The sequence below is a fragment of the Haematobia irritans genome, chromosome 1 (assembly GCF_050003625.1).
Source record: "Haematobia irritans isolate KBUSLIRL chromosome 1, ASM5000362v1, whole genome shotgun sequence".
Taxonomy (NCBI): Eukaryota; Metazoa; Arthropoda; class Insecta; order Diptera; family Muscidae; genus Haematobia; species Haematobia irritans.
Window position 1 is genome coordinate 225393625 of NC_134397.1, and position 144179 is coordinate 225537803.

Consider the following 144179-nt stretch of genomic DNA (forward strand, 5'->3'; position numbering starts at 1 on the left):
CTATAGAAAATTTTGTCCAAATTTTATTTCTATAGAAAATTTCGTCCAAATTTTATTTCTATAGAAAATTTTGTCCAAATTTTATTTCTATAGAAAATTTTGTCCAAATTTTATTTCTATAGAAAATGTTGTCCAAATTTTATTTCTATAGAAAATTTTGTCCAAATTTTATTTCTATAGAAAATTTTGTCCAAATTTTATTTCTATTGAAAATTTTGTCAATATTTGATTTCCGTAGAAAATTTTGTCAAAATTTTATTTCTATAGAAAATTTTGTCAAAATTTTATTTCTATAGAAAATTTTGTCAAATTTTTATTTCTATAGAAAATTTTGTCAAATTTTTATTTGTATAGAAAATGTTGTAAAAATTTTATTTCTATAGAATATTTTGTCAATATTTTATTTCTATAGAAAATGTTGTCCAAATTTTATTTCTATAGAATATTTTGTAAAAATTTTATTTCTATGGAAAATTTTGTCAAAATTTTATATCTACAGAAAAATTTGTCCAAATTTGATTTCCATAGATTATTTTGTCAAAATTTTATTTCTATAGAAAATTTTGTCAAAATTATATTTCTATAGAAAATTTTGTCAAAAATTGTTTTTTATTTATCTACATAAAATTTATGAAGTACCATGAATTCTACCAACTGTAGCAACCGTGATTACAATAGTACGGTAGTCTTTGTTAGCGGATATACAACTAAAAAAATTAAAATTGAGGCGTTGACAAACAAAATTTTATTTTCTTTACAATTCATTCGAAAGGAGATCTTGATGATAATCTTCCAATGGGATTTTTGTTGAAATTTTTCGCTCAAAAAATAAGTTTTTTATACTTTCTTAAAAATAGTATTTTCCATCCCTGGTGTGTATTATATTACGCTCGATGCCAATCGGCTCGAAACCTTGCACGAGTATAGCTTCCTGCTGTACACTCAAAAACAAAAGTTTACTTGGATCCAAATATTTTGACCTTCCTTTAAGGATTTTGGTATTGATTCCGAGCCAAGGATGCGGCTTCTTTAAAATAAAGACATTTTTTAGGGACCTCCCTGGCTTTAAATCTAGGATCAATAAAATTATAATTGGATACAGATCTCATTCATCGAATTTTTATTTTCTGTTTACGACATATTAATAAAGGTATTCATGTACAAACAAATTCCAGTTTCAAAATCCAATTTATGCCAAGTACTTCAAAGTAAAACCTGTTTTCTTTATGCTAAAAAAAACTTTAAACCAAAGATGCAAATCCTTAAAATAAGTCTTAGTCTATATTTGAAGCATTTTTATCTTAAACTTAAAAATTCACTATGTCAGTTGAGTTAAAGACGATTTCTTTAAATTAAAAATGTTTTTCTTTATTTTAAGGAACATTTGCCTTACTTCAAAGATCCACATCTTCAACAGAGGGACGCAAAATTTCAAGATTTGTGTCCTAAATTAAATGAAAAAACTTTTTGAAGCAAGGATTATAAACTTTCTTTTAAATAAAATTTCATTATTTTAAAGAATTTTGTCCTTAGCATTGCGTAAATTTCGAGTCCTAAAATTTAAGTTGCATAATCTTCCATATTAGGTCAATATTTTTGTCATTGTATGTCAGCGGGTATTGCGCTGGAGGCTATTAGAATATACAGGGTGGCTAATATGTAAAAAAATAACAGTGTTTGATATAAACGAAATTGACTGTCTCTTTGGTCCAAATATTTTTTTTTATTGCAAAAATAAAATTTTTGTAACATTTTTTTTTGGAGATAAAAGTTTGAAATTTTCGAATATATTTAGAAAAACTCTAACATGGCGGTGATGATGTTTTCATTCGGCTAATATTTGTGCCAAGCGGGTAAGTTTTTAAATTTGGGAACAAATCACAGTGCCATATCAGTAGTACACGACGATAGAACGAATATTTATTCCCTTTATTACTTAATCGTGGCTCATCAAATACCCGCTTGCAACAAAGGTACAACTTGTTAATACTAGAATCTTCCTACAGAGTAAAAGTAGAATTAAAACTGGTTCAAAGTATTCCAAATGCATACAAGGCAAGCATCATAACCAATAGACCATTGTGAAAAATCATAATGGAAAATTCTCCCTAATGTAAATTCGTCTTTACATTCGCCCACCCCCAAAACAAACAAGGAACATAAAAATGGCGTTTAATTTATGTGAGTTTTGGGGCCTATTTTTGGCAACCATTCCTCCTCATTCATGTGTTGCCCAAAGTCCCAAAAATATACAGCAAACATAACTTTTGGCATTATTAAGTGCGTTCATAAGCGAATGTTAATTTCCAACGAGTGTTCATTGGAAGAAATACAAAGGACTAGGCAGAAATGTTTTTAACCGACCAACCACCCCACAGCCCAACAGATCTAACCAAAAACGCAGGTCTTTATGAAAAATGACTCATAATCGCAAACAAGGGAATTGTCTAATTGCCTTAAGTAAAGTGCTTTCGCAGCTTCACGGCTAGAAAAAAGTGCGCATAATTAGTGAATGGAAGGAGAATGAATTTATGAGGAAAATCGATATACAAAACGCCTAAAATGTACAGCTAATGAATGTACTTTTACTTCGCTTGGATTTCTTTTAAAAAAAGCACACTTGTTTAAAAGGCCGGTTGCCACTCTTGGTAGAATTCTACCAAAAATTGTAGATCTTTTACTGTTTGGTAGATTGATATAATTCTTAATATTTTGGTAGATTTTGCAAAATATTCTTCTCCAACTAAGGGGCATTTAACAAATTTTACATAGAAATAAAATTTTGACAAAATTTTCTGTAGAAATAAAATTTTGACAAAATTTTCTATAGAAACAAACTTTTGACAAAATTTTCTGTAGAAATAAAATTTTGACAAAATTTTCTGTAGAAATAAAATTTTGACAAAATTTTCTGTACAAATACAATTTTGACAAAATTTTCTGTAGAGATAAAATTTGGATAAAACTTTCTATAGAAATAAAATTTTGACAAAATTTCCCATAAAAACAAAATTTTGACAAAATTTTCTGTAGAAGTAAAATTTTGCTAAAATTGTCTATAGAAGTAAAATTTTGACAAAATTTTCTATAGAAATAAAATTTTGACAAAGTTTTCTATAGAAATAAAATTTTGACCAAATGTTCTATATAAGTAAAAGACTGTAAAAAATTTCTATAGATATAAATTTTGCCAAAATATTCTATAGAAATAAAATGTTGACAAAATTTTCTATAGAAATACAATTTTGGCAAAATTTTCTATAGAAATAAAATTTTGACAACATTTTCTATAGAAATAAAAATTTCTATAGAAATAAAATTTTCTATAGAAATAAAATTTTGACAAAATTTTCTATATAAGAAAAAGATTGTAAACAATTTCTATAGAAATAAAATATTGACAAAATTTTCTATAGAAATAAAATTTTGACAAATTTTTTTTAGAAATAAAATTTTGACAAAATTTTCTATAGAAATAAAATTTTGACAAAATTTTATATAGAAATAAAATGTTGACAAAATTTTCTATAGAAATACAATTTTGGCAAAATTTTCTATAGAAATAAAATTTTGACAAAATTTTCTATAGAAACAAACTTTTGACAAAATTTTCAATAGAAATAAAATTTTGACAACATTTTCTATAGAAATAAAATTTTGACAACATTTTCTATAGAAATAAAATTTTGACAACATTTTCTGTACAAATAAAATTTTGACAACATTTTCTGTACAAATAAAATTTTGCAAAATTTTCTGTAGAGATAAAATTTGGATAAAACTTTCTATAAAAATAAAATTTTGACAAAATTTTTTATAGAAATAAAATGTTGACAACATTTTCGATAAAAACAAAGTTTTGATAAAATTTTCTGTAGAAATAAAATTTTGCAAAAATTTTCTTAGAAGTAAAATTTTGCAAAAATTTTCTTAGAAGTAAAATTTTGACAAAATTTTCTATAGAAACAAGCTTTTGACAAAATTTTCAATAGAAATAAAATTTTGACAACATTTTCTATATAAAAAAAATTTTGACAACATTTTCTATAGAAATAAAATTTTGACAACATTTTCTGTACTAATAAAATTTTGACAACATTTTCTGTACAAATAAAATTTTGACAAAATTTTCTGTACAAATAAAATTTGGATAAAACTTTCTATAAAAATAATATTTTGACAAAATTTTCTATAGAAATAAAATTTGGACAACATTTTCTATAGAAATAAAATGTTGACAACATTTTCCATAAAAACAAAGTTTTGATAAAATTTTCTGTAGAAATGAAATTTTGCAAAAATTTTCTTAGAAGTAAAATTTTACAAAAATTTTCTGTAGAGATAAAATTTTGACAAAATTTTCGATAAAAACAAAATTTAAACAAAATTTAAAAACAAAATTTTCTATAGAAATAAAATTTGACAACATTTTCTATAGAAATAAAATGTTGACAACATTTTCGATAAAAACAAAGTTTTGATAAAATTTTCTGTAGAAATAAAATTTTGCAATAATTTTCTATAGAAGTAAAATTTTGACAAAATTTTCTATAGAAATAAAATTTTGACAACATTTTCTATAGAAATAATATTTTGACAAAATTTTCTGTAGAAATAATTTTTATACCCACCACCATAGAATGGTGACGGGGGTATAATAAGTTTGTCATTCCGTTTGTAACACATCGAAATATCGATTTCCGACTATATAAAGTATATATATTCTTGATCAGGGAGAAATTCTAAGACGATATAACGATGTCCGTCTGTCTGTCTGTCTGTTGTAATCACGCTACAGTCTTCAATAATAAGGCAATCGTGCTGAAATTTTGCACCAACTCTTTTGTCTGCAGGCAGGTCAAGTTCGAAGATGGGCTATATCGGTCCAGGTTTTGATATAGTCCCCATATAAACCGACCTCCCGATTTGGGGTCTTGGGTTATAGAAATCGAAGTTTTTATCCAATTTGCCTGAAATTTGAAATCTAGAGGTATTTTATGACCATAAAAAGGTGTTCCAAAAATGGTGAGTATCGGTCCATGTTTTGGTATAGCCCCCATATAGACCGATCTCCCGATTTTACTTCTTGGGCTTATAGAAACCACAGTTTTTATTCAATTTACCTGAAATTGGAAATCTAGAGGTATTGTAGGACCACAAATACGTGTGCCGAAAATTGTGAGTATCGGTCCATAGTTTGGTATAGCCCCCATATAAACCGACCTCCCGATTTGCGGTCTTGGGCTTATAGAAACCGCAATTTTTATTCAATTTACCTGAAATTGGAAATCTAGAGGTATTGTAGGACCACAAATACGTGTGCCAAAAATTGTGAGTATCGGTTCATATTTTGGTATAGCCCCCACATAGACCGATCTCCCGATTTTACTTCTTGGGCTTATAGAAACCGCAGTTTTTATTCAATTTACCTGAAATTGGAAATCTAGAGGTATTGTAGGACCACAAATACGTGTGCCAAAAATTGTGAGTATCGGTTCATATTTTGGTATAGCCCCCACATAGACCGATCTCCTGATTTTACTTCTTGGGCTTATAGAAACCGCAGTTTTTATTCAATTTACCTGAAATTGGAAATCTAGAGGTATTGTAGGACCACAAATACGTGTGTCAAAAATTGTGAGTAACAGTCCATGTTTTGTTATGGTCCCCATATAAAACGACCTCCCGATTTGGGGTCTTGGGTTTATAGAAACCGTAGTTTTTATCCAATTTGTCTGAAATTGGAAATCTAGAGGTATTTTAGGACCATAAAGAGGTGTGCCACAAATAGTGAGTATCGGTCCATGTTTTGACCGATATCGCGATTTTACTTCTTGGGCTTCTAGAATCCGAAGTTTTTGAAATTGGAAATCTAGAGGTATTTTCGGGTCATAAAGAGGAGTGTCGAAAACTCACCGTTTTCGGTCCATATTTTAGTATAGCCCCATAAGAACGATCTCCCGATTTAACTCCTTGGGTTTTTAGAAACCATAGTTTTTATCTGATTTGCCTGAAATTGTAAATATTCTGGTATTTTAGGCTCACAAAAACGTGTATCGGATTAAGTTTTTATCGGTCCATTTGGTAGTGCCGCCATATAGACCGACTTCACCTCTTGGGGTAAAATTTCCAGATTTTACTTCTACAGATTTAAGAGTTCAAATCAAGACGTTATTTTATAATTTTCTTGCACACTTAAAAGAGATGTTAATGATTCCTCTAAAACTCAAACAAAAATTGTTCTTATAAATCCAGAATCTGATATAATCCTCATAGGTGAAATCTTTAAATGTATCTTCGGGAAGTGTCCTCAAGCCCTCCTGAAATTTCAAAGGAAACCCTAATATTTGGTTCATGGTGGTGGGTATTTAAGATTCGGCCCGGTCGAACTTAGTGCTGTATATACTTGTTTTATTTTATTTGGATTATTAATGAAAAAACTCCACATGTTTTTTATTTGAGTTTTACTTTATTGAAGCCAATATTTTTTTTTTGTTCCAAAGGATACAGGGATATCGTAATAAAAAGCAGAGATCGACAACGAAAGTTAGTCAATAAGGTGTCATAAAACAGTAAAGTGCTATTCATTCTTGTTTTATTTAATTACCTGGCCCTGATGAAGATTGACTGGAGTTTTTTCATTAATGACCTTGAGCTTGACTAAAACCAAAAATATAAATAAAGTTTTGCAAAAATTTTCTATAGAAATAAAATTTTGACAAAATTTTCGATACAAATAAAATTTTGACAAAATTTTCTGTAGAAATAAAATTTTGACAAAATTTTCAATAATAATAAAATTTTAACAAAATTCTCTGTAGAAATAAAATTTTGACAAAATTTTCTATAGAATAAAACGTTGACAACATTTTCTATAGAAATAAAATTTTGACAAAATCTTCTATAGAAATAAAATTTTGACAAAATTTTCTATAGAAATAAAATTTTGACAAAATTTTCTATATAAGTAAAAGTTTGTAAAAACTTTCTATTTAAGTAAAAGTTTGTAAAAAATTTCTATATAAGTAAAATTTTGCAAAAAAATTTCTATAGAAATGAAATTTTGCAAAAATTTTCTATAGAAATAAAATTTGGATAAAACTTTCTATAGAAATAAAATTTTGACAAAATATTCGATAAAAATAAAATTTTGACAAAATTTTCTGTAGAAATAAAATGTTCACAAAACTTTCCATAGAAAATAATTTTGACAAGAAAAATAAAATTTTGACAAAATTCTCTATAGAAATAAAATCTTGCAAAAAAAAGATTTTTTGTTTAGTAGTTTCTTGGTAAAATGTTCTTTTAATTTTGGAAGATTATTGTAGTTTCCCAAGTTTTTCATAAAGTATGGTAAGCGACAAAAATCCACCAATTCTTATCAAAAATCCCCAAAGTGGGGACATATATGAAAACAGCGTCATTTATGTAATTGGAATATTTTTCCGCTGTTTGCCGTAAACTTTTAAAAATTTTCCAATTTGGTATCATATCGATGTCCTCATTCTAGAGTACGCTAAGTGAACTTAGCATTTGTTGATGGAGTTCGCTATTTTTTATTCGGATTGATGTGAATTGCATCCTGTCAAAAGTTCGAATTTATTGGACACTTCTATCAAAAGAACGTAGCCTGTGACTAAAGTTTTAAAAATTTCCAATCCAAAAAGATCAAAAATCTGTGTTCGATCATGTTCTATTATCACTATTTTGCATTCGTACATACTAAAAAAATCTACAATAAACATGATTTAAGACCGAAAAAAGTGAATTGATATCTTATACGGTTTTTGAGAAATTCCAAAACAAAAAAAAACTTTGAACTTTTTCCTGTAAAATTCACTTTTTAGACTTAGCGTACTTTGAAATGGAGACATCAATATATTACTTGACCAAAATATAGGGAGAGGGCTAGAAAAAATGTTACGAGAGAAAGAATGCATGTACCTTTTTCGAAAAAAATGGTAAAAATGTGTTTTGTATACTTCTTTGGATGATGTTCCTTTAGCTAATAGGGCCTGGCGCATTGTACATCAATAAAACAATTTTTAATTACATGTTTCCCAACGTTTTGTCGATGTATGTCGACATTATCAAGAAAGTTTTTTATTGTCTATAAATTGAAAAACAAATTATTACTATTGTGTTTTCTTTGAAATTCCAAATTGTGGATTTTAATCTAAAGCATATAGGCACAAAGAGAAAATTATGTTAGTATTTTGCGTCGGTGATAAGAGATCAGAACTGTGTGTTATTACAATGGACTGAATAGTCTAAGTGAGCCTGAAATGTCGTGCTGCCACTATAATTAACCTAACCTAACTTAACCTTGTGATTGTTCACGTATCCTTCCATAAAAATTAGGAATTTCTGCTAAAGCTGCATAACGGGTTTTAACGGAAATTGCGTTTGAAAACAAAAATAATAAATTCACAAAGATGCTCGCGGAGTTTACTAGAGATGGCATTTGGTATTTTTTCGCTATTTTTATTTAGTATTTTGTTTAATAACTATCACAAAAAAAAACAACAAAAGAACATATGTCAAGACAGCAACAAATAACAGGTTGGCTGATAAGTCCCCGGTCTAACAAAGAAAAACACATTTTTTGTCAAAATTAGTTTTTATTATTCAACATAGTTCCCTTCAAGAGCGATACAACGATTATAACGACCTTCCAATTTTTGGATACCATTTTGGTAGTACTCCTTCTGTTTTGCCTCAAAATAGGCCTCAGTTTCGGCGATCATCTCTTCATTGCAGCCAAATATTTTCCCTGCGAGCATCCTTTTGAGGTCTGAGAACAAGAAAAAGTCGCCAGATCTGGAGAATACGGTGGGTGGGGAAGCAATTCGAAGCCTAATTCATGAATTTTTGCCATCGTTCTCAATGACTTGTGGCACGGTGCGTTGTCTTGTTGGAACAACACTTTTTTCTTCTTCCTTCAAACGCTCCAATAACGCCATATAATAGTCACTGTTGATGGTTTTCCCCTTCTCAAGATAATCGATAAAAATTATTCCATGCGCATCCCAAAAAACAGAGGCCATTACTTTGCCAGCGGACTTTTGAGTCTTTTCACGCTTCGGATACGCTTCACCGGTCTGCATATCCAAATATTGATGAATGATATGACCAACACGTTCCTTTGATATCTTTAAGGCCTCTGCTATCTCGATCAACTTCATTTTATGGTCATTCAAAATCATTTTGTGGATTTTTTTTTATGTTTTCGTCGGTAACCACCTCTTTCGGGCGTCCACTGCGTTCACCGTCCTCCGTGCTCATTTCACCACGCTTGAATTTTGCATACCAATCAATTATTGTTGATTTCCCTGGGGCAGAGTCCGGAAACTCATTATCAAGCCAAGTTTTTGCTTCCACCGTATTTTTCCCTTCAGAAAACAGTATTTTATCAAAACACGAAATTCCTTTTTTCCATTTTTTTCACAATAAAGGTGAGTACTATGTTCGAGTTTTTCACCAAAACACTAAATTAAAAGTGCAAAAATATATATGAAGACGATAACATTTTTATCAAGTCTCTTCAAATTATGGATGGAAAAGGTCCAATGTATTGATTGCGAAAAATTTATTATTTCGAAATTAATTGATTAAAAAAAGTAACCGTGAAAATAAGCTGGTTGAAAACTGAATATAGTACTCAGCTTAACAAAAGTTGATCCACAAAAGACGCTCTATCTCACAAACTAATTGACTTACAAACGTCAAATTTTGACACGAATCATTTGAAGGTTGGTACTATATAAAAATAATATGCATTTGATACTAGCGACGCCATCTATGTGTCAGACCGGTGACTTATCAGCATAAGCGTAGGAAGGCCTCTGGGGAGGTGGCTTAGACCCCCCAGAAAAATTTTAGACCCCCCCCCAGAATTTGAAACTCTATTTATGATTTTCCATTTTTCAATAAATGTCAATAGTTTTTTTTTTAATTTTTATAAAAATTAAACAAGTATATACAATCGCACAAAGTTCCGCTAAAGACTTTCATGAACAATCGAATTACTTGGGTTGTGGTAGCAGTTGCCGATGGCAATGTTTCAAGTCAGATATTTATGAAATAAAGCTGTGGTTGAACTTATGATTGATTTAGTTTAGTCAATCTAATTAAACAAATAGTAATTGATATTAAAACTATTTTTTCATAAATTAATATCTTAATAATGCTGCGAAAAAGCGTCGCCAAAAAAGTAGTGAAAATGTTCTTTTTGGTCTAGAAGTGGTGGCGGAGAAGCAATGAATGTAATATGAGCTTGTCATGGGACAAATGTCCACCGTTTCAACAGCCGTTGCAATGATTTTGCATCACTTCTTAATGTGAGATCCGAATTCAGTGTTTTGAATGTGAATTAAAAAATTTTGTTATATTTTCCTAAATAAATAATTTTTATATTGTTTTTATGATTTTAATGCATTCTGACGCTTGTTTGAAACGTTTTTCCTCGAACAATTTCCAAAATTATCGATTTTTCTATAATGGATTTAGCAGTTTTGTGGCAAAATTTGAATAATTTGTACCAATTTATTTATTCTTACTCTTTTTTTAAACTATTTGAAAAAAAAAGAAAACAAAAAAGTTCACATTAAAAAATATGAAAAAAATCAAGTAAAAAAACTTCCTGTGTAGTTAAAATAATTGAGGACATTTTTGGAAGTACTTTAGAACAACTCACAATTTTTTTGCTGGGAAAAGTGTGGAACTACTTTTAGTTGCTTTATTATAAATTAATTGACGAGTTATTTTGATGTCTAATTTTTTATTAAATTTATGAAATAAAACATTAATTGAACCTATAAGTTCAGTCCATAAGTTTTTAGCTAGGGGGGCTATAGCCCCCCCCTAGGAAAATTGTCTAGCTACGCTAATGCTTATCAGCCAACCTGTTATATCAAGACATTAAAAGTTTATCAGATAAACGCGATCTTATCTTATTGCCGATATGGGAAGCACATAAATGAATGAAGGCTCCAATTTATTAATAAAAACTTCTAAAAAGCTACAAATTTAACAAAGCAGGATTTTTTCGGTATCCAGAAAAATTTCGGGATTCAAAATAAACAAGTAAGGAAAGTCTAAAGTCGGGCGGGGCCGAATATATTATACCCTGCACCACTTTGTAGATCTAAATTTTCGATACCATATCACATCCGTCAAATGTGTTGGGTGCTATATTTGTCCCAAATACATACATTTAAATATCACTCGATTTGGACAGAATTTGATAGACGTTTACAAAATCTATAGACTCAAAATTTAAGTTGGCTAATGCACTAGGGTGGAACACAATTTTAGTAACAAAATGTGGGAAACATTTAAATCTGATGCAATTTTAAGGACACTTCGCAAAAGTTTATTTATGGTTTATCGTTCGATATATATGCATTAGAAGTTTAGGAAAATTAGAGTCATTTTTCCAACTTTTCGACTAAGCAGTGGTGATTTAACAAAGAAAATGTTGGTTTTTTGACCATTTTTGCCGAAATCAGAAAAACATATATATGAGAGCTATATCTAAATCTGAACCGAGTTCAATCAAATTTGGCACACATGACTATATTACTAATTGTACTCCTAGTGCAAAATTTCAACCAAATTGGGCCAAAACTCTGGCTTCTGGGGCCATATAAGTCCATATCGGGCGAAAAATATATATGGAAGCTATATCTAAATCTGAACCGATTTCAATCCAATTTGGCACACATGACTATATTACCAATTGTAGTCTTTGTGCAAAATTTCAAACTAATCGGGATAAAACCCTGGCTTCTGGGTCCATATAAGTGCATATCGGGCGAAAGATATATATGGGAGCTATATCTAAATCTGAATCGATTTCAACCAAATTTGGCACGCATAGCTACAATGCTAAATCTACTCCCTGTGCAAAATTTCAACCACATTGGACAAAAACTCAGGCTTTTAGGACCATATTAGTCCATATCGGGCGAAAGATATATATGGGAGCTATATCTAAATCTGAACCGATTTCAATCAAATTTTGCACACTAACTGTACTCCTAGTGCAAAATTTCAACCAAATTCGGCCAAAAATCTGGCTTGTGGGGCCATATAAGTCCATATCGGGCGAAAGATATATATGGGGCTATATCTAAATCTGAACCGATTTCAATCAAATTTTTCACACTTGACTATACGACTAAGTATTATGTTTGTTTCAAGCAAATCGGTATAAAACTCTGGCTGCTGGGTCCATATTAGTGCATATCGGGCGAAAGATATATATGGGAGCTATATCTAAATCTGAACCGATTTCTTCCAAAATCAATAGGGTTCTATTCTGACCCAAATTAGGAACATGTGCCAAATTTGAAGGCGATTGGACTTAAATTGCGACCTAGACTTTGATCAGAAAAATGTGTTCACAGACAGACGGACGGACAGACGGACATGGTTATATAGACTCAGGGACCCACCCTGAGCATTATTGGCAAAGACACCATGTGTCTATCTCGTCTCCTTCTGGGTGTTACAAACATATGCACTAACTAATAATACCCCGTTCCACAGTGTGGCGCAGGGTATAAAAATCAACAAATTGTTGTGCACTGAAGTGTCCTTGCTCGGGCACTTGCCAATTTCCTATTTTCCTAAAGTTTATTGTCTTTGGTTGATACAATCAAAGATTATCTGAAATAACAAGATGTCTATATGCTTCCTCTTTTTTTCCAATAGACTCATGATTTTAGGTCCATATATGTATGAGAGAGTTGGAAAAAATGGGTATGATGTTACGAATCTAAAAAAGAAAAGAAAATGAAGAATTTTCAATTTGGTTAATAGGCCTGTTTCTGTACTCTTTTCATTCAACATTTATGCCAAAATAAATTACTTCTGGCAATTTCAACGGCTAAACTGGAATTTAATACCCACCTTAAGATGTAAATCATTAAGAGATGTCTATTACGTTCCCTGATGTTCTTTCTGCATTAAGTTTTCTACAGTTTTTCTAAGAAAATAGGAATTTTTACTTTACAGTTTTAATTTTGGAAACACGCCCGTAGTAGCGGCCAATTCAAAATGTTTTCCTTTTTTAACTTCTTTATTTGTCAATTGTTGTTTTTTTTATCTCTTTTTGTTCGTGTTTTTGTCTAAACGAAAAATTTTACAGTCACAAATTATTATACATTATTGGTCGTCCGAACACAGCTATTTAGATACAGGATTGTTACGAATACAATTTTAAAGACGAATTGGAGAAAATGTTGCAAAGAAACCTTCCAACAAGCAAAATAGATAACGAACGTGTGTGAACCTAAAGTCGTGCACTTTTATCTATTCAAGAACAAGAGGCAATCTGGACATCTTGTTATTATTACAAAGTCTTTGGATACAATCTTCAATCATTTTCGTACATTTTTAAATGTTATCACCATGTACCACCCTGTTGTGTGTTATGTGCTTAATAATAAAGTAGATTAACGTTTAACCGACTTATTTGTTTCTACTGTCATATTATACAATAAAGTTGATATTATAGAATATCAACCAAAACAACCGATATAATGATTAAAACTACAATAACTCTTATAATGAATTTTCAAACTTCAAAATAATTTGATTATAACGGAAATTTGGGCCACACATTCACGGCGTTGATGCCGAAAACATATGCCGTCGACAAATAAGTCACTTAATCGGCGTACACCAAATTATGTCGGCTTCAATCTCTATTTCATTTGTTATAGACGCCGGTAACTTCATATCCCTTTTCTGCTCCTCAAACAGCTGTAGACCGAAGGAAACCATTGAGTAAACCATGTCGTTTTTGGCAAGAAATCTTTTGAAATCCGTAAGTATCTGCAAAATTTGCATTGGATAGGGGCATGTGTTATGATTTTCATTGCATGCAAAAGACCCTTCAATTAAGCCTTTATTGTACATAGCATAAAATTACGTAATTGATATTTTTCGATTCTAGCTTCCCCAAGTGGGTAAACAATTGTCACAGAAGAACAATGTGAATGCTGCTTTCAAGCGTCTCCTTCATCAAAGTAAGCTTATCTTCATATAATAGATAAGAAAATATATATCAGCAATTCAATTTGTTTTTGTTGTAGGCTCACCCTTGTTGGCAGTCAAAGTTCAACAACCGGCACCTGATTTCAAAGGTATCGCTGTCTTAGGCAATGACTTTAAAGATGTTCAATTGTCAGACTATGCTGGTAAATATTTGGTATTATTCTTCTACCCATTGGATTTGTAAGTTATTTTCGTAGCATTTTAATCAAACCATGTTAATGACAATTTTTTATTCCAGCACTTTCGTCTGTCCTACTGAAATCATTGCATTTAGTGATCGCATCCAGGAATTCAAGAAGTTAAATGCCGAAGTTTTGGGTGTATCAGTAGATTCACACTTCTCGCACTTGGTTTGGTCCAATATGGAGCGTAAAAATGGCGGTTTGGGTGGTTTGAAATATCCCCTATTGGCCGATATTACCAAACAAATCAGTTCAGATTATGGTGTTCTTTTGGAAAATGAAGGCATTTCCCTGCGTGGAACTTTCATCATCGATCCAAGTGGTGTTGTACGTCAATACTCTATTAATGATTTGCCAGTTGGTCGTTCTGTAGATGAGGTTTTGAGATTAATCAAAGCATTCCAATTTGTTGAAAAGCATGGTGAAGTCTGTCCTGCCAATTGGAATCCTGAGTCCAATCCAGATACCATTAAGCCTGATGTGGAACAATCTAAAGAATATTTCAATAAACATGGTTAAATTGAACTTCAAAGTAATTTAGCCTTCATCCAATCCTAGAGATATTTTTTCTCTTTTTTTATATTTTTGTTTTTTTCCTTCGAATATAATTCAATTTTATGTTTTCTACCTTGTTGATATTTATGATGTATCGCCCCGTAATAAACAAAAAATGAAAAACATTACCTCTGTGGTTTTTATTTTTTATCTAATACTGCAATACGTTCAGCGTGACAGATGGCATTTGGACTCCAAATAAATGAAGCATACTCCAGTTTTGAGCGGACAAAGGCACAATATATTTTTTTTATATAAGGATCAGAGAATTCAGTAGTATTTCTACGAATAAAGTACATAACTGAATAAGCTTTTGGAAGAATATAATTTAAGTGACAAATAAAACTTAACTTATAATCAAACAAAACACCAAGATCAAGTTTCTCATAAACATTACACAACCTCTGATTAGGAAAGCAATATCGTGAATTAATAACATCCCTACATCTGTGAAATGTAAGAAGCGAACACTTTGAAAAATTGAGGGGTAAATATAACCAACTCTAACCCTTTGTGCTCTTATTGCAATAAAATTAATGTATCTGGTTTTTTATTATCATCACTATGTTGAATAATTTTATTGAAGGATTATATGACATAATTAGGTTACATACAACATTTCAAATATAATGATAAAATGTATGGACAATTGTTCATAACTTAATAGATATATTTTACGTCTTCCATTTGTTGGACCTTGGAATATAATTAGCGAGAATATTTTTGTCTGGGTTGTGTTTACGTATGATATAGATTTAAAAAATACGATTACTTGCCGAATATGAAATTAAATCTTTTTGTTTTTGTAGAAAACTTCACTTTCTAGATATATAGAACTGCAATCATCATATACAATTTTGACATGTATATTAAATATATAAGGAAATTATTCATCTATCGAATTACTACAATGGGGTGGTTATTTAAATATAGCTGGGTAATTCAATTGTCATTATTTTTGCCTGGAGCACTTTTAAAGTTTCCACCCATGAATTGACAAAATGATTGAGATTTTATGGTTGTCGTCTTTCATCCCATTTACGATGGAGGTGGGGGAGGTGGTTGAGCTAAACTTCCAATGCCTGGTGGTGGTGCACAAGGTGGCGGTGGAGGTGGTGCATATGCACCAGATCCTGGACCACCCCAACCCGGAAAACCTGGAGGAAGTAATCCGGGTGGAGCTTGCCAATGCGGTAATCCTGTAGGCGGTGGCAGCAAAGGCGGCATAGGCCCAGTTCCTGGTGGTGGAGGATCACCGCCTGGTGGAGGTGGTTGTGGTGCACCCACACTCATCCAAGGCATGAGTGGCGGCGGAGCTGCCGGTGTCGGCGGCTGTGTAGTGGGAGGAGGTGGAATCAATGGTGGCATTGATACCGGAGTGGGGGGCTGTGTTGTCGGAGGAGGTGGAATTAATGGCGGCATTCCTACCGGAGGTGCATTTGACGAGCCCCAAGGTGGAGGCATTGGGGGTGGAGGTGCCACAGCATTCATAGGGCTATGTGTGGGCTGTGTATTCTGTATTGCTGGCATTGATACAGGTTTCTTATCAAATATACTATAGCCACGATTAATGTGAACCTGTGCCAAGGGATCCGGTTGTGGCTTGGCTGCTGATGGTGGAGGTCCTTCACCCAATTCGGCCATAAGACTCATGTACTCTTCATCAATTTTAGCTTGAGAATTCTCACCTTCCTCACCAGGCATTCCGGCTCCGGGACGTTTGCTGCGACAATCTTTAGATATGTGACCTGCTCCACCACAAGCAGTACATACGATGCTGTTAGTGACATTGGGTTTATCGGGGCAAAGCCATGACTTGTGTTCCGTTGAGCCGCAATTGGTACATCTAGGACAATCTGTTTCTCTCAATGTTCCATTGAGCTGAGCCAGTTCTCTCAATTGCATACGCCGCAAATCATTATGACCCTCTGGTACCTCTATGCCCTGACGAATGATATCTTTAATTTTATCCACAGCTTTTTTGACCGCCTCTGGATTGGAAGCAGTAATGAAAGCATGTAATGGCTCATCTTCTCCGGCCAATGGTTGACCATCTTTACGTCCAACTTTTCCCTCCTTTACAGAACCTTTACCACGAATGATAATCTTGGCTCCAGTCTCTTTTTCCATTGCCTTCAGTGTGTTACCACGTGGACCAATCAATAGACCCACAAAATTTATATCAGGATGCTGTTCCTGCGGTATCAATACCTTATCAATGACACGAGTCACTGGAGGTCTGAAGGAGAACGATAAAACATAATATTTTAGAAGTTATATAGAAAGTTTAATTGAGATGAACATTTATCTTTAGTTTTGTTAATTATTTATAAACTTACTTGTAATCAGCTGGCGGCTTAAAATCGGGATTAACCGTTTGCATTTTCTGAATCAATTGATGCCTTTGATCTTCCAATTTCTTGCGATAACGAAATTCTCTTGTATTCAACCGTTTGCCATCAGAGCTATAAATGGGTTCCGGCGAAGGAGATCTATTAAAGAGACACAAAACGTTAAAGAAAAATTAGCATCCATTATAGAAAACCAACATAAATCTATCTTAAAATATATAATGCTGAAAATCATTTAAAATAATTCCTAGTATTAATAATCTCCTGGAAATTTTGTAAATCATCATTAGTTAATTAAGCATTAATTATTAGATTAATTAAAAAAATCATTAATGATTCGTGAAACTTTCATAACTGCTGTTTGCCATTCATTCAATCAAATCAGGTCGTTTTTTTGATGGTGGGGAAAAAAGAAAAATTTTGATTAATAATCTCTTTAGTAATGTAAAGTGAATTATTGGCTTTGTTTGTTTTTTTTTTTTTTTTGGTATTACTGTGATTGTGACCATCCACTTGGAATATTCTCTCTATACAACATCTATTGTGTGATCTATCTTTGTTTTATATGTCTTATATCCTTCGGGGGGAAAAAGAAGATTGTTTGATTAATAATTGAGAATATAAATGAGTTTATAACACAACTATTTTTTTTTTTTGGTAAGTTCTTTGCTTACATGTACCCAAGGGTGTATGTGTTTAATGAGCAAAAAACGCCCTTATAGAACTCTGAAACAATGTCATAACCTAGAGTTTGATTTTAAGGGGAAAATAATTGATTAGTATTCAATATTTCAAATATATATTTGAAAATTGACTATTATATTTACCAAACCACGACAACAATAACGGTATTTCGTCTGTGAAATTAAAATAATTTAATGAATTATTAAATATGTTGTATAGGTCTTATGAAACCAATCACCCAGCATTACAACAGCCTCATAAAGGTAACATTGATTTCTTTTTATAGATAATTCATACTTTCTATAATTCATATATCGGGGGAACATATTTTCGTATCAAAAAGATTTACATACTATGTATATCCTACAAAAGTCAAGGTGGTACATCTCACACAACAATGTATGCAATCCGATTTCGATCTCTTTAATGAGAAGACTTCTTGCTAACAGCTTCTGGAACTGTGTCAGAACAGTGTCGGAGCTCGATCAAAGCGGACTTTTCTTTGGTCGAAACCATTATTGGACAAAATGACAAAATTCGGTGCCAAATTTGAATCTTTGAAATATTATAATTAGCTTTCGAGTAAAACACGAATTCTTTCGACTTCGGTCATGCTATTTTAAACACATCAACATCTTCTGAAAACATCTTCTTCAAATTTAATAACGAAGTTAGGTTAGGTTGGGTTAGGTGGCAGCCCGATGTATCAGGCTCATTTAAGACTATTCAGCCCATTGTGATACCACAGTGATGAACTTCTCTCTTATCACTGCCCGATTCCATGTTAAGCTCAATGACAAGGGACCTTCTTTTTATAGCCGACTGCGAACGGCGTTCCACATTGCATTGAAACCACTTAGAGACGCTTTGAAACCCTCAGAGATGTCACCAGCATTACTGAGGTGGGATAATCCACCGCTGAAAAACTTTTTGGGTGTTCGGTCGAAGCAGGAATCAAACTCACGACCTTGTGTATGCAAGGCGGGCATGCTAACCATTGCATCACGGTGGCTCCCTAATAACGAAGTTACAAACAAAATATAAAAAGTTTGCATCGAAATAATTAAGTCGAAGCCCATCACTCGGGCGACCTCCAATAACAGGTTGGCTGATAAGTCCCCGGTCTGACACATAGATGGCGTCGCTAGTATTAAATGCATATTATTTTTTTATAGTACCAACCTTCAAATGATTCGTTTCAAAATTTGACGTCCGTAAGTCAATTAGTTTGTGAGATAGAGCGTCTTTTGTGAAGCAACTTTTGTTATTGTGAAGAAAATGGAAAAAAAAGAATTTCGTGTTTTGATAAAATACTATTTTCTGAAGGGAAAAAATACGGTGGAAGCAAAAACTTGGCTTGATAATGAGTTTCCGGACTCTGCCCCAGGGAAATCAACAATAATTGATTGGTATGCAAAATTCAAGCGTGGTGAAATGAGCACGGATGACGGTGAACGCAGTGGACGGCCGAAAGAGGTGGTTACCGACGAAAACATCAAAAAATCCACAAAATGATTTTGAATGACCGTAAAATGAAGTTGATCGAGATAGTAGAGGCCTTAACGATATCAAAGGAACGTGTTGGTCATACCATTCATCAATATTTGGATATGCGGAAGCTCTGTGCAAAATGGGTGGCGCGCGAGCTCACATTTGACCAAAAACAACAACGTGTTGATTCTGAGCGGTGTTTGCAGCTGTTAACTCGTAATACACCCGAGTTTTTCGTCGATATGTGACAATGGATGAAACATGGCTCCATCACTACACTCCTGAGTCCAGTCGACAGTCGGCTGAGTGGACAGCGACCGGTGAACCGTCTCCGAAGCGTGGAAAGACTCAAAAGTCCGCTGGCAAAGTAATGGCCCTGTTTTTTGGGATGCGCAAGGAATAATTTTTATACATTATCTTGAGAAGGGAAAAACCATCAACAGTGACTATTATATGGCGTTATTGGAGCGTTTGAAGGTCGAAATCGCGACAAAACGGCCCCATATGATGAAGAAAAAAGTGTTGTTCCACCAAGACAACGCACCGTGCCACAAGTCATTGAGAACGATGGCAAAAATTCATGAATTGGGCTTCGAATTGCTTCCCCACCCACCGTATTCTCCAGATCTGGATGCTCGCAGGGAAAAAATTTGGCTGCAATGAAGAGGTGATCGCCGAAACTGAGGCCTATTTTGAGGCAAAACCGAAGGAGTACTACCAAAATGGTATCAAAAAATTGGAAGGTCGTTATAATCATTGTATCGCTCTTGAAGGGAACTATGTTGAATAATAAAAACGAATTTTGACAAAAAAAAATGTGTTTTTCTTTGTTAGAAGGGAACTCTTGAAGGGAACTATGTTGAATAATAAAAACGAATTTTGACAAAAAAAAAAGTGTTTTTCTTTGTTAGACCGGGGACTTATCCGCCAACCTGTTATTTACAGCACAGCAAAGCACAGAATCTTTGAGGAATTCAGACAAGTTAAAAAAGGTTTTGATTTTTTTTGTCTCGGCCTAATCACGTGGAAGGCCGGTGCGTGTTTTATTATCAATGTTTGACCGAATGTAGAAGCTGATCATTCGATCACCACAATCGTGGGGGGGGGGGGGGTTCAGACAAGTTAAAACAGGGGTTTGAAATTTTCGAGAGCCATTTTCTTTGCAAGGCGGTCATTTGATCTTTGACTTACTTAGCCGACACAGACAAATAGGCATGTATAAAATATTCAAAACATTTTTGAAAATGAATTCGAAATTACTTATCAATATCAGGAAATTAATAATTTTCGGTTTTCGTCAAATTGCCAGAAAAAAAAACTGGATATAGACTGGATAACGTGCTTCGGAAAAAAAAACCCGCTTCGGTCGAGCTCTAATACACACTCTAAAAACATACTAATTCTCTAATATTAGTAAATACAGCCAAATTCTATTATCAACTCAATTATAAGGAACTCCATTTTAGTAGACGGATCTATTTGTCTGTTATTTTTTTTTTTTTTTTGTAAATTATAAATATGAATTAAACAAAGAATAAATGAAGTATATAAGTGTACCATAAAATGTATTTCCCACAAAGTCCCACCTAAAGGCTCTTTTAAAACCAAACATTAATACTTTGATATTAAACGGGAATACTATCCTGGCGTCTAGACAAAATCTTGGTTTTGGCTGCAATCAAGATTTTTTTTATTTCTATTAAAATTACTTTAATCACAGAAATCAGGCATTAATTTATAAAAAAAAATCATTAAATTATGTACGAGCTAATTGAATCAATCATTATTTTATAAAATATGATTCATTCATTTATAAAAAAAAAATCATTAAATGATGTGCGCGTTAATTGAATCAATTGTAAATTAAATAGAAGAGGTCGAAATTCCACTTTCATTATTTTTTCAATTATTCTTTAATGCTAGAAAAAGCATTAAAGAAATGAACCGGAAATTGAGTATTTTTGGTGTTGTTCATTGAAGCAACAAAAAGTTGTGGTATCTTAAAAACATCAATTTGGAAACAAAATGCATTTTGTTCCTTTGCTTCAATAATTCCAGTTTTTTCCCCAATATCTATATTCAGTTCGTTGTTTGTGTTCAGAAGTGGAAGTTCCAAATATTATGAATAAATTTAGAAAGCAATGCCATTGAAAAACACATTGCTATTACGGGCTCTAAATAAAACATTTGCAAATAAAGTGGAAGCATCTTGCAGCTGCGGACAATGGGGAACAAGAAAGGAGTCCTTTTAAAAAATCTATGTAACATTTATTGCTATTAATGTTATATTAAAAGCATCAAAGAAATGAACCGGAAATTGAGAATTTTTTGGTGCTATTCATTGAAGAAACAAAAGGTTGTGATATCTTAAAAACATCAATTTGGAAACAAAATGCATCTTGTTTCTTTGCTTCAATAATTCCAGTTTTTTTTCACAATATCTATATTCATTTCGTTGTTTATGTTCAGAGGTGAACGTTCCAAATACTTTGAATAAATTTAGAAAAAAAATTGTCATATCCTTTATATATGGTATTATGGGCTCAAAATAGATTGAGTCATAAAAATTTTAAATCAAGTGGAAGCATCTTTATTGTTATTTTTGGGATTGTGAGTCTACCTAGTAAATTGTTTGTACCATGGCTGTAACCATAAAAATGAAGTCAAGGTGAGTTTTCAAAAAAGTCGACTCTGTAAAAAATTAATTTAAGAATTGAATTTATTTACAAGCCCTTGCTATATTTTTTATATCTGGAGTCATTCATGATTTGCTTGAAAAAGCTATGAGCGAACTCTTCTATTGTTGGACTATTTTATATTTCTAAATGAGCCTATACAAAAATATTGTCAAGACATATTACCGCAAAATAATCTCATATATTCGGGGAGAGTGTCCATTGTGGACCCTCGTTTAGGAATTTTAAATATACCCATTATGTAACTAATCAAATCATCATCCACATGCATTCTCCTTTAACTGATGGTAGGCAAATAAAAATTATTATAAATAATAAATCATCTTTGTACAAATAACTTAAGTAAGAATGCAAACCTTTCTTCCGGATTTTGTGGTATTCCCAAATCACCAGTACGCAGCTTGCGGCTGATTTCCTCGATCTGAAGTTGAACTGTAATTAAAAGTGGTGAGTTAAGAAAAAAAAAGAAGAAAAAAGAGGCAATAAGCCCCATTATTAGTATGGTACTTATTACACAAGCAATTGTCAATTAAAAATCTATTGAAGAAAAAAATCTAATTGAACGATGGTTTTGTTTGGGGATCTAGACGACAATGTAGAAGGACGCACGCTTAAGTATCGTACGTGTAGTATCATAGTATCAAACTGGAGAAAACAAATTAAAATATTAAAATAAAATAAAAATGGGTCTAATTAATAATTTGTGTAAAATAATATTCTAGTGTATAACTCTAAAAAGAAGACTTGAGAAATATTAGTATTAGTGATTGCAAAATATAGTTGATAATGTGGGCTCTTTTAAAGTATCTTCGCCCGATCCGAGGGAAGCTGGTTATTCCTTTGCACGTCCATGTAGGTAGGAATGTCTTTACTTTTATTTAATAGAGATAGATAGAAAGCGTGCCTTCAAAAAGAAAACGAAGAAGTTTTGATTAGTTTTCATTTGATAAAGCAAAACAAAGTATTGACAATTCCCGCAAGTGTTCCGCTCCGTCCTCTGCATTTTCCTTTGTGATATCGCGGCTACTGTCTGCTGTGTACATCCGTAGATTGCTGACAATGTTTCACGTATTTTTGTTTCTAGTCCTAAGCTGAAGTCATTTTATTTTATTGTGTACACTTACTTGACGATCAATGTCTTTTCTTTTTCTTAATAATAGTCTTAAAGCTAAATTGGAATATATCTATAAAAAACTTAAAAAGTTTTATTAAATTACCTAGATATGCTTCCTGCTGCTTAGGATCCAGAGTAGGTGGTAATATTGTGGGCATACCGGGTATAAAAGTCTTATCATTTTCAGTTCCACCCCAACGAGATTTCTTGCGTCGTTTACGTTCTGTCTCCTCCTCTGTAAGGGATTTTATTAACTATGTTTTCTTTTGCCTATTTCTCAGTTCAGAAACTTACGTGAGTGCTCTGTTGCTCCATTAGACAATGAATCATTGCTGTTATTTGAATTGAATAAAGCAGCAAAATTCTTTGCGTTTGCAGTACTGCTCATTAACTCCTGTATTGTTTGCGTCAAATCAAATCGATTATCTCTAGTAACTTCTTCTTTAATCGATTCCAAATGCATACGTTCTGATCGTTCTCTGGACATACTCCTGTCACGAGTACGGCTATTTCTTTTGCGATCGTAGCTGCGACTTCGGGAACGACGACGGTCGCGACTACGGTCACGTCTACGACGTGATTCGTAGTCTTCATAGTTGCGCGAGTTGCTTCTGCGGGCTCGGGAATCTCTGTCCCTATCTCTTCGACTAGAGCGTTCACGGCTTGACCGTTCTCTATCGCGGCTTGAACGATCTCTATCACGGCTGGACCGATGGCTTGAGCGCCTGTAATCTCGGTCACGTTCTCGGTCGCGATCACGATCACGTTCGCGATCACGATCCCGGTCACGGTCACGATCTCTGCGATCTCTTTCTTTATCCTTATCTTTTTCCCTATCTCGGTCCCTGGATCGATCTCTGGAAGTGAATAAAACAAATTTGTCAAATACATATCAAACACAACATGCAATTTAAAAATCTAAGAAATCAGCATTGTACGCAATTTTTACAATTGTTTTTTACATAATTTGAAAAGGGGCATGCATCAGCCTTCTTCTTTTACATTGGCAAATACTCCCCAAGAAAATATAGAAAATGCCATCCATGGATGATATACCTTTACTTGCTACATATTTATCCTCTTAATTAGTTGCAATTTTTTTTTGCTTACTCACCTTTTCCTTCTACTACTGCTGCGATCCTTATCTTTATCCCTAGATTTCGAACGCTTTTCTCTGTCAGGTTTGTCGTAATCATTATGGCCACCAAAACGTTCATTTCCAGTTTTACTGCTACCCATATTTGCACCAGTATCCGTGTAAGAATCCACTGGTAGATTTTCCATGGTGCCCATTGACGGCATTTGGAATTCACTCATTATATTTTCCTCTTTTTATAATTATTTTCTTTCCACTAACGCGAACAGAAATACAACGCGAACAGAAAATTCTACCACGTTAAAAATAAAATGGCGAGACAGTAATTAGTAACCTAGGGATCTATTAATCGAAAATCGATTAATCGATTATTCGAATTTTGGCATGAAAATCTAAAAAAGTCGAAATCGATTATTAACCTTAAAATAATCGCAAAATCGATTTTAGATTTTTAACTAATTTTTAATTTTAACTATCATAAAAATGACTATCATAAAATTTTAATTTTGACTAGAATAAAAATGTTGACTTGATTAAATAAAATATGAAATTGGTGGAAATGAATCCTTTGTTTTTTCAATTTCCTTGAATTTATACGGGTAATTATTTGGGGAGATAATGATAAGTTATTTCATATTGAGTATTTTCACAATATATATTAAACAAATATTTAAGGAAATAATAATAAATGACACGTACATGTTAAAAATTTTATATTGAACATTTTAAAAATATATTAAACAACTTAAAAAAATTAACATGTTTGACTGGAACACTAATTTTTGGCATTTCTTACCCAACTATTGATAACACTAACAAAAAACAAATAGATACCATAAAATCGAATATTTTGTATAATCATTATTTCTATGAAATTCGGTTATGAAAAATCGAATATTCGAATTTTGATTGGTGAAAATAATCGAAAATCGATTTTTGATTAATAGTCAATAATCGAATAGTCGAAAAATCGATTATTGGTTTATACTATAGATCCCTATAGCAACCGGTATTCACAGCTTCTATCTTCAGCATAGTGTTGCCAAGTTCATCTTTATTTATTATTCTACTATTCCAAAAATATCACTTCCCGAAAAGCAGTTTGACTTTCTTAATACTCACCGAACTTAATACTCTCCTTTAAGGTGGGTATTAAGTTCGAGTTTTTTCACTAAAGGTGGGTACTATGTTCGGTTTTCGAGTTGAAAACCACTTTATTTTCGCGATTACTTTTCCTTAAATAATCAAAATTATAAATGGAAACAAACTTATTCCTGTAAAGTCTTGTCGAAATCTAGAGAAACAGAAAACAGCGCATCAATTGAGTTAATTTATCTGCTTTATATTAAACTGTTTTAATAAGGTAACCACGAAAATTTCAACGCGAAAAGCGAACATAGTACTTACCTTAAAGTGAAAACTAAATCAATAAAAAAAGGAATAAAATTATAAATATTTGTTGCAGATTTTACTATAACTTGATGGGGAATAGCCCAAAGCAAGTTTTCACAAAGTTTGTATTCCTTAAAAAGTATTGTTAAAGAAAAGTAATCGTGAAAAAATGGAGATTTTAGCGGCTAAACTCGAACTTAATACCCACCTTTAGCCGCTAAAAACGTCATTTTTTCACGATTACTTTTTTTTAATCATCCATTTTAAGGAATACAAACTTTGTGAACATTTGCTTTGGGCTTTTCCCCATCAAGTTATAATAAAATTTGCAACAAATACGTATAATTTCATGCATTTTTCTTACTGATTTAGATTTCACTTTAGCGATTTTAGCGGCTAAAGGTGAGTATTAAGTTAGAGTATGATTATTTCAGGAAAAGTAATCGCGAAAATAAAGTGATTTTCAACTCGAAAACCGAACATAGTACACACCTTTAAGGTGGGTATTAAGTTCGAGTTTAAGGTGAGTATTAAGTTCGAGTTTCGCCGCTAAAATCGCTAAAGTGAAAACTAAATCAGTAAGAAAACTGCATGCAATTATACATATTTGTTGCAAATTTTATTATAACTTGATGGGGAAAAGCCCAAAACAAATTTTCACAAAGTTTGTATTCCTTAAAATGGATTATTAAAGAAAAGTAATCGTGAAAAAATGACGTTTTTAGCGGCTAAACTCGAACTTAATACCCACCCTTAGCCGCTAAAAACGTTATTTTTTCACGATTACTTTTCTTTAATAATCCATTTTAAGGAATACAAACTTTGTGAAAACTTGCTTTGGGCTTTTCCTCATCAAGTTAGAATAAAATTTGCAACAAATACATATAATTTCATGCATTTTTCTTACTGATTTAGTTTTCACTTTAGCGATTTTAGCGGCTAAAGGTGAGTACTATGTTCGGTTTTTTTTCACCAAAACACTAAATTAAAAGTACAAATATATTTATGAAGATGATTATATTTTGATCAAGTCTTGCCAAATAGTGGATGGAAAAGATCCAAGAAATTGATTGCAAATAATTTTAGATTTCTAAATTAATTAATTAAAAAAAGTAACCGTGAAAACAAGCTGGTTTTCAGCTTGAAAAGTGAACATACCCTGCCAACATTTTTTGAATTTGGGGACTCTTTTGAGAATCCCCACTACGTCGAAAACAATCATATACGACTTCAAAAACTCGTCGGAAAAGCGCCGTCACTATTGAGAAGTTGTACCACGCCAAGTTACTTCAAAAATGTTTCGCATGAGTGCAATTATTAGGTGCCTTTATAGATCAATTTAGAACGACGCCAATAAGGGACCCTCCAAACAATCAGAAAAAGTGCATTTTAAGATAGTTGTAAAAGAATCATTGTGGTCGAGTAAAACACGTTTGTTTAGATATTTATTAATTTGATTAAACATTTACAAATTCTTAAAAATATAACATTTATACCACTATCACATTACATTTAACATAATTTTTGGCATTAATGATGATGTTGAGTTACAAGTAGTTGCTGCGTTACATGTTGTTGAGTTACATGTTGCTGCGTCTATCAACCAGTGTTTTTATTCCATGGAGGCAGCGTGTCTGCAAAATATCTGAAAAACAATCACTTTATTCCATTTGGAAAATCACCAAATTGTTCACCAATATACCTTTCACAATTTTAAGCGTATAATCTATGTTTTCAGAACTTTATTTTCGTTTTTATTTAATTAAAATATAACAAGCTGGTTGCGCTTGGCGTTTCACAAAAAAATGGCTTTTTTAACAGTAGGGATGGCAAATTACTTGCATGTACTTTTTGATGTACCTTTTCATGATGGTTGAAGTGACATTTACGAGTCTGTGGTAACGATGAGGTTGAAATGGAACTTTGAAATGCTGGCAGGGTAGTACCCAGCTTAACTGTTAGAAGAGCCATTTTATTTTTTGTGAAACGCCAAGCGCAACCAGCTTGTTATATTTTATTTAAATAAAAACGAAAATAAAGTTCCGAAAACATAGATATTACGCTTAAAATTGTGAAAGGTATATGGAGAACAATTTTCGACTTTCCAAATAGAATAAAGTGATCGTTTTTCAAATATTTTTCCAGGCGCGCTGTCTCCATCGAAAATAAACAAACTGGCTGATAGACTCTGCAATATGTAACTTGCTACTTAAAACTCAACATCATTCTTTTATTAATGCAAAAAATTATGTTAAATGTGATGAGATAAACCAAAAAATGTTATATTTATAAGAAATTATAAATGTTTAATCAAATCAATAAACATCTACACAATCGTGTTTTACTTGACCACAATGATTCTTCTACAATTACCTTAAAATGCACTTTTTCTGATAGTTTGCAGGGGTTCTTATTGGCGTCCTTCGAAATTGATCTAAATGGGCACCTAATAATTGCACTGATGAGAACCTTTTTCGTAGTAACTTGGCGTGGTACAACTTCTCAATAGTGACGGCGCTTTTCCGACGAGTTTTTGATGTCGTATATGATTGTTTTCGACGTAGTGGGGATTCTCAGAAGCGCCCCCAAATTCAAAAAATGTCGGCAGGGAATAATCAATTTTAAGTGAAATAAAAATTTCACTTAAAATTGTTGCTCTGAATCGTTCCCCCATCTAGTTAGAATAAATAAGTTATAATTTTCCAAAAAAGTTACAGTTATTTCTGTTTTTGCAGAATAAAATTATAACTTTTTTTAAATTAATTATTAACGAAAAGTAACCGTGAATAAAGGGATATTTTATCGAGATAATGCGAACTTGATACCGGCTTTTATGCTCGAAATCTCATTTTACAAGATTTGCAAATCGACTTTCCATACAAAGTGTGTTTTCAAATAATCAAAAAGGAAAGCATTGTGTAAACGTAGTACAAAATATCTTGGAAGAGTTCCGAAATACGAACCGGACAAAGTCGGAGTACACAATAAGAAGTGTACCCTGGGCCAAAGCACTAATGTTAGAATAATAGTTACTCATACAAATTTGCCATCTCTAATTCGACCATTTTTATTTTTGATTTGTTATTGTGCCCGGTAGCCCGGCGTTATCAATTAACAACACAACACACATACACTCAAATAATTTGTATTTGAGGGCGAGAGAGAGAGAGAGATTTTGTGTGAGAGAGTGTGAATGGTACAAAACAATAAACAAAGTCAATTAAAATTTGATTTAGCGTCAGTTTTTGATTGGATGGAATAGCCTTGAACACTCTGTGTGTGTTTTTACCACGCATATTCAAAACTGCATTAATTATGCTAACATCTCTTAAGAATTTGTTGTTTCAATTTCATTTGATTGAACTGAGCTTAAACGAATAGATGTCAAATGTCAGATCATTTTGTTTGAGTATACGACCAGAGGGATACCATTCTTGATTGAATGACGAGAATAAAGAGCAGTCCTAACCTAGTGTTGTTTTGTTGTATACCAATCACTCATTCATTATTCGGTTCCTAGCATTCGATTAGATATGTCAAGCGGTATCTAAAAAAAGAAGATAGTAATCGAAATCCTATAAATCCATCACTACTTCAGATACATTGTTTTTGTTGCATTATAACCTAACACACGTTGTCGCGCGGTATATTTGGTCGCCTGTGCTGCTGCTGCTAGTGGCTTTTGGTGGTGCTGCTGCTGCTGATTATAATAATACGGGGCTAGCGAAATAATCTCTCTTAAATTCGATTGTAAATAGCGATCTTGTGGTTTTTTGCCATTTCAATTTGAGTTTGTTTGGCGAGAGCATGGCGAAATAACGATAAGGTTATTAATTTTTGTTTGATTTACACTTTGCCATAAATAATAGGGGAAAATATTCCTTTTTCTATTCTTCAGTTGCGGTGTTGGTAGTGTCGTGAGACTGTGTTTTTTTCTTCATTTGTTACTTTGTATTCGTCGCTATCGGTTAAGTCGATTTGTTCTACATTCACACTACTTTGGCTTTTGAGTGCATTCACCGTCGAGAAATTCAAGTGGCACACATACTCTCTCACACGTGAATACGTGAGAGGCCAACGGAAACTGGAAACTGAAAACTAGCTGCTGCCTCATTGGGTTGCTTCAATTTTGCCAGAAAAGGAAAAATAACCACAGCAGTGTATAATCATGGACAGGAATAATGAAAAAACACATTTCCTTAACTCTTCCAAACCAGTAACGCTCTCTCCCTCTTGGGAGGCCCAGAAACTTCCGGAAGATGATTTAAATTTCAAAGGTATGGGCAAAGGAAAGCCGCTGCCATCGAAGCCACCATTGGACAAGTGGAAAATTGTCCTATTGATATTCATGCTACATGGCCTGGGTACATTAATGCCTTGGAATATGTTCATCACAGCCAAAAGCTATTTTGAAGAATTTAAATTGGCTCCCACCGAGGGCAATGAGACAACCACTGTTTATGCCAGAAATTTTATGCAGTACTTAGGATTTGCATCACAGATTCCCAATTTGATTTTCAATTGGTTGAATATTTTCGTTCATCTTGGTGGTGACCTAACCAAACGTATTGTGTATAGCATACTGTTCGAGCTTTTGATTTTTATTGTCACCGTATTGATGGCCATTATGGATTCTACAAACTGGCAGGGAGCATTCTTCTGGATTACCATGGTCAGTGTGGTTTTGCTGAATATGGCAAATGGAATTTATCAAAACACCATTTATGGAATGGCTGCTACTCTCCCTATTAAATATACTGGTGCTGTTGTATTGGGATCTAATATTAGTGGCCTTTTCTCCACCATTATGTCCATATGTAGTACATATATATTTTCATCGCCCAGGACATCGGCCATCTATTATTTCATAACAGCCATGTTGATATTGCTGATCTGTTTCGATACCTACTTTGCATTGCCTCTGAATAAATTCTACAGATATCACACCATGTTGAGACGGAAAGAGGAGAAACCATTAACAAATAGCCAAGAAGTAACTAGAGTGCCTTACTGGACCGTTTTCAAACAAGCCGCTCCCCAAATGTTTAATATATTCTTTACGTTTTTCATAACTCTATCCGTATTCCCCGCCATACACTCGGATATCAAGGCCAACTCTCCTGATTTCTTTATATCATCAAATCTATTTGCTCCAATAACATGCTTCCTAACCTTTAACCTCTTTGCCATGTTGGGCAGTTTGACAACATCATGGATTCAATGGCCGAAACCTAGATTTTTATGTGTTCCCGTCATCTTACGTGTGGTCTTTATACCCCTGTTCTTGCTATGTAATTATATACCCAAAGGCATTGATAGAACCATTCCTGTGCTGATCTCAAATGAATGGGTTTACTGGATAATTGCCGTTGTTATGTCATACAGTTCGGGTTATTTGAGTTCATTGGGTATGATGTACGCACCTCAAACGGTCCAACCCAAATATCAGATAACTGCTGGTATGTTTGCCGCAGCCATGTTAATCACTGGCATTTTTTCAGGCATTCTCTTTTCATTTGTAATGCCTTCTTTGGTAGCACTTTAAATGCAATCCCAATCAATTAGTATGTACATATATACATGCAAAAACATTGTTTCGTTTCGTTTTTTTGGATGTATGTACAAACATTCTATATGTATGGCAACCAATCTAAAGAACAACCATCATAATCATTTACCCGCAGACAATAAGTTCTCCCCTCCTCTCTCTCTCTCTATCGTTTTTATATGGAAATCATTGAAAATGGAAAAGAATCATAAATTTGTAGTAATAGCTTGCCACACACAACCTTTTGTATACGGTCACAAATATAATTCGTTTATAATTTCATTATTATTTTTGTATATTGTTACTTTTCTATTGAAAAAAAAGTTTTTAGAATTTAAATAAGAAAACAAATCAAAAAAAAAAAGAAACTGTTGAAATGTGAACAGATACTGATAATAAAATCAAATTTCTGATAACATTTTTTTTACTATGAAATATGAGTTTTTGTTTAAGTTGCATTATTGTCATTTATTAATAATTAGGTATAGAATGCATATAAGGCTAAATGCCTTAATGTATTATATTTTGCTCATTATGCTTGTTTTCCAAGTTATATAAAATGCGTTTAAGATTCGCTTTATATTTTCATTGTAGAAGATATTAGTAAACTCGTTAATATTTACATATATATATTTTTTTAATTTTTATTTTGCTAAGCTTCCCACACTTATTAACTGCCAGTTCAATTTTGAAGATCATTTGCATTAATACCATTTTTAGAGAATCCTATATGTCTGATTCAGGACAGTGAAGTAATGACAATTCATAATTTATAAGTTATTTTTTATTACATTTGTCAAATGTTTAATTGTTACGTAATTTTTTATAAAATTGTAATAAAAAACAATAATAAAAAAACATTTTTAATACTGTAAAATGGTTTGGGATTTATATTATTTCTATTTTTATTAATAAGAACCAAAATATTTTTTCCCCAAAATTCATACAACTTAAAAATATATAATTTATTAAAAAACAAAAACCAACATACTTTTCCTTTGTTGTTTAAGCTATTCTTGTAGTTTAGTCAACGCATGGTTTTAAGATAAAATCGAAACAGTAACAATGAATGAAGAAGAAACCAACAATAACAAAAAAAAATGGGATATTTAAAAAGAAGACAGACACACTACGTTCGGCCAACCAAAACTGAATGGTTTTGAATTAGTAAAAAGTTAAGCTTAGAACTGCATTTTCATTGTAGCCTTACAGAAAAATCCTCTATAAATTACATTTAGACAATAGAATTTACAGTAGAATCCAATTTGATTTAATATATATACCAATTTAGTTTTCCTTAATTCATTTTAATTTGATTGAAATCTACACATATTTTTCAATGTACCCATACATTCATTTTTTATCATTTTTGTACGGAATATTGCTAAAATATATCTCCATGCCGATTCAATTGATTTCTTTTTTGTGTATACAAAGAAATTTTGTTGGGTTTGGTTTTTAGTTACTTGCCAAATAAAAACAAGTATATACGGCCGTAAGTTCGGCCAGGCCGAGTCTTATGTACCCTCCACCATGGATTGCGTAGAAATTTCTTGTGATCGGTTTATATGGGGGCTATATATGATTATGGACTGATATGGACCACTTTTGGCATGATTGTTAAATATCATATACTACCACCACGTACCAAATTTCAACCAGATCGGATGAATTTTGCTTCTCCAAAAGGCACCGGAGGTCAAATCTGGGGATCGGTTTATATGGGGGCTATATATAATTATGGACTGATATGAACCAAAGACCATATACTAACACCATGTACCAAATTTCAGCCGGATCGGATGAAATTGACTTCTCTTAGAGGCTCCGCAAGCCAAATCGGGGGATCGGTTTTTATGGGGGCTATATATAATTATGGACCGATGTGGACCAATTTTTGCATGGTTGTTAGAGACGGTATACTAACACTATGTACCAAATTTTAGCCGGATCGGATGAAATTTGCTTCTCTTAGAGGACCCGCAACCCAAATTTGGGGGTCCGTTTATATGGGGGCTATACGTAAAAGTGGACCGATATGGCCTATTTGCAATACCATCTGACCTACATCAATAACAGCTACTTGTGCCAAGTTTCAAGTCGATAGCTTGTTTCGTTCGGAAGTTAGCGTGATTTCAACAGACGGACGGACGGACATGCTCAGATCGACTATGAATTTCACCACGACCCAGAATATATATACTTTATGGGGTCTTAGAGCAATATTTCGATGTGTTACAAACGGAATGGTGGAGGGTATAAAAAAGCCATTGGAAATTGCGGCTCTTTGACACTCTAATTTTATTCTAGAAATCGTATGGGCTATATCGAATTACACATGTATATGGAAAATTTTGTTTGATTAGGTCGTTGTAGAAAATATCATAAACTTCACGTGCAAAATGTTTGTATTTCCTTTCCTCTCTCATATACTTGAAGTATATATCTTCTCTTATTCCGAAGCTAGAGTAATTTAAACAGATAGACGAACATTTGAATTGTGTACATTAGTATCTTTTATCTTTCTTATACCGTCGATCAAAGGGTAGAAATATATTTGTAATTGCATTTTTAATACATAGACATATTAGCTTTCAAACGAAACTTAACGATAGACTTCCTATTGGACATATAAGCACCATATATAAACCGAACCCCATATTAGATTTTTTGAAATCTAATATTTCACCCGATCCATCTGAAATTCGTCGGTGTTCACTCTTACACAACCACACAAATTGGTCATATCGATCCACATAATTAGATGTAACCCCCATATAGACAGATATCTCAATTTTATTTCTTGAAGAACTAGAAGCCCCAAATTTTTATTTAATTTGTATCGAAATCTAGACTTCTGTTTAAGCTACAAACACATACTCTGACGATGTTTAATTCTGTCCAGAATGCATATGGGGTTAACTAAACCGCGGTATAGACCCAAATGGATCGCAATATCAATAATGCTACTAGTTGAGAAATCGGCACAAGAAACTTATAGTGGGGAACAAAACTGAGTGCATGTTTACCAGTTTTTCATTTTTTTTTAAGTTATGTTTTTTTTTAAGTTTTAAACTCCAATTGCTGCAAAGATAAATCATATACTACTCGATTTATTAAAATACAATACAAGTAAGCCTCATTGCACTCATTTTTGCACTTTATGCATAATACATTAAAATCAAATGGTTTAGTATTTAGTCCGGTAGGCTTTTCACTCGCCTTGGCATCACGGTTGCGACTTGAACCAAAAATAATCTATCAAAAAAATGTTGTCAAAATTTTATTTCTATAGAAAATCTTGTAAAAATTTTATTTCTATAGAAAATTTTGTCAAAATTTTATTTCCATAGAACATTTTGTGAAAATTTTATTTCTATTGAAAATTTTGTCAGAAGTTTATTTCTATAGAAAATTTTGTCAAAATTTTATTATTTCTATAGACAATTTTGTCAAAATTTTATTTCTATAGAACATTTTGTCAAAATTTTATTCCTATAGAAAATTTTGTCAAAATTTTATTTCCATAGATTTTTTTTTCAAAATTTTATTTCTATGGAAAATTTTGTCAAAATTTTATTTCTATAGAAAATTTTGTCAAAATTTTATTTCTATAGAAAATTTTGTCAAAATTTTATTTCTATAGAAAATTTTGTCAAAATTTTATTATTTCTATAGAACATTTTGTAAAACTTTTATTTCTATATAAAATTTTGTAAAAATTTTATTTCTATACAAAATTTTTGTAAAAATTTTACTTCTGTACAAAATTTTGTAAAAATTTTATTTATACAGAAAATTTTGTCAACATTTTATTACTATAGAAAAATTTGTCAAAAATTTATTTCTATAAAAAATTTATTTATATAGAAAATTTTGTCAAAATTTTATTTATATAGAAAATTTTGTCAAAATTTTATTTCTATAGAAAATTTTGTAAAAATTTTATTTCTATAGAAAATTTTGTAAAAATTTTATTTCTATAGAAAAATTTGTAAAAATGTTATTTCTATAGAAAATTTTGTCAAAATTTATATCCATAGGTTAGGTTAGGTTAGGTGGCAGCCCGATGTATCAGGCTCACTTAGACTATTCAGTCCCTTGTGAAATAGAAATTTTTTGACAATTTTATTTCCATAGAAAATTTTTTTTCAAAATTTTATATCTATAGAAAATTTTGTCAAAATTTTATTTCTATAGAAAATTTTGTCAAAATTTTATTTCTATAGAAAATTTTGTCAAAATTTTATTTCTATAGAAAATTTTGTCAAAATTTTATTTCTATAGAATTTTTTTTTTCAAAATTTTATTTCTAAGGAAAATTTTGTCAAAATTTTGTTTCTATAGAAAATTTTGTCAAAATATTATTTCTATAGAAAATTTTGTCAAAATTTTATTTCTATACAAAATATTCTCAAAAATTTTATTTCTATAGAAAATTTTGTCAAAATTTCTATAGCAAAATTTTCTATAGAAATAAAATTTTGACAAAATTTTGTATAGAAATAAAATTTAATTCTATAGAAAATTTTGTAAAAATGTTATTTCTGTACAACTCCGAGAATGGTTTTTTGCTGGAATGGACTGTATAGTTTAATAATCTACCAGAATCTTAAATCAGTATGAAAAACAAAGAGTAAAGAAAAAGAGGCAGTTTCAGTATAAACGTTATAAAATTCAGATTTATTGTGGATGGCGGCTGACTGACAAAACACAAGTGAAATATTGAAAATTCATTAATCAGACATAATTAATTAGTACAAGGAAATTCATTTTAGAAAAGGACAAATATTTGAAAAGAATTTGAGTGAGAGCTTTCCCTGTGTGAAAGGGAAAACTGCTAGGGTTACCACTATAAGGTGAGTACTATGTTCGGTTTTTTCACCAAAACACTAATTTAAAAGTTCAAATATATTTATGAAAACGATTATATTTTGATCGAGTCTTGCCAAATAATGGATGGAAAAGATCCAAGGAATTGATTGCAAATAATTTTATATTTCTAAATGGTGGTGGTGGTTTTCAGCTTGAAAACTGAACATAGTACTCAGCTATATCAGTAAATAAGCATATATGAACTTAACTATGTGTAATTCATTTTAGCAATTCATTAATTCAATAATTGTTACACGATAAACAAGACAAAATCATTGTTGAACGGAGTTCAACAATTTCTATAGAAAATTTTGTCAAAATTTTATTTCTATAGAAAATTTTGTCAAAATTTTATATCTATAGAAAATTTTGTCAACATTTTATTTCTATAGAAAATTTTGTCAAAATTTTATTTCTCTGTTTTGTTTTCGAGCTTGAGATCTATATGTATTTTTATTTTCCTTCAATATTTCGCAATTTCCTTGAATTGCTTCTACAGGAAGTATTGATCTATAATAAATATATTATAAAAAATTAATCTAATAGCATAAACTATATCGATGTCTACATTCCAAAGTGCGCTAAGTCTAAAAAGTGAATTTTACAGGAAACAAGTTCAAAGTTTTGTTTTTTGAAATTTCTAAAAACCCGTATAATATAGAAATTCCCTTATTTTCGGTCTTAAGATAATATTTTTTATAAATTTTCTTTTTAGCATATATGAACTTAAAATAGTGATAATAGAACATGGCTAAAAATGACATAGACCACTTTAAGCTGAGTACTATGTTCAGTTTTCAAGCTGAAAACCCGCTTATTTTCACGGTTACTTTTTTAATTTAATTAAATTATAAATACAAAATGGTTCACAATCAATTCCTTAGATCTTTTCCATTCATTATTTCGCAAGACTTTTTATAAATATAATCGTCTTCATATAGATTTTTGTACTTTTAATTTAGTGTTTTGGTGAAAAATACGAACATAGTACTCACCATTAGACCGAACAAAGCTTTTTGCCCTTTTTGGATTGGACATTTTCTAAAACTTTAATCACAGGCTAAGTACAATATTAACCATAACTTTTGATAGAAGGGTCCAATAAATTCCAAATTTTGACAGAATTCAATTCACATCAATCCGAATAAAAAACAGCGAACTCCACAAAACATGCTAAGACGACTTAGCGTACTCTGGAATGAGGCCATCGATATGATAACAATACTTTTATAATAACATTAAATACATTTACAACATAAATAATAAACATCTCTATATAATAGGTTTTATTAAGTTTATCTTTGTGGGAAAAACAAGACATTTTCAATTTAATAAATTAATTGCGAAAAGTGAAAACATGCACTCGGTTTTACTCCCCACTGTACGTCATGTTATAGGGGCTATATTTATTTATAGCCCCTATAAATTAATTTCTAGATTTTGCCGTGATGCGATTTGATTTAGTTTCAGTTAAATTTTGTTTCAATTGTATGCTTGGCCGTTTTTCTTTTTCTTTATTTTGAAATTGGTTTTATTTTACTTTTATATTAATTCTTATTAATGAGAAAATACCATGGAAGAAATGTTCTAATAATTTTATTTTATATGAAAAGGTCATTGCTCCAGGCGTATTCGATATTATGGACGATGGTCTCCGTATTGATTACAAAATTGCATGTAGTAAAAAGTATGACCCAGTATCGGCATTTGTTTTTAATCTAGTATAATAAACATGAAAACAATAACGTTTGATTGTTTCAATGCGAAATACTACACGATTAAAAAAAAAATCAGAACATCAGTATGCTGGATAAAGGAAAGCCTTTCATCTAAAACTGAAAATAATGTGAAATACTTTGTAATTATAACAAATATATATGGCCGTAAGTTCAGCCAGGCTGAATTGTATGTACTCTCCACCATGGATTGTGTAGAAAGTTCTACTAAAGACTGTCATCCATAATCGAATTACTTGGGTTTGGTAACAAATGGCAATAGCAAAGAATACACTCATAGAAATAAGTCTGCTAAAAGCAGCAGTCTGCTGGTATATTTTTGTACATCAGGATCTAACGAACAACAAATTATAAAATTGTTATACCCTCCACCATAGGAAGGGTGGAAGGGTCGTTCCGTTTGTAACACATCAAAACATTGCTCTAAGGCCCCATAAAGTGTATATATTGTGGGTCGTAGTGACATTCTTAGTCGATCTAGCCACGTCCGTCCGTCCGTCTGTTGAAATCACGCTAACTTCCAAATGAAATAAGCTGTCGACTTGAAACTTGGCACAAGTAGTTGTTATTGATGTAGGTCGGATGTTATTGCAAATGGGCCATATCGGGCCACTTTTACGTATAGCCCCCATAAAACCCATCCCAGATTTGGCTTGCGGAGCCTCTTAGAGAGGCAAATTTTATCCGATCCGGTTGAAATTTTGTACTTGGTGTTAGTATATGGTCTCTAACAACCATGCAAAAATTGCTCCATATCGGTCCATAAATATATATAGCCCCCATATAAACCGATCCTCAGATTTCGTATTGGAACCTCTTGGGGGAGCAAATTTCATTGGATTCACTGGAAATTTTGTATTTTGTGTAAGTATATGGACACTACTAACCAATCAAAAATTAGTTTATATCGGTCCATAATTACATATAGCACCCATATAAACCGATCCCCAGATTTGACCTCCGGAGCCTCTTGGAGGAGCAAAATTCATACAATTCGTTGGAAATTTGGTACAAACTTGGTCCATATCGTAATTGCATATAGCCTCCATATAAAGCGACTCCCATATTTCAATTCCTCCACTCCAATTACCGCACAAAAGTTCATATGGGTTCGTAATTATTTGTAGACTTACCTATATATACCACGTATGGACTACTTAACTTGACATCGGTAAGTATTATCACAACCTTAGTAATTCGATTGTGGATGACAGTCTTCAGTAGAATTTTCTACGCAATCCATGGTGGAGGGTACATAAGATTCGGCCTGACCGAACTTTCGGCCGTACTACTTGTTAGGTTATAAATTTTTTCCCCCCAAAGCGTATCTAAGAACCAAAAGTAGTTTTTGGAATATTTTTCCACTGTAATATCTTTCAAAGCTCCTAAACGCGATCAGCAAACATTTTGTTTGCTGTTATGTCTCATTTTGGGCAAATACTACAGATATTCATAAAATATTGTTTTACGATAGACCCTAAGTTGACATTTTTATTCGTTTTAGCCTAACTGAAACAGTGTAGTCGAGCTTAAGAAATAGCAGACAATGTTTGCTATTTCAGCAAACATTGTCTGCTATTTCTTAAGCTTTTTTTAGCAGACATTTTGTTGTTTTAGCAGACTTTGATGCTGTTTCTACTAACAAATTTATTTGGGTGTATACATGTAAGCTCTTTGGTAGAATTTGAAATTACAATGCCAAAACCAAATTCTTCAATGTTTGATCTTCATGCAATAAACTAATTGGCAAGTTTAGTCAAAATTCCATTTACCATAGACAGTTTATATGCATATCTCTTGCCAATATTGGGGGTCGTTAATGTCATATATTGTCTACTGATATCATTTGTTTTGCAACACGCAATAGGCTTCAATTATATATCAAAATGGATGTTATTGGCAATTATGTATAAAAAGAACTTTAATGGATTCCCATTGGCAATAAATTATTTTATGTATACATTATTATATATATTTATTGATATATTATTTGTTTAGAAGTAAAAATGTTGTATGATTTTAAATATCATAATTTTTGAATACAAGAGCGCTATCACAGTCCTAGTACAAGCAATTTGTCTGTATTGTATTACTTATCAATAGCCCGTTTTTTTTTTTGATAACAGCAAGCACGGAATCATATCATAAAAAAACTTGTTGGAAACTAAATTTATTTTAAATGCATTTGTTGCTAAATGTTTTTTTTTTTTTGTTTAAATAAATACACAAATTATATTAGGTTAGGTTAGGTGGCAGCCCGATATATTAGGCTCACTTAGACTATTCAGTCGATTGTGATACCACATTGTTTTTTTTTGTTTAAATAAATACACAAATTATATTGGTTAGATTCAAATGAAAGCAATATTTTCATATCTAAATTTAGCGTTGTAATATATTTTTTGAGACATATCGCTAAAATAACCACACGCAAAAAAATAATTCTTTCCTCCCAAACGAAATTTTAGACAAACAAAGTTCGTTTCTCATTTGCTTTTCGCTGTAAGGAAGTGTATTTGGAAGAAAAGTATATACTTTTTGTGATAAACGTTTATTCTTTTCCAGGATGTAAAAACAATTTCATAAAGTCAAACTCAAAAAAAAGAAAAACATTGTTTTCTTGCTAATTGCATTTTCCCTCACATCTTTCTCACATCCACGAGGTTTTTTAGTTCTTAACACCTTTTCCTGTAATACCAACAATGTAGAAGAAATTATACGATTTTATAAATTTTTAAAATTTTTTTACCTTTAGCCTGGACGGAGAATCGAACCACGGACCATGCACTTTGTAAGCCAACACACTAACCACTGAGCTATGTACCTGTTATGGTCATCAATAGATAAATATCCATATAAGTTATATTTATATAGCATAGCTTACGGCGCCCACGAACCGAATAAACAAAGTTTATTTAACAGAAACAAACATTTAGTTTGGCACCGTGGAGCAGTGGTTGCTACGTCCGACTCTCATGCCAAGGGTCGTGGGTTCGATCCCTGCTTCGGCCAAAGTTTTTTTTTTTTGCTTTTGTTTTTTTTTACATATATTCCAGATATATTCGGAAGATTCCGAAAAAATGTTCAACATTACATTGTACTATATTAAATTTTGACTGTAAAATGTGTCTTATTAAAGACCTAAAGTCAGAAAAGAACAGTGTTTGATATAAACGACATGGACTGAGTTGTTGTTTCAAAAATAACTTTTTTTTTATTGAAAAAATAAAAATTTTGTAACAAAGGAATTTTTTTAGTGATAAAAGTTTAAAATTTTCGAAGCAATTCAAAAAACTCTAACAAAAGAAAAACGTTTTCGGTACACGTTTTCCAAACGTTTTTTTTCTTTGCGTGCAGATGTCTCAAAATTGTGGGGAATTTCCATAAATTTGGGGATTTTCTTGAAATCGGTTTGACATAATAAATTAACATCAAATTTCTACATTTTTCAAAAGCCCATTGGTTCGTCAACATTAAAAAAAAAATAAAACTATGCTGCTCTTTATTCCACGGTATTCGAAAGGGTGCAAATGGAGCATTTGAACTAGAAACGGACACAGGGTTTTATTTTGGGGGGCCCAAGCTCTTTTTGTTTTTAATTTTACTCAGTTTGGCTAAGATATTTTTCTACAAATGCAAAATCATTTCAGACTCGTTGCCTCCGTAATCAGTGTTCAGCATTGATTTGGACAATATATCCGATAAATTCAGAAATTATGAAGATAATTCTCTTTAATATTGATCTACTACCACGGTTTTCACTCGAGCCAAATATAATCTACCAAAATTGGGAGAAAATTTTACCCAAAAACAAACAAATCTTTTTTCCAAAATTTTATTTCTATAGAAAATTTTGTCAAAATTTTATTTATAAAGAAAATTTTGTCAAAATTTTATCTATAAAGAAAATTTTGTCAAAATTTTATTTCTATAGAAAATTTTGCAACAATTTTATTTCTATATGAAATTTTGCAACAACTTTATTTCTCTATAGAAATTTTGTTAAAATTTTATTTCTATAGAAATTTTGTCAAAATTTTATTTCTGTTGAAAATTTTGTCAAAATTTCGTTTCTATAGAAAATTTTGTCAACATTTCATTTCTATAGAAAATTTTGTCAAAATTTTATTTCTCTAGGAAAGTTTGTCAAAATTTTACATTTCTAACAAATTTTGTCTAAATTTTATTTCTATAGTAAATTTTGTCAAAATTGTATATCTGTAGAAACTTGTGTCAAAATTTTATTTTTATAGAAAACTATAGAAACTTGTGTCAACATTTTATTTGTATAGAAAATTTTGTCAAAATTTTATTTTTATAGAAAATTTTGTCAAAAAAAAATTTTTTATAGAAAATTTTGTCAAATTTTTATTTTTATAGAAAATTTTGCCAAAGTTGTATTTTTATAAGAAATTTTGTCAAAATTTTAAATGAACAAGTGAGTAAAGTAGAAAGTCGGGAGGGCCGACTATATCATACCCTAAACCACCCCTAGTGAATTAGTAAACATAAGCATTTGTGGGGTATCATTGGTATAGGTTTTGGAGAACATAAAGGGGGGTACATGTTTATGGGTGACTTGTCACAATCTGAGCAGAAATGTCTAACATTAGGAGCTATAGTTTATTTTGCACCAAAAGAGTTAGTATGCCACTAATATTGAGTTCATTATTAAAAAAGAGGAAATCGGTCAAATAGTTGTGGGTAATAAATCCAAATTTCTGCAAATAGGGCAATAGATTTATGTAAGAGCTACATGTTAGTCTAAATACGATCAGCTAGTATATCAAAATTTGAAATTTGAATAACATAGGTTAATTAATAAGAGTATTATGACCAAATATGACAAAACATATATATGGGAGCTAAAGGGTGATTTGTTAAGAGCTTGATAACTTTTTTTAAAAAAAAACGCCTAAAATTTGCAAAATCTCATCGGTTCTTTATTTGAAACGTTAGATTGGTCCATGACATTTACTTTTTGAAGATAATTTCATTTAAATGTTGACCGCGGCTGCGTCTTAGGTGGTCCATTCGGAAAGTCCAATTTTGGGCAACTTTTTCGAGCATTTCGGCCGGAATAGCCCGAATTTCTTCGGAAATGTTGTCTTCCAAAGCTGGAATAGTTGCTGGCTTATTTCTGTAGACTTTAGACTTGACGTAGCCCCACAAAAAATAGTCTAAAGGCGTCAAATCGCATGATCTTGGTGGCCAACTTACCGGTCCATTTCTTGAGATGAATTGTTCTCCGAAGTTTTCCCTCAAAATGGCCATAGAATCGCGAGCTGTGTGGCATGTAGCGCCATCTTGTTGAAACCACATGTCAACCAAGTTCAGTTCTTCCATTTTTGGCAACAAAAAGTTTATTAGCATCGAACGATAGCGATCGCCATTCACCGTAACGTTGCGTCCAACAGCATCTTTGAAAAAATACGGTCCAATGATTCCACCAGCGTACAAACCACACCAAACAGTGCATTTTTCGGGATGCATGGGCAGTTCTTGAACGGCTTCTGGTTGCTCTTCACTCCAAATGCGGCAATTTTGCTTATTTACGTAGCCATTCAACCAGAAATGAGCCTCATCGCTGAACAAAATTTGTCGATAAAAAAGCGGATTTTCTGCCAACTTTTCTAGGGCCCATTCACTGATTTGCAAGCGTTGCTCGTTAGTAAGTCTATTCATGATGAAATGTCAAAGCATACTGAGCATCTTTCTCTTTGACACCATGTCTGAAATCCCACGTGATCTGTCAAATACTAATGCATGAAAATCCTAACCTCAAAAGAATCACCCTTTATATCTAAATTTGAAACGATTTCGATGAAATTTTGCACACACAGTTGGTGCTATAGAAGATTACATTTAGCCAACCTTGGTTACGATCGGATGATACATATATATGGGAGCTATATCTAAATCTGAACCGGTTTCGATGAAATTTCGCACATACAGTTAGAGCTATAGAAAATTACATTTAGCCAACTTTGAGTACGATCGGTTGATAAATAAGGGTTTTACGGCCAAATTTGACGAAATCGGGCGACACATATATATGGGAGCTATATCTAAATCTGAACCGATTTCGATGAAATTGCGCACATAAATTTAGAGGTATAGAAGATTAAATTTAGCCAACTTTGAGAACTATCGGATGATAAATAAGGGTTTTACGATCTCCTGGTGTTTTGGTTCGAAATCTTGAATTTTTTAATTTTTTTAATTTAATTTTTTAATTATTACTGATTTTCCACAGCAGAGCCTTTTTCTTCATTTATTTATTTTTTTTTTCTTCATAAAAAATGTATTGCGGATTTTTGTGAGGAATTTAAATTGGTGACTTTGGGGAAGAAAGCATCATAATTTGGGGACAAGAGCCAGAAAAATACTGACAAAACTGGTAGCATGTTTGATGTTTTAGCAAACGAGATTTTATTCCCCTTCAGCTAACAAAAACTATGGAAAAAATATTTTTCTTGTTGTTGTTTAACTCTTTTTCTGAGTGTATTCTTTCCCATTTTAACAAAGTTTTTCATATTTTTGCACATTTTAAGTTTTTTTTTTTAATAAAATAATATTATCCCCTGAATCCCCAAAAATTTCACTGCAACAAGCGAAAATAAGCAATATTGATTGCTTCCCTCTTCAGCGGTGGAAAAAATCTGCTCTAAGGGTAATGTGTTAAATTATTGAACACACTAATTTGAATAATACTTAAATAAACGTAATAGTTTTGTTTTGCGAATTTGTTACGTTATGACAGCCATACAAAATGTTTGCATGCACATTTACCCAATTTTTGTTTAGACAAAGTAGAATCTTTTGTGAAATTGAAAAGTAATGCTAAAAATACTAGAAAAAGAAAAACAGTTTGTGGTTTAAATATTCCTGGACGTCACATACATAGGTCATAAAACATTCAATGTAGAACATTTTGCATACACGCAAAGAAAAAAAACGTTTGGAAAACGTGTACCGAAAACGTTTTTCTTTTGTTAGAGTTTTTTGAATTGCTTCGAAAATTTTAAACTTTTATCACTAAAAAAATTCCTTTGTTACAAAATTTTTATTTTTTCAATAAAAAAAAGTTATTTTTGAAACAACAACTCAGTCCATGTCGTTTATATCAAACACTGTTCTTTTCTGACTTTAGGTCTTTAATAAGACACATTTTACAGTCAAAATTTAATATAGTACAATGTAATGTTGAACATTTTTTCGGAATCTTCCGAATATATCTGGAATATATGTAAAAAAAAAACAAAAGCAAAAAAAAAAAATCTTTGGCCGAAGCAGGGATCGAACCCACGACCCTTGGCATGAGAGTCGGACGTAGCAACCACTGCTCCACGGTGCCAAACTAAATGTTTGTTTCTGTTAAATAAACTTTGTTTATTCGGTTCGTGGGCGCCGTAAGCTATGCTATATAAATATAACTTATATGGATATTTATCTATTGATGACCATAACAGGTACATAGCTCAGTGGTTAGTGTGTTGGCTTACAAAGTGCATGGTCCGTGGTTCGATTCTCCGTCCAGGCTAAAGGTAAAAAAATTTTAAAAATTTATAAAATCGTATAATTTCTTCTACATTGTTGGTATTACAGGAAAAGGTGTTAAGAACTAAAAAACCTCGTGGATGTGAGGGAAAATGCAATTAGCAAGAAAACAATGTTTTTTCTTTTTTTTGAGTTTGACTTTATGAAATTGTTTTTACATCCTGGAAAAGAATAAACGTTTATCACAAAAAGTATATACTTTTCTTCCAAATACACTTCCTTACAGCGAAAAGCAAATGAGAAACGAACTTTGTTTGTCTAAAATTTCGTTTGGGAGGAAAGAATTATTTTTTTGCGTGTACACAAAGGTTAATACATACATTTTAATAATAGCTCGCACAATTTTTTTTTCGAAAATGTCTGTTATGGTTTTTTGTATTTGCTTGTATCAACTATAGAACAGTTTGCTTCTTTGCTTAGACATTCCATTATAGAAAAAAACTTTATGTGTGGGCCGTAATTTAATGCTGAACCAAAAAGAGCCAAAATAGTTTAATGTTCGAACGTTAGTCATAAACAAATCACGCAAGAAAGTCTTTTAATTATCATAAACAAGTTTTTAATAATATTCTGCAAATTAGAAAACTCGAAGAAAAATTTTAGTATACATACACCCAAAGAATATTGTTATTCATAACAGCAAACAGTTGTTGGCTATAACCAAAGATTATAGATTAAGGAAGATAGGAAATTAGCTGCTGAGGAGGATCGAACCATTTACCGGGTTAGTTTAATACTCGAACCAAACACGTATAATACAAGTATTGACATAGCATTAAAATGCAAATAAAAAGCAATTATGTGCACGAAATTTCCATAAAGGGGAAAATGTAATTTTTTTGTTGTTGCCTGATATTTAACATTGTTTCATTAAGAAAATTAAGTTTTTCATTTAAAAAATAAAAACGAAAAACAAATAAAAAAATTACAAACATGTATGGAACTAAAATGGTAAATGCAACATTTGGTATGACGCAAGCCAATTTCCAATTTCCTCAAGTTTATAATCTTTGGCTATAACAGCAGTTTTTGTCTGCTGAAAAAGGGAAAGCAGTCAATGTAGTTGTGTTTTAACAAACATCCGTTAGTTGAAACAGCAAAGATTCTCTCTGCTGAAGTAGCAAAATAATACTGCTGTTTGCAAACATTTTTTGAAAAACATCTCTGCTGAAATATGTTATCATACTTCAGTATGATAAAAGATAATGGAATTTTTTATTTTAAATTTATTTTAAGGTAGAATTACATACACTCATAGAAAAAAGTCTGCTAAAAACAGCAGTCGATGTCTGCTGTTATATTTTTGTACTTCAGGGCCTAATGAACAACAATTTGTAAAATTTGGAGGTTATAAAATTTTCCCCAAAGCATATTTAAGAACCAAAAGTAGTTTTTGGTATATTTTTGCTCTGTAATATACTAACAAGCTCCTAAATACGATCAGCAAACATTTTGTTTGCTGTTATGCCTCAATTCGATAAATATTCAGATTTTTGGTCAAATACTATAGATATTCATGAAATATTGTGTTAATTCTGTTAGGATAGCTCCTATGTTGACATTTTGCCAAAATAAAACATGTTTTAGTGTAATCGAGCTTAAAAAATAGCAGGAAATGTTTGCTATTTCAGCAAACAGTGACTGCTGTCCCTTTTTCAGCAGACTTTCTGCTGTTTTAGCAGACTTTTCTGTTGTCCCTACTAACAAATTTCATTGGGTGTACCATGCGTTCAATGCGTCCGATGATTGAAGAGTTGAAATTTCTCTTTGAAATCAAAAGCTCGAATAGTCAGAAAAAAATCAACCCTTCCATCAACGCATTGGCGCATGGTGTGTAATTTAACCTTTAGTTCATGAACATTTTTTGATTTTAGTTCAATTTTGCCAAATGTTCTTATTTTAATGTTTTTTTGCTTACTTTAATTACGTGAAGTAAAAATGAGAAAAAGAGTTTTATTCAAATTAAGCACACAATAGTACTAAACAGGGCTGTGGAGCCGGAGTCGGAGTCTTGGAGTCGGAGTCTGAAGATTTTGCTGGAGTCGGAGTCGGAGTCGTAAAAATTTTGCTCTACTCCGACTCCGGCTAAACCAAATTTATCACTTCACATTTTTTGTAACTAAGCTAGTTTTTACGCAAATTAGTTTCCATTGCGTTATTCATTAGATCAATGTACAGCATGATTGTAAATGAAAATAAACTTCCAATTACGACTATCTTTTTATGTTTCCTAGAATATTTGACTAGCAGATGGGCTGGATCGATCCATTTTAATGCCCATATCAAGTTATTTGAAATATTTCGAACAATCGAAATTATTTTTTTTTAATTTTATTTTAAGGCCATATACATATGTATATATTTTTTTATAGAAAATTTTGTCAAAATAATATTTCTATAAAAAGTTTTGTCAAAATTGTATTTCTATTGAAAATTTTGTGAAAATTTTATTTCTATAAAAAATTTATTCGAAATTTTATTACTATAGAAATATTTTTTTCTATAGAAAATTTAGTCAAAATTTTATTTCTATATAAAATTGAGTCAAAATTTTGTTTCTATGGAATAGAAACAAAAATTTTCTATAGAAAATTTTGCAAAATTTGGTTTATTAAACAAAAAGTTTTTCAAAATTTTATTTCTATTCATAACTTTATTTCTATAAATTTAAGTTAACATTTTATTTCTATAGAAAATTTTGCCAAAATTTTATAGTAATAGACTTTTTTATTAGAAAATTTGGTCAAAATTTTGTTTCTATAGAATATTTTGCCAAATTTTATTTCTATAGAAAATTTTGCAAAATTTTGTTTGTTACACAAAAATTTTTTCAAAATTTTATTTCTATTCATAATTTTATTTCTATTTTTTTCTAAAATTGTATTTTTATTGATAATTTTTTCAAAATTTTATTTCTGTAAGAAAAAATTGTCAAATTTTATTTCTATAACAAATTTTCTCAAACATTTTTTTTTTCTTACTGATGCTCACTGATACTCACTGCTATATAAAATGTATTCAAAATTTTATTAATATACAAATATTTTTTTCTATATAAAATTTAGTCAACATTTTATTTCTATAGAAAATTTAGTCAAAATTTTGTTTCTGTAGAATATTTTGCAGAATTTTATTTACTACATAAAAATTTTTCTAAAATTGTATTTTTTTGATAATTTTTCAAAATTTTATTTCTATAAGAAAAAATTGTCAAATTTTATTTCTATAGCAAATTTTCTCAAAAATTTTTTTCTTATTGACGCTCACTGATACTCACTGATATAAAAAATGTATTCAAAGTTTTATTAATATACAAATATTTTTTTATTTCTATTGATAATTTTTTCAAACTTTTATTTCTATAAAAAATTTTGCCAAATTTTATTTCTATAAAAATTTTTATATTTCATGTTAGCCTGATAATGAAACAGGCAATTGACGTCCAAATGCATTATATCTAATTATACAATTATTTTTCGAGCTTTATGGACAGATATAGATTAAGGAACATGATTAATAGAGCCATTGAAAAGAAAACGCCAGATACCAATCTATACACGCCTGGACTGTACATGTTTCGGTTCGGGCGAATGAACCTTTCCACAGCCTTTAGTATAGTCTGGCTGGGAGAGATAACTCAATTTTGGGCCCTTTATGCTAACTCCTTATGGAGAAAACATTTGGGAAATTTCCTCTTACAAATTGAATCATCTTTTCTCCCACTGTACATCATCTTTTCATATAACTTACAAGTCCCTTAATCTTATTTTTATTTCGTTTTGTTACATAGTAATGCAACAACACGAAATTTATTTTTAGAAAGCTAATTTGTTAGAATTCACCTAAGTGGTGAACAGTCGAACAATGCTTGTTGTTTCTACAGTCAACTACAACATATGACAATTAACAGAAACTGGTTTCCAGGATACAACAACAATTCTAACGCGTACATTAGTCGTGTTTTTCCTAGTTTTACGACGGGCTCATCGTTGCTTATTATATTTCATGTTAGCCTGATAATGAAACAGGCAATTGACGTCCAAATGCATTATATCTAATTATACAATTATTTTTCGAGCTTTATGGACAGATATAGATTAAGGAACATGATTAATAGAGCCATTGAAAAGAAAACGCCAGATACCAATCTATACACGCCTGGACTGTACATGTTTCGGTTCGGGCGAATGAACCTTTCCACAGCCTTTAGTATAGTCTGGCTGGGAGAGATAACTCAATTTTGGGCCCTTTATGCTAACTCCTTATGGAGAAAACATTTGGGAAATTTCCTCTTACAAATTGAATCATCTTTTCTCCCACTGTACATCATCTTTTCATATAACTTACAAGTCCCTTAATCTTATTTTTATTTCGTTTTGTTACATAGTAATGCAACAACACGAAATTTATTTTTAGAAAGCTAATTTGTTAGAATTCACCTAAGTGGTGAACAGTCGAACAATGCTTGTTGTTTCTACAGTCAACTACAACATATGACAATTAACAGAAACTGGTTTCCAGGATACAACAACAATTCTAACGCGTACATTAGTCGTGTTTTTCCTAGTTTTACGACGGGCTCATCGTTGCTTATTATATTTCATGTTAGCCTGATAATGAAACAGGCAATTGACGTCCAAATGCATTATATCTAATTATACAATTATTTTTCGAGCTTTATGGACAGATATAGATTAAGGAACATGATTAATAGAGCCATTGAAAAGAAAACGCAAGATACCAATCTATACACGCCTGGACTGTACATGTTTCGGTTCGGGCGAATGAACCTTTCCACAGCCTTTAGTATAGTCTGGCTGGGAGAGATAACTCAATTTTGGGCCCTTTATGCTAACTCCTTATGGAGAAAACATTTGGGAAATTTCCTCTTACAAATTGAATCATCTTTTCTCCCACTGTACATCATCTTTTCATATAACTTACAAGTCCCTTAATCTTATTTTTATTTCGTTTTGTTACATAGTAATGCAACAACACGAAATTTATTTTTAGAAAGCTAATTTGTTAGAATTCACCTAAGTGGTGAACAGTCGAACAATGCTTGTTGTTTCTACAGTCAACTACAACATATGACAATTAACAGAAACTGGTTTCCAGGATACAACAACAATTCTAACGCGTACATTAGTCGTGTTTTTCCTAGTTTTACGACGGGCTCATCGTTGCTTATTATATTTCATGTTAGCCTGATAATGAAACAGGCAATTGACGTCCAAATGCATTATATCTAATTATACAATTATTTTTCGAGCTTTATGGACAGATATAGATTAAGGAACATGATTAATAGAGCCATTGAAAAGAAAACGCCAGATACCAATCTATACACGCCTGGACTGTACATGTTTCGGTTCGGGCGAATGAACCTTTCCACAGCCTTTAGTATAGTCTGGCATTGTTCGACTGTTCACCACTTAGGTGAATTCTAACAAATTAGCTTTCTAAAAATAAATTTCGTGTTGTTGCATTACTATGTAACAAAACGAAATAAAAATAAGATTAAGGGACTTGTAAGTTATATGAAAAGATGATGTACAGTGGGAGAAAAGATGATTCAATTTGTAAGAGGAAATTTCCCAAATGTTTTCTCCATAAGGAGTTAGCATAAAGGGCCCAAAATTGAGTTATCTCTCCCAGCCAGACTATACTAAAGGCTGTGGAAAGGTTCATTCGCCCGAACCGAAACATGTACAGTCCAGGCGTGTATAGATTGGTATCTGGCGTTTTCTTTTCAATGGCTCTATTAATCATGTTCCTTAATCTATATCTGTCCATAAAGCTCGAAAAATAATTGTATAATTAGATATAATGCATTTGGACGTCAATTGCCTGTTTCATTATCAGGCTAACATGAAATATAATAAGCAACGATGAGCCCGTCGTAAAACTAGGAAAAACACGACTAATGTACGCGTTAGAATTGTTGTTGTATCCTGGAAACCAGTTTCTGTTAATTGTCATATGTTGTAGTTGACTGTAGAAACAACAAGCATTGTTCGACTGTTCACCACTTAGGTGAATTCTAACAAATTAGCTTTCTAAAAATAAATTTCGTGTTGTTGCATTACTATGTAACAAAACGAAATAAAAATAAGATTAAGGGACTTGTAAGTTATATGAAAAGATGATGTACAGTGGGAGAAAAGATGATTCAATTTGTAAGAGGAAATTTCCCAAATGTTTTCTCCATAAGGAGTTAGCATAAAGGGCCCAAAATTGAGTTATCTCTCCCAGCCAGACTATACTAAAGGCTGTGGAAAGGTTCATTCGCCCGAACCGAAACATGTACAGTCCAGGCGTGTATAGATTGGTATCTGGCGTTTTCTTTTCAATGGCTCTATTAATCATGTTCCTTAATCTATATCTGTCCATAAAGCTCGAAAAATAATTGTATAATTAGATAAAAATTTTATTCAAAATTTTATTTCTATATATTTGGTCAAAATTTGATTTCTATAAAAAATTTTGCCAAAATTTTATTTCTATAGAAAATTTAGTCAAAATTTTATTTCTGTAGAAAATTTTGCAAAATTTTATTTTCTAGACAAACATTTTTCCAAAATTGTAGGCTCACTGATACTCACTGCTAAGTCAAAACTTGTAGAAATGACTCAAATTTTCAAATTTTTCAATGAATGAATCATAAATGCATTTTTGCGAAATTCTCTAAACAATTATAAATATTTCCCAAATATTGCCCGAGATTTTGTAGAAGTCTGATTTGAGATTTTATCAAAATGTAGATCTAAATACAAAGTTGTGCAGAGTATATTACAATCGGCCCGCCCGACTTTAGACTTTCCTTGCATTTTTATTTTTTGTTAAAATTGTGTTACGTCCCATAACGTTTGATTTAAATTTTAAGTACATAGATTTTGTAGAAGTATACACAATTTTGTCTATATCGATTCAGATTCAAATTCATGCATATGGGAATATAAACCTTTATATTGCTCGCAACAAATTTAAAGGATTTGAGATAGTATCAATAATTTTGGTCCACAAATACATATACTGTTGGTATCTTCTCATATTATGATGGGTATTTATATCATTATTTTATTTATTAAACATTGCCCTAAATTTGAAACATAGAGTTCAATTGGCATTTAATGTGAAATTAAGACCTTTTTTTGCACACATAAATAAGTACGATACTTTATATCGATCCACTTACGGTACCCCCACAATAGAACTACAAATTAGTGGTATTAAAATAAGATTTAGTTATATTACCCGGAGTCGACTCCGGAGTCGGAGTCGGAGTCGAGCTGATGAAAAATGCTGGAGTCGGAGTCGGAGTCGACCAAAATTGGCTCGACTCCACAGCCCTGGTACTAAATATGAAAATAGTTTATATGTTCCTATAATGGGTGAAGTTTGCTGAAATTGAGTTCATAAGTTTCTCAAATGAGTAAATTTTATTTAAATTGTGTCTGGGTAGAACTTCATATAGCGCTAAAAACATTTTAAAAATTTTTAATTCTAATTTTTTCTTCCAAAATATGAAATTTTATTACACAACAGAAAGACAATTATTATTTTTAATAAATTTTCTCAAACATTATCAACTTACCCCCATTTTCATGAAGCTCCGTTAGCTAACGAACTTTTAAACCAGAGCTTCCCAAATGGGGGGATGCGCCCCCCTAGGGGGGCAACACGAGGTTCCAGGGGGGACACAGCTTCATTTTTGGTTGAGCAGGTTTTGTATCATTAAATTTGTTAAAACAACACAAAAAGAAATTGATACATTTTTTTGGGGGGCGCGAAGCAAATTGGGTTGGGAAGCTCTGTTTTAAACCGTACCATGTATATATCTGTCATCTTGCCTACATATTCCACATGCCAGTTAGAAATTTAACTGCTGAAAAAATTTCAGTTAAAGTAACCGGAGAGAAGATAATTGCAATTTACTTTCTGTTAACAGGCAGTTAAAACCTAACGTGGCTACAAGAAAATGGCCGTTATTTGTATGATGTTGCAATTACTAAAATATTTTAGTTAAAATTTTCTAATATAAAAATCAGGCTTTTATTCTTTAATGTTTGTAGTTTTGGGTTTATTGCAAGAGTAATTCTATTATCAGATAGCCCAAAGAGAATTTATAATTTTATTCACATCAGCCGAAAATTCCAACAACTACTAACTTTTCAGCTGTATGCCTGCTTTTCGAAAATAGCAGATTATTTGCTAAAATAGCTAATTAACAGTTAAAATAGAGTTCTTTGCCTGCTGAAATGCCTTTAATGTTTTTTCCCCGGGCCTTTTTCATCCACGGAAAAGCGGCAATTTTTCGGATTTCCCGGAATCTCCCTCAAAGAAAAATATCCATGGCATACATTTTGGATATTGGAACAAATTCGAAAGAATTTTTCTCATATTAAGGCATTACAGTAAACAAAGTGTTTGCAGGTAAAAATTAGGAGGTTTTAAGAATATTGGAGGGCTGAAATACACGATAACCTATATTTAATTTTCGAACATTTTTTGGATAACATTGTAAAACTCAAAAAATTTTCGAATTCTTGTTTGCAAGACCAAGAATTACAAAAATATAACAGCAGACAACGGCTGTTGTGTTTGAAATTCGGATATACCTCAGTTGGTTAAATTTATATTGAATTAACATCCAATTTCTCATATCCGAAACGAACGGCTTCGTTCGACTGATATGACAAAAACAGCAGATTTTTCTTTATAAATTCAGCTGTTTTGTGCATCCTAGTCGCTTATGCTTCACACAAAATGCAGGATACTCGTACAAGAGGTGCTTAATTGATGTCCTTTTATCCACTTCATGTCTTTATACTTGACGGCAATAGTTTTTGCAAACGCGCCTATCCGGTAGCGACCCATTATTGCAGATTTCAGGAGTGACATCTGACGTCTTCAAAACACTATCATAATAGTGTGTGGTTTATGTTTAGGGAGGACAATATTTGCTTGGTACCTTTGCAACTCTTGCAATTCTCCCATCGGACATTCATTATCATAAAAACCTTCTGAGCTTGCAATTAGCCAGAGGCATTCCAACTGATTATAGTTCCTCTGGAATATGAAAGGTAGTTGCCTTGCTAACTTCTCTTTGTAGCACTCTGATATGTTCCTATGGCACCCATATTAGTGGAATATTGTACTACTCACGACCATAGGTCATAGTCTTCGGTTTATATCAATACAATTCTTATTTTCTATCTCACTACTACTATTGTACTACTCAACCATCTAGTGGAGAGATTTGCGGCAGTATATGACCAATTTCGAGTTAGGAAACAGAGAGTCCAAGGATTTTATTGCACATTGAGTGTCTGAGTATATATGTATTTATGCCAACATTTGTAGAAACATTACATCTCAGCCAATTTTCCACTTGTATTGCAAAAATTTCAGAATGAAAAACACTACACTACAGGTAATCCTTTCGCGTTTAAGTTCCAGGTCTTTAGAATATACTCCGAAACCCGCTAGTCTATACTATTTTGGAGCCATTGGTATGTAACTTTTCCCTGGGGATGAACTTGACATTCTGTAAATTAGTAGTTGATGTTAGTATTCAACCTTCCGGGGACCCCAGTTTGAAGATACGTTTCCAAATATGATCCTTACCGTAAAGCAAGTTATGCGGTATAGAACTATTGTCTTTAGTACAAGTTTGTACACAATTCATGGTGGATGGTAAATTAGATCCGGCGCGACAGAACTCTTGGCTCTACTTGCTTCCATTCAATTAAATTTGGAGAGCCTTTTCATTAAGTGTATATTCAAGTTATTTTAGCCTTGTTTGGCTATGGATGTTTGTTTCCAATCAATTCATATGGATGTTGAGAAATGAATCAACTTTTGTTCACGCATCTTATCAATAGATTTTTTTTTGACTCTAAATGGGTTTTCTACATTCTTTTGAATGCGACACCGCAATCATGGCAATGAATTTCATTTTTTCTCATTTTATCAATCATAAAACAATATCGATAATTTGTAATGAATTTTACTTTTCTTTAGATTATAAATCTACAAATGGTCATGCGGAGCAATAAACAAATAAATCAAAAATACTTATGTATGTTTATTTTTTATGACACCCTTAGATTAGGTTGATGTCTTAATGGCTCCCCCCGCTAATGGATTGAAACCCCCATATTTGATTTGGATTGAAACCCCTATATTCGATGTATGCTTTATCACAATAATTCATGAGCACGATCACATTTATTTTTTTTAAGAGAGAACACAGTGAGCAGATTAACTATAAATATGGTTAGCTGACATGAAGTTTTACTGTTAACAGCAGGCACTTACTACAATATATTTTTTATGTATTTTTTTTTTTGCTAAAGGCCGGTATGCACCTCTAGCGAAATTTTCGGTAGCAAAAATTTATTTAAGTCTACAACAAAAAAAACAGGGATGTGTACACAAATTTTAAACCAGCTAATCGCTTTTAAAAATTGTTAATATATGTTCCAAATATTCCTCAAATAAATTGTTTATTATTTACAGACCTTTTAAAACTTTTCGCACACAATGATTGTAATAAATTAAATGTTTGCTGCCAAAATATGCTTTCGACAACCCTGTTATTTTCATTAGAGGTGCGTACCAGGTTACGAAATTGAACGCTACCGAAAATTTCGTTAGCATAAATAGCAATGCATTTCTTATGGGAATGAAATTTTTTGCTAGAGGTGCATACCGGCCTTAAAACAGCAAACAACCTGCCATTTTAGAACAGCACACATACTTCGTATCCTTGAAAACTCCTAAATGTGATAAGCAAATGTTTTGCTTGCTGATATGACATAATTAGAGAAATATTCAACATTTTGAGGGAATACAAGATATATTCTTAATATATTGTATTTATTGTATTACGTTTTGGCCTAAATATAATTGACCCCCCTCAGCTATGCTCATGGAATCTCCAGAATAGTCTTTTACGCCATAAAAGCTAATAGAACCATTTTTTTTTAATATGGCCAATATATGGGATATGTTCGACACGAGCACTGTCGTTCGGATAAACTTATAGTCTGCACGCAGAAGCCGTGTTACAGAACGACATTCATGTTTCCGCGAAGACACAACAAACACGTCTCTACCAGGGGATACGAGACATTGGGTTCTGAATTATTTTATATAGAAATCCAAACAAGGAGTTTACCAACACGAGGTAATATCTACGGTAATGTTTAACCTCTACATTCCATGTATTCCATACTCTCTAGATAGCCTTTAAATTGTGTTTTATGTGGATAACATTACAATCATAGCATCCGGCCTCCTATTGGTGACTGTGACATTTATTTAATTTCAACTGCCGGTGTAAAGTAAAAGTACATATCTCTAACATTTCATTGTGTAGCAAAATTCCAAAAATTAAAATTCAAACCTGAAATTCAAAATAAAATATAACCCAACGGAATTTATATATTGGTGGTTGGCAACTCTGTAACTGACAGCTGTTTCTGAAACATCAAAGCCCCAGCGTTATTTTCTACATGCTCGGCGAATTCAAACAATTCCAATGTTTTATTAGGAAAATTAACAGAGAAATTGTGAAAGTGGCTATTTGTCATTCGCCATGCACATTTTAGACCTTAATTTTAGTATTTCTTTATTTAATAATAACTGATCACTACTCTTATTTTCATAGTAAACAAAAATACCTGAATGCAACGGCGTTTTTATTATGTTCTCTGACTCTGTAATCATAAGCCCTAGTGTTGGGAATTTTGATTACTTTTGACTACTCGTTACTACTCCATACTTTTGAATTGATTACTCGTTACTTTAATAAAAAAATTCAAAAAACGACATTTTATGAATTTTTTAATAATATTTTCTTCTTCCCAAAGAGTTAAGAAGAAGGATCCATCTTATAACATATATTTGGTACTTTTTGCATTTCGGGAGTTGACATCACTGATAAACGGCCCAACAACTTTGAAAGGCGTCAAGTTTTTGACCGGCTTTTGTTAATTTGCAAACATTTTTTGATAGTATTTGATATGTATAGTATTTCTAAACAAATATATAAATAAATTGCTTCAGGTTTAAATGTTTGACTTTATTAGTCTACTTAAATTTTAATGCCCATATTCATAATAATTTACTGACAGTTTATCGAAGGAATTTGTATGGTAATAGTAGGTTTAAAGTTAACGTTAACTTTTATGAATATTAGGGTAAGCCTGTAGATTTTGTAGGAGCCTAATAAATTGTGTCCAGATCGAGTCAGATTTAGATGTATGTACTTGGGACAACAATCTTTATATCGCTGCCAATATTTTTTGAATTTGGGGGCGCTTCTGAGAATTCCCACTACGTCGAAAACAGTCGTATACGATATCCAAAACTCCTCGGAAAAGCGCCGTCACTATTGAGAAGTTGTACCATGCCAAGTTACTACAAAAAAGTATCGCATGAGTGCAATTATTAGGTGCCCTTCTAAATACATTTAGAAGGACGCCAATAAGAGCCCCTTCAAACAATCAGAAAAAGTGCATTTTAAGATAGTTGTAAAAGAATCATTGTGGACAAGTAAAACACGATTGTTTAGATGTTTATTAAATTTATTAAACATTTATAAATTCTCATAAATATAACATTTATACCCCTGCCAACATTTTTGGAATTTGACGACACTTCTGGGAATCTCCACCACGTCGAAAACAATCGTATACGATATCAAAAACTCGTCGGAAAAGCGCCGTCACTATTGAGAAGTTGTTCCACGTAAAAGTTACTACAAAAAGGTTTCGCATGAGTGCAATTATTAGGTGTCTTTTTTAATCAATTTATAACGACGCCAACAGGAGCCCCTTCAAAGTGTTAGACAAGGTCCGCTAGAAAGGATCGTTTAGGTGAGTTTAAAAAGGGTCTAAAAAGTGAATTTTAGGGGAATTGAAAAGGAGTCGTTATGGTCAAGTAAAACGATTGTTTTGATTTTTATTAATTTGAATAAAAATAGATTTATTGCAATTTATACGAATAAACTCACATTGAACATAACGGTGTACCAGTACTTAAATTAAATATTATTTGTACTTCTAGATTTCTTCTAAATATGGGTATTAAGTTCAAGTTTAGCCGCTAAAATCAAAAGCAAATCAGTAAAAAATAATAAAGTTATAACTATTAGATGCAAATCTTATTATAACTTGATGGGGAACAGTCCAAAACAACTTTTCGTAAAGTTTATATTCTTTAAAATTGGTTATTAAAGAAAAGTCATTTGACAAAATGGCTAATGGCAGAACGGCTAAACTCGAACTTAATACTCACGTTAAGGCTGTAGCATATAATATGATAATGAGATTTTTATTGAAATGTATATAATTTTTAAAAACGAATTTATCGTTGTATTGATGCTGCTAAATATACGAATTGAAATGGACCATGATTTGACGTTTTGAAAAATTTGCTTTAATTTTTGGTTTTACGGCTAATTAAGCGATCTCTCGCATGAAGAACATGCTGCTGATATACTCTGTTGATGTCCGTGATTGTACAATGTGTATATTTTAAGTTGCAGATATCTAAGTAAGAAAGCAAAACATTAGTACGTTTTTAAGTAAAAAGAGTAATCAACAAACCTTTAATTATTTTGAATGAAACGAAATTTTGTATACTTGGTTTAGTTGGCGTTCCACGCCATGTTAGATTTACTGCTAGTTTGTCGCTTATCACAGATTTAATTGCGGCTCGCATAAAGGAAGGCATATCACTTCCCCCAACACGTTGTATTAAATTTTTCTGAAAATGCATAAATATTAAATAAATTAATATTATCGCTACAAAAACTACACCTAAAAAGAGAATGTAGGTTTATAGTAGAAAAGTTTTACTAAAATATTTTAGCAATTCCACATGATATGATTAAACAAATTTAAATTTTTATACCCTGCGCCACACTGTGGAACAGGGTATTATAAGTTACTGCATATGTTTGCAACACCCAGAAGGAGACGAGATAGACACATGGCGTCGTTGACAAAAATGCTTAGGGTGGGCTTCTGAGTCGATATAGCCATGTCCGTCTATCCGTGAACACATTTTTGTAATCAAAGGATTAGGTCGCAGTTTAAGCCCAATCGACTTCAAATTTGGCACAAGTATGTGTTTTTGGTCAGAATAGAACCCTATTGATTTTGGAAGGAATCGGTTCAGATTTAGATATAGCTCCCATATATATATTTCGCCCGATATGCACTTATACTGCCCTAGAAGCCAGAGTTTTACCCCAATTTGGTTGAAATTTTGCACTAGGAGTACAATCGGTAGTATAGTGAAATGTGCAAAATTTTATTGAAATCGGTTCAGATTTAGATATAGCTCCCATATATATATTTCGTCCGATATGAACTTATGCGGCTTAGAAGACAGAGTTTTACCCCAATTTGGTTGAAATTTTGCACTGGAGTACAATTGGTAGTATAGTCTAGTGTGCCAATTTTTTTTTGAAATCGGTTCAGATTTAGATATAACTCCCATATATATATTTCGTCCGATATGAACTTATGCGGCTTAGAAGCCAGAGTTTTACCCCAATTTGGTTGAAATTTTACACTAGAAGTACAATTGGTAGTATAGTCTAGTGTGCCAATTTTTTTGAAATCGGTTCAGAGTTAGATATAACTTGGCACAAGTAGTTGTTATTGATGTAGGTCGGATGTTATTGAAAATGGGCCATATCGCACCACGTTTACGTATAGCCCACATACAAACGGACCGCTAAATTTGGATTTCGGAGCCTCTACGAGAAGCAAATTTCATCCGATCCGGCTGAAATTTGGTACTTTACTTTTAGTTAATTTTTTCTTCTATGAGAGGATGTAATTTCGTCAATTGCAGTTAAAAAGTACAACAGGCCATTAAAATTTCCTGGTTTTAACAACGCTTTGTGGAAATTTCAAAAAGTGGAGTAAAATTAAGTTCAATTTTCGTGCGAGGTAGTTCATTCTTCCTATAAAACAGCTCACTTTTTTTCTGTGTAGTAAATTTTGTCAATATGTTATTTCTATAGAAAATTTTGTCAAAATGTTATTTCTATAGAAAAATTTGTCAACACTTTATTTCTATAACAAATTTTATCAAAATTTTATTTCTATAGAAAATTTTGTCAAAATTTTATTTCTATAGAAAATTTTATGAACATTTTTTTTTCTATAGAGAATTTTGTAGTTCCGTATAAATGCATATCGGGCGAAAGATATATATGGGAGCTATATCTAAATCTGAACCGATTTCAATCAAATTTTGCACTCGTGACTATACTACCAATTGTACTCCTAGTGCAAATTTCAACCAAATTGGGGTAAAACACTGGCTTTAATGGCCAGTGTCAAGTCGATAGCTTGTTTCGTTCGGAAGTTAGCGTGATTTCAACAGACGGACGGACATGATCAGATCGACTCAGAATTTCACCTCGACCCAGAATATATATACTTTATGAGGTCTTAGAGCAATATTTCGATGTGTTACAAACGGAATGACAAAGTTAATGTACCCCCATCCTATGGTGGAGGGTATAATAAATACTTAGGTCCAGTTTCTCAATGTCTTATTATTATTTATCGTGTCGATAAAATCCCATACAAAAAAAAATAGTAACCAGTGGTCTATCTTCCGATTAAATATTAATCGGAGGATGAGAATCTTGCCGTTAATAAATAAATTGTGGACATGTCAGTTGAAAACGATTGTTTCTATTTAAAATGTGATTTTTACCCATCTGTGTTGTTGTTGTAGCCCTTTGGAGTTGGAATTCCCGTGTTTATAGGGAAATAGGCATACTCCAAATCCCATTTGGAGTATTTGGAGTATCTGTGTTGATTTAAACAACTGACGTACGTTTCGTGTTTTGTTTCACTGGCACTGTTGCCCAAAGATTATCTATTTCCCAAGATGTACATATCGCTTGTTCTTTCTTGCCGATAGGTGCATGAGTTCATGTTCAAACCAAAGACAATCAAAGAGGAAGACAGAATTGGGCTTTGATAGTGTTAGTGACAAGAACCAGAGATTAGCCCCATACTTGTAGGAGAAGCACTTTGAACTTACTGGTTTGATGTAGACAATTTTTATTTTGCTATTTTCCCGAAAGTTCCCGAAAATTTCTGTGTTGATTGCACTAAATTATTAATAAAATGTTTCATAAAGTGTTTTGGTTCTTTTAAAAGTTAAAAAATTGCTAAAATAAGCGAATTAGATTTTGTTACGAATGCAAAATTAAAAGAGAAACCGAAAAAAAGTTGTAACTACTTATCGAACATGTATGGGGCTAATCTCTGGTTCTTGAGAAAAAAGAATAACAACATGCCCATTTCACGTCTTCTTCTTTGATTATGTTTGGTTCAAACATGTATGAAAGTATTTATTTGGATTTCGGTATGATATTTACGAAAGAAAGGAGGAAGCAAAAGTTATGAAAATTTGTCAATGGTTAAATTTAATAAGTAGGTCTGTTCCCCAATGTATGCGGTTAAAATGTTGGTCAATTGAAAGTTGGTGTGGAAGGAAATTTTCCCATCAATTATGTACAGGTAAGTTGACACCAAGGCTTAGAAGAAATTTTATCTAACAAGCTTCCATTTCTTTCATTAGGTTCACTAAATGCTTTATTAAATAATGGCAGTGCCTTAAATATTATGCAAAGCACAAATCGACATTCAGCTGAAATCTTAAGTGTTCCAAATGACTTTGAACCCGAAATGGGACCAAGTACTTCAATGGCTACAGGTCAAACTACAGCAGCCCAAGAGCAACAACATCATTTATCAGCTGCTAACATTAGTCAAAACACTTCGCCGCAACAAAATCAATCTCAGCAGGCATCAAACACTGCGGCATCAACACCGCGCCATAATGTTTTGTGTGTGCAACAGAACATCCCACCTTCTTTGCCTTGGGGCTATTTGGCTTTGTACCCATACAAACCACGAAAGAACGATGAATTGGAATTGAAAAAAGGTTGTGTTTATATGGTAACTGAAAGATGTTTGGATGGCTGCTTTAAAGACAAGAATTGGAAAGATGTGAGTGGAATATTTCCGGGAAACTATGTGACACCCTTAACAGCAACTAATGCATAGTTGGAAGTTAATTCCACCTGCAAATTGTGCCACCATATGGAGCCATATGCAAATGAGTAATCACACATTTAGCGGTAATCCAACACTACAACAACAATCAAATTATTCATCTTCAATGCGTCACGATTTGGAGAATATAAACGCCCGTCTTACCTTGGCAAATTTAACACCTCCCCAAGCATTGCCGCCTGATCTACCACCACATCATATGGGGGCAAGCACTGGAAATTCAAACATTCCACAACAAAATTTGTCTTCAAAGGAAACACGGATAAAGAAGCCCTCAAAGAGAAGCCAACAACTACAGGTTGTATTTCATCCTCATCATCATCATCGACATCAACATCATCCGCTTCGGCGGGATTGAAAAAAACTTTTTAACGCACATAAAATCAAGATCAAACTCGCCAGGGGCAGCAATAGTGGCTGCTTCAGCATTCCACAGCAAACACAAGTAAACCTACGCAGCAGCAACACCAACAATCACAAAGCGGAACACAACAACTCACATCAACAATTACTCCAGTGCATGTTAGGTAACTTTCTCTACCCATATAAAGTTAATATTACAATCTTTAATTTTTCTTTTTGTTACATCTTCAGGTCCGGCTCTTGTCCCAGTCAAATTTTGCAAAACACCCCCAATGATCGCAACCGTATTCATAATGAAAATAAAGATGAATCATCTATAGCTAAAGTCCAACACCAGCAGCCACCGCAAGCGGGCTACGGTTCTCAACGCATAAAAACTGCAAAAGAAAGACCATCTTTAGAAAAGTAAATGTAAAAATATTTTGATTTTATAAACTAATTTTTTTTGCTTTTAACAGTTCACGACTTCAATTGATTCTACATTACGCACTATTTATGCTAATCACATACAACAGCAATCGAATGTTATGCCTAACAAATGTGGCCAACAATTGCAACAAACAATCCCACAGCGGCTACGGTCATACATCGTAACTCTCACTCTTTCGATGCCTCGAATCTTTCGCAAATCCTATTTTTATTTACTTTGTTCAAGTATGCATTTGATGGCATAGCCTAGTAAAATAAGGGCACAATATAATTGTATAATTGGTCGAATATAATTGGCGTATTAGATCCAACCAGGCTAATGAATAGTTTTATGTTGGTTTCTTGCTTCATTGCTTATTTTGATAGATTAATTTTGGGGGAATTGAAAACTTGAACTTTAATGCATAATAAATTATATAGATTTTAGTTATTCGTTTATTAATCGAAATGCTTCCTTAATTATACACTTAATATTTTCTATACTTTTTAAGTTGATATATCTCTGTTAAATTATATATAATGTACTTTACACACACACACCTTACCTAAATACGAATCCCAATGTTGATGCTTTAATGTATTACTTTGTAACTAGTATTTGGTAATCCAAGCTACCGCAACTTGCAAAATAACAATTTTCACGTGTTTTATGAAACTTATCATTTTTTAATATATATGTATAAATGGAAAATTAATTTACTAACTTTTTATATGTCGACCTTCATTAAAGTAAGTAAGGAAGTTCAAATTTGTGTTCAGCACAAAGCTCATTTTTCGTCAACGAACATGTAAATTTTCGATTTTGGAGTGAAAATAATACCAGACATATTGCAAAAGCTACAAATGCCAGGACATACCTATGAATATTGGCAGTGGCAGCGAGAAGATATCCAATTTTTTTACCCAAAATGCAAGAGCTTAACAAGCATGACATGTGGTTTAAACAAGACGATATATATATCGTCTTGTTATATATATATATCGTCTTGTTTAAACCACATGCCATGCTTGCCAAACTCTTGCATTTTGGGCAAAAAAAATTTGATATCTTCTCGCTGCCACTGTCAATATTCATAGGTATGTATATATACATACATACATGAATACAAACATGTTCAACTTAAAGGCCGGTATTAAGTTCGCTTTATCGCGCTAAATGAATTTTTCCTCATATCATTCACCTTGAAGTTATTATCAAATTTGAAAAACAAGTTATGTTATTCTGTTTTATAGATTTATTTTTGCTTTTAGCGGCTAAATTCGACCTTAATACACACCTTAAGTCTTTACAAAATCTAAATGAAAAAAACATCGTACTTACCAATTGTGTAAAATTAACGGCTTTCGAATTTAATATTTTAATAAAGTTATGACAACAAGGAAATTGCGCTAAAATATGCTTTAGTTTGGATGAAGCGAACAACTTAATCTGTAATATAAGAAAACAATTTGTTAAAAACTTTCTCAAATTAAGTTATAACAGCAAGCAAAATTTTTGCAAACATTTTGTTAGCTAGTCGCATTCAGAGTATTTTAATTATATTAGAGAACTGCAATATAGTTATTTTTTAGGTTTTTAAACATTTTAAAAACTAGAAATTTTGTCCATCTATTGACTTTATTAACAACAACGAAAGCCTTAAAACGAAAAGGGTTTAACACATGCTCTAAGTAAAACAAAATTACTATTAATTTACAAAATTTTAGGTTATAGGTCCTTTTCTATGGGACTATTAAAAAAGGTTGGTGAGGGATCAGGTATGTTATGATAAACTGATATCTTTTAAATTTTATCATGGCTAGTATTAAATGTGATTACTACAACTTGTTATGGGTCAAGTCAAATGTAAATGAAATTAACCTTAGGTCCTTACTGCCACACCATTGACCAAACCTCCAACAAAAGAGAGACTGAATTTACTATGCTACCTATAAGGCAATTGGCCGGTCAGTGGTAAACTATACAGCGCCAGCGTGGACACCGCAAACTAGTGATACGCAGTGGAATAACATAAAAACCTGCCAGAACGCTGGCAGGTTTTCTTTTCTCTTGTCCTGCTAAACCAACCCGACTTACCGCCAGATCGCTCTGGACACACCCACCTTAGTCACAGAGTTCCTTGATCTGGCTACAAGCTGATGTACCAAAGCGTATTACATGAAATTGATGAAATAACAACAACAAGAAATATGCAAACTTTTTAATTTGTGTTAACTTATAAAACAAGGGAAAATATTGGTTGTGTATCAGTTCATGTTATAAGCTGTATTTTTAGTCTTTTACTTTTTATAACTTTTGTTTCCATGAACAATTGGCACTTAATAAAATACCTTTGAACACAATACGATGAAAAGGTAAATTCCATCTGGAAGATATTTCTTTTAATTTTATTCTTTGGAACACGCACACCACAAATTTATAATTTTAGTTTAAAATATCACCAGATTGCTTTCTTTGCTTATACTTGTATAAAATAAACACTTCAATATTCACAATATACTTACAGTTGGTTTTGGTTTATAAAAGAAATCGTTTATAAAAGAAATCGTGCACTATGAAATCGAAACACTAACCAAATACTTTATTACATTAATGGGAACATAACAGTTACTGGAATGACAGTGCTGAAAACATACATACATGAGTCGCCATTACGATTGTAAACATTTTGTTTTTGTAATTTTCGAATTATCGCGAATTATCTTGACAAACGTTTCTGTTGGGCGTCCGTGAAAAGGATAGCGATGAAAACAAACCTTGAAATGCTGGCAGGGACCACTATCACAACACATTTAACATATTTGTATGCATTAATAAAAGATTGATGTTGAGTTACAAGTTACATGTTGTAGCGTCTATCAGCCTGTGCTTTTATTCCCAATGGAGGCAGCGTGCCTGGAAAAATATTTGAAAAACTATCACTTTATTCCATTTGGAAAGTCAAAAATTGTTCACCAATATAGCTTTCACAATTTTAAGCGAAATAACTATGTTTTCAGCACTTCATTATCGTTTTTATTTAAATAAATTATAAGAAGCTTGGTGTTTCACAAAATATAAAATGGCTCTTGTAACAACAGTGATGGCAAAATACTCTCATGCGAATAGTGATGGCAAAATACTATCATAGTTGGCGATTGTTGCAGTGTCACTTACGAGTCGGTGGTAGCGATGAGGATGAAATGGAGCTTTGAAATGCTGAAACACCAAGCTTTTTAAAATTTATTTAAATAAAAACGATAATGAAGTGCTGAAAACATAGTTATTTCGCTTAAAATTGTGAAAGGTATATTGGTGAACAATTTTTGACTTTCCAAATGGAATAAAGTGATAGTTTTTCAAATATTTTTCCAGGCACGCTGCCTCCATTGGGAATAAAAGCACTGGCTGATAGACGCTACAACATGTAACTTGTAACTCAACATCAATCTTTTATTAATGCATAAAAATATGTTAAATGGGATGTGATAGTGGTATAAATGTTATATTTATGAGAATTTATAAATGTTTAATAAAATTAATAAATATCTAAAAAATCGTGTTTTACTTGATCACAATGATTCTTTTACAACTATCTTAAAATGCACTTTTTCTGATTGTTTGAAGGGGCTCTTATTGGCGTCCTTCTAAATGTATCCAGAAGGGCACCTAATAATTGCACTCATGCGATACTTTTTTGCAGTAACTTGGCATGGTACAACTTCTCAATAGTGACGGCGATTTTCGAGGAGTTTTGGATATCGTATACGACTGTTTTCGACGTAGTGGGAATTCTCAGAAGCGCCCCCAAATTCAAAAAATGTTGGCAGGGATATAGTCGGCCCCGCCAGACAAAAGACACGAGTGACAATCTTTTGTAGAAGTTGCAACGCAATCCATGATGTAGGGTACATAAGATTCGGCCTGGCCGAACTTACGGCCGTATATACTTGTTTACTGATTGTATTTTCAGTTTCAATCAATTTTTAAGTGGATTGTATTGAATATATTGAGTACTCATTTAATTGTAACGAGTACTCAAAAAATTAGCCAGTAACGAGTACTTGTAATCAAATACTCGTTACATTCCCAACACTAATAAGGCCCCACGTGCGTAGTGTTTTTGTTTTGTATATTGAAATGCAACAGAATTAATTCATTGTACTTTTATCAAAAGAAAGAAAGAAAGTCTAACACAGATCCGGTCCAACAATGGTTAAAAGAAATAAAAACTCTGTGGCTGATGCGGTCTACGCAAAAAAAGCAATAAAGAAGGAAAATCCGTTTGCTTCCGCAACAGCGGCTACATCTAAACGTATGAACCCTTTCGAAGTGCATATGAATAAAGAGAAATTCGTTATTCTGGGTAGGACATGTAAACATGACAAAGGTTTGCCCGGAGTATCTCGTGCCAAGGCGGTTAAAAAGCGTCAGGAGACATTAGGTCAAGAATTCCTTAGGAAAGACAAGACAAACAAATTTAAGGATCGTCGTATTGGCAAATTTTTGAGCGGTGACCAGTTAAACGAGGAAGTAATGAATGCTAGATTTGTGGCGGATAAAATGGAAAGGATGAAGCAATCGAAACAATCTCGATTCAATTTGAATGATGATGAAATTCTTACACATCGTGGTCAAACTCTGGAGGAAATTGAACAATTTCGGGATGATCGTTCTGATGATGATGCTGAAGACGACGAGGTTTTAGATGGTGGGTGGATTAATTTAACTTCTAAGATCGTTGTTTAACCGATTTCTTTATTCCATCCCCTTAGCTGAGTTTACCGAAGCCGCCCATTTTGGTGGCGACGATGCTGCAGCAGCCAAGGATCGTAAAACTGCTATAGAGGAAATGATTGTGGAGCAAAAACGCCGCAAAGTAGAAATAGCTAAAGAAAAAGATGAACTTTTCGATTTAACCGAAAAACTAGACTCGAATTACAAAGATCTCATTGGTTTGGTGGGGAAAATGTCCAAAAATGAAATGAAAAAGCAAGAACCTGATGATTATGATCGTTTGACTCGTGAATTAATCTTTGAACCAAGAGGTGTAGTTGCTGATAAATTGTTGTCAGAGGAAGAAGTCGCCAAGCAGGAGAGGGAACTTTTAGAGAAATTGGAACAAGAACGTCTGAAGAGAATGCGTGCTGATGGTGAAGAAGATGAAGAGGAGACTGTAAAACCCAAACATAGATCTGCTGATGATCTGGATGATGGTTATTTCGCTTATGGCGAAGAGGAAGAGGATACCACGCTTGTATATAATATGGATGGTAAGTCGTAATCAAATCGAATGGATTGTGATAAAGCTGAATGGTGGGCATAAATTCAATTCGATTTTTGGTAATTAGGTATCGAAACAATTCAATTTTAGACGCTATAATGGTTTAGAAGAAATCAGTTGGGATCACCGGGTCTATGGGTCAAGGGATATGTATGTATAGACATACATACATATATGGAAGGCAAATTTTAACCTAAAAGAATACAAGTAATTTGGACGCCTATCGGGACTGTTATTGCAATTTCTTTGAGAAATTTGCTTTAAATGGTACTGAAATTGTGGACCCAAAGGTCACATAAATACAAATTGTGCCGATACATGTACTATGTATGAATCAATTCAATATATTTTAAATGTTAATTTAATTTTCTTAAGGATTGTCTTCTAAATCACACCAATTCGGAAAATTTTCTGTCCCAATTATGATCAGGTGTCCACGGAAAGACGAACATTTTTTGCAAGGACAAGCATCAATTAACTGCTTGTGTGGATAACTATCGAAATCAAAAATCGATTTTTCAACATCTTCATATTATGGATTGTTGCAATTTTCAAAATTTCGAAAAATAGACTTACGGACTTTTGGACACTAGGTTAGGTTAGGTATAGTGGCAGCCTGATATTTCAGGCTCACTTAGACTATTAAGTCCATCGTGATACCACAGTGGTGAGCTTCTCTCTCATCATTGAGTGCTGCCCGGTTCTATGCTTTAGCTCAATGACAAGGGACCTCCTTTTTATAGCAGAGTCCGAACGGCGTTCCACATTACGGTGAAACCACTTCGAGAAGCTTTGAAACACTCAGAAATGTCACCAGCGTTACTGAGAGGGGATAATCCACCGCTTAAGAACCTTTTAGTGTTTGCTCGAAACTGGGTTTTAACCCACGACCCTGTGTATCCCTTTGGTCGAATTTTTGAAAATTTTCTAAAATCTAATTTTCACGAGTCAACTTTCCGATTTTTAATACGTTTGACCAGCATCAGGATTCTGTTAATCATTTGTTTTCCAATTTATAAAAGTAATTCAACGTCTTTACAAGGGCAGATATTTCGAATTACAATTTTGTCTAATATAAAAAGTAGCTTACATAAGAAATTTATTCGATTAAAATAAAAAAGATAGTAAACGTAAGGCGTGTTTTTGCTATTTGGCAAAACTCCATAGTCTTTCCTATATATTTCTGTATTTATCGGAGTTTTAATTTAATTTTGAATTCGCAGGTGAATTAAGCACAAAACAAGGTGACAATGAAATCGAGGATGCAGAGAATGACAAAGATGAAAATGAGTCCGAGGAGGGACAAGAATCCGAAGAAGATGAAGAGAGCGAAGATGAAGCTGATGGCGAAGAAGAAGGTATGATTTGTGGGAAATATGAAAAAAGAACACTTAATTCACAACAATCACTTCACCCACTATGAGCTAATTTAATGAATTATTTTAGGTAGTAACGATGGCAGTGATGATGAGGACGATCTAAGTGATTTAAAAGTCAGTGATTCCGAGGAAGAAGAAGATCCTTCCGAGGCGAAGGACAAAGCTAAAGCAAACACATCAAAAGATGCGACAAAAGAAAATCTCAAAAGTTCCAATAAAAAAGAAAGTGCAGCAGAGAGAACCGATTTACCATTCACTATAGAAATGCCCAAATCCTATGAGGAATTTGTTAAGCTTTTGAAAGAATATAAGCTAAACGATCACCCAATTATAATTGAACGTCTGATCAAATGTAACCATCCCAAATTGGAAGGGGTAAATCGAGAAAAAATTGTAAAATTATTTGCATTTCTTTTACAATTGTTAAACGAAAAATTTTCGGATGCCTCTCAAGATGATATCAGAGAACATTTTCGATTTTTCTCCTCAATAATGCCTCACCTCTTCGATCTAATCCATCTAAATACTGAACGAATGTCCAATATTTTGTTGGATGTTATCAAAGAAAAGTATACAGAGTTCAAGAAAAACTCTAAACAATATCCCTCACTGGAAGTTTTAATATACTTTAAAATTGTTTCGAATTTATTTTCGACTTCTGACTTTCGTCATCCAATTGTTACACCCTGTTATATCTTCATGCAGCATATATTATCTAAGGCTCGTGTGAAAAGTCGACAAGATATTGCTATGGGTTTATTTTTGGTAACCCTTAGTTTAGAATATGGCCATATATCGAAAAGATTTTTACCGGCAGCATTCAATTTTCTACAGGGTATACTCTTTCTCTGTATACCCAAGAGGCCAGTGGAGGTGATAAAAATTATACCACCATTTCAAAGTCAGGGACCATTAAGTAAATTATTGGCAATACCTGCAGATTCCAGTGATTATAAGGACATAAAAGAGGAGACACTGCAAGCAGAAGATTTAGTCACCCAATTAATTAATAATGAATTTAAGATAAAATCTTTAAATCATACCATGCTCTTGATACAAGATGCCGTATCTGTAGTTTCGGATAATATAGGTTGTAATTTATTGGTGGCACCATTACTGGCTATGCTTGATAAGCTGAATATAACCGAGGCGTATCCCACATATGTTAGAGAAAATTATAAGAAAACTAAAGATATTTTAGAAACGCTAGTCACAAAACCTCTTAAGAAATTGGTTCCACCAGAAAAGAAACCTAAAGCTTTGCGTTTATTGGAGCCACGTATTGAAACTGTTTACGATGATAAACGACGACCAAAACTGTCAAAGGATAGAGAGGAGAAAGTGAAAATGATTCATAAAATTAAACGCGAAACTAAAGGTGCGATACGAGAAATTAGACGAGATACAGAATTCTTGCAGAAAATACGTATACAAAAACAATTACAAAGGTGAGTTTGGTTGAAATAATGTTATGAGTATAGCTCACATCATATCGGCGGGCTGTATGATACATTGGTTATAATACATGTTTATTGTATGAATAATCATTATATTATTTTCTCTTTTCTTTTACAGTGATAAGGAACGACGTGAAAAGGTCAAACGTATCTATGCTGAGGCTTCACTACAACAGGGCGAACTTAATGCCTTGGATCGAGAGAAAAAGAAAAAGAAGAAATTCTAAAAAAATATTAGCTTTAAAATATATCCACATATATGTTTTCTATATGTATTAATACAATAGTTTTCTTTTTATTTTGTAAAAAAATAAATTAAATCTCTAGTTAATAACAAAAGTACCAAATGAAGCTCAAATATTTTTGCTTATTGTCCAGCTGCCATTTGACGACATCTTAGAGTTGCTGCTTCAATGGCACCTGCAACGGCTGATCTAAATCCATTATCTTCTAAATGTTTTAGGGCTGCTGCCGTTGAGCCTGCTGGACTTGTAACATTATCCTTTAAAATTCCTGGATGTTCTTTTGACTCGCGCACCAACAATCCCGAACCCATAACAGTTTGTGATGCTAAACGATAAGCCATGTCACGTGGCATACCCATACGAACGGCACCATCGGCCAATGCTTCTATCATTACGAAAACATATGCAGGTCCGCTGCCACTCAATGCCGTAATAGGATCTATTAATCCTTCGGGGACTTCTTCGCAGGTTCCAATGGATTCCAAAAGTTTCTTGGTATTTTCTGCATCAGTGTCCGTGGCTTTGGTGCCACGAACGAATACTGAACACCCTGCTTGCACAAGGGCTGGAGTATTGGGCATTACTCGAATGACGCGGGAACTTGGCGATAGATTCTGTAAAAAAAGGTACGTGTTACACAAGAGTATTACCATTTTCCAATTTGTATGCCTGCAAGGCAATTTATACAAATAAAGGTAGAACATTATTCGTCTCTAAATTTGCAAATTCAGGACAAGTACACTCATGAAAAAATTTTCTGCTAAAAACAGTTCTCGATGTCTGCTGTTATATTTTTGTACTTCTGGGTTTAACGAATAACAAATTATAAAATTTTTAATTTATAAAATTTTTAATTTATAAAATTTTTCCCAAAAGCATATTTAAGAACCAAAAGTAGTTTTTGGTATATTTTTGCACTGTATTATCCTTACAAGCTCCTAAATGTGATCACCAAACATTTTTTTGCTGTTATGCCTCAATTTGATAAATATACAGATTTTTGGGCAAATACTATAGATAATAATAAAATATTGTTTTAATTGTGCTACGATAGCTCCTAAGTTGACATTTTTCCTTATTTCAGCCAAACTAAAAAAAGTTTTAGTGTAATCGAGCTTAAAAACTAACAGACAACGTTTGTTATTTCAGCAAACAATGACTGCTTTCCCTTTTTCAACAGACTTTTTGCTGTTTTAGCAGACTTTTCTGATGTTTCTACTAACAAATTTCTTTGGGTGTATATAGGTTTTAATATAAAAGTTTTCGTAAACGTATTTGCCACATTTTTTTTACAAATGAAGATAGAGCAAACCAAAGAAATATTTTAAATAACAGCAAAAAATATGCTAAAATAGATTTTGTCTGATGCAAATGGAAAGCAGTCACTGGAATTGTTTTAACTAACATTAGTTATTTGAAACAGCAAAAATTGTTCTTTACGAAAATGTACAATACCGATAAATTAGCAAACGTATTTGTCAAAAGTCTGCTGCCCTAAGATGAGTGGTAGTAATGTGAGTGATCTGGTAGTAATGTGACTAGATTTAGCTGGGCAAGCGAAAAGGTGACGCGTGTCATGTAACCCTCGATTACAGATGGAATACACGTCAGTTGCGCTTCTATCAATCACTGATAGGTAGGAATTGAGGCTGCTGCACTTGCTTGATCTTAGTTGGACCAAAACTACTCTAGTCTGCCGTGGGATATCTTTTTCTCCGCTGCTAAGGGCCGTGGTCGGACTCTGATAACAGCGTTCTGCCATCGACTCAGTCATTCAACTGGCTCCGTATTTCTTTCGTCCATGCAGTGAATACTGTAGATAAGTATTTGGGGGCAGTATCCTCTAATTTGAAAGTAAAATAACAGGTAAGATCAGCAACATAGACTCTAATCGATCGCAAATGTCATCAACAATGAATGCCATGATTGTACAGTAGTCCTCCTATTATACAATCTTGGCACCGTCAGTAAGGGTTGGAATAGAGGATGAATAGAGGCTGAACAGAGATATCTGCTCAACTTGGGGAACTATCTGTTTCAATGTACGGGGTCTAGACTTCTTCATACGACTAGCGCTTGCACAGATAATTTATAACCCAACGCTAGGTTCCTGCCGGTAGGGACGTATTTTCGATGCCTTCGAACAGTCTGGTTAATTGTTTTGAATGTCTTCGATATGTCGAGAGCCACGAGGACAAATTGAGGAATTTGGTCAAGTACTCAACTTCTAGTACTCATCTTCGGAGACCACGAATACGACGAATGTCCCTCCTTTCCGCTTTATCTCTTTCGGAATTCACGACTATCTATCGGTTCAAAAATCTAGGGCATCTCTTCGGAGCAATAACCGTCACCTCACCAAAGGTGACTGAGATCCCACCATACCTTGTACCTTATTATTTGCTTAAAATGCTCTAATTATGTGTTCCGCTTGTGCTCGTCAACTATCTTACTAATCTCTAGATACTGTTCCCTGATTCTAGGATTAGCACGACGCCGTTCATCACGCTCGTCTGTGAGTCCAGCAGCTTCTGCTGAGACGTACTTGGACAATTCGACCAGCAGGTATGAAGTGAGCGGATGCAGCTCATTAAAGCGGCGTTCTTTTTTCTCTGAAGCCGTCCCAGCTGTTGATATAACTTCGACTGTGGTAAATTGTGGTGTTTCGCTGGCTCGTAGACCACGAATGCGACGAAAGGCTCTCCGTTATTCTCGACAAAACGTCGGTTCAAAAATCTAGCGCATCTCTTCGAAGCATCATCCCTTGTAGCGGGATTCGAGAGGGCTATCACTGTTGACCACAAACTACATGTTTTTGTACCTAGATTACATTGCTTAAGGTGCTCTAATCATGTGTTCCGGTTGTGCTCGTAACTATTTTACTAATGTCTAGATACAGTTCCCTGTTTCTAGGATCAGTAGGTGAGTCCGGGCGCTTCTACTGGGCTTCATTTGGGCAATTTGACCAGCGGGTATGAAGAAGCTGCATTGATGACGCCTCGGAACAGAGGTTGATTAGGTTAATAAACGTCCGGCGTTCAGTTCAATAATTGTTTGAAATCTGAGTGTCGGTCAATGGTGAGTGAAATGAAGTTAATCACTGTGGAGAAGTTCACCACTGTGGTATCACAATAGACTGAATAGTCAAAGTGAGCCTGAAATATCGGGCTGCCACTATACCTAACCTAACCTAGCACTAATCAAGTGGTGTGCACATAACAGCCACTCAATGTGTGGACTATAACCTGGAGCACAGCTATCAACCAGCGGTATGTACATATTGGATATCTCTATCCCAGTAGCCCCACAAAACGCCTATTAAAATTTAGTTAAAAAATTGAATAATTACCTGTTCAAGGGTTTTTAAAGTTACACCCATGGCAACGGAAATAAATAGCTTCTCTCCACTTTTTGGTTTGATTTCAGTCAATACGGTAGGAACTACTTGAGGTTTTACGGATATGAATACTATATCAGACTTTTCAATAATCGGTCCATTTGTTGTAATGGTTTCGACACCAAGTTGCTAAAAAAAGACACATGTTCATAGAAAATTAATTGATAAGAGCTTGCTCTACAATTTTGTATGAAGTGAACTTTATTCCATGCAATGGAAGTAAAAGCTTATCAGCTATGCACTACTCACCTGAAATGATTGCAGTGACATTTGATCGGCTGGATGTACACTAGCAATAACAGAATCCACTTTTGCTAATCCTAAAAAAAATAATAATGAACAAGAGATAACAAACGTTTGACAATGAATTAGAATTTGTGTCAGTGAAAATATAATTAAATTATCTTGGATATTTATTGAAGTGTTCTATGAACTGATTCTATTCATAAGCGATGAAACTGCAAGGTCATTATTGAAAGCGTTATATTTGGATGGTTTGAACCATATTTAAATTTTATTTGTCTTAAGAGGAAGTACTGCAAAAATTGGGAATTTTATTAGCCTTCTTGGAGGCATATTTGAAAGGGTCTAGTTTAAGGTTTTAATCGAACCTCCGTACTAAACTTAAGATCAATTCTTGTACGAATGTACAAAACGTAGTTCATACGCCCAAAATGATTCGTTAGACATCAAATCAGTCAGACACTCAATATTCAGAAATCAAACAAAATATATGGAACAGAATATTTTCGGAAGGAAGAAGTAGTGTGGGAGATTTTTGGCAAGGTTAGGGATGATAATTGTGTTGTAGTGGAAGGAATTGTTGCTTGTCGAATATGTTTAAAGTGTACATATGCAATCTAAAAACAACATCGAATTTATCATAAACCTCGCACGAAACATCAAGTACTGAAAAAGAAGTTGATGTTAACCCTCTAATGCCCAAGCCCGCCTTTAGGCGGCCTTCATTTAATAAGGAAGCTTTTAGTAAAACACACCTTAAGACAACAAAAATGGGCAAAATAAAAAGAAAAATTATTTGAAACTATTCAAGAGGCTTTGCAGCATATGCTGCATTTTACCGTATACATTTTTCTTGCTTAGTTCTTTTGCTTTTGTGTCGTTAACATTGAAAATTTAATCAACTGGCAAAATAATTGGGGCATTAGAGGGTTAATACCAAGGAAAACTCAAATTTTAACCCAATGGACTATACAAAACTGCCGAACTTTCATTATATAGACATGTAGGTCCATACGTGGTATATATTAAATCAAACAAGATCGATCAAATACGTATATAATTCAGTTTGACAAAATTTTCAATAGACATAACATTTTGACAAAATTTTCTATAGAAATAAAAATTTAACAAAATTTTCTATAGAAATAAAATTTTGACAAAATTTTCTATAGAAATAAAATTTTCAAACAATTTTTTATAGAAATAAAATTTTGACAAAATTTTCTTTAGAAATAAAATTAACAACATTGTCTATAGAAATAAAATTTTAACAAAATTTTCTATAGAAATAAAATTTTGACAAAATTTTCTATAGAAATAAAATTTTGAGAAAATTTTCTATAGAAATAAAATTTTGACAAAATTTTCTATAGAAATAAAATTTTGACAACATTTTCTATACAATAGTACAGTAGTAAAAATTATAATTTTTTCTTGTCAATTTGTTTATGTATTTAATCTTCATTTCTTTTAAACTCAAATAAAGAAGTTTACTTTTTATACCCACCACCATGGTGATGGGGGTATAATAATCGAAATATCGATTTTCGACTATATAAAGTATATAATAAAATTTTGGTAGATTATTTTTGGCTCGAGTGGCAACCATGATTATGAACCGAATAAAATTTTAACAAAATTTTCTATAGAAATAAAATTTTGACAAAATTTTCTATAGATATAAAATTTTGGTACATTATTTTTGGCTCGAGTGGCAACCATGATTATGAACCGATATGGACCAATTTTTGTGTGATTGGTTGTTAGCGGTCATATACTAACACCACGTTCCAAATTTGAACCGGATCGGATGAAGTTTGCTCCTCCAAGAGGTCAAATCTGGAGAACCGTTTATATGGGGGCTATATATAATTATGGACCGATGTGGACCAATTTTTGCATGGTTATTAGAGACCATATACCAACGTCATGTACCAAATTTCAGCCGGATCGGATGAAATTTGCTCCTCTAAGAGGCTCCGGAGGTTAAATCTGGAGAATCGTTTATATGGGGGCTATATATAATTATGGACCGATGTGGACCAATTTTGCATGGTTATTAGAGACCATATACCAACATCATGTACCAAATTTCAGCCGGATCGGATGAAATTTGCTTCTCTTTGAGGCTCCGCAAGCGAAATCTGGGGATCGATTTATATGGGGGCTATATATAATTATGGACCGATGTGGACCAATTTTTCCATAGTTGTTAGAGACCATATACCAACACCATGTACCAAATTTCAGCCGGATCGGATGAAATTTGCTTCTCTGTGTAGCTCCGCAAGCAAAATCTGAGGGTCCCTTTATATGGGGGCTATACTTAAAAGTGGACCGATATGGCCCATTAGCAATACCATCTGACCTACATCAATAACAACTACTTGTGCCAAGTTTCAAGTCTATAGCTTGTTTCGTTCGGAAGTTAGCGTGATTTCAACAGACGGACGGACGGGCATGCTTAGATTGACTCAGAATTTCACCACGACCCAGAATATATATACTTTATGGGGTCTTAGAGGAATATTTCGATGTGTTACAAACGGAATGACAAAGTTAATATACCCCCATCCTATGGTGGAGGGTATAAAAACGTCGTCGTTTTCACGAAGGATGACGGTCCAGGGTTAAAATCGCTTAACCTTATATGAAATTACGAAATATTTCACAGCTTTGCATATTATTCCGGGAAATTTTCTTTACAATATATTATCTATAATAGAGGGTTCCATATGACAAATGACAGTTAAAATCTATTTAAAGTGAATTTTGGAAGTGTAATGTGAACGACTATGGTACCAAGTAGTAGTAGTTGCCTTGTGGGATATATAAAGTCGTGGTTCTAGCCCAGATTCTAATAGGCTCCCAATTGTTAGAAAGATTTTTTTGATACCATTTTGGAAGTACTCCTTCGGTTTTGCCTCAAAATAGGCCTCCGTTTCGGCGATCACCTCTTCATTGCAGCCAAATTTTTTTCCCTGCGAGCATCCCTTTCAGGTCTGAGAACAAGAAAAAGTCGCTGGGGGCCAGATCTGGAGAATACGGTGGGTGGGGAAGCAATTCGAAGCTCAATTCATGAATTTTTGCGATCGTTTTCAATGACTTGTGGCACGGTGCGTTGTCTTGGTGGAACAACACTTTTTTCTTCTTCATATGGGGCCGTTTTGCCGCGATTTCGACCTTCTAACGCTCCAATAATAGTCACTGTTGATGATTTTTCCCTTCTCAAGATAATCGATAAAAATTATTCCATGCGCATCCCAAAAAAAACAGAAGCCATTACTTTGCCAGCGGACTTTTGAGTCTTTCCACGCCTCGGAGACGGTTCACCGGTCGCTGTCCACTCAGCAGACTGTCGATTGAACTCAGGAGTGTAGTGAAGGAGCCATGTTTCATCCATTGTCATATATCGGCGGAAAAACTGGGGTGTATTACGAATTAACAGCTGCAAACACCGCTCAGAATCATCAACACGTTGTTGTTTTTGGTCAAATGTGAGCTCGCGCTGCACCAATTTTACACAGAGCTTCCGCATATCCAAGTATTGGCGAATGATATGACCAACACGTTCCTTTGATATCTTTAAGGCCTCTGCTATCTCGATTCTTGATCATTTTATAGTCATTCAAAATCATTTTGTGGATTTTTTTGATGTTTTCGTCGGTAACCAACTCTTTCGGGCGTCCACTGCGTTCACCGTCCTCCGTGCTCATTTCACCACGCTTGAATTTTGCATACCAATCAATTATTGTTGATTTCCCTGGGGCAGAGTCCGGAAACTCATTATCAAGCCAAGTTTTTGCTTCCACAGTATTTTTTCCCTTCAGAAAACAGTATTTTATCAAAACACGAAATATTAGCGACGCCATCTATGTGTCAGACCGGGGACTTATCAGCCAACCTAAAACAAATTTAATACTATCTGATTGTTGGGAGAAATATCCCCAAAAAAATCCCCAAACCACGGTTTTATCCCCAGATCCCCAAAGTAAAAAAAAAATGTCCCAACCACGAGAAAAAAATCTTCAGTTTGGGGAAAAATCCCCTAATCTGACAACACTGATTCCGAATTCGATGCTCACTACATCCAATGCACCGAAAAAAAGTGAACTGTTTTATAGGAAGAATGAACTATCTCGCACGAAAATTGAACTAAATTTTACTCCACATTTTGAGATTTCCACAAAGCGTTGTTAAAACCAGGAAATTTTAATGCCCTTTGTACTTTTTAACTACAGTTCACGAAAGTACATCATCTCATAGAAGAAAAAATTAACTAAAAGTAAAGAAGAAAATCATTGGCGCCAAATCATGACTATTTTAACAATACAGTAGTTCATTCTTACTATTTTTGGGAATCGAATACGAAAATCTTCTTTTGCTTTAGTTCATATTGAACTTATGTGTACGGTCATTGAACTTTATACTCACGTTTAGTTCATAAAATTTTTGAGACATACTTAAAAAAAGTAAGATTTCATTAAGATGTAGAAGATTTCGATAAAAATAATAAAATTTAACTACAAACAAATAAATTTTTTCCAATAAAAATAAGTTAAATTTACCGTTAGTTTAACTACGGACATTTTTTCTGTGTAGTGGGATGCGAATAAATCTTAATACTCCATACATACATCGCTGTAATCTGAAGAAATAAATTTGATTATTAAATGCACAAAAGAGAGCGAAATCTGGATATACTAATAGATCATAATATACAGATCTCCAGAGCTTCGTACCACGATGTGGAACGAAAGTCCTGGAACTAATTCTCGTAGTTCCTTAAAGTTATTAGTTCCAATGAACTAGGTCCATCCGACTATTACAAATAAGCAGATGGGCTCAGAACAAAAAGTTTAAAAATAGCAGTAGTAAGTTGAAAAACGTATATTCTTTTAAATCTTTTTTTCTGAACAAGGATGATGAAAGATATTCCTTAAATATTCGGACCATGATATTTGAATGAGATTCGGTCTGGCCATACATATAACCATTTTTATTTGGTACACAGTAATTTTAGCATAATACTGTCAAATTAATTTTATTTAAACTTTCATATCACTTTAGATAATTTTGACTTGATCGATTCATCAAGAAGTCTGGATGAATCGATCGATTCAATAGTATTTAGAGGTATATAGTGACAGCGCATTATTTTATGTGGACTATTCAGTCCACTATGATACCACAGGTGTGGAGTTATTATAGTTAACTGGACAATTTGCTTTCTGAAAATCAATCGGTCTGGAATCCAAAAAAATTATTTACACTATATATTACAGTACTTAAATATCTTTATGTATCACAATTGCACACGTATAACATTATCTATTAAATTGTGTTAAAAAAATCTATACCGGAGGATATGAAGCCTTTAGCCATAGCTTGTGCAATTTTTCCACCACCTAAAAATCCAATTTTTCCAATTTTATTCATTTTTTTATTATTGTTATTAAATTAAAGCAAATGTAACGTCTTTTATGGAAAAGTTTTAAACAAGTACTAAATTCTATATGCTTTGTGCGAGGTTGTGATAGCTGATTGGGATTTGTATGGTTTGTTTCCAGTCTATTGGAAGAACCATACCGAGATAAGACTAGCCGGCATTGCAAGTCCCGATACGTGAAAATCATAACATATGTTTTTGTTCATACAGTGAGATTGAGAAGAATGTTATCATCATAATTTCTATGGGCTTTCATGGGGATGTCGGGAATTGATTCTCAAACTAAAACGATATAATTATTCTCAGTATTACTAAAGGGAATATGGTGACATATTTTTTTATTCAATCACGAAATTAAATGATCCAATTAATTTTTAATTGAAGTTTCTTCAATCACGAATATAATAGTATCAATCACAAAATTAATTAGAAATTAAAAAAAAAAAACAAGTATGTACAGAAGTAAGGTCCGGCCGAATCTTAAATACCCACCACCATGAATCAAATATTAGGGTTTCCTTTGAAATTTCAGTGGGGTTTGAGGACATATCAAGCAGAGCAGTTCAACCAGTACACTTCCCGTAGAAAAAAATTAAAGATTTTACCTATGAAGACTATATCAGATTCTGGATTTATAAGAACCATTTTTGTCTGAGTTTTAGAGGAATCATTAAAATCTCTTGTAAGTGTGCAAGAAAATTATAAAATAACGTCTTGATTTGAAATCTTAAATCTGTAGATTTTCACCCCAGAAGTAAAATCTGAAAAAATTTTACATTGAGTTTCAAGCAATTTTCATTATCAGTGCGTCTTCTATACCCTCAAGTGAAATCGGTCTATATGGAGGCATTACCAAATGGACCGATAAAAAATTAATCCAACACACGTTTTTGTGAGCCTAAAATACCAGAATATTTACAATTTCCGGCAAATCGGATAAAAACTACGGTTTCTAGAAACCCAAGGAGTTAAATCGGGGAAACCCAAGGAGTTAAACCCAAGGAGTTTCGTTCTTATGGGGGCTATACTAAAATATGGACCGATACTCACCGTTTTCGGCACACCTCTTTATGGCCCGAAAATACCTCTAGATTTCCAATTTCAGGCAAATAGGATATAAACTTTGGATTCTAGAAGCCCAAGAAGTCGGGAAATCGGTCTATATGGGGGCTATACCAAAATATGGACCGATACTCACAATTTTTGACACGCCTCTTTATGGTCATAAAATACCTCTAGATTTCAAATTTCAGGCAAATTGGATAAAAACTACGATTTCTATAAGCCCAAGACCCCAAATCGGGAGGTCAGTTTATATCGGGACTATATCAAAACCTGGACCGATATAGCCCATCTTCGAACTTGACCTACCTGCAGACAAAAGACGAGTTTGTGCAAAATTTCAGCACGATAATGAAGCCATTATTGAAAACTGTAGCGTGATTACAACATACAGTCAGCCAGACAGACAGACAGACTGATAGACAGACAGACAGACGGACAGACGGACATGTTTATATCGTCTTAGAATTTCTCCCTGATCAAGAATATATATACTTTATATAGTCGAAAATCGATATTTCGATGTTTTACAAACGGAATGACAAACTTAAAGGGTGATACCGTCAAAATTTGGTCAATATAAACTTGACGTATTTCATTAAATTTTGCATTTAAAAAACCTGAACACCCTTCATTTTGAAGGTGTGTGTGTGTGTGTGTGTAGAATGTTGCTCCTATTTTGATTTTGGAATTCACTCTTCAGTTGTCAAAATGCCGTCCATGCAAGAAGAACAGCGTATCAAAATTTTGCTCGCGCATCGCGAAAATCCGAGCTACTCGCACGCAAAGCTGGCAAAATCGCTAAAAGTTGCCAAATCAACCGTTACAAATGTAATTAAAGTGTTTCGGGAACGTTTGTCAACAGCCAGGAAGTCTGGATCGGGGGGAAATCGAAAACCGGAAGCCGCTGAGACGACAAAGAGAGTTGCCGGTAGTTTCAAGCGAAACCCTAACCTCTCTCTCAGAGATGCCGCAAATAAGCTGGGTGTATCGTCTACAACCGTGCATCGAACCAAAAAACGAGCCGGACTATCGACTTACAAGAAGGTAGTGACCCCAAATCGCGATGATAAACAAAATACGACGGCCAAAGCGCGATCCCGGAGGCTGTACATGACGATGCTGACGAAGTTTGACTGCGTGGTAATGGACGACGAAACCTACGTCAAAGCCAACTACAAGCAGCTGCCGGGACAGGAGTTTTATACGGCAAAAGGAAGGGGAAAGGTAGCAGATATTTTCAAGCACATAAAACTGTCAAAGTTCGCAAAGAAATATCTGGTTTGGCAAGCCATCTGTAACTGTGGCTTGAAAAGCGGCATTTTCATAGCTTCCGGGACTGTCAACCAAGAAATTTACGTGAAAGAGTGTTTGAATAAACGTCTGCTGCCTTTCCTGAAGAAACACGTACTGTTTTGGCCGGATTTGGCATCTTGCCATTACGGTAAAAAGGCTATGGAGTGGTACGCCGCCAACAACGTGCAGGTGGTTCCAAGGACAAGAACCCTCCCAACACGCCAGAGCTCCGCCCAATTGAGAAATACTGGGCTATTGTCAAGCGGAACCTAAAGAAGACCAAAAAGCTGCTAAGGACGAGCAGCAGTTCAAGGCAAACTGGCTTTCTGCGGCGAAGACGGTGGACAAGGTGGCTGTACAAAACCTGATGGCAGGTGTCAAGCGTGAGGCCCGGCAATTCGGATTTGGAAAAGCGAAAGCCTAACTGAATATCTTTCCTGAATTTTAAACTAATTGAACTTGAAAAAGAAATTTAATTTGATTTTTTAAATAAACGATTTCACCGATTTACACGCGTTTTCCCTTGACCAAATTTCACCGTCACCATTCTATGGTGGTGGGTATAAAAAAACAATACTTGTTTAAAAATTTAATTGATTTCTTCGACACTTTCATTTTATTTTAAATTGGCCAATTACTATAAACTACATATTGTAACGAAGTATTCATTACATAAATTTATTTCGTTATGCATATGAATGTATATACATTTATTTCTATGGATTATATATTGAATTTTATTTTACAAATTTGAAATATTATTAGTATAAATGAATTGTAACAAGTATATACGGCCGTAAGTTCGGCCAGACCGAATCTTATGTACCCTCCACCATGGATTGCATAGAAACTTCTACGAAAGACTGTCATCCACGAATGTCAACTCACTCGGATGAAATTTGCTCCTCCAAGAGGCTCCAAAACCAAATCTCGGGATCGGTTTATATGGGGGCTATAAATGATTATGGACTGATATGGACCACTTTTGGCATGGTTGTTAAATATCATATACTACCACCACGTACCAAATTTCAACCAGATCGGATGAATTTTGCTTCTCCAAGAGGCACCGGAGGTCAAATCTGGCGATCGGTTTATATGGGAGCTATATATAATTATGGACTGATGCATGGTTGTTGGATACCATATACTAACATCACGTACCAAATTTCAACCGAATGGGAAGAATTTTGCTCTTCCGGAGGTCAAATCTGGGGATCGGTTTATATGGGGGCTATATACAATTATGGACAGATATGGACCAATATTTGCATGGTCATTAGAGACCATATACTAACATCATGTACCAAATTTCAGCCGGATCGGATGAAATTTGTTTCTCTTAGAGGCTCCACAACGCAAATCGGGGGATGGGTTTATATGGGGGCTATATATAATTATGGACCGATGTGAACCAATTTTTGCATGGTTGTTAGAGACCATATACTAACACCTTGTACCAAATTTTAGCCGGATCGGATGAAATTTGCTTCTCTTAGAGGCCTCGCAAGCCAAATTTGGGGGTCCGTTTATATGGGGGCTATACGTAAAAGTGGACCGATATGGCCCATTTGCAATACCATCCGACCTACATCAATAACAACTACTTGTGCCAAGTTTCAAGTCGATAGCTTGTTTCGTTCGGAAGTTAGCGTGATTTCCACAGACGGACGGACGGACATGTTCAGATCGACTCAGAATTTCACCACGACCCAGAATATATATACTTTATGGGGTCTTAGAGCAATATTTCGATGTGTTATACCCTCCTATGGTGGAGGGTATAAAAACAGAGAGAAAACACACAACAGCTACTCTTTGATAGTTATTGTAAATACTTGCTATTGTAAACGTTATATATTGAATTGAAGCAATCAATTATTTATTTTATTACTGTTAATCTATTTATAATTATTTTGCTTTAGATGAAAAAATTTTCTTGTGATTTTACAATAGTTTATATATATTCAAGTATATTCCGATTTTATGGATTTTTCGTTAGATTTGGGGCAAAATTTAATGAACCAATGCGTAGTATGCATATATAGAAACTAATTATTTTCCCACAAAATTTCTATTATATTTTGATTTGAAACAAGTATATACGGCCGTAAGTTCGGCAAGGCCGAATCTTATGTACCCTCCACCATGGATTGCGTAGGAACTTCTACTAAAGGCTGTCATCCACAATCGAATTACTTGGGTTGCGATAACACTTGCCGATGGCAAGGTATCGTAAAACTTTTTAACACTGTCTTCTAAATTGTAAGTTAGCCCATACGGGGTATATATTAAACAAAAAAAGGCCGATTAAATACGTATATAATCTAGTTTGACAAAATTTTCTATAGAAATAAAATTTTGACAAAATTTTCTATAGAAATGAAACCTTGACAAAATTTTCTATAGAAATAAAATTTTGACAAAATTTTCTATAGAAATAAAAATTTGACAAAATTTTCTATAGAAATAAAAACTTGACAAAATTTTCTATAGAAATAAAATGTTGACAAAATTTTCTATGGAAGTAAAATGTTGACAAAATTTTTTATAGCAATACAATTTTGACAAAAATTTCTATAGAAATAAAATGTTGACAAAATTTTGTATAGAAATGAAATTTTGACAAAATTTTGTATAGAAATAAAATGTTGACAAAATTTTCTACAGAAATAAATTTTTTACAAAATTTTCTATAGAAATAAAATTTTGACAAACATTTCTATAGAAATAAACTTTTGACAAAACTTTCTATAGAAATGAAATTTTAACAAAACTTTCTATAGTAATAAAATTTGACAAAATTTTCTATGGAAATAAAGTTTTGGTAGATTACAAAATTTTCTATAGAAATAAAATTTTGACAAAATTTTCAATGGAAATAAAATTTTGACAAACATTTGTATAGAAATAAACTTTTGACAAAACTTTCTATAGAAATGAAATTTTGACAAAACTTTCTACAGTAATAAAATTTGACAAAATTTTCTATGGAAATAAAGTTTTGGTAGATTATTTTTGGCGATATGGACCAATTTTTGTGTAATAAGTCATCGGATATATATAACTAAAGACCGATATGGACCAATTTTTACATGGCTATTAGAGGCCATATATTGACAAAATGTACCAAATTTCAACCGTATCGGATGACTTTTGCTCCTCCAAGAGGTTCCGGACGTTAAATCTGGGGACGGTTTATATGGGAACTATATATAATTATGGACCGATATGGACCAATTTTTGCATGGTTGTTAGAGACCATATACTAACACCATGTACCAAATTTCAACTGGATCGGATGAATTTTGCTCTTCCAAGAGGCTCCGGAGGTCAAATCTGGGGATCGGTTTATATGGGGGCTATATATAATTATGGACCGATATGGACCAATTTTTGCATGGTTATTAGAGGACGTAAACTAACATCAGGTACCAAATTTCAACCGGATCGAATGCAATTTGCCCCTCCAAGAGGCTCCGGAGGTCAAATCTGGGGATCGGTTTATATGGGGGCTATATATAATTATGGACCGATATGGACCAATTTTTGCATGGTTGTTAAAAACCGTATACTAAGACCACGTACTAAATTTCAACCGGATCGGATGAAGTTTGCTCCTCCAAGAGGCTCCGGTGGTCAAATCTGGGGATCGGTTTATATGGGAGCTATATATAATTATGGACCGATATGGACCAATTTTTGCATGGTTGTTAGAGGCCGTATACTAACATCAGGTACCAAATTTCAACCGGATCGGATGAATTTTGCCCCTCCAAAAGTCTCCGGAGGTCAAATCTGGGGATCGGTTTATATGGGGGCTATATATAATTATGGACCGATATGGACCAATTTTTGCATGGTTGTTAGAGACCATATACTAACATCAGGTACCAAATTTCAATCGGATCGGATGAATTTTGCCCCTCCAAGAGGCTCCGGAGGTCAAATCTGGGGATCGGTTTATATGGGGGCTATATATAATTATGGACCGATATGGACCAATTTTTGCATGGTTGTTAGAGACCGTATACTAAGACCACGTACCAAATTTCAACCGGATCGGATGAATTTTGCTGCTCCGGGAGGCTCCCCAAGCCAAATTTGGGGATCGGTTTATATGGGGGCTATACGTAAACGTGGTCCGATATGGCCCATTTTCAATACCATCCGACCTACATCAATAACAACTACTTGTGCCAAGTTTCAAGTCGATAGCTTGTTTCGTTCGGAAGTTAGCGTGATTTCCACAGACGGACGGACAGCCGGACAGACGGACGGACGGACGGACATACTTAGATCGACTCAGAATTTCACCACGACCCAGAATATATATACTTTATGGGGTCTTAGAGCAATATTTCGATGTGTTACAAACGGAATGACAAAGTTAATATACCCCCATCCTATGGTGGAGGGTATAAAAAAAAATTAAAATGTTAATTGGGATAATTAATATTTTAATTAAAAACGTAAAATTTTCTATCATTTTAATTAATTTTAAATTTAATTAAAATGTTAATTATATCGATTAATTTTTAATTGATAAGATTTCAATATTATCAACTTCTTAATAAGAATATTTTTGTGATATTTTTCTGTGTAACTAAAACAAAAATCAATCGCAAACATTAATTGAATCAATTATTTTTTTATTATTTTTATTTTTTTTATTATTTCCGCGATCGCAGAAATTTCAATCAAAAATTAATTGGATAATTAATTATGTGATTTGTGACAACAAATATTTTATCCTTATACTTTATAGGTTCTGAAACCAGTATTTCAATAACAAATTAAGCACACTCATAGAAAAAAGTCTGCTATAAACAGCAGTCGATGTTTGCTGTTATATTTTTGTACTTCAGGGCCTAATGAACAACAATTTATAAAATGTTTAGGTTATAAATTTTTCCCCAAAGCATATTTAAGAACCAAAAGTAGTTTTTGGTATATTAATATACTTACAAGCTCCTAAATACGATCAGCAAACAGTTTGTTTGCTATTAGCCTCAATCCGATAAATATTCAAATTTGTGGTCAAATACTATAGATATTCATAAAATATTGTTTTAATTATGTTAGGATAGGTCCTAAGTTGAAATTTTTATTTGTGTTAGCCAAAATAAAACATGTTTTAGTGTAATCGAGCTTAAAAATAGCAGGAAATGTTTGCTATTTCAGCAAACAGTGACTGCTGTCCCTTTTTCAGCAGACTTTCTGCTGCTTTAGCAGACTTTTCTGCTGTCCCTACTAACAAATTGCTTTGGGTGCATATTAGAATAAATATGGTAAGTAAATAATACAGGTGAATAAGCAGAAATTGGTCCTCTATATTTGCAGATATTTGCTACATTAGCAATTACACCATATTTCTCTTCTGTCAACAAACTGGGCTACTTTGCTATTTTTCCTAACTAATTTTTTGAATGTAATGTAAGTGGATTGTTGAAAAAACCCTCACTCTCAACCAGCGCACTGTACGAAAGAACTTTATAATCTTAAAACCAATCGAGACGAGTAAACAATGCGAACATTTCTTATCAGTTACAGTTGACGTTATAAAACAAACAAAAATAAAAAAAAAACTATTTTTGTCTTTATATGAAAACATATTGTGAGTTGATTGTAATGCATTTTTCAATTAGGAAAACACTACATTGTCCCTTTTTGGGAAGAGCAGCTTGTTCTTCTTTTGTTCAATTTGTAATTGAGGAGACAAGAGTTCAAAACTATTTGGATTTTAAACAAATTATTTGAAGCTATTAAATTAACAGGGGTCAATCTGCCAGACCACATGGAATTGTGGGGGGGCATAGCAACATTATCATGTGCGTTTGTTTATATTTTTGCGACGTAATATGGGAAGTGTAGCCCAATTTTGGGTGATTGATACCCTCACTGTCAAATATTATCATAATTTTTTTCTACACACAAAGAAATTTCATAGTAGACACAACAAGAAAAAATCTGTTAAACAGGGAAAGCGGCTATTTTTTGCTAAAATATCGAACATTGTCTGCTTGATTTCAGTAACACCTGTTAGTATATTTATTGGCTATCGTAACACACACTCATAGAAAAACAGTCTGCTGTTAATAGCAAGCTCTAACTGCTGTTTTTCAGCAGACAAAAATAAACTGTTTTAGCATTTGTTTTATTAACCAGTAAAAAATTTACTATTTTTGTATAGCAGACATACTGCTGAAAATTCAGTAGTTTTTCCGCTGATCCGAATAAAATGATAAATTCACTCCGTATATCTGGTAAGAGAATTACCTTTGCAATAAGCCCAAACAAAAACAAACTAAAAAAATTAAACATTGATTATGTAATAACATGTGTATGCAAGTGGCCCTTTTTAATATACAGTGCCACATATAAGTTTTGGCACAGCACTTCATTACACTTAACCACAACTACATAGTATCTGCAAAAAAAATGTGCCTACCAGAAATATTGATTTTAGGTCCCATAAAATGTATACCGATCGACTAAGAATCCCCTCCTGAGTCGGCTTAGCACTTGGTGCCCGTCCGTCTGTCGATGTATTTGTTGTTCGCATAATACTTAATGTACCAATGTACTTCATGTACCAACAAACTAATTTAGAACTACCTGTACAATCATGGCATCCGGGCCCATTGGTGATGACATACGCGATCGTTTAAACGTCTACATTGCTGATCTTACCAGTTATTTCACTGCTAGAAATCTGAGAATATCTACCACCAAATCCTCAGCCACACTGTTTACTACATGGACGGCGGAAGTGCGTAGGCAGTTGAATATTAGAGTCGATGGCGAAATAATTCCGACAGTAAACTACCCCAAGATACTCGGCAGCCTTTTCAGGTCATCTGCCCATGCCACTGCAATATGTAATAAGATCCGCGGTAGAAACAAGTTCTTCAAGTCACTTGCCGGCAGTACTTTGGGTGCGGACAAAGAAACCTTGTTAACTACTTATAAGACAATTGGCCGGTCAGTGGTAAACTATGCAGCTCCAGTGTGGACACCGCAGACCAGTGACACGCAGTGGAATAACATACAGACCTGCCAGAACGCTGTCCTTAGAACTGCGACTGAGTGTCTCCGCAGCACACCCCTGGATCACATTTATGTGGAGACAAAGATCATCCCTGTGCGAAGACACAATTATATGTTGTCAAAGCAGTATCTCCTGGGTTGTTATCGCAGTGATCATCCAAACCACCATCTCATGGGTACACAACCACCACCCAGGAACGTAAGGGTTGATATACATCATCTAGAGCGCGAGTTCCAGCGTTACAAAAGAGAGCCTCTAGATCAAGCAGCGTAACAGGCAGGTTTGAACAGGATTCATGAGGATACTGTAGCTGAAGCGGTGAGAAGCTACAAGGTTAATCCTGTTCTCGGAGTCCGTCCACCGCTCATAGCACCGGAGGAAAGAGACCTCCCACGGCAGACTAGGGTAGTTTTAGCCCAATTAAGATCAGGCAAGTGCAGCCGCCTCAATTCATACTTATCAGTGATTGATAGCAGCGTAGCTGACGTATGTCCAATTTGCAACCAAGGGCCACACGACACGCGTCATCTTTTCTCATGCCCTGCTAAACCAACCCGACTTACCACCAGATCACTCTGGACGCACCCCACCTTAGTTGCAGAGTTCCTTGATCTGGCCACAAACTGAAGTACCAGAGCGTATAATATAAAAATGTATGAAATCACAATAAACTGTTACAACAACAACAACAGAACCTGTGCCAATAATTTTGTTAATCAAAAAATCGCCTGTTTAATTTTTATACCCTGCGCCACACTGTGGAACAGGGTATAATAAGTTTGTGCATTTGTATGTAACGCCAAGAAGGAAAAGTCAGAGACCCATCGTTTAGTATACCGATCGTCTTAGAATTAAATTCTGAGTCGATTTAGCGATGTCCGTCTGTCTGTCTGTCCGTCTGTCTGTCTGTTCATGTATTTTTGTGCGCAAAGTACAGGTCACAATTTAAGTCCGATCGTCCTCAAATTTGGCATAGGGTCGTTTTTTGGAACAGAGACAATCGCTATTGATTTTGGAAAAAATCGGTTCAGATTTAGATATAACTGCCATATATATTTATCCCCGATCTGCTCATAATTGGCGTGTTTATCAACCGATGTTCTTCAAATTCAGTACATCCGACTATTTTATGAGTCTCGAAAAACTTGTAAAATATCAGCTAAATCGGTTCAGATTTAGATATAGCTCCCATATATATCTTTCGTCCGATTTAGACTCATATGACCACAGAGGCCAAAGTTTACTACCGATTTTCGTGAAATTTTGCATAAAGAGTAGAATTGACATTCTACCAATGTTTGGTAAATTTGATTGAAATCGGTTCAGATTTAGATGTAGCTCCCATATATATTTTTCGCCAGATATGGACTAATACGGTCCCAGAAGCCAGAGTATTACCCCAATTAGGTTGAAATTTTGCACTAGGAGTACAATTAGTAGTGTAGTCAAGTGTGCCAAATTTTATTGAAATCGGTTCAGATTTAGAAATAGCTCCCATATATAGCTTTCGCCCGATTTACACTCATATGACCACAGAGGCCAATTTTTGCTCCGATTTAGTTGAAATTTTGCACAGGGAGTAGAATTAGCATTGTAGCTTTGTGTGCCAAATTTGGCTGAAATCGGTTCAGATTTAGATATAGCTCCCATATATAGCTTTCGCCCGATTTACACTCATATGACCACTGAGGCCAATTTTTTGCTCCGATTTAGTTGAAATTTTGCACAGGGAGTAAAAATAGCATTGTAGCTATGCGTGCCAAATTTGGTTGAAATCTGTTGAGATTTAGATATAGCTCCCATCATAAGCGTAGGAAGGCCTCAGGGGAGGGGGCTTAGACCCCCCAGAAAAATTTTAGCCCACCCCCCAGAATTTGAAAACCTATTTACGACTTTGCATTGTGGTAGCATTGCCGATTTTATTTCTTAACATTGTCTTCTAAATTGTAAGTTGGTTTCTTTACTATAAGGTGAATTTTGTGATATTTTCCCGAATAAAAGTTTTTATGATTTTTAATGCATTATAAAGCTTGTTTATCGAATATTTTCAAAAATTGTTAAAATATTAAAATTTTCTAGAATGGATTAGCATTTTTGCGGCAAAATTTGAAAAATTTGTATCATTTTATAAACTTTTACTCTTTTTTAATCTATTACAAAAAAAATTACCCATTAAAAACACAACACGTCGCAGAGTTCCTCGATCTGACCATAAGCTAAATACCAAATCGTATACCATAAAAATGGATGAAATCGCAATAAACTGTTACAACAACAACAACCCATTAAAAACAAAAAAAAAATACCCATAAAAAATGAGTTATAAAAAATTGAATCAAAACAACTTCCTGCGTATTTAAAATAATTAACTTCTTTGTGAAGACATTTTTGGAAGTGCTTTTACAGTTGTGCCTTTAGAAACACAACACAAACATTTTTTGGTGGGAAAAAGTGTGGAACTACTTTTAGTTACTTTTTTTATAAATTAATTGTCGAGTTATATTGAAGTCTGATTTTTTATTAATTTTTATAAAATAAAACATGAATCGAACTGAAGTTCAGTCTATTAATTTTTTTCTAGGGGGGCTATAGCCCCCCCCCCCCCTCCTAGGAAAATTGTCTAGCTACGCTAATGGCTCCCATATATATGTTTTTCTGATTTCGACAAAAATGGTCAATATACCAACATTTTCCTTGTAAAATCGCCACTGCTTAGTCGAAAAGTTGACTTTAATTTTCCTAATCTTCTAATAATTTTGCGAAGTTTCCTTAAAATTGCTTCAGATTTAAATGTTTCCCATATTTTTTTACTAACATTGTGTTCCAGCCTAGTGCATTAGCCGACTTAAATTTTGAGTCTATAGATTTTGTAGAAGTCTATCAAATTCTGTCCAGATCGAGTGATATTTAAATGTATGTATTTGGAACAAACCTTTATATATAGCCCCCAACAAATTTGACGGATGTGATATGGTATCGAAAATGTAGGTCTACAAAGTGGTGCAGGGTATAATATAGTCGGCCCCGCCCGACGTTAGACTTTCCTTACTTGTTTATAATCTAAAATTTTAAAGAGCAAAATAATTGCTAAAATAACAAATGATCTAGATGCTTAATGCAGTTATAATTCGAATAAAAATATTCTTTTATTTCATATCACTTTTAACATGGTGTTATTATCAAAATTGTTCGCTGTGCCAATACTTATGTTTGTCACTGTATGACCCCAAACGGAGTTCGTAAGTTAAATTTCGGTTGTGGTGACATGGTGGCAATAACAATCACAGTCAAACTCGATGGAATTCTTCTAAAAGACTCAGTTTTTGTAAGGCTTTGCCAGGAAGAGGTGGTTCTTTCACGTGGTCCGACGGGAAGAAGGCGTTAAAATCGCAACCGTGGAGTTGGGCTAAATTTGCTTTGATTTTAACGACACCAGAATTTTTCATTAGTCTCGACTATGACTCCGGAGTCGAATCCGCTAACTAAATTGTATAATAACACTAATTTGTAATGCTTTGTCAACTAACGGATGTATGTTGAAATAATTATAATGAATGATTTCCCTTTTTCAGCAAAAAATATTCCAGTCGCAGAATCTGAAATTCCGTCAAAAAGTCAGACTAATTACCACCTCGGGCCTACGTCAATAAGCAAAGTTGTTACATCCGAGGCTCGGAACCCATGAGTTGTTATTGAGTAGCCTCTCCATTCAAAACGTTTGAGTGTTTAGTGCGGTTTAGGGACTGTTGGAGTTGCTGTATCTTACTTTTTCGATTATGACATTAGGTTGAATCAACAGTCGACCCAGGATTTATTATTATTGCCTTACATAAACAGAATCCCGAATGTCATCCCTAGTACATATCGTATACGGCTGATTTGACGACTGGGGATTATAAGTACCGTCAAATCCAAAAAGATTTTACAGGGAAATCAAGAGTGACGTTACCGACTGTTGATTTTTTTCCTATAAGAAATATATGAAAGAACTGCCTTACTAAAATGTGAGAGGTGCATACCGGGCTTTTAACCTCATTTCTCCACCGGGCTTTCGTTGTAGTTGTGTTCACGTACTTACCCTTGGTTTACTCGGTTACTCAAATTGTACATATATTCTCCAGAGATGGCAAATCACTATTTCTAGTGATTGAATAACCGGTAGATACAACGTGTATCGATTACATAACTATCGATATCATTTTAGAAACAACAATCGAAAACTCGTGACATCACTAATATTAGAAAGAAATGCAAGTGAAATTTGTCGTAGATTCAATAAAAAATTAAAACAACGGAAAAGAGACAAAAAAACATTACCACACAAAAAGAGAAAATATAATTTTTATTGTCAAGTGTAATTCTATGAATAAACAAAACTAAATCGAGGTGTTAATTGCTCATCACAAAGCTCTTCAGTTTTCACCATTATTTTCTTTGGAGACGACAACCTCTATTGGACAAACTAAAAACGAAGGCGAGCGACAAATGATAACAAGGAAGTGAATCAATTTTATGGTTTATCTTTTTTTATTTTGGACAAATGAAACGTCACAGAAATTGAAAATCTGTAAACTTGGAATTCACATTCTTCGTTGAGCCTTTGCTGTGTAGACATCGTTCCTTGCTTGTGAAGAGAAACCTTTTTGATTTTGTATTCAGTTCTAACTGTGTGCATTGATTTGAATACTGTTGGACAATTTCATTGTCTTGTTGGTGGTTGTTATTTTGTGTATCTGGTGTGAGTGGTTGTGCAAAATTAACCGCTGGCCTTAGTGGTGGCCATGGAAAGTGGTGTGGAGGAGAAGGCTGGGCCTTCTAAGTCCATGATTGTTTGTCATATTGATACTGACAAAAAATGTGACAATAAAAAGAAACTGACGAAACCTATAAAAGGCAGAAATGTTAGACCTGCGATTATTAATAATTGTGAAGTAGCTGAAACGGGGGTTGACGAGGCTATGAATGTTGATGTGATTGTTAATGATGGTGATGGTGGTATTGCGGCGAAAAATGCGAGACCGCGAGAAGAAATGGTGGTACATGAAAGCAAAAAAAGAAGAGTGAATGATTCGTTGGTGAGATATTCGAATAATCATAAAGGTGAGCCACACGTATTGGTAGACACCTCTGAGGTAGATAATGGTACTAACAAAAAAGTTAAAAATGGTCTCTATTTTGTACAGAAAATAAGAGACATTAAGTCTGACGAGTTTGACAAGATCAAGAAGATCGATGCAATTGGTGTTACGTTATATAAATTAACGTTTGAGGATGTTGAATCAGCCAATAAATTTTTAGACAATGAAGAGTTGAGGAAAAGAAAGTTGAGGGCCTTTGTCCCCAGAAACTTTGTTGAAACTTTCGGTGTCATTAGAAATGTGCCTTTATGCTATAGTGAACAAGAGATTTTAGAAAATGCAACTTCAAGTATCAATATTACTTCTGTTAAACGTTTTACCAGGCGCGATGAAAAAGAGGTGGGTGTTTTTCATCCAACTGAAACAGTCAAAATTGGCTTTGCGGGTGATGATCACCCTAGTTGGATAGTGTTTGAAAAGTCTGTTCTGGTTGTCAGCACATACTATCCTGCTATCAGACAGTGTTACAACTGTGGTCGCTTGGGCCATACTAAACTGGGTTGTCGGTCGAAGAAACGATGTATAAAATGTGGTGCTGATAGTGAAGTCTGCAATGGCCAATGTGGTGGTAAAAAATGCATTCTGTGTAAGGCTGAAGGCCATCTTGCTAGTGACAAGGAAATTTGTCCGAGCTGGATAAAAGAAATAGAAACCAACAAGATTATGACGCGTAAAAAGATGTCAAAACGTGAGGTACTTCAGAAATACAACAACCAAAATCGTTTTGATCTTTTAGCTGATGATGACAGTTTTCCGGAATTATCTAATGGAAGGAATAGAAAGAAGACTGCCCCAGTGAGGGAGGATATGAGAGACAGAGATGTTAATCAAATTTTAACCCCATACACTTATAGCTCTGTGGCTAAGAGGCAGAGAAAAGAATATGTTCATCGCACCGGTGTGCAAACTCATCCGAGGATGTTTCCGGAAACGCAGCCCTCATCGCCTGTTTATATGACAAGTGAGCTGAGAGTCAGTGAACTCGAGAAAGTCACCAGTGAGATGCTGGCTTTCATGATGGACTTTTTCAAGATGTCTGGTAACACTGTTGCTATAGATGCTGCTAATCATTTTAATTCGCGCCTGGTAAAATGTGGTTTGGTGCCTCAATCTTCTAATTCTAGTCTTTTATCTAATTCTTCATTTTATGGTAAAGATACTACAGTATAATGTGCAGTCGTTTACAAAAAACAAGAATTATCTAGAATTTTATGCGAATAACTACAACTTTGACATTTTAGTGCTGTCTGAAATTTTTTCTGAAAACAGAGATAATAGAAATAGAATGATTAATTTCAATCTTGTTCAGAAATTCAGACCTGATGGCTATGGGGGTGTAGCCATTGCTCTGAGGAAATATATAAAATTTTCCAGAATCGTATTTGAAACTGAATTTGACATAATAATTGTCAAAACCAGTAATCTTCATACAAATTTTACAATTGCGTCGGTTTACTTCCCTCCGTCTATGCCATTGTATATTCTGGCTGGTGAAGTAGGAAGACTATGCAATTTTTTAGATAGACATGAGAATGTTATTCTGATGGGAGACTTCAATGCTCGTAACACTGTTTGGGGAGATAATATCTCCAATAGAAAAGGGAAAGAACTGGAAACCATTTTTAGCTACTCTAGATTAAAATGCATCAATTCCAATAACATCACTTTCAGAAGGAATGACGAGTCTGATGGTTCGGTGCTCGATCTCACTTTCATTAGTACATGTTTGGAGGGAACATGGACTGTGAGCGACTGTTATCTTGGTGGCAGCAGACACTTTCCCATTACGGTTGTCATAGATTCAAGGAAAAAATCAAAGATGAAATTTCTATCCAAAAATAAACTTCTGATGTCGCTTTCGAAGTTGGAGCTTGAGCCGGATTTGGATAGTATACAAAAGTCTATGAAAGATGAAGTTGAGTATGCCTCATATGTTGTTCCAGATGGACGTAGCCCAAAGTTTTGGTGGAGTGAGGAACTCAAGGTTGGGTTTCGCAGGCAGTGGGCGGCTGCTAAGAAAGCCAGGCTTTTTCCCTCGTATAACAATCTTGAAGATGCTAGAAAAGCGACTGAGCACTGGAAGAATATGGTGGCTGAGGCCAAGAAAAAGTGTTATCTTGCCAAACTAGATGAAATCAACAAGTCTCCCAACACTAAAAATGCCTGGAAGTTTATTAATAACATCCGTGGAAGAAATAATCCTACTAGATCTATTTGGAATGATGAAAATAATGCTGTATACTTGGAGCACCTTAAAAATCAAGTTACTGGTGAGAATGTGATTATTGATTTTCCTTTGGTTAATCACTTCATTGAACCATTTGATTTTGAAGAGTTTATTTTGTGTCTATCTGGAAAAAGGTCTCAGTCGGCTGGAGGACATGATGGAATAACGTATAATATGATTAAATCTCTCTCGGGCATTTCCAAACGCGCTTTGTTAACAGCTATGAACAATGCTTTTTTGACTAACACCATTCGAGATGATTGGAGAATTATAAAAATTGTGCCTATACCAAAACCGAAAAAGAATCATAATGACCCTAAAAACTTTCGGCCAATATCATTGATATCGGTGTTTCTAAAATGTATTAATTTAATGGTGAAAGAAAGAATCTCAGTACACTTTGACAGTGTGGATATTATACCCAGAAGATCATTTGCATACAAAAAGAATTCTTCCACAAGTACATGTATTAATGAACTCTTGCATAGAGTTGCCTTGCTTAAGGCCAACAACTTCAAGGTTGTTATTCTGTCTCTTGATATATGTGATGCTTATAATTGTGTCAAGATTGATATGCTACAGAGAAAACTCATCCTTTCAGGTTTGGATACTGCGTACTGTAACTGGATCATTAATTTTCTCTCTCACAGAATACTGAAGTTGAGTAATTCGGAGGTGTCTGTGTACAATGGGTTGCCACAAGGTAGTTGTCTGTCGCCACTGCTGTTTAACTTATACACTGCCAGTCTTCATACCCTTGAGGATGGCAATACAACTATTTTTCAATATGCAGATGACTTCATCATAATGTCGTATCACCGTGATTTTGCTGAGGCTAGATCGAACCTTATTGACAAGGTAAGAGAATTCATGGACACCTGTAGAAATCTTAATTTATCCTTTAATCCATCCAAATCGAACACAATGTATTTTGCTAAAAATGGTTTTAAAAATATTGATATGGTTATCGATGGTACTAGAGTTGAGCAGACGAAAAAACTGCGATTTCTAGGCAGAATTGTCACGAATTCCTTGTCGATAAAGGACCATTATGATTCTATTTCAAAGGAGACGCAGAATCGTGTAAACATGCTTAAGTGCCTCACTTCTATTCGAGGGGGTTTGCATCCCAATGTTGCGTTGAATGTGTATAAAAGCATTGTTAGATCAAAGATAGAATATGTGAGAACCACAGCGGCAGATGCCCCGAAGAGTATTAATAAAAGAGTGGAAAGATTACAGACTGACATGTTAAGGAGAAGTCTAGGTGTTGCCAGATCTTCCCCCACACATATTGTTTATGCATTGGCTCATGAACTCCCCCCAGAGTTTAGAGCAGTGTACCTGACAGCGAAAGAACTCATTAAGGTGCAATCCAGAGATAAGGTGCTGTATGATCTAGTGTCTGATAATCCAAAAGTCAACTCCAGCTACAGTTACGTATATTATGAATTTCCTCAAATTTTTGATAGTATTGAGCACATTTCTAACTCCTTGACATCTAGAAAAGTTACTGTCAGACTCAACCTATTGCCTAATGGGAAGAATAACTATCCCATAGATATATTAAAGTCCATCTACCTCAGCGAAATTGATGGCTATAAAAATTTTAATTTTACTATTTTTGCTACTGATGCTTCTGTTTCTACTAACTCTATTGGCTGTGGTATTGTCAATGTATCCACAAATCAACGATTTCTTTTCAGAATTGGTTTTGCTGCCTCATCCACTTTTGGGGAACTATGGGCATTAGTCAAGGCTCTGGAGATTGCCATTGAACATGAAGATGACAAGTGTGTACTGTTCACGGATAGCCTTGCTGCATGCAAGATTATTGCCAGTGAAAACACCAACAACTACATTGCCGCTACATTTCATCAAAAACTTCAAGATTCTAACATCAATAAATGCCATATTGTCTGGATTCCTGGTCATAGAGGACTGAACATAAATGAGTTAGCAGATGAAACAGCCAAACTTGCTGCAGAGTGTGGGGCACCCCTTAACCCTAAACTCACTCCTGAAGAAGGCCTAAACAAAATCCGAACAGCTCTATGGAATAATTGGAATTTAGAATTCAAGAAAATTTCTCTCTGCAAAAGCATCAAAGCCAGCAAATTATTTGAAGATGTTAGAATAAAGCCGTGGTTTTCGAAGTATATGTTCAACCCCCAAGAAACCAAAATCATCAATCGATTGCACACAGCCCGTACGTATGACAAACCTTTTCTTTTAAAAATTGGAGCTATCAGCTCAGATGTCTGCAACGAATGTTTGGATGCGGAATCAACACATCATACAATTTTTGATTGTACAAAATTCGATGCTCTAAGACTGAAATACAATTTAACTAATCGTTTTACTGATGTTTATGACATCCTGGCTACAAAGGACATAGATTTATATAAATCTCTCGTTAATTTTATTATTGAAACTAACGTTTCAATTTAATTACTTGATTGAATCAACAAGACTGATATGGAATTCATCTGTGATATTTTATGGCTTACGCCTAATCGATTTAAACTAACAACAAACCTAACCTGTGATATTTATAAGCCTGATACATTTATGCCGTCGTCACATTTACAATAATAATTGACTAATTGACTATCATTTATATTTTGAATAACTGATCCTAAACTTTTGTCATGGCGAAACATATGCACTATTTATACCACTCACACCTGATAATTAGAGTCTACTCATATCGGGTTCGATAGCTTCTAATCGGGGCTTTTTTGGCTCAACGAAAGTGTTCATTTGTTTATTTCCGGTGTAGTTTGGGTCTACATCGATCGGTGTATATAACCTGGCCTTTTAATGTCGAAGAGACATTGCCATTAATTAATCAAAACCCAAAAAAAAAAAAAAAAAAAAACTTGGAATTCCTAATAGATTTACACAAATTATCGTCGTAGTCGTAAAAACAATAGGTAAGTGAGGATACAGAGGGTATCAAATAGAAGTATGGAATGGGAAAACGAAGTAAACTTTCGAGAAAATTTGTTTTTGTTATCATTCTTGACATTCCAGCTACTGTTCACTTTAAGTGGGTCTTGATGTTTTGACATACAAAATAAATTTCCATTGTTGATCTGCAAAAAAAACAGTGCTCTTTTTTGACGCTAGCCATTTACACGCATTATGCCACCAACACCCCATCACCTCACTCTACGACACACAGTAGATGAGAAGAGAATAAAAAAAAAAAAACAAAAATTGTTATGATAAAGAAAAATGAAGCGAAGGTCAGGGCTCTCAGGGAATAATAATTGTTGATGTATATTCCGAAAGATGTGCTGTGATTATAATGCATTCTACTTGCCATTGTTTTGTTTGCAAATTTTGCAAATTTCACTGAGCAGACCATAGCAGTTTGTTTATCTCATCTTCCATTGTTTTATGCATAGCTTCATAAGTGTAAGGCAAAGATTTCAAACAGCGACCATAAGTTGTTTATCATTCGGACACGTGTACCTTTGGATGTTGTTAGGTTTATTCTTTACAATTTTGTTAAAGATCAAAGATTAATAATCTTAAGCGACTTAAAAGTGTACCAGAAATATTAGATGTAGAGGTTATCGCCTATTCTAAAAGTGTGGATATAACTTTCATCTATTAGCCTATGTTCTCCAAGTTTGGAGTAAGGCATTTAATTACGAAATTAACTTTTAATGAAAATAAAAAAGTTGATTTTTGCAAAAGTCAACTTCTCGAGTTATTACAAAAAAAGATTGTCAAGTTCCCATTTAAAGTGCGTATTAAGTTCGAGTTTAGCCTCTAAAATCAAAAATAAATTGGTAAAGAATTATAAAATTATACCTCTTTGATACAAATTTTATTATAGTTTGAAGGGGAATAGGTGAAAACAACATTTTATAAAGTTTGTATTCTTCAAAATGGATTATCAAAGGAAAGTAATAGTGAAAAATTTTAGCGGCTAAAGGTGGGTATTAGGTTCGATTTTAGCCGCTAAAATCGTAATTTTTTCACAATTACTTTTCTTTAATAATCCATTTTAAAGAATACAAACTTTGTGAAAAATTGCTTTGGGATATACCCCATCAAGTTATAATGAAATCTGCAACAAATATGTATAATTTTATGGCTTTTTTTGCTGATTTAGTTTTCACTTTAGAGAAAAAAATACGATTTAAAGGTGGGTATTACGTTCGAATTTAGCCGGTAAAATCGTCATTTTTTCACGATTACTTTTCTTTAATAATCCATTTTAAGGAATACAAACTTTGTGAAAATTTGCTTTGGGCTATTCCCCATTAATTTATAATAAAAATTGCAACAAATATGTATAATTGTATGCCTTTTTTATACCCTCCACCATAGGATGGGGGGTATATTAACTTTGTCATTCCGTTTGTAACACATCGAAATATTGAGTCGATCTGAGCATTTCCGTCCGTCCGAAACAAGCTATCGACTTGAAACTTAGCACAAGTAGTTGTTATTGATGTAGGTCGGATGGTATTGCAAATGGGCCATATCGGTCCAATTTTACGTATAGCCCCCATATAAACGGACCCCCAAATTTGGCTTGCACGCCCTCTAAAAGAAGCAAATTTCATCTGATCCGTCCCTCCGTCCGTCTGTTGAAATCACGCTAACTTCCGAACGAAACACGCTATCGACTTGAAACTTAGCACAAGTAGTTGTTATTGATGTAGGTCGGATGGTATTGCAAATGGGCCATATCGGTCCACTTTTACGTATAGCCCCCATATAAACGGACCCCCAAATTTGGCTTGCAGGCCCTCTAAAAGAAGCAAATTTTATCCGATCCGGCTGAATTTGGTATATGGTGTTAGTATATTGTATCTAACATCCATGCAAATTGGTCCACATCGGTCCATAATTATATATAGCCCCCATATAAACCGATTCCCCGATTTAGCTTGCGGAGCCTCTAAGAGAAGCAAATTTCATCCGATCCGGCTAAAATTTGGTACATGGTGTTAGTATATGGTCTCTAACAAGCATGCAAAAATTGGTCCACATCGGTCCATAATTATATATAGCCCCCATATAAACCGATCCCCCGATTTGGCTTGCGGAGCCTCTAAGAGAAGCAAATTTCATCCGATCCGGCTGAAATTTGGTACATGATGTTAGTATATGGTCTCTAATGACCATGCAAAAATTGGTCCATATCGGTCCATAATTACATATATCCCCCTTATAAACCGATCACCAGATTTGACCTCTGGAGCCTCTTGGAAGACCAAAATACATCTGATTCAGTTGAAATTTGGTACGTGATGTTAGGATATGGTATCCAACAACCATGCAGGAATTGGTTCATATCAGTCCATAATTATATATAGCTCCCATATAAACCGATCGCCAGATTTGACCTCCGGTGCCTTTTGGAGAAGCAAAATTCATCCGATCTGGTTGAAATTTGGTTAGTGGCGGTAGTATATGATATTTAAGAACCATGCCAAAAGTGGTCCATATCAGTCCATAATCATTTATAGCCCCCATATAAACCGATCCCGAGATTTGGTTTTGGAGCCTCTAGGAGGAGCAAATTTCATCCGAGTGAGTTGAAATTTGTGGATGACAGTCTTTCGTATAAGTTTCTACCCAATCCATGGTGGAGGGTACATAAGATTCGGCCTGGCCGAACTTACGGCCGTATACACTTGTTACTGATTTAGTTTTCACTTTAGCGATTTTAGCGGCTGAACTCGAACTTAATACCCACCTTTTCGGGTAAACGTTTTTCGAAAAAAAAACTCATATCGTAATTGCATTTCTGTTAAATATTTGCCAGTGTGACCGTATCGTAGCCACGTTTGCCACAGTCGGTAGAATTCTACCAAAAACGGTCGATTTTTTACTGTTTGGCAGATTGGTAGAATTCTTGGTGTTTTGATAGATTTTGCGAAATTTTCCAATCCATCTAAGAGGTTCTTGAATAACTCTTCTATAAAATCTGTGCACGAAATTCGTCAGAAAAAGAGAATAAAATAAAATAAACAATCCATCCAACTCCTAAAAAATCCATATTGTTGCATGAAAAACTGTTTCTTGCTCATATCTAATAAATTAAGCGTCTTAGACACAGTTGCCACCTAAAATAATGAACCAAAAATCTTACAAATTTGAGAAAACTTATTTTGAATTTTTTGTTTTGAAATTTTTGTGAAAATTTTTTTTCTATAGACAATTTTCTCAAAATTTTATTTCTATAGAATATTTTCTAAAAATTGTATTTCTACAGAATATTTTCTCAAAATTGTATTTCTATTCAAAATTTTATTTCTAAAGAAATTTTGTCAACATTTTATTTCTATAGAAATTTTGTCAAAATTTTATTTCTTTAGAATATTTTCTCAAGACTTTATTTCTTTAGAATATTTTCTCAAAATTGTATTTCTATTAAACATTTTCTCAAAATTTTATTTCTATAGAAAATTTTCTCAAAATTTTATGTCTGTAGAAAATTTTATAAATATATTTTAGTAGAAAGTTTTGTCAAAATTTTATTTTTATAGAAAATTTTATCAGAATTATAATTCTATAGAAAATTTTCTCATAATTTTATTTCTGCAGAAAAATTTTCTCAAAATTTCCCAAAATGTTATTTTGTATAAAAACATTTATTTCTATTGGAAAATTTCTCAAAGTTTTATTTCTATTGGAAATTTTGTTAAAATTATTGTACAAAAAATTTTCTCAAAATTGTATTTCTAAAGAAAATTGAGGTAGAGGTACCTCAAGAGGTAGGAGTGGAGCCACTTTGGTGCAATGGTTAGCACGCCCGCCTTGCATACACAAGGTCGTGGGTTCGATTCCTGCTACGACCGAACACCAAAAAGTTTTTCAGCGGAAGATTATCTCACCTCAGTTATGCTGGTGACATTTCTGAGGGTTTCAAAGCTTCTCTAAGAGGTTTCACTGGAATGTGGAACGCCGTTCGGACTCGGCTATAAAAAGGAGGTCCCTTGTGAGCTTAACATGGAATCGGGCAGCACTCAGTGATAAGAGAGAAGTTCACCACTGTGGTATCACAATGGACTGAATAGTCTAAGTGAGCCTGATACATCGGGCTGCCACGTAACCTAACCTAGTAGGAGTGGAATATATTGCAAAATCTACCTAACCATCAAAAAATCTACCAATCTACCAAACAGTAAAAAATATACCATTTTTGGTAGAGTTCTACCAACTATGGCAACCGTGGCCTTGGGCGAAAAGTAGGTTAATTCGTGATCATCCCCACAAAATTCTATTGAAATCCTAAAAACATCAACATTTTTATATGAACAACTTCTTTTGCGTATATCTTCTAAACTAAATGTCCTAGAGCCGAAAGGAGGTTAATACGTGATAGGCCACAAAAAGTTTCTTTTAATGATGCAAGTCTAATCAACTTTTAAAATTTCGATAAAAACAATCACAAAACAAAATTTAAGATAATGAAATAAAGTAATAAAATATTTCTTTGGAACAATGTGACCAAAGTGAGATATTTTTAAATTTGGTACATTTTGGTGGAATTTTCTTCAAACTTAGTTAAAGTTAGTTAAACAAATGATTGAAATTTTTAATGTTGAATTCAAAACAATCAATTTTTTAATCAAACTAAAAACAATAAGCCTCATAACTGGCTTTGAAAATAGTTACGGTTTAATTAAAATTTGAATTGAGTGTTGCAATTAACGCCAATTAAATTTTTAATTGATTCAATTAAAAAACTATAGTATCACAGAAAAAAATAACGCCAAAATTTTTTTCATTTAGATTTTTAATTGAATTTAAAAGTATTAAATTAAAAATTTAATTTGTGTAATAAAAAATTTTAAAATGAAGCAAAAACCAATCACAACGATCAATTAAGTTTTTAATTGACTTTGGTGATTGATACTATCATGATTGAAAACATTCCGTTAGGTAAAAAAATACGGAAAATTCCTAATTAAAATATAGATTTGTTTTTATTTAAAAGAAATATGATTCAATATTTAACCATTTTCCTCTTTCTAGATTGTTTACAAGGGTTCCTGTGACGATTTCGATTTGGTAGCAGCTACCTCCTGTGTTGGTCCTGTACCCCGAAATGGAAGTTAAAAAAATGTCAAATTCATCATCGTCATCGTCAGGCCGAAAACAGCCAACAGCAGTATCACGAATGAAACAGGACTATATGCGTTTGAAACGTGATCCTTTGCCTTATATTACGGCTGAACCACTGCCCAACAATATACTGGAATGGCATTATGTGGTTAAAGGTCCAGAGGATTCGCCGTATTATGGTGGTTATTATCATGGCACATTATTGTTTCCTCGCGAATTTCCATTCAAACCGCCTTCAATTTATATGCTAACACCAAATGGTCGATTCAAAACAAATACAAGATTATGTTTAAGTATATCAGGTATGAATTTGCTATTAAGAATATTCTAATAACACATACAAAGAATCTTTTTCTGATTCAATTATGAAATCAATTGATATAATTAATTTTTTAATTGAAATGTCTTCAAACAAAAAAAAAAATGATAGTATCAGTCACAGTTTTAATTGGACATAAAAAATACTTGATTAAAAAATTAATTGATTTCATTAGCTAAATTCAATTAATTTATTAATTGACTCAATAAAAATTTAACTGATGTTGATTACAAACCTCAATTAATGTTTTGATTAAAATCGAATCTATTTTCAACTTAACTGAGTATAGTTTTTAGTTTGTTTCAAAACTGAATGTTTGAAAAAAATTTTTCATTAAAAATTAAAAAAAAAAAAATTCCATCACTTTTTTTTAATAAAAATTCAACGCGACTTTCACGTTATTAACTTTCATTTTAAAACCTTGTGTAAACCTCTCAAATATAAAATCGATTTTAAGATTATTGACAGTCTACTTGATAATATCACGTTAATTTCCTTAATTCGAAAACCAAATTTAAATTTTAAATTTTAAATATTGCAATTAAATTTTAGTCTATGAAATTTGTTTGTCGGCAAGAAGAAAAAATATAACCAAATTTTTCAATGAAAAATTTAGTTGAATTTTTAATATTATAAATAATCAATCACAAAAATGACTAAATCAAATAATTTTTTAATTGGTATAATTAATTTTTTTATTAATACTGATTATTGATACACTATAATTTCTGTGATTGGAGAAATTTCAATTAAAATTAAATTATTAAAATTAAAGACAAAAAATATTTTTATATTCTATTTTATGTACGTATTATCTATTATTATTAATCACCATTTTCTTTCAGATTTCCATCCAGATACTTGGAACCCGACATGGTGCGTTGGAACAATATTAACTGGATTATTAAGCTTTATGGTAAGGCAAGCAGAAATGTCAATAACAAAGCAAAGCTAGGTTAGGGTATAATGACAGCTCGTTATTTTAGACTATTGAGTTCAATGTGGTAATCTTTTATTAAAGTGTTCGGCCCGATTTAATGTCTGGTTCAATGACAAGGGACCTCATTTCACATTATCGAGAAGAGAGAAGATTTGAAATATTCAGAAATGTCACCAGCTTTATTGTGATAGGATAATCCAGCGCTGAAAAACTTTTTGGTCATTGGTCGAAACTGGGTTTTCACTCATGAACCTATGTAGGCAGGGCGTACATACTAACCGTTGCACAACTGGTTGGGGTTTCAAAACTCTTTCATTGTCAAGAAATCCATATATAAACTTATATCCATATAAACTCGGCCAGGCGCTGATGCCAAATTACTATAACCCATTTAAAGAATACGAGTGTTGAAGACCGGTCCCTATTGTACTCGCATTCGTCGGTCCAGAAGATAATTATAAGTTAACCGATTATGGTTTCCAGGCACCCATTAATATCATTATACCCAGGCTAACTATGACCTTTGCGACGGTATAATACGTATGTCGCAAAAGTCGTAAAGCTAATGTAGAAAACCGAATATTGAATTAAAGAAAATGTGAATAGTTTTTAAAATATATTGGTTTGGCTCCACGATAAGAGGATAACAATAAACAAATATATACGGCCGTAAGTTCGGCCAGGCCGAATCTTATGTACCCTCCACCATGGATTGCGTAGAAACTTCTACGAAAGACTTGGGTTGTGGTATCTTAAAACTTCTTAACATAGTTTTCTAAATTAGTCCATACGTGGTTTTATTAAACAAAAAAATTATGTATAGGTAAGTCTACAAATAATTATTAAAATTTGACATGGACTTTTGCACGGTACGTAGAGAGCCAGAATAGAAATATGGGGGTCGCTTTTATGGGGGCTATATAGAATTATGAACTTGATATGGACCAATTTTTGTGTGATTGGGGATCGATTTATCTGAGGGCTACATATAACTATAGACCGATATGGACCTAGTTAGGCATGGTTATTAACGGCCATATACTAGCACAATGTACCAAATTTCAACTGACTCGGATGAAATTTGCTCCACCAAGAGGCTCCAAAACCAAATCTCGGGATCGGTTTACATGGGGGCTATATATGATAATGGACTGATGTTGATCACTTTTGGCATGATTGTTAAATATCATATACTACCACCACGTACCAAATTTCAACCAGATCGGATGAATTTTGCTTTTCCAAAAGGCACCGGAGGTCAAATCTGGGGATCGGTTTATATGGGGGCTATATATAATTATGGACTGATATGAACCAATTCCTCCATGGTTGGTGGATACCATATACTAACATCACGTACCAAATTTCAACTGAATCAGATGAATTTTGGTCTTCCAAGAGGCTCCGGAGGTCAAATCTGGTGATCGGTTTATATGGGGGCTATATATAATTATGTACCGATGTGGTCCAATTTTTGCATGCTTGTTAGAGACCATATACTAACACCATGTACCAAATTTCAGCCGGATCGGATGAAATTTGCTTCTCTAAGAGGCTCCGCAAGCCAAATCGGGGGATCGGTTTATATGGGGGCTATATGTAATTATGGACCGATGTGGACCGATTTTTGCAAGGTTGCTAGATACCATATACTAACACCATGTACCAAATTTCAGCCGGATCGGATGAAATATGCTTCTCTTAGAGGCTCCACAAGCCAAATCTGGGGATCGGTTTATATGGGGGCTATATATAATTAAGGACCGATATGAACCAATTTTGGCATGGTTGTTAGAGACCATATACCAACATCGTGTACCAAATTTCAGCCGGATCGGATGAAATTTTCTTCTCTTTCAGGCTCCGCAAGCCAAATCTGAGGATCGGTTTATATGGGGGCTATATATAATTATGGACTGATGTGGACCAATTTTTGCATGGTTGTTAGAGACCATATACTAACACCATGTACCAAATTTCAGCCGGATCGGATGAAATTTGCTTCTCTAAGAGGCTCCGCAAGCCAAATCGGGGGATCGGTTTATATGGGGGCTATATGTAATTATGGACCGATGTGGACCGATTTTTGCAAGGTTGTTAGATACCATATACTAACACCATGTACCAAATTTTAGCCGGATCGGATGAAATTTGCTTCTCTAAGAGGCTCCGCAAGCCAAATCGGGGGTCGGTTTATATGGGGGCTATATATAATTATGGACCGATGTGGACCAATTTTTGCATGCTTGTTAGAGACCATATACTAACACTATGTACCAAATTTCAGCCGGATCGGATGAAATTTGCTTCTCTAACAGGCTCCGCAAGCCAAATCGGGGGATCGGTTTATATGGGGGCTATATGTAATTATGGACCGATGTGGATCGATTTTTGCAAGGTTGCTAGATACCATATACTAACACCATGTACCAAATTTCAGCCGGATCGGATGAAATTTGCTTCTCTAACATGCTCCGCAAGCCAAATCGGGGGATCGGTTTATATGGGGGCTATATGTAATTATGGACCGATGTGGACCAATTTTTGCATGGTTGTTAGAGACCATATACTAACACCATGTACCAAATTTCAGCCGGATCGGATGAAATTTGCTTCGCAAGCCAAATTTGGGGGTCCGTTTATATGGGGGCTATGCGTAAAAGTGGACCGATATGGACCAATTTTTGCATGGTTGTTAAAGACCCCATACTAACACCATGTACCAAATTTCAGTCGGATCGGATGAAATTTGCTTCTCTTAGAGCAATCGCAAGCCAAATTTGAGGGTCCGTTTATATGGGTGCTATACGTAAAAGTGGACCGATATGGCCCATTGGCAATACCGTCCGACCTACATCAATAACAACTACTTGTGCCAAGTTTCAAGTTGATAGCTTGTTTCGTTCGGAAGTTAGCGTGATTTCAACAGACGGACGGACGGACATGCTCAGATCGACTCAGAATTTCACCACGACCCAGAATATATATACTTTATAGGGTCTTAGAGCAATATTTCGGTGTGTTACAAACGGAATGACAAAGTTAATATACCTCCATCCTATGGTATGGTATATTGTATTTGTTCAAAACTACTATTTTACATCTCACATTCGCATATTCAAACTAATCTGGATTTGCGTTGTCCATAATGTCCATCAAAGCTTTATTTGCATCAGGAAATGACTAGCTACAATTTAAAAAATTTTTAATTAATAATAGGACAAAAAGTGATTTTATAAAATTTTCTCAAAATGCTTATCACTTATGCATTACTGAAGTAGTTTCCCTCCTTCCGCTTTCCGCAGTAATTTGTGAAAGTTTAATATCAACATATCATAATTCTTGATATCACCGATTCGCTGACTAGTTGAAGCGACTGTAGTATTTTGAATTTGCGACGTTTGTTACTTTTTCTACATTTACGACACGCATGTGGCGTTTACAACTTTTTCTCATTATACACGTCGATCTTAAAGGGAATATTTTGAAAAATAATAAAGTTATTCTCGATGATTAATATTTGTATATGTTCGCCAATAATAAACCATCTTTTAAACTGTTTGTTGAAATAATTTAAGTCGTGTTGTGTATTAAATAAATTTCATTTATTTTTATTCTTTCATTTCAGTTGGAAAGTACTGCAACTCTGGGTTCAATAGAAACAACAACATATGAGAAACAGCAACTAGCCAAGAAATCACTTGCATTTAATTTGAAAAATCCACATTTTGTTGAACTATTCCCCGATATATGTGAAGAAATTAACAAAAGATTGCAAAGTGAGAAAGAGCAAAAGTTGAAAGCTTTAAATGCCGCCTCAGCAGCCAATGCTAATGTGGCCAATGGTCAATGTGGTAAAACGGCCCTAGCAAATGGTAGCCTGCCCAACAGCAGTATAGGAGTAAATGGTTTAGCAGCAAATGCCAATGATGTTGTTGGTGGTGTCGGTGGTAATGCAGCTGTCGATGCTAATTCCGGAAAAAGTCTATCGAATTCCTATCTAAATTGGCAATCGAATGTAATCATATTAATATGTTTTGCAATTTTTGCATTAGTTGTAAATTATGTTTTAAAAAATATTAACCAGGAATAGAATTTAAATTTTTGTTGGTTAATGGTAGGTGGGTGGAGAAAGGAAGAGTTGATGAATGTGTGTATATGAAAGTTAGTATATTTCCCCTTTTTCACAAAACTTATTTTATTATTTTTCCTTTTTTTCATTCTACTCTATAAAAATATTCTATATATTTTTGTTTGTTTGTTTTCCCTTTATATGGTCGCCATGCAAAAATACATTTCCCCTTTTTAAAATTTACACTATATAGTTTTGTTTAAGTACCTATATAAATATATTGCGTATTAAGTTATCAATAAAAAACAAATTATACTACACTACTATAAATAAATTTATCACAATACTGCAAAAACAACATACAAATACTTATTATATCAATAATTTGTTTTATCTATTATTATAAATTAACAAAATGCAAATACGTAGTCCATAAACAAATAAAAACAAATCACAATTTCTATTAGGAATTAATCAAAACTTTCTTTACAAATTAAGCTCAGCTGATATTTGATTTAGTAAAACAAAAACGAAAAACTAAATGCGATTTCTTAGTGAAAAGTAATAATAATAAAAAACAAATTAAACAAACAACAGATAAAACGCTTATTTGTGTAATATACATAAAATGATTAAATTTGTATTGTGCATAATATAAATTAAGGAAATAAAAAAAAACCAAATGAAAATGAACTCTTTTTTTAGTTTTTGGAAATATACAAATAGTTGAGGGAGTAACGGATCGGAGTAACGGGCACTGTTGCCACAATTGGTGAAATTCTACCGAAGAAAATTTTGCCAACATTTTTTATCTCTTTTTTTTGACAAAATTTTGACAGCATTTTCTATTTTTGACAACATTTTCTATAGCGATAAAATTTTGACAAAATTTTCTATAGAGATAAAATTTTGACAACTTTTTCTATAGAGATAAACATTTTGAAAAAAATTTCTATAGAGATAAAATTTTGACAGAATTTTCTATAGAGATAAAGTTTTCTATAGAGAAAAACTTTGAAATTTTTTTCTATAGAAATAACATATTGACAAAATTTTCCATAGAGATAAAATTTTGACAAAATTTTCTATAGAGATAAAATTTTGATAAAATTTTCTATAAAGATAACATTTTGACAATTTTCTATAGAAATAACATTTTTACAAAATTTTCTATAGAAATTACATTTTGACAAAATTCTCTATAGAGATAAAATTTTGACAAAATTTTCTATAGATATAAAATTTTGACAAAATTTTCTATAGAGATAAAATTTTGATAAAATTTTCTGTAGAGATGAAATTTTGACAAATTTTTCTATAGAGATAAAATTTTGACAAAATTTTCTGTAGAGACAAGATTTTCTATAGAGATAAAATTTTGACAAAATTTTCTGTAGAGATAAGATGTTGATAAAATTTTCTGTAGAGATAAAATTTTGATAAAATTTGCTGTAGAGATAAAATTTTGATAAACTTTTCTGTAGAGATAAAATTTTGATAAAATTTTCTATAGAGATAAAATTTTGACAAAATTTTCTATAGAGATAAAATTTTGACAAAATTTTCTATAGAGATAAAATTTTGACAAAATTTTCTATAGAGATAAAATTTTGACAAAATTTTCTATAGAGATAAAATTTTGACAAAATTTTCTATAGAGATAACATTTTGACAAAATTTTCTATAGAAATAAAATTTTGACAAAATTTTCTATAGAGATAAAATTTTGACAAAATTTTCTATAGAGATAAAATTTTGACAAAATTTTCTATAGAGCTAAAATTTTGAAAAATTTTTCAATAGAGATAAAATTTTGACATAATTTTCTATAGAGATAAAATTTTGACAAAATTTTCTATAGAGATAATATTTTGACAAAATTTTCTATGGAGATAAAATTTTGACAAAATTTTCTATAGAGATAAAATTTAGACAACATTTGCTATAGAGCTAAAATTTTGACAAAATTTTCTATAGAGATAAAATTTTGATAAAATTTTCTGTAGAGACAAGATTTTCTATAGGGATAAAATTTTAAGAAGATTTTCTATAGAGATAAAATTTTGACAAAATTTTCTATAGAGATAAAATTTTGACAAAATTTTCTATAGAGATAAAATGTTGATAAAAGTTTCTGTAGAGATAAAATTTTGATAAAATTTTCTATAGAGATAAAATTTTGACAAATTTTCTATAGAGATAAAATTTTCACAAGATTTTCTATAGAGATAAAATTTTAAAAAGATTTCCTATAGAGATCAAATGTTGAAACATTTTTCTGTAGAGGTAAAATTTTTATAAAATTTTCTGTAGAGATAAAATTTTGACAAATTTATCTATAGAGATAAAGTTTTGACAAAATTCTCTGTAGAGATAAAATTTTGACAAATTTTTCTATAGAAACAAAATTTTGACAAAATTTTCTATAAAAATAAAATTATGACAAAATTTTCTATAGAGATAAAATTTTGACAAATTTTCTATATAGATAAAATTTTGACAAAATTTTCTATAGAGATAAAATTTTATATAAAGATAAAATTTTGACAAATCTTTCTGTAGAGTTAAAATTTTTATAAAATTTTCTGTAGAGATAAAATTTTGACAAATTTTTCTATAGAGATAAAGTTTTGACAAAATTCTCTGTAGAGATAAAATTTTGACAAATTTTTCTATAGAGACAAAATTTTGACAAAATTTTCTATAAAAATAAAATTATGACAAAATTTTCTTCAGAAATAAAATTTTGACAAAATTTTCTATATAGATAAAATTTTGACAAATTTTTCTATAGAGACAAAATTTTGACAAAATTTTCTATAAAAATAAAATTATGACAAAATTTTCTATAGAGATAAAATTTTGACAAAATTTTCTATAGAGATAAAATTTTGACAAAATTTTCTATAGAGATAAAATTTTGACAAAATTTTCTATAGAGATAAAATTTTATATAAAGATAAAATTTTGACAAAATTTTCTATAGAGATAAAATTTTGACAAAATTTTCTATAGAGATAAAATTTTGACAAATTTTCTATATAGATAAAATTTTGACAAATTTTTCTATAGAGATAAAATTTTGACAAAATTTTCTATAGAGCTAAAATTTTGACAAAATTTTCTATAGAGATAAAATTTTGATAAAATTTTCTGTAGAGATAAAATTTTGACAAATTTTTCTATAGAGATAAAATTTGTATAAAATTTTCTGTAGAGATAAAATTTTGACAAAATTTTCTATAGAGATAAAATTTTGACAACATTTTCTATAGAGATAAAATTTTGACAAAATTTACTATAGGAATAAAATTTTGACAAAATTTTCTATAGGAATAAAATTTTGACAAAATTTTCTATAGAAATAAAATTTTGACAAGATTTTCTATAGAGATAAAATTTTCACAAGATTTTCTATAGAGATAAAATTTTAACATGATTTTCTATAGAGATAAAATGTTGACAAGATTTTCTATAGATATAAAATTTTGACAAAATTTTCTATAGAGATAACATTTTGACAAATTTTCTATAGAGATAAAATTTTGACAACATTTTCTATAGAGATAAAATTTTGACAACATTTTCTATAGAGATGGAATTTTTACAAAATTTTCTATAGAGATGAAATTTTGACAAAATTTTCTATAGAGATAAAATGTTGACAAAAGTTTCTATAGAAATAAACGTTTGTCACAATTTTCTATAGAAATAAAAGTTTGTCACAATTTTCTATAGAAATAAAATGTTGACAAAATTTTCTATAGAGATACAATTTTGTCACAATTTTCTATAGAAATAAAATTTTGACAAAATTTTCTATAGAGATAAAATGTTGACAAGATTTTCTATAGAGATAAAATGTTGATAAGATTTTCTATATAGATAAAATTTTGACAAGATTTTCTATAGAGATAAAATTTTGACAAAATTTTCTATAGTGATAAAATTTTGACAACATTTTCTATAGAGATAAAATTTTGACAAGATTTTCTATAGAGATAAAGTTTTGACAAAATTTTCTATAGAGATAAAATTTTGACAAAATTTTCTATAGAGATAAAATTTTCTATAAAGATAAAATTTTGAAAAAATTTTCTATAGAGATAAAATTTTGACAAAATTTTCTATAGAGATAAAATTTTGACAAAATTTTCGATAGAGATAAAATTTTGACAAAATTTTCTATAGAGATACAATTTTGACAAAATTTTCTATAGAGCTGAAATGTTGACAAAATATATAATTACCTCTATATTTTGAATTTTTAGCAAATCGGATACAACTTGGGAGTATAGAAACCACAAAAAGTCAAATCGGGTCTATGTGGGGGCTATACCAAAATATGGACCGATTCACGTCATATTCAGCTCATCAGTTTATGGACCTAAAGTATTTCTATATTTTGAATTTCAGGCAATTCGTATAAAAATTGTGATGTATACAGGCTCAAGAATTCAAATCCAGAGATTGGTCTATATGGGGGTTATGCCCATAAACACTGTATTCAGCATAACCATTTATAGACCTAAGGTACTTTCCAATTTCAGGCAAATCGGACCGATTTATTCCACTGTCCACTTGATCTGCCTGCAGACAAAATTTCAGAATTTCAAAATTTCACGATTATCATTACAACAGACGGAGAGCCAGACACACTGAATGGCAAACAGAATGAACAAACAATTCACTTCAATTTTGCAAACTCAATAACAAAAACTTTTGCTAATGGCCATAAAATTGCACAAAAGAGAAAAAAATCTTAAAAGAAAACTAATTTTAACTGACATACTTCATTATGACAGTGATTTTTCAGCATTGTCGTAAAATGTTACCATAAATTCATTTCCATTTATCGCCTCATAAAATAAAAAATCTTAGCAAATATTTAGACAGACTTTCCAGCGGCAACAATACTAATTTCTGGGGATATAAAAACAAAAAAAACTCCACCACCGACTTCAATCCTTTCAGATGAATTTATTTATGGCTTAAGTTATTACAGCTAAATGTAATTTAAAATTCATATTCAAACAACAGCAGAAAACATCGGACAAGTATTACTTCGTTTCAACTTCATCATTTATCTGGAGGGGTTTGGTGGTGTCAATACTCAATGAGATATGTTTTAATGTGGACGTGTGATGAGTTTGGATTGATAACTTTAATCTGAAAGGAAACAAAATCATTCGTCAATCTTTTGCTGTTCGTGCTAAATGAATAGCGTAGATCGGTCTATATGGGAGCTGTATCAAAATATGGGCCAAAATATGTACCAAACTTGGCATATCACCATGTAGAACTAAAATGTTTTTTATGATTTCAAATTTCAAGAAATTTTAATAAAAATTGCGGCAAAATATTGTTCTATTTATATAGAACAATATTTTGTCAAAATTGTATTATTATAAAGGGTGATTTGTTAAGAGCTTGATAACTTTTTTTAAAAAAAAAACGCATAAAATTTGCAAAATCTCATCGGTTCTTTATTTGAAACGTTAGATTGGTCCATGACATTTACTTTTTGAAGATAATTTCATTTAAATGTTGACCGCGGCTGCGTCTTAGGTGGTCCATTCGGAAAGTCCAATTTTGGGCAACTTTTTCGAGCATTTCGGCCGGAATAGCCCGAATTTCTTCGGAAATGTTGTCTTCCAAAGCTGGAATAGTTGCTGGCTTATTTCTGTAGACTTTAGACTTGACGTAGCCCCACAAAAAATAGTCTAAAGGCGTCAAATCGCATGATCTTGGTGGCCAACTTACCGGTCCATTTCTTGAGATGAATTGTTCTCCGAAGTTTTCCCTCAAAATGGCCATAGAATCGCGAGCTGTGTGGCATGTAGCGCCATCTTGTTGAAACCACATGTCAACCAAGTTCAGTTCTTCCATTTTTGGCAACAAAAAGTTTGTTAGCATCGAACGATAGCGATCGCCATTCACCGTAACGTTGCGTCCAACAGCATCTTTGAAAAAATACGGTCCAATGATTCCACCAGCGTACAAACCACACCAAACAGTGCATTTTTCGGGATGCATGGGCAGTTCTTGAACGGCTTCTGGTTGCTCTTCACTCCAAATGCGGCAATTTTGCTTATTTACGTAGCCATTCAACCAGAAATGAGCCTCATCGCTGAACAAAATTTGTCGATAAAAAAGCGGATTTTCTGCCAACTTTTCTAGGGCCCATTCACTGAAAATTCGACGTTGTGGCTCGTTAGTAAGTCTATTCATGATGAAATGTCAAAGCATACTGAGCATCTTTCTCTTTGACACCATGTCTGAAATCCCACGTGATCTGTCAAATACTAATGCATGAAAATCCTAACCTCAAAAGAATCACCCTTTAGAAAATTTTGTCAAAATTGTATTTCTATAGAAAATGTTGTCAAAATTTTATTTCTATAGAAAATATTGTAAAAGCTTTATTTCTAAACATAATTTTGTCAAAATTTTATTTCTATAGAAAATTCTGTCAAAATTTTACTTCTATAGAAAATTTTGTTAAAATTTTATTTCTATAGAAAATTCTGTCAAAATTTTACTTCTATAGAAAATTTTGTTAAAATTTTATTTCTATAGAAAATTTTGTCAAAATTTTATTTCTATAGAAAATTTTGTCAAAATTTTATTTCTATGGAAAATTTTGTCAACATTTTATTTCTATAGACAATTTTGTCAAGATTTTATTTCTATAGAAAATTTTGTCAAAGATTTTATTTCTATAGAAAATTTTGTTAAAATTTTATTTCAATAGAAAGTTTTGCCAAAATTGTATTTCTATAGAAAATTTTGTCAACATTTTATTTTTATAGAAAATTTTGTCAAACTTTTATTACTATAGAAAATTTTGTCAAAGATTTTATTTCTATAGAAAATTTTGTGAAAATGTTATAAATTTTGTCAAAATTTTATTTCTATTGAAAATTTTGTCAAGATTTTATCTCTATAGAAAATGTTGTCAAAATTTTATCACTATAGAAAATTTTGTCAAAATTTTATTTCTATAGAAAATTTTGTGAAAATTTTAATTCTATAGAACATTTTGTTAAAATTTTATTTCTATAGAAAATTGTGTCAAACTTTTATTTCTATAGAAAATTGTGTTAAACTTTTATTCGTATAGAAAATTTTATTAAGATTTTAGTTCTAATTTCTGGGGACATTTTATTTCTATAGAAAATTTTGTCTCTACAGAAAATTTTGTCAAAATTTGTATAGAAAATTTTTTCAAAATTTTATTTCTATAGAAAATTGTGTCAAACTTTTATTTCTATAGAAAATTTTATCAAGATTTTATTTCTATAGAAAAATTTTTCAAAATTTTATCTATAGAAAATTTTTTCAAAATTTTTATTTCTATAGAAAATTTTGTCAAAATATTATTTCTGTAGAAAATTTTGTAAACATTTTATTTCTGTAGAAAATTTGGTCAAAATTTTATTTCTATAGAAAATTTTGTCACAATTTTATTTCTATAGAAAATTTTGTCAAAATTTTATGTCTTTAGAAAGTTTTGTCACAATTTTATTTCTATAAAAATTTTGTCAAAATTTTATTTCTAAAGAAAATTTTCTCAAAATTTTATTTCTAAAGAAAATTTTGTCAAAATTTTATTTCTAAAGAAAATTTTGTCAAAATTTTATTTCTAAAGAAAATTTTGTCAAAATTTTATTTCTAAAGAAAATGTTGTCAAAACTTTATTTCTTTAGAAAAGATTTTCATTATTTCATTTCTATAGAAAATTGTGTCAAACTTTTATTTCTATAGAAAATTTTATCAAGATTTTATTTCTATAGAAAATTTTGTCAAAATTTTATTTCTATAGAAAATTTTGTCAAGATTTCATTTCTATAGAAAATTTTGTCAAAATGTTATTTCTATAGAAAATTTTGTCAAGATTTTATTTCTATAGAAAATTTTGTCAAAGATTTTATTTCTATAGAAAATTTTGTCAAATATTTTATTTCTATAGAAAATTTTGTTAAAATTTTATTTCAATAGAAAGTTTTGTCAAAATTTTATTTCTATAGAAAATTTTGTCAACTTTTTATTTTTATAGAAAATTTTTGTCAAACTTTTATTACTATAGAAAATTTTGTCAAAGATTGTATTTCTATAGAAAATTTTGTCAAAATGTTATAAATTTTGTCAAAATTTTATTTCTGTAGAAAATTTGGTCAAAATTTTATTTCTATAGAAAATTTTGTCACAATTTTATTTCTATAGAAAATTTTGTCAAAATTGTATGTCTTTAGAAAGTTGTGTCACAATTTTATTTCTATAAAGATTTTGTCAAAATTTTATTTTTAAACAACATTTTGTCAAAATTTTATTTCTAAAGAAAATTTTGTCAAAATTTTATTTCTTAAGAAAATTTTGTCAAAATTTTATTTCTAAAGAAAATTTTGTCAAAATTTTATTTCTAAAGAAAATTTTGTCAAAATTTTATTTCTAAAGAAAATTTTGTCAAAATTTTATTTCTAAAGAAAATGTTGTCAAAACTTTATTTCTTTAGAAAAGATTTTCATTATTTTATTTCTATAGAAAATTGTGTCAAACTTTTATTTCTATAGAAAATTTTATCAAGATTTTATTTCTATAGAAAAATTTGTCAAAATTTTATTTCTATAGAAAATTTTGTCAAGATTTCATTTCTATAGAAAATTTTGTCAAAATGTTATTTCTATAGAAAATTTTGTCAAGATTTTATTTCTATAGAAAATTTTGTCAAAGATTTTATTTCTATAGAAAATTTTGTCAAATATTTTATTTCTATAGAAAATTTTGTTAAAATTTTATTTCAATAGAAAGTTTTGTCAACATTTTATTTCTATAGAAAATTTTGTCAACTTTTTATTTTTATAGAAAATTTTGTCAAACTTTTATTACTATAGAAAATTTTGTCAAAGATTTTATTTCTATAGAAAATTTTGTCAAAATGTTATAAATTTTGTCAAAATTTTATTTCTATAGAAAATTTTGTCAAGATTTTATCTCTATAGAAAATGTTGTCAAAATTTTATCACTATAGAAAATTTTGTCAAAATTTTATTTCTATGGAAAATTTTGTCAAAATTTTATTTCTATAGAAAATTGTTTCAAACTTTTATTTCTATAGAAAATTGTGTTAAACTTTTATTCGTATAGAAAATTTTATTAAGATTTTATTTCTAATTTCTGGGGACATTTTATTTCTATATAAAATTTTGTAAAAATTTTATTTCTATAGAAAATTTTGTCAAAATTTGTATAGAAAATTTTGTCAAAATTTTTTTTCTATGGAAAATTGTGTCAAACTTTTATTTCTATAGAAAATTTTATCAAGATTTTATTTCTATAGAAAAATTTTTTAGAATTTTTTTTAGAAAATTTTTTCAAAATTTTATTTCTATAGAAAATTTTGTCAAAATGTTATTTCTATGGAAAATTTTGTCAAAATTTTATTTCTGTAGAAAATTTTGTAAAAATTTTATTTCTATAGAAAATTTGGTCAAAATTTTATTTCTATAGAAAATTTTGTCGAAATTTTATTTCTAAAGAAAATTTTGTCAAAATTTTATTTCTAAAGAAAATTTTGTCAAAAATTTATTTCTAAAGAAAATGTTGTCAAAACTTTATTTCTTTAGAAAAGATTTTCATTATTTTATTTCTATAGAAAATTGTGTCAAACTTTTATTTCTATAGAAAATTTTATCAAGATTTTATTTCTATAGAAAATTTTGTCAAAATTTTATTTCTATAGAAAATTATAGAAAATTTTATTTCTATAGAAAATTATAGAAAATTTTGTCAAAATTTTATTTCTATAGAAAATTTTGTCAAATATTTATTTCTATGGAAAATTTTGTCAAAATTTTATTTCTTTAGAAAAGTTTTTCATTATTTTACTTCTATAGAAAATTTTGTAAAAATTTTATTTCTATAGAAAATTGTGTCAATCTTTTATTTCTATAGAATATTTTATCAAGATTTTATTTCTATAGAAAATTTTGTCAAAATTTTATCTCTATAGAAAATGATGTAAAATTTTTATTTCTATAGAAAATTTTGTCAAAATTTTATTTCTATAGGAAATTTTTTAAAAATTTTAGTTCTATAGAAAATTTTGTCAAAATTTTATTTCTATAGAAAATTTTGTCAAAATTTTATTTCTATAGAAAATTTTGTCAACATTTTATTTCTATAGAAAAATCGTCTAAATAAATTCCCTACCCTCGTAAGTCATAATGCATATGTATGTGTCTACTCAAGTCTGTCTTCAGGTCCTTTCAATACAATTGCTCAACATGCCAACAAGCCATAATACTCGCATACATATGAAGACCCCCACTTTGTATGTAAAAGACGAATGGAAAATAATAAATAGTCGTAGACTTGTAAGACAAATGAAAAATATGAAAAAGCATTTACCAAAGAGCAAAGGACACAAAAGGGCGGTTGGAGAAATGCATACCCCCATAAAATGCTAAGAGTAAGTGCAACAAATGCGTTAAATGGCATAAAAAGAGTGTGACTTCCTCCAAAGTTTTTGATAAATTAAGATGAGTTGAACGAATATTCAGACGACTTCAGACAAAACACAAAACTTGTCTTCTATAGATGGATTTTGTGCGACATACCAATATAATAAGCAATACTGTAGGTGTCAAAAATAAGTTTGTTTTTGACTTTCATTTCAGATCTTTTGTCGTTGATCTTAAAATGCAATCGACCAGCATGCGTTCGCGAAGCAAAAGCATCATGGTAATATACCTTTACCAAATTCGATTACAATTGGTACTCCTAGGCTACCAGGATACGTAGGAATCTGCAGGTCCGAAAGGAACGCAGTGTATGAATTTTACGCACGAATGTGTCAGTATGGGACTGTAGATTCGAAAGTCAAAGTAGACGTGAAAGCCCCAGTAGATGAACTGAAGAGTCTCTGTTGGAAATTTGTATGGTCGAAAATACTCACTAGGGAAATGCTGGGTTTGAAAGTCTCGGTATATGGAACTGTACGACGAAGCTCGATGTTCCCAGCAGGGTATATGTTAACAGGGATACTGTAAAATTGCAGATCTCCATTTGGAAATTGCACAACCGAAGATCTATGTAGGGAAACTGAAAGGATCAAAGTCTTATTAAGGAAGCTGTTTGGGGGAATTTCTCAGTAAGGGAATTTTAGATACTAAGGTCTCAGTAGGGAAATTGTATGATCGAAAGACTCAGTACAGAACAGGTCTTAGTAGGAAAACTGTATGACTGAACGTTTCAGTCGCGGCGCAGTAGGTCTTAATGGCATAGCCTGAATGTATGAATTTTAGGCGCAAAGGTGTCCGTATGAGAACGTAAGGCTGACTCTGTAAGAGAGCTTAAGAATCTCTCTTGGAAAATTCTCCGGGCGAATGTCTCTGTAGAGGTATCGTAGGTTCGGAAGTCTACAACCGAAAGTTTCGGTAGGGCAACTATACGCCCATAGTCTCAGACGAAGCTCGAAGGCGGAAATGATAGGCTCGAAAGTTTCGGTAGGGAAGTCCATACCCCAAGGTCTCAGACGAACTTGAAGGAGGATATAATAGTTGGGAAACAATACAACCGAAACTCTACGTAAGGAAACTAAACAACCAATGATCTAAGTAGGGGAATTGCAGCCTCGAAAGTCTCAGTAGGGAAGCTGTACGACAGAAGGTTTCAATGTGGAAACTGTTCGACCAAAGGTCTCTGTAGTGGAATTTTAGGCCCGAATGTGTCAGTAGAGAAATTATATGAACGACAATCTTAGAAGAGTCATATTAGTGCTCTATATTTCCGTAAGGAACTGAATGCTGAAGGTCTAAGAGTAGGAACTTTATGCGTGAAGGAGTCATTATGGATACAATCGAAAGACAAAGAAAGGGAACTATAGGTCCGAAAGCATCAGTAAAGCTATAGAGTCTCATTGAAAATTGTACGGCCAAAAGTCTCAGTAGGGAATTGTAGTCTCGAAAGTTTCGGTAGGGAAGCTGTATGTACGAAGGCCTTTATGAGGAAACTGTTCAACATAAGGTCTCAGTGGGGGAAGTTTAAACCCAAAATGTTTCATTGGGGAAACTGTAGAACGGTCTGAGTAAGGAAACTGTATGATCAAGGGTTTAAGTAGGGGAAGGGTTCCATGGAGTAGTTGTATAATTGAAGGTCTAAGTAGGGATACTGTGCGACTGAAGGTTACTGTGTTTGAAAAAGCTGCAGGAGTTCTCAGCAGGAGAACTTTGGGTCTGAAAGTTTCAGACGGGGAATTGAAGGCCCGAAGGTCTCAGTAGCAGAATTGTACTATCAAGAAGATTTCAGTAGGGGAATTGTAGCCCCAAAGGTCCCAGTGGAATCGAAAGTTTCAGTGAGGAAGCTGTAAGATTGAAGATCACAGTGAGAAAACTGTTCGACTGAAGGTCTATATACCACCGAAGGTTTCAGTAGCGAATTAGGCCCGCGGGTTTCAGTAAGAGAATTGATGGTCCGAAGGTTTCGTTGGAGGAACCGTAAGCCCCAAAGTATCAATAGAGAATTGTGAGCAAGAAGGTTTCAGTGAGAGACCTGTAAGCTTAAATGTCCCAGTAAGGGAACTGTATGGCCGAAGGTTTTACTAGGGGAATTGCAGGCCCGAAGGTCTTAGTAGGTTCGAAAGTCTTAGTGGGTAACGGAACGACTCAATAAGAGAGCTTAAGAGTCTTCCTTGGAAAATTGTCCGGGCGAATGTCTCTGTAGAGATATTGTAGGTTCGGAAGTCTACAACCAAACGTTACGGTAGGGGAACTATACGCCCCAAGGTCTCAGACGCAGCTTGAAGGCGGAAATGGTAGGCTCGAAAGTTTCGGTAGGGGAACTGCATACCCAAGGTCTCAGACGAAACTTGAATTCCCCTGTTGTGTCAGCAGGGTCCCCTGCAGATACCTTCTGTAGAATTGTTTCACATCTGAGACCTTCATTCCCACAACTTCCCCTGAGACTTTCAAGGTTAATGAGTGTCTGTGCCCAGAATTCCCCTACTGAAACCTTCGGACGTACAGGTTCGCTACTGAGACCTTCGGGCCTTACTGTTCCCCTAATGAAACCTTCGGGCTTACAGTTCTCCCGATGAAACCTTAGGGCCTTCAATTCTTCTACTGGAAATTTGGGGTCAAAAATTCTCCTACTGAGACCTTCTGTCGTAGAAACTGTTCAGAGATTTTCAGTCGAACTGTGTCCCTAATGAGATATTCAATAATACAGCTTCCCCATTGAGACTATCGAACCTACTAAGACCTTCGGACCAACAATTCCCCTAGGAAAATTTTCGGAAATACAGTTCGAGCCCACAGTTCTCTTACTGCGACACTTAAGCCTACAGGTCCCTTACTGAGACCTTCATGTTCACAGCTTCTCCATTGAGACTTTCGAGGTTAATGAGTGTTTGTGCCCCGAATTCCTCTACTAAAACTTTCGGACGTTCAGTTTCGCTACTGAGACCTTCAGGCCTTACAGTTCCCGTAATGAAATCTTTTGGGCTTACAGTTCTCCCAATGATTGTCTTAGTAGATTCGAATGTCTCAGTGGGGAAGCTGTATGATTGAAGATCTCGTTAGGGACACAGATCGACTGAAAATATCTGAAATGGAACTCTATGACGGAAGGTCTCAGTAGGAGAATTTTAGACCCGAAGGTTCTAGTAGAAGAACTGTAAGTCCGAATTTTTCATTAGGGGAACAGTAAGGCCCGAAGGTCTCAGTAACGAAACTGTACGTCCGAAGGTTTCCGTAGAGCACAAACATTCATTAACCTCGAAATTCTTATTGGGGTAGCAGTGAGCAAGAAGGTGTTAGTAAGGAACCTGTAGGCTTAAGTGTCGCAATAAGGAAACTGTGGGCTCAAAATGTATTGGCGAAGATTTTACTAGGGGAATTGTAGGTCTTAGTAGGTTCGAAAGTCTCAGTGGGGAAGTTGATTGATTGAAGATCTCATTAGGGACACAGTTCAACTGAAAATCTCTGAAATAGAACCATACGACAGGAGAATTTTAGACCCGAAGAATACCCAGTAGAAGAATTGAAGGTTCCAAGATTTTATTGGGATAACTGTAAGGCCGAAGATTTTATTAGAGTAAGGCCCGAAGGTCACAGTAGCGAACCAGTACGTCCGAAGGTTTCAGTAGGGGAATTCTGTGCACAAACATTCATTAATCTCGAAAGTCTCAGTGGGGAAGTTGAGGGAATGAAGGTGTCAGAGGTGAAACTATTCTACAGAATGTATATGTAATGGGACTATGTGAGGGATTATGTCAGCAGGGGAATTCTATGCCTGAAGGTTTCAGTAGGGAAATGGAAAGTCCCAAGGATTGATTGGGGGAACTGTAGGCCAGAAGGTCTCAGTAAGTTAACTGTATGGCCGAAGGTTGCAGTAGGGCAGTTGTAAGACCGAAGGTTTTAGTATTTTCGAAAGTCTCTGTGGGGATGTTGCACGAACAAAGGTCTCAGAGGTGAAACTCTTCGAAAGAAGGTATCTGCAATGGAGCTATATGACAGAAGGGAGCCACCGTGGTGCAATGGTTAGCATGCCCACCTTGCATACACAAGGTCGTGGGTTCGATTCCTGCTTCGACCGAACACCAAAAATTTTTCAGCGGTGGATTATCCCACCTCAGTAATTCTGGTGACATTTCTAAGGGTTCAAAGCTTCTCTAATTGGTTTCACTGCAATGTGGAACACCGTCATTGAGCTTAACATGGAATCGGGCAGCACTCAGTGATAAGAGAGAAGTTCACCAATGTGGTATCACAATGGACTGAATAGTCTAAGTGAGCCTGATACATCGGGCTGCCACCTAACATAACCTAACCTATATGACAGAAATGACCAATAGAAGAATTTTACGCCAGAAGATTTTAGTATGAAAATTGAAAGACGAAACGATTAATTGGGTACTGAATGCTCGAAGGTTTCAGTAGTAGAACTGTACGGTATAATATTTTTGTAAGGGCTTGGATAAGATACGTGTTTTGTTAATGGGGGGATGACATATCTGGTAAATGCATTAAATGCGAAAAAAGAGTACTAATCGTGTTGGATAGGGTATCGACTTTGAGAACTTTGAGAGAAAAAAGGAGGCTTTGTTAGACCAAAATTTTGTTTTGGATGAAATTCCCACATATATTAATAAAGAAATATTTTCAAGACTATTGGTACACATTCCTTAATATCTATCACCAACTTCCCTTTTCAACGATGGGCAATGTACAGGAAAAACGGAAACTTTTCGTAGTTCGTTCTTTTTTGTTCATTTCTCCCATTTAGTTTTCAAAATGAAATTTAAAGCTTTTGCTAACAACAAAATGAACAAGTTGTTGGCCTTAAAAGTTTTAGTTCACTTGTCACCAATACAGCTAGCAACTCCAAGTTGCTACTGCTTCTGATCCTTTAGGTCCTGCTGCTTGCAACTGTTGCTATACACACACATACACGTACACACCAAAAACACTGCCAACTTTGACAGTGTCAATGAGATTGTACTGCCTTAGTTTGAAAGTCTCAGTGTGACACCACAGGATCATAGAAATACTCCCCACATAAAAATTCTCCATCTCATGATATCCCCTCTTATGCGGTCCGCTAGCAAAGATAGACTAGACTTTCATTTAGCTGGGTATTGGTCTCTTGTTCGTTCATTTTAGAGTTATCTTAGAAAGTTGTGTCAGGGGGTGTTGATGGTTTTTGTGGTATTTATTTTGTCGGTTTTTTTGTGTCAACTAATTTAACATGAAAAGTTCGAAATCTGTTTCTTGTTTCCTTCGTGTTTTTTTTTTGTTGGTGTTGTAGAAATGATGAATAATAAGCTTCATTAGATTTTGAATTGGGAGAAGAAGATCCAAGTAAATTTAGGAAATTCTGATAAGAAAAAAAACTAAGTGTTACAAAAAATTTTGTTATGATTAAAAATAAAAAACAAGAATTAAAAGTTTAATGATGGATATAAAATTAACCGACTATACGATACTCTCAATATGATGACCATCGTTAAACCGATGCTAAAATTAATTTAATTAAGCTGATGCCAAAATATTTTTTTATTGAAAACAAAATTTATGTTTTAGAATTTTAAAATTTTTCCGAAATTTTCATGGGTGTAAAAATTTTACGTTTGAAACTCATATTTTTTATGTGAAAGCATATATTGCTCATAAACAAGCATAAGATGTTTAGGACATATATATTAATATGTTAGATCATGTTATATTTGGGACATAAAATTTTTGTAAATATAATGGATGCAAACATATATTAATTTAGAAATAGCCTATAAACATGTATATGTTTAAAAAGAGAGACATAGAGAGTATGCTGCAAGTAAAAAAATTGAAGTAACCAATTGGCGCCTTAAAAATATATATACACAAAGAAAATTTTACAATTTTTTTTCTACAAGTGTATGCCTAATGTTAAAATAATAAGTTTGAACAATACAAATAATATTTTGCTTGGACCAATCCTGAAAATATATATGCCTGAAGCAAAATATGTTACAGAAGCGATTTTTTTGAGGGTGCTAGTGAAATTTTCCTTAGCCAAAATATGTTTCATAAAATTTATAAAAAAAATGTGGGTATAAATGTCTGTATAAATATCAACTAAAAGTAAAATATAAACGAAATGAAAACGAAAGCAAATCTTCGTACACTTTTCAAAAATAATAAGAATGATGATTTTTTCTTTATTTTTAGTAAATTTTTTGTTTTATGAAGAGGAATAATTTTGCAAGTAGTATACAAGGTTTTTAGATTTTCCTTGGATTGCGAAAATCTCTATAATGGAATAAATTTCACAGGGTGGCAACAAAGTAAAGGGTTATATTTTCTAATATATTTTTACAACCTCCACCATAGGATGGGGGTATATTAACTCCGTTTGTAACACATCGAAATATTGCTCTAAGACCCCATAAAGTATATATATTCTGGGTCGTGGTGAAATTCTGAGTCGATCTGAGCATGTCCGTCTGTCTGTTGAAATCACGCTAACTTCCGAAAGAAACAAGCTATCGACTTGAAACTTGGCACAAGTAATTGTTATTGATGTAGGTCGGATGGTATTGTAAATGGGCCATATCGGTCCACTTTGACGTATAGCCCCTATATAAACGGACTCCCAAATTTGGCTTGGGGGTCCTCTAAGAGAAGCAAATTTCATCCAATCGGGCTGAAATTTGGTACATGGTGTTAGTATATGGTCTCTAACAACAATGCAAAAATTGGTCCACGTCGCACACAGGGTTAGAATAGCCTGTTTTCTTGGATTAATTAAAAAACAAAAATTAAGTATCGTTAAAATTTTTTGCACACGGTTACAGTATATAAAATTCTACATCACTTGTCGTTAAAATAAATGTCACAAGTGGTCTGGTGTTTTTGTAGTGAAACTTCATAGTCAAATTTTATAGAAATTTTTGTGCAAAAAAGGCTGAAAAAAGTGAAAACGTTCCCGTTGAAAATTTTATTTATTTTAAAAAGTATTGTAAAAGTTGACCATTTTTCAATGGAACTATCAAGTTCAGGTTATGTTGCAAATACGTCGTTAACATTTGTATCTCAAATTATGTTGTGAAAGTGATTTAGATGTAGTTATTTATATTGAAAATGCCAAAAAAATAATATTTTTATATTTTAAATGGATATATAGTTATTATTCGTCCACATTCGTGTCATAATTTGTAGTTTATATTAAAGAGGACATAAATCTGTGTTAAATTGCAAAATTTTACGCTACCCTTTTGTGCTTTTTAGAAGCCATGCATTGTTTATCCGATCGGGCTGAAATTTGGTACATGGTGTTAGTATATGGTCCCTAATGACCAAGCAAAAATTGGTCCACATCGGTTAATAATTATATATAGCCCCCATATAAACCGATCACCAGATTTGACCTACGGAGCCTCTTGGAAGACCAAAATTCGTCTGATTCAGTTGAACGTTGGTATCCAACAACCATGCAGGAATTGGTTCATATCAGTGCATAATTATATATAGCCTCCATATAAACCGATCCCCAGATTTGACCTCCTGTGCCTTTTGGAGAAGCAAAATTCATACGATCTGGTTGAAATTTGGTACGTGGTGGTAGTACATGATATTTAATAACCATGCCAAAAGTGGTCCATATCAGTCCATAATAATATATAGCCCCCATATAAACCTATCCCGAGATTTGGTTTTGGAGCCACTTGGAGGAGCAAATTTCATCCGAGTCAGTTGAAATTTGGTACATTGTGCTAGTATATGGCCGTTAACAACCATGCCTAACTAGGTTCATATCGGTCTGTAGTTATATGTAGCCCTCAGGTACCATCCCATAAAGTCCGTGACCCCATAAAGTATATGTATATATATATATATATATATATATATATATATATATATATATATATATATATATATATATATATATATATATATATATATATATATATATATATATATATATATATATATATATATATATATATATATATATATATATATATATATATATATATATATATATATATATATATATATATATATACACATACATATATATATATATATATATATATATATATATATATATATATATATATATATATATATATATATATATATATATATATATATATATATATATATATATATATATATATATATATATATATATATATATATATATATATATATATATATATATATATATATATATATATATATATATATATATATATATATATATATATATATATATATATATAAATATATATATATATAAATATATATATATATATATATATATATATATATATATATATATATATATATATATATATATATACTTTATGGGGTCTGGGACTTTATGGGATGGTACCACGGTTGCCACTCGTGCTAACCAAATTTACCAAAATTTGAAGGAAATTTTACCAAACATCTACCAAATTAAAATAGAAAATTTTGTCATAATTTTCTTTCTATTAAAAATATTGTCAAAATTTTATTTCCATAGAAAATTTTGTAAAATTTTATTTCTACATTGAAAAAACAAATTACGTGATATTAAAGATTACCCAACCTAAATTTTAGTATGCGAAATTTACAAAATATTGAGGACAAATTTCTTTATAATAATTAAACTTTAATTAAAATAAAGTTTATAATCTTTGCTTCACATTTTTATACCCTGCTCCACACTGTGGAAGCAGGGTATAAATATAGCTCCCATATATATATTTAGATATAGCTCCCATATATATATTTCGCCCGATATGGACTTATATGGACCCAGAAGCCAGAGTTTTACCCTAATTTACTTAAAATTTTGCACAAGAAGAACAATTATTACTATAGTCAAGTGTGCCAAATTTTATTGAAATCGGTTCAAATTTAGATATAGCTCCCATATATATCTTTCGCCCGATATGGACTAATACGGTCCCAGAAGCCAGAGTTTTACCCCAATTTGGTTGAAATTTTGCACAGGGAGTAGAATTAGCATTGTAGCTATGCGTGCCAAATTTGGTTGAAATCGGTTCAGATTTAGATATAGCTCCAATATATAGCTTTCGGCCGATTTACACTCATATGACCACAGAGGCCAATTTTTTGCTCCGATTTAGTTGAAATTTTGCACAGAGATAGAATTAGCATTGTAGCTATTTGGTTGAAATCGGTTCAGATTTAGATATATCTCCCATATATAGTTTTCGCCCGATTTACACTCATATGACCACAGAGCCAATTTTTAACTCCAATTTAGTTAAAATTTTGCACAGGGAGTAGAATCAGCATTGTTACTATGCGTGCCAAATTTGGTTGAAATCGGTTCAGATTTAGATATAGCTCCCATATATAGCTTTCGCCCGATTTACACTCATATGACCACAGAGACCAATTTTTAACTCCGATTTAGTTGAAATTTTGCACAGGGAGTAGAATTAGCATTGTTGCTATGCGCGCCAAATTTGGTTGAAATCGGTTCAGATTTAGATATAGCTCCCATATATATGTTTTTCTGATTTCTACAAAAATGGTCAAAATACCAACATTTTCCTTGTAAAATCGCCACTGATTAGTCGAAAAGTTGTAAAAATGACTCTAATTTTCCTAAACTTCTAATACATATGTATCGAGCGATAAATCATAAATAAACTTTTGCGAAGTTTTATTAAAATTGCTACAGATTTAAATGTTTCCCATATTTATACCCTTCACCACTACTGTGGTACAGGGTATAATAAGTTTGTGCATTTGTATGTAACGCCAAGAAGGAAAAGTCTGAGACCCATCGTTTAGTATACCGATCGTCTTAGAATTAAATTCTGAGTCGATTTAGCGATGTCCGTCTGTTTGTCTGTCTGTCTGTTGATGTATTTTTGTGTGCAAAGTACAGCTCGCAGTTTTAGTCCGATTGTCCTAAAATTTGGTATAGGGTCCTCTATCGGCTCAAAGACGATCCCTATTGATTTTGGAAAAAATCGGTTCAGATTTAGATATAGCTGCCATATATATTTTTCACCGATCTGGTCATAATTGGCGTGTATATCAACCGATCTTCCTAAAATTCCGTACATCCGAATATTTTATGAGTCTCGAAAAACTTGCAAAATATCAGCCAAATCGGTTCAGATTTAGATATAGCTCCCATATATAGCTTTCGACCGATTTACACTCATTTGCACACAGAGGCCAATTTTTTGCTCCGATTTAGTTGAAATTTTGCACAGGGAGTAGAATTAGCATTGTAGCTATGCGTGTCAAATTTGGTTGAAATCGGTTCGGATTTAGATATAGCTCCCATATATAGCTTTCGCCCGATTTACACTCAAATGACCACAGAGGCCAATTTTTAACTCCGATTTAGTTGAAATTTTGCACAGGGAGTAGAATTAGCATTGTAGCTGTGCGTGTCAAATTTGGTTGAAATCGGTTCGGATTTAGATATATCTCCCATATGTAGCTTTCGCCCGATATACACTCATATGACCACAGAGGCCAATTTTTAACTCCGATTTAGTTGAAATTTTGCACAGGGAGTAGAATTAGCATTGTAGTTATGCGTGCCAAATTTGGTTGACATCGGTTCAGATTTAGATTTAGCTCCCATATATATGTTTTTCTGATTTCGACCAACATTTTCCTTGTAAAATCGCCACTGCTTAGTCGAAAAGTTGTAAAAATGACTCTAATTTTCCTAAACTTCTAATACATATATATCGAGCGATAAATCATAAATAAACTTTTGCGAAGTTTCCTTAAAATTGCTTCAGAGTTAAATGTTTCCCATATTTTTTTTACTAAAATTGTGTTCCACCCTAGTGCATTAGCCAACTTAAATTTTGAGTCTATAGATTTTGTAGAAGTCTATCCAATTCTGTCCAGATCGAGTGATATTTAAATACATGTATTTGGGACAAACCTTTATATATAGCACCCAACACATTTGACGGATGTGATATGGTATCGAACATTTAGATCTACAAAGTGGTGCAGGGTATAATATAGTCGGCCCCGCCCGACTTTAGACTTTCCTTACTTGTTTTTTTACTAAAATTGTGTTCCACCCTAGTGCATTAGCCAACTTAAATTTTGAGTCTATAGATTTTGTAAAAGTCTATCAAATTCTGTCCAAATCGAGTGATACTTAAATGTATGTATTTGGGACAAACCTTTATATATAGCACCCAACACATTTGACGGATGTGATATGGTATCGAAAATTTAGATCTACAAAGTGGTGCAGGGTATAATATAGTCGGCCCCGCCCGACTTTAGACTTTCCTTACTTGTTTTTTTGTTAAAATTGTGTTACGTCCCATAACGTTAGATTTAATTGAAGTACATAGATTTTGTAGAAGTATGTACAATTTTGTCTAAATCGATTCAGATTCAAATTCATGCATATGGGAATATAAACCTTTATATAGCTCGCAACAAATTTAAAGGATTTGAGATAATATCAATAATTTTGGTATCTTCTCATATTATGATGGATATTTATATCGTTATTTTATTTATTAAACATTGTCCTAAATTTGAAATATAGAGTTCAATTGGCATCTAATGTGAAATTAAGACCTTTTTTTTGCACACATAAATAAATACGATACTTTATATCGATCCACTTACGGTACCCCCACAATAGAACTAAAAATTAGTGGTATTAAAATGAGATTTAGTTATATTACCTGGAGTCGACTCCGGAGTCGGAGTCGAGCTGATGAAAATTGCTGGAGTCGGAGTCGAGCAAAATTGGCTCGACTCCACAGCCCTGGTTGTGATCGTAGAAACTTATTTGGAAACTTTGGAATAGAAAATCCTATCTCACCCTTTGTATAGGCCAGACATCGCTTATTATTCTTATTATCGCTTTTCCGATCGATAACGTTGATACATCAGTATTTTCGTTCTAATGAGAAATCTAAAAATTTGGAGGATTCATGGATTGAGCCAAAAGGTGAGTAATTTTATCACCCCGGTATCCGTATATTGTCAGAAAAATGGCAAAATACAGTTTCTAGCCATGAACAATATTTAGATTTGTTAGCATAGAATGTTGATGGCGTATAAAAACACACAAAAAATATCAATTAATTTGATTGTCAATACAATTAAAATTATGTTTGAATTTGAGCTAACAACGCAATTTGTAAATACAATTACGATTTTAGTCACTTTAGCAACCAATTTTGTTATATCAACAAACATTTTGTTATATCAACAAAAATTTTGTTGAACTTAAAAATTTTCTGTAACAACAATTTATTGTTAGCTCAAAAATTATAATATTATTTTCTGTGAAGTTTTGTCGAACTTTCTGCTGTAAAATAATACCATTTTTAATTTACGCTCCAAATACATACAAAAAAATATTTAGCAAACCGAATATTTATTGCCAAAGGAGTATAACATATATTTGATTTTTTTATTTGGTATTCTAATTTTTTTTCATTTGGTATACAAAATTATTTTTTCTCGCAAGAAAACAAATTCCCCCGCGATATATAAAAAGTTTTTGAATTAAGATTTATTAACTATCATTAAATATTATTGCCCATATGCAAAACAATTTATTGACAGTTTATCGAAGGAATTTCTATGGTAAAAGTAGGCTTCGAGTTTTCTTTAACTTTTTTGTATATGGATGTATTTGTTTAAGTCTTTTCACATTAAATATGTATTTCGTATTTCCTAAAATGATTAATTAATGTCTCTAAGCCGATAGCATATGTTGGTATTTGCTTTTTATACCCACCACCATAGAATGGTGGCGGGGGTATAATAAGTTTGTCATTCCATTTGTAACACATCGAAATATCGATTTCCGACTATACAATATATTATTGATCAGAGAGAAATTCTAAGACGATATAAGCATGTCCATCTGTCTGTCTGTTGTAATCACGCTACAGCCTTCAATCCTGAAATTTGGCACAGTTTCGTTTTTATTTGCAGGCAGGTCAAGTTTGAAGATGGGCTATATCGGTCCAAGTTTTCCCATATAAACCGACCTCCCGATTTCGGGTCTTGGGCTTATTAAAAACCGTAGTTTTTATCCAATTTGCCTAAAATTGGAATTCTAGAGGTATTTTGGGACCATAAAAAGGTGTGCCGAAAATGGTGCCTATCGGTCCATGTTTTGATATAGTCCCCATATAGACCGACTCCCGATTTTACTTCTTGGGCTTTTAGAAACTGTATTTATTTTCCGATTTGCCTGAAATTTGAAATCTACAGGTATTCTAGGACCATAAAAAGGTGTGTCGAAAATGGTGCCTATTGGTCCTTGTTTTGGTATAGCCCACATATAGACCGATCTCCCGATTTTACTTCTTGGACTTCTAGATTCTGTATTTACTATCAGATTTGCCTGAAATTGAAAATCTAGAGGTATTATGGGACCACAAATAGGTTTGGCGCAAATGGGGTGTATCGGTCGATATTTTGGTGTAGCCCCCATATCAGGGTTGGCCTGTCACAAACTGTGACTTTTGCGACATACATTTGCGACGGTATAATACGTATGTCGCAAAAGTCGTAAACCTACTGTAGAATACCAAATTTTGAATAGAAGAAATCCTGAACATTTTTTAATTTAGTTTGACAGCATTCGCTGTGAGTTTCTGCAGAAATTTGTGAAAGTTTTCCCATGGTCAAGCCTATTTGCTTAGGTGGTATCGAAATTCCCGTTGGTGAGTGTGCAAAATACTTTGGGGTTATATTGGACAGGAGACTGAACTTAAAGCTAAGAAAGGAAGAGAAAATCCACGGTTACCCTGTACTCGTGCAAAAGGCAATAGGGAAAATGTGGGGACTAAAACCGAAAATTGTGAACATTCCTAAGAATTGAAACTTCTTCGCACATACCATCGTCTTGGATATCATCGAATTCGCTGCCTAGCTGACGCGACTAAAGTATTTTCAGTTTGCGACTTTTGTTACTTTTTCAACATTTACGACGCGTATGTGACGTTTACGACGTTTACAACTTTGCGACAGTCGCAAACCTAAAAAAGTTTGATACAGACCATCTCTGCCCCATGTAGACCGATCTCCAGATTCTTGAGAGTCTAGAAACTGTATTTACTATCAGATTTGCCTGAAATTGAAAATATAGAGGTATTATGGGACCACAAATAGGTGTAGCGCAAATGGCGCATATTGGTCCATCTTTTGGTATAGCCCCGATATAGACCGATCTCACGATTTTACTTCTTGGGCGTCTAGAAACTGTATTTACTATCCCATTTGCCTGAAATTGAAAATCTAGAGGTATTATGGGACCACAAATAGGTGTGTCGCAAATGGGATGTATCGGTCGATATTTTGGTGTAGCTCCCATATAGACCGATCTCCCGACTTTACGTCTTGGGCTTCTAAAATCCGTAGTTTTTATCCAATTTGCCTGAAATTGGAACTCTAGAGGTATTTTAGGACCATCGAAAGGTGTGCCGAAAGTGCTTATCGGTCCATGTTTGGGTATAGCCCCCATATAGACTGATCTCTCAACTATACTTCTTGGGTTTCTAGAATTCGTAGTTTTTACCCAATTTGTCTGAAATTGGAATTCTAGAGGTATTTGAGGACCATTAAGAGGTGTGTCGAAAATGGTGAGTATTGGTCCATGTTTTGGTATGGCTCCTATATGGACCTACCTCCCGAATTTATTTCTAGGACTTAGAATCCGGCTGACCACAAATAGATCAGCCGAGTATGGTGTGTGTCGAACCATGTTTTGGCTCGACACACACCATTGGTCCATGTTTTGGTATGGCTCCTATATGGACCTACCTCCCGAATTTATTTCTAGGGCTTTTAGAATCCGTCTGACCACAAATAGGTCAGCCGAATATGGTGTGTGTCGAACCATGTTTTGGCTCGACACACACCATAGACCGATTTCCCGATTTAATTCCTTGGGCTTCTAGAAACCGTAGTTTTTATCCGATTTGCTCGAAAATGTAAATATACTGGTATTGTAGACCCTCAAAAATCTGTATCGCATTTATTTTTACCGGTCCATTTGGTAAGGCATCGATATAGACCGATTTCTCTTCTTGACGGTACACCCAAAGAAAAAATATTTTCCTCCGGAATGAAATTTTAGACAAACGAAATTCCCCTTTCGTATAAAGTATTTTCGTTTAGAGCAAATAATTGAAATTTTTGATAAGCGATTCAACGATTGTCTCTAAAATTTGTGTTAAAATGAAACTTTGCTTGTCTAAAATTTCATGAGCAGGTGCAAAATTTGAAAATTGCTTGAAATTGAAAGTACAATTTCCAGATTTTAGTCCCCGTAGTCATTTAAATAATGGTGGTAAAAATCTACAGATTTAAGATTTCAAATCAAGGCTTTATTTAATCATTTACACGATATGTTTATGATTTATCTAAAACTCAAACAAAAATGGTTTTTATAAATCCAGAATCTGATCTAGTCTTCATAGGTAGAATCTTTAAATTTATCTTCGGGAAGCTTACTGTATGAACTGATTTTCTGGGGAGAATATTTGTCATCAAACCCCCTGAAATTCTATATATTATAAATTAACTCGCTACGACGAAGAGTTTTCAAAGGAAACTATTATATTTGATGCATGGTGGTGGGTATTTCAGATTCGGCCCGGCCGAACTTACTGCTGTATATACTTGTTTGTTATACATCGATTATAATTTCCAATTATAAGAAAGATTTTAATAAATAAATAAAGTCACTGATGATCCCTTATCGTTTTGAATGAGTTTTTGAATACTTTGACAGATTTGCGAATATCAAATACAGGAACACGTCATATTTGTTCAAACACATTATTAACAAACCATAAGACATGTAAACTTCTAAAATGGAATCATTGAAATGATATCAAATGTTTTTGACACTGGTGCGGGTACCTCTATATATAACTGTCTATTCACATCGAAACTTTTGTGAGAGCACCTGCTTTTGTTTGTTTTGGGTGTGTGTGTGTGTTTGTTTAATAATAATACTAATATTGCACGAATATACAATATAAATAAATCCAGTATTACTTCCTTACGGAAGACATAATGGAAGGGGTAACAGCTTGAATAACAAATGTACAACTTTTCAACTTGGAGCAAATGCAAAACCAATGCGAAAACTTGGTCCTTAGCTCTGTAGAAAACAGTGTCTCTGTATATGTGAACATGGTGAGTGTGGGATAAACGCATAAACAGTTACGGATGTTATTGACTTCCGGTGAAAGTATTAAAGATTCTGACATAGACGATGTACAAGTAGACTAATACAAATATGTCCATAAACGAACTCAACGACCCCATACCCATTTTTGCGAATCCATTGATTTATAACATAAAAAATAGAAATATTTGAGTAAAAAAAGTTCCTTATATTTAGTATTTTTCTTTCGTGTGGTCTATGGCCAACATTAACATTTTTACAGCTCATTTCTTTTTGCTAGGAAATGTTTTTATTTTATTTCTAATGAAGTTTTGCACAGTAGAAAACTACTGTTGTTGTTCTTCTTCTTAGAATAAAGCGTAGGGTTTCTAAAAGAGTTCTGAGGGAGACAACATTGGAGATTCGTTAAATACTAGACAATCGGGAAATGTTATTTTGGATCTATATTAACAATATTCAACTTCTCCAAAATTTGTAAAAAAAAAAATGAAAGTCGACTTTTTGATTTTGTAAGGAATAGATTTCAAAAAGTTTATACATTTAAGCCCATTGTCCCGATTCTATAGTAAGCTCAATTATAAGGGACTTCATTTATATAGATATATGCTTTGAAACATTCAGAAATGTAACTATCATTACTGAAAGGCATGTTTAGTCGAAAATGATATTGAACCCATGCGAGGTGGGCACCACGGTGCTTTAGATTCGACTCATGTGCATTTTTGCCAACAAAGTAATTTGACAACAGTCACCAGTGTTTAGTGAATCGATAATGCACAGAAAAAAATTTCACGAAAAAGTTGCCAATTATAATGTTAATTGTGTTTTAAAAAATATTCAAATAAAAATTTAATCGAATCAACAATTTTTTTAATTGGAACAAAAATCAATCACAAAAATTAATAGTATCAATTAATTTTTTAATTGGCCTTCAATAAATTTTTAAATTGATACTATCATTTCTGTGATTGAGGACATTTCAATTAAAAAATTAATTGGATCAATTAATTTCGTGATTGAATCAGAAAAAAATTGTGTGTGACGTAGTGCAGTAGCTTTTCTTTTGAAAAACTAACACTTTTCGATAAAGTCAAAAAATTAGTAAAATAAGATTGTAGGTTAGCTTAGGTTAAAGTGGCAGCCCGATTAAGTTTCAGGCTCACTTAGACTATTCAGTCCATTGTGATACCACATTTAACTAAAAGTACCTATTACATATGGGCACTTCTAATTTTAACCACTGAACCTTCTCTATTATTTTCTTATGTTGAACCAACTAGATTGTTCCAGAAACATTAACAGACTGCTTAAGTTAACGTTTTCCAGGTCCGCCAGTAATCTGAAGCTATATGCCCCTAAAATTTGCTTACGCCTTACACAAAATGCAGGACCCTCACACAAGAGGTGTTTTATTGATTCCTTTTCCTCCGCATCATGACAGCTCATACAATAGTCATTATACTTCGCACCAATAGTTTTTGCAAAATCGCCTATCAGGCAGCGACCCGTTATAGCAGATATCAGGAGTAATATCTGACGTATTGAGAACACTAGCATACCTAGTGTGCGCTTTAAGTTTAAAAGAGGCCATATTTGCTTGGTGTCGTTACAACCCTTGCAATTCTCCCATCGAACATTTGCCATCATGACAGCCTTCTCACGCAGTAAGAGCTTGCAAGTAGCCAGAGACATACCAACAGATTCTAGTTCCCCTGGAATATGTAAGGTAGTTCCTAGCCTTGCTTACTCATCCGCTTCGCAGTTCCCCGGTATGTTCCTATGGCCAGGCACCCATATTAGGTGAATATTGTACTGCTCAACCATCTCGTTGAGAGATTTGCGGCAGTCGATGGCCGTTTTCGAGTAAAGGATCAGAGAGTCCAAGGATTTTATTGCAGGTTGACTGTCTGAGTATATAAAGGGTGGTTACATTTTCAAGGGCCGATGTTGATTTTGAATAAAACACAAACTATTTAGGAAATTATTGTAATTTTATTTTATTATGATATATTGGTATTAATCAATTATGTATAGAACAAAATATCGGCCAAATGGGCGCCGCGACCTCGGTGGCACACCTCCATCCGATGGTCCAAATTTTCGATGACGCTGAGGCATAATGGAGGTTCTATGCCGTTAATGTGCCGAATTATCTCATCCTTTAGCTCTTGAATTGTTGCTGGCTTATCGACGTACACCTTTTCTTTCAAATAACCCCAAAGAAAAAAGTCCAACGGTGTCAAATCACATGATCTTGGCGGCCAATTGACATCGTCATTACGTGAGATAACACGGCCATTGAGTTTGTTGCGCAAAAGAGCCATTGTTTCGTTAGCTGTGTGGCAAGTGGCACCGTCCTGCTGAAACCACATATCGTCCACATCCATATCTTCCAATTCGGGCCATAAAAAGTTCGTTATCATCTCACGATAGCGAACACCATTCACATTAACTGCCTGACCGGCCTCATTTTGGCCCGATGATGCCACCAGCCCATAAACCACACCAAACAGTCACTCTTTGTGGGTGTATTGGTTTTTCGACAATCACTCTTGGATTCTCATTCGCGCAAATGCGGCAATTCTGTTTATTGACGAATCCACTGAGGTGAAAATGTGCCTCATCACGTTGTTGGATTGTGTATCTCTCCATGGTTCAAATTGAGTAAGTGTGAAATAGAGAAATGTCAAATAAAATTCGGAAAAAAAACTTGGCGTTTAGGTGTGGTTCACATTCAACATCGGCCCTTACAATTTAACCTCCCTTTATTAATGCCAACAATTTTTGGAACATTATTTCTCAGCCAATTCGCCACCTCTTTTATTGCTAATATTTCACCCTGAAAAACACTACAGTGATTAGGTAATCTTTTCGCTATTCGAAGTTCCAGATCTTTAGAATATACTCCGAAACCCACTTGTCCATCCAATTTGCAGCCATCAGTGTAGAAATCTATATATCTTTTATTCCCTGGGGTCTGTGTACACCACGACTCACTGTTGGGAATTAGAGTTTCAAACTTTTTGTCGAAAAGTGGTTACGCCAGAGTGTAATCCACTACGTTAGGCACATCTGATCAGTCTGTTAAGATTGTAACAGACTGATCAATCGAAATATTATCCATCGCGAGCTATTACATTTTGCTATCTTTCTGGCAATACCGTAACGAAAAAACGACACATCTATTGAATCGACTCTATTATAGGCTTCCTCATAAGGACGAAAACATCTGGGCTATATGTTGACCATAATTCAGGGCTGGGCGACAGCAAATGGTCTCTACTTTAACCCAAAGAACTTCCAAGTGATTTTGATATCGTTCTCCATGGTCAGAAGAGAGAAATTGTAAATTCTATGAGGAACCTGGGCATTATGTTAAACAGCACTCTTATGTTACTTGGACGAACCATATGAACAATGTTATAGAGCAGCATTCTAATCTAAGATTTTTGTGGCATATACAGCACCTGACTCCACAGAATATTTGAATTCTTTTGGTGAAATGTGTGATTATTCCGAGTTTACTATATGAATGTGAGCTATTTCCAAGATGTGATGCTGCAATTAAAAGGAAATTAAATTGCTCTACGGTATATCTTTAGAAACTCTTTTCTTTCTCCATAAAATTATGTTTACTCGGAAACCTCTTCATCTCTACGAGAAGCACCAGTTTGCGAGATCCAATGGGGGCAAAATATTAACTCCACATCGGCACCGGTCCATATTTTCGGAATAGTATTTCTTTATAAACGTAGTGCGACTCATAGTCTACAGCTTATCAGCAACGCAAATGTTTTAAAGGAAAAACTTATTGATTATCTTAGACAAAACTAATTTAACTTTAACAGGTATACGCCAAATTTTAATTAATTTATTTTTTCTTATTGTTTTATTCAAAGTAAGAGGGCGGTTCGGAAACTTCTTAGCCTATCAATGAAAGAGAATAGTTAGTTTTTCAACAATATTTTTATTTTTCAATATAATCTTCTGAAACGTCAATACACTTAGTCCAACGCTTTTCTAGCAATTCTATCCCTTGATTAAAATAGTTTTCCTCAAGGTCTTCAAAATAGTGGTTTACAACTGTAATTGCATATTCATTTGAGTTAAAACGCTTGGCAGCAAGGATTTTTTTTTAGCCTTGGGAACAAGTAAAAGTCACTGGGAGCTAAATCAAGAGAATAAGGTGGGTGGTCAAGCAACTCGTACTTTAATTTGTTGATTTTAGCCATTGTTAAAACACTCTTGTGCACTGGTGCGTTGTCTTGATGAACAATTATTTTTTTGTGTTGTAAGCCAGGACGTTTTTCTCGAATTTGTACATTTGATTGATCCAAAAGGTTGCAATAGTACTCTGAATTTATTGTTTTACACTTTTGCAGATAGTCCATCAATAAAATACCTTTGAATTCCAAAAAACCCTTGCCATAACCTTAACAGCCGATTGAATTGTTTTTGCCTTCTTTGGGGCACTTCCTCCAGCTTCAGTCCATTGTTTGGATTGTTCTTTTGTCTCTGGAGTATAGTGGTGGATCCATGTCTCATCAACCGTTATGAAACGACGCTTAAAATCCATTTTATTTCGCTTAAAACCATCCAAACAAGCTTGAGAAATGTTCATTCTTATGCGTTTTTGATCGACTGTTAACAAATGCGGCACCCATCTTGCAGAAAGCTTTTTCATCTGTAGTTCTTTATGCAAAATTAAATGGACTCGATCATTTGAGATGCCCATGATATTAGCAATTTCACGCACTTTTATTCGTCGATCATTTAATACCATATCATGCACTTTGACTACAATTTCTGTTGTTGTTGCTGTTTTTGGATGTCCACTTCGTGGTTCATCTTCCATGCTTGTACGACCACGTTTAAATTCAGCAACCCAATTTTTATACCCTGCGCCACACTGTGAAACAGGGTATTATAAATTAGTGCATATGTTTGCAACACCCAGAAGGAGACGAGATAGACACATGGTGTCTTTGGCAAAAAAGCTCAGTGTGGGCTCCTGAGTCGATATAGCCATGTCAGTCTGTCTGTCTGTCCGTGAACACATTTTTGTAATCAAAGTCTAGGTCGCAGTTTTAGTCCAATCGACTTCAAATTTGACACAAGTATGTGTTTTGGCTCAGAATAGAACCCTATGGAAGAAATCGGTTCAGATTTAGATATAGCTCCCATATATATCGTTCGCCCGATTTACACTCATATCACCACAGTGGCCTATCTTTTACTCCAATTTAATTGAAATTTTGCACAATGAGTAGAATTAGCATTGTAGCTATGCGTGCCAAATTTGGTTGAAATCGGTTCAGATTTATATATAGCTCCCATATATAGCTTTCGGTCGATTTACACACAAATGACCATAGAGGCCAATTTTTTGCTCCGATTTAGTTGAAATTTTGCACAGGGAGTAGAATTAGCATTGCAGCTATGCGTGCCAAATTTGGTTGAAATCGGTTCTGATTTAGATATATCTCCCATTTATAGCATTCGCGCGATTTACGCTCATATGACCACAGATGCCAATTATTAACTCCGATTTAGTTGAAATTTGGCACAAGGAGTAGAATTAACATTGTCGCTATGCGTGCCAGATTTGGTTGAAATCGGTTCAGATTTAGATTTAGCTCCCATATATATGTTTTTCCGATTTCGGCAAAAATGGTTAAAATACCAACATTTTCCTTGTAAAATCGCCATTGCTTAGTCGAAAAGTTGTAAAAATGACTCTAATTTTCCTAAACTTCTAATACATATATATCGAGCGATAAATCATAAATAAAGTTTTACGAAGTTTCCTTAAAATTGCTTCAGATTTAAATGTTTCCCATATTTTTTTACTAACATTGTGTTTCACCCTAGTGCATTAGCCGACTTACATTTTTAGTCTATAGATTTTGTAGAAGTCTATCAAATTCTGTCCAGATCGAGTGATATTTAAATATACACTCAGAAAATTTAACGTCGTAACTACAAGTAAGGAGCCACCGTGGTGCAATGGTTAGCATGCCCGCCTTGCATACACAAGGTCGTGGGTTCGATTCCTGCTACGACCGAACACCAAAAAGTTTTTCAGCGGTGGATTATCCCACCTCAGTAATGCTGGTGACATTTCTGAGGGTTTCAAAGCTTCTCTAAGTGGTTTCACTGGAATGTGGAACGCCGTTCGGACTCGGCTATAAAAAGGAGGTCCCTTGTCATTGAGCTTAACATGGAATCGGGCAGCACTCAGTGATAAGAGAGAAGTTCACCACTGTGGTATCACAATGGACTGAATAGTCTAAGTGAGCCTGATACATCGGGCTGCCACATAACCTAACCTAACCTAACCTAACTACAAGTAAATTCCATAATATTGAGTAGTTCAAAATTTTACTCACAGTTAGTTAAATTTAACTATTGATGAACAAAATTAACTCAGTGGAAGTAAATTGAACTTACTGCCATTACCAGCAAAATGGTTAAGAACTCTCAATGAGTTCGTAAATGGACTGAAGCAAATATAATAATAGGGAATACGTATTTTCTCGAACGTACGAAGAAGTTTCTCAGCGTTACTGAACTTTTACTGTGCAATATTACGAAGTCTAGTTGGACAC

The 144179-nt window shown here is 33.0% G+C and overlaps 9 protein-coding genes and 2 long non-coding RNA genes across 15 annotated transcripts; 6 read left to right on the plus strand and 5 right to left on the minus strand.

The window, feature by feature from the left end:
- The first annotated feature begins 13676 nt into the window (after positions 1-13676).
- Positions 13677-14929, plus strand: Prx3 (Peroxiredoxin 3). Its single transcript, XM_075288599.1, has 4 exons — positions 13677-13834; positions 13964-14036; positions 14103-14244; positions 14303-14929. Exons 1-4 carry the CDS (start codon positions 13802-13804, stop codon positions 14763-14765), a joined length of 711 nt encoding a protein of 236 aa, XP_075144714.1. The 5' UTR covers positions 13677-13801; the 3' UTR covers positions 14766-14929.
- Positions 14930-15344: 415 nt separating this feature from the next.
- Positions 15345-24546, minus strand: SF1 (splicing factor 1). Its single transcript, XM_075309556.1, has 6 exons — positions 24252-24546; positions 23432-23994; positions 23241-23372; positions 22380-22455; positions 17141-17293; positions 15345-17040 (listed from the first exon to the last, which is right to left on the minus strand). Exons 1-6 carry the CDS (start codon positions 24452-24454, stop codon positions 15840-15842), a joined length of 2328 nt encoding a protein of 775 aa, XP_075165671.1. The 5' UTR covers positions 24455-24546; the 3' UTR covers positions 15345-15839.
- A 2466-nt stretch (positions 24547-27012) lies between these two features.
- LOC142219502 (uncharacterized) lies at positions 27013-27553 on the minus strand. Its single transcript, XR_012717607.1, has 2 exons — positions 27328-27553; positions 27013-27270 (listed from the first exon to the last, which is right to left on the minus strand). It is a non-coding gene; the product is annotated as an uncharacterized LOC142219502 (long non-coding RNA).
- A 1529-nt stretch (positions 27554-29082) lies between these two features.
- Ent2 (Equilibrative nucleoside transporter 2) lies at positions 29083-31608 on the plus strand. The gene is made up of 2 exons (XM_075289728.1): positions 29083-29451; positions 29524-31608. The coding sequence occupies exon 2, from the start codon at positions 29794-29796 to the stop codon at positions 31168-31170; it is 1377 nt and encodes a 458-aa protein (XP_075145843.1). The 5' UTR covers positions 29083-29451; positions 29524-29793; the 3' UTR covers positions 31171-31608.
- Positions 31609-58304: 26696 nt separating this feature from the next.
- Positions 58305-66032, minus strand: LOC142222283 (uncharacterized). Of its 3 annotated transcripts, none has more exons than XM_075293158.1 (4): positions 65904-66032; positions 64584-64691; positions 58964-59123; positions 58305-58906 (listed from the first exon to the last, which is right to left on the minus strand). In XM_075293158.1, exons 1-4 carry the CDS (start codon positions 65928-65930, stop codon positions 58794-58796), a joined length of 408 nt encoding a protein of 135 aa, XP_075149273.1. In that variant the 5' UTR covers positions 65931-66032; the 3' UTR covers positions 58305-58793. The 3 variants fall into 3 exon arrangements, with proteins under 3 accessions (XP_075149273.1, XP_075148839.1, XP_075149845.1); XM_075292724.1 differs by having other exon boundaries at positions 65837-65920; XM_075293730.1 differs by lacking the exons at positions 64584-64691; positions 65904-66032 and adding an exon at positions 61098-61322.
- Positions 61442-63295, plus strand: LOC142221041 (E3 ubiquitin-protein ligase SH3RF3-like). 2 transcript variants are annotated; one of them, XM_075291555.1, is made up of 4 exons: positions 61442-61757; positions 61830-61912; positions 61974-62997; positions 63065-63295. In XM_075291555.1, the coding sequence occupies exons 2-3, from the start codon at positions 61846-61848 to the stop codon at positions 62459-62461; spliced, it is 555 nt and encodes a 184-aa protein (XP_075147670.1). In that variant the 5' UTR covers positions 61442-61757; positions 61830-61845; the 3' UTR covers positions 62462-62997; positions 63065-63295. The 2 variants fall into 2 exon arrangements, with proteins under 2 accessions (XP_075147670.1, XP_075147045.1); XM_075290930.1 differs by having other exon boundaries at positions 61442-61912.
- A 1315-nt stretch (positions 66033-67347) lies between the features above and the next one.
- Positions 67348-71713, plus strand: l(3)07882 (Nucleolar protein 14 homolog l(3)07882). The gene is made up of 5 exons (XM_075294486.1): positions 67348-67953; positions 68018-68515; positions 69750-69884; positions 69973-71353; positions 71481-71713. The coding sequence occupies exons 1-5, from the start codon at positions 67455-67457 to the stop codon at positions 71587-71589; spliced, it is 2622 nt and encodes an 873-aa protein (XP_075150601.1). The 5' UTR covers positions 67348-67454; the 3' UTR covers positions 71590-71713.
- Positions 71621-80769, minus strand: P5cr-2 (Pyrroline-5-carboxylate reductase-like 2). Its single transcript, XM_075295050.1, has 4 exons — positions 80608-80769; positions 75254-75324; positions 74957-75133; positions 71621-72221 (listed from the first exon to the last, which is right to left on the minus strand). Exons 1-4 carry the CDS (start codon positions 80684-80686, stop codon positions 71730-71732), a joined length of 819 nt encoding a protein of 272 aa, XP_075151165.1. The 5' UTR covers positions 80687-80769; the 3' UTR covers positions 71621-71729.
- A 12439-nt stretch (positions 80770-93208) lies between these two features.
- LOC142228006 (uncharacterized) lies at positions 93209-94155 on the minus strand. Its single transcript, XR_012720112.1, has 2 exons — positions 94125-94155; positions 93209-94072 (listed from the first exon to the last, which is right to left on the minus strand). It is a non-coding gene; the product is annotated as an uncharacterized LOC142228006 (long non-coding RNA).
- A 921-nt stretch (positions 94156-95076) lies between these two features.
- Positions 95077-100195, plus strand: LOC142225822 (uncharacterized). 2 transcript variants are annotated; one of them, XM_075295918.1, is made up of 2 exons: positions 95077-95205; positions 96915-100195. In XM_075295918.1, the coding sequence occupies exon 2, from the start codon at positions 97063-97065 to the stop codon at positions 99919-99921; it is 2859 nt and encodes a 952-aa protein (XP_075152033.1). In that variant the 5' UTR covers positions 95077-95205; positions 96915-97062; the 3' UTR covers positions 99922-100195. The 2 variants fall into 2 exon arrangements, with proteins under 2 accessions (XP_075152033.1, XP_075152769.1); XM_075296654.1 differs by lacking the exon at positions 95077-95205 and having other exon boundaries at positions 96529-97513; positions 98072-100195.
- A 148-nt stretch (positions 100196-100343) lies between these two features.
- On the plus strand, positions 100344-111267 carry LOC142227084 (ubiquitin-conjugating enzyme E2 J2). The gene is made up of 4 exons (XM_075297797.1): positions 100344-100406; positions 105481-105872; positions 106735-106805; positions 110458-111267. The coding sequence occupies exons 2-4, from the start codon at positions 105554-105556 to the stop codon at positions 110920-110922; spliced, it is 855 nt and encodes a 284-aa protein (XP_075153912.1). The 5' UTR covers positions 100344-100406; positions 105481-105553; the 3' UTR covers positions 110923-111267.
- Positions 111268-144179: the final 32912 nt, after the last annotated feature.

Excerpts from the sequence above, each read along its gene's own strand:
- LOC142225822 (XM_075295918.1), top strand. The coding sequence starts at position 97,063 with ATGAAATTTCTATCCAAAAATAAACTTCTGATGTCGCTTTCGAAGTTG.
- Ent2 (XM_075289728.1), top strand. The coding sequence starts at position 29,794 with ATGGACAGGAATAATGAAAAAACACATTTCCTTAACTCTTCCAAACCA.
- LOC142222283 (XM_075292724.1), bottom strand. The coding sequence starts at position 65,905 with ATGTATGTATGTTTTCAGCACTGTCATTCCAGTAACTGTTATGTTCCC. Across the intron at positions 64,692-65,836 it reads TTAATGTAATAAAGTATTTG|ATTAAGTTGTTCGCTTCATC; the intron begins GTTAGTGTTTCG and ends CTTATATTACAG. Across the intron at positions 58,907-58,963 it reads TTCATTCAAAATAATTAAAG|ATATCTGCAACTTAAAATAT; the intron begins GTTTGTTGATTA and ends TTTCTTACTTAG.
- SF1 (XM_075309556.1), bottom strand. The coding sequence starts at position 24,454 with ATGAGTGAATTCCAAATGCCGTCAATGGGCACCATGGAAAATCTACCA. Across the intron at positions 23,995-24,251 it reads AGCAGTAGTAGAAGGAAAAG|AGATCGATCCAGGGACCGAG; the intron begins GTGAGTAAGCAA and ends ATTCACTTCCAG. Across the intron at positions 22,456-23,240 it reads GCAGCAGGAAGCATATCTAG|TTCAACTTCAGATCGAGGAA; the intron begins GTAATTTAATAA and ends TTTTAATTACAG.
- Prx3 (XM_075288599.1), top strand. The coding sequence starts at position 13,802 with ATGTCGTTTTTGGCAAGAAATCTTTTGAAATCC. Across the intron at positions 13,835-13,963 it reads CAAGAAATCTTTTGAAATCC|CTTCCCCAAGTGGGTAAACA; the intron begins GTAAGTATCTGC and ends TTTCGATTCTAG. Across the intron at positions 14,245-14,302 it reads TTCTTCTACCCATTGGATTT|CACTTTCGTCTGTCCTACTG; the intron begins GTAAGTTATTTT and ends TTTTTATTCCAG.
- P5cr-2 (XM_075295050.1), bottom strand. The coding sequence starts at position 80,686 with ATGAATAAAATTGGAAAAATTGGATTTTTAGGTGGTGGAAAAATTGCA. Across the intron at positions 75,325-80,607 it reads TAAAGGCTTCATATCCTCCG|GATTAGCAAAAGTGGATTCT; the intron begins GTATAGATTTTT and ends TATTTTTTTTAG. Across the intron at positions 75,134-75,253 it reads TGTCACTGCAATCATTTCAG|CAACTTGGTGTCGAAACCAT; the intron begins GTGAGTAGTGCA and ends GTCTTTTTTTAG.
- LOC142227084 (XM_075297797.1), top strand. The coding sequence starts at position 105,554 with ATGGAAGTTAAAAAAATGTCAAATTCATCATCGTCATCGTCAGGCCGA. Across the intron at positions 105,873-106,734 it reads ATTATGTTTAAGTATATCAG|ATTTCCATCCAGATACTTGG; the intron begins GTATGAATTTGC and ends ATTTTCTTTCAG. Across the intron at positions 106,806-110,457 it reads CTGGATTATTAAGCTTTATG|TTGGAAAGTACTGCAACTCT; the intron begins GTAAGGCAAGCA and ends CTTTCATTTCAG.
- LOC142221041 (XM_075290930.1), top strand. The coding sequence starts at position 61,795 with ATGAAAATTTGTCAATGGTTAAATTTAATAAGTAGGTCTGTTCCCCAA. Across the intron at positions 61,913-61,973 it reads TTCCCATCAATTATGTACAG|GTTCACTAAATGCTTTATTA; the intron begins GTAAGTTGACAC and ends TTCTTTCATTAG.